The sequence below is a fragment of the Panthera onca genome, chromosome D3 (genome assembly GCF_046562875.1).
Source record: "Panthera onca isolate mPanOnc1 chromosome D3, mPanOnc1 haplotype 2, whole genome shotgun sequence".
NCBI classification, from domain to species: domain Eukaryota; kingdom Metazoa; phylum Chordata; class Mammalia; order Carnivora; family Felidae; genus Panthera; species Panthera onca.
The window spans coordinates 76,305,308-76,449,486 of record NC_138350.1 but is presented as its reverse complement, the minus strand read 5'-3'; the positions used below and the strand labels follow the sequence as shown (position 1 = coordinate 76,449,486).

Here is a 144,179-nt window from a genome sequence, read left to right as displayed (position 1 = left end):
GTCCCCATCTTGTGGTTCTGCCATCTCGACGAAAAAAGATACCCAAATGGCCAATAAGCACAAGAAAAATTGCTCAGCGCCATGAATCATCAGGGAAATGCACGTTCGAATCATCACAATATCATTACATGCCTTCCAGAGAGCTGAAAGTTACTTTCTTTTTAAACTTTTAAGCGGATTTTTTTCCAAGTTTATTTATTTACTTTGAGAGAGACAGAGAACACGAGTCGGGGAGGGGGGCAGAGAGAGAGAGGGAGAGAGAGAATCCCAAGCAGGCTCCATGCTGTCAGCTCAGAGCCTGACATGGGGTTCGATCCCACGAACTTTGAGATCATGACCTGAATCGAAATCAAGAGTTGGACACTTAACCGACTGAGCCATCCAGGTGCCTTATTTTTTTTTAATTATTAAATTAAGAAAAAAAAATTTTAATATTTATTTATTTTTGAGAGAGAGAGAGAGAATGTGAGCAGGAGAGGAGCAGAGAGAGAGGGAGAGAGAGAATCCCAGGCAGGCTCCGTGCTGTCAGTGCAGAGCACGACCCCTGGCTCGATCTCAAGAACCATGAGATCATGACCTGAGCCAAAATCAATAGTTAGACACTTAACTGTTTGACTGAGCCACCCAGGTGCCCCTATTTTTATTTTTTTAAGGAGGCTCCACACCCAGTGTGGGGCTTGAACTCACCACCCTGAGACTAAGAGTCACATGCTCTACTGACTGAACCGGCTAGGCACCCCTCTCTGTGTTATTTTTTACAATTACATATGAATCTGTAATTACCTCAATAAAATGTCCCATTGAAAAAGGATTCTTTTTAAAAAAAATTTTTTTTTAGTGTTTATTTTTGAGAGACAGAAACACAGTGTGAGCGGGGGAGGGGCAGAGAGAGAGGGAGACGTAGAATCCGAAGCAGGCTCCGGGCTCCGAGCTGTCAGCACAGAGCCCAACGCAGGGCTCGAACCCACAAACTGTGGGATCATGACCTGAGCCGAAGTCGGACGCCCAACCGACCGCACCACCCAGGCACCCCACCCCCACCATTAAAAAAGGATTCTAAACAAATAGTCTGCTTAATAACATGCACACTAAAACGCGGAGGGGGGAGGTGGATTGAGGGGTGGCTAGAAGGACATGCATCGGACACATGTGCAGTGAAGCGAATGTACTAAAATGAGGATAGGTGGAGGGTGTTCACTTGTATAATTCCTTCGACTTCTCTGTATGTTTAAACTTTTTCATGATAAAATGTCAGGGAGGACAGCAGACAGTAGCTGGCTTTGGGACAGCTGCTCATCAAAGCCAGCAGGGACCCACGTGCTTTCTATTTTTTGCCCCATCAATCCTAGCAAGGTGGCTTTCACGCTCAAGGTTGTCCATCTCATGCTTTTGTGAGAGCTGCTGGGCTGCAGACATGTCACCATTTGAGGGAGGGGAAGGCGGAGGCTGGATTTGCTGCTTCTCTCTGCCCCCATTCTGTCCTCCCAGCGGATTTCTGCTCGCCCGTCTCGGTCCTGAACGGTGCACCATGGCCAACCACGCCTGCAAGGGAGGCGGGAAGGTGACTCATTTAGCTGGGCGCATTATCGACCCCGCCCTCCCACCTTTGTTTGGTTCATTCGCAAAGAGGATGGGACGGAGACTGAGGAGACTTTGAGGGTGTCTGTCACACCTGTTATGAAACGAGATGCCTTGAATTTCTTCTATTTTGAGATGACATTTGTATCGCATACGAAAAAAAGAAAACAATCAGATCTGCGTTTGCATCCTTTGTGCATGCAACGCATCAATCTGAAAACTCCGAAGTTACCTTCAGTAACGCCCAACACGCCTGTGTGTAGCACTTAGTACCGACGGATGGGAATGACCTTGGGCCCGAGATAGAGCAGCCACTTACAGGTCTGTGAGTTCAGGACCAGCGGGTGTTGTATTAACTTACCTGTCTTGAGGTTCCACAATCCCCTTCCTCCATCACAGCTGATTTATGATTAGATGAAGTCCTTGTGTTTTTAGATCCAAAGTAAAACACATACCTTAGAACAAGATAAACTCTACTCAACTTTTAACCATCATCAGTGGACACTAACAAATACATTTTTTTTTAAGTTTATTTATTTTGAGAGAAACAGAGAGAGCGCACAAGTCAGGGAGGGGCAGAGACCGAGGGGGACAGAGGAGCTGAGTCTCGCTCTGTGCTGACAGCACCGAGCCCGACACGGGTCTCGAACTCACAAATGGTAGAATCGTGACCTGAGCTGAAGTTGGAAGCTTAACTGACTGAGCCACCCGGGTGCCCTCAAACATTTTTTTAAAGTTATCTCTACACCCAACGTGGGGCTCAAACTCACCACTGTGAGATCAGGGGTCACGTGTTCTACAGACTGAGCCAACCAGGTGCCCCCCGATTTTTTTTCTCAATATCCTAAGAAAAGGAAATTACCGCTTAGCCAGTCCACTTGAACAGTCTCTCTTCTTGGCCTCTGTGACATCAGAGTCCTAATCTCTGTTTTAGGAGTTTCTGTTTGTCCTCCTCCCCTAATCCTGCCTTCTCCAAGTTCAAACTCAAATTCAGTTTCCATCTACACCACTTAGTGACTTTGGGCAAGTATTTAACTTCTCTTGGGTCCTTATTTGAGGGCCCAAAACAGTCGAGCTTAGTAGATGTTCGCCTCTTTCCTTTATTACAATTGTTCTTGCCGTTTTAAAAAAAAAAAAAAAAAAAAAAGCAGTGTTGTCCATTGTTTTGAAAGGTAGTGTAACAATAGAGAATTTGAAGTTTAGTTTGGTCAACTGGTAAGGAAATGATTGCCATTGAAAAGGTAGTTTGTGGGGCGCCTGCGTGGCTCAGTCCGTTGGGCGTCCAACTTCGGCTCAGGTCATGATCTGTCTGATGGTGGGTTCGAGCCCCGCACTGGGCTCTGTGCTCACAGCTCAGAGCCTGAAGCCTGCTTGGGATTTTGTGTCTCCCTCTGTCTCTGCCCCTCCCCTGCTCTCACTCTGTCTCTCTCTCTCAAAAATAAATAAACATTTAAAAAAAAAAAAAAAGATAGTTTGTTACAGTTCCCAAGAGGAGGGGGAACACCACACCATGGTGGTGGGTGGGGGGGGAGTGTGCAGAGGGTAGGGTAGGTCTGGAGGCAGAGGAAGGGGGTAAAACTGTGGGCAAGAGCCTTTCTGGTGGTTTCTGTAGGAAGACATGGGTAAGGTGGGGTTATCAGGTTTTGGACTAGTGAGTCTGAATCGTGTCAGCGGGGTCAGGGGCACAGGTGGTGTCCCTGATTGTCTGGGACCTGCCTTGGGGTCAGTAGGGCAGGTAGTGACCCAGAGCACGAGAGCCCAATAAAGGAGGTGGTTGAGGTGTGGACTTTGGATTGGCTGGTTTGTATTTGCCCAGTGTGCTCCTGGGTGTGTCGTTTGTGCTTTCTAGGAAACGGCTGGCCCTGGGAGGGACAGTCCTCACACAGTCAGCATGACCCCAGCATCACGAGGCAAAAAATAAAACTCCTCACTTTTTTCCTTTTTATTTATTTTTAATTTTTAAAAAATGTTTTATTATTTATTTTGGGGGGGGGGCGGAGAAGCACGAGTGGGGGAGGGGCAGAGAGTGAGAGAAAGAGACACAGAATGGGAAGCAGGCTCCAGGCTCCGGGCTGTCAGCACAGAGCCCGACTCGGGGCTCGAACCCAAGGACGGTGAGATCATGACCTGAGCCGAAGTCGGGCGCTCAACTAATGAAGCCACCAAGGCACCCTGCAAATTTCGTAGACTTGAGGCTACACCCCATCCCCTTCCCCTCAACTTGGTTCCGGGACTCGCCTGACAGCAGAGTTGGCCTTACGTGTGAATCCTCCCCGCTACACAGGAAAAATCAATTCATGTTTTCTGCCCTTCCCTTCCTCGGCATCTCGTCTGTAGAAATGTAATAGTGCTGGGAGCAGGGCCAGGTATGGGCAGGGTTCGCCTTCCGCATTTCGTGTTCCACAATTTGCCGTTTTAATGATTTAAGTAAATCATTCAATGGCATTACTTACCTTCACGATGTTATGCAACCTTCACCATTATCTATTTCCAGAACTTTTTCATCAGCCCTTACCCCCCCCAAAAAAAAATTCTGTACCCCTTTCTCCATTACCTTCCATCCCGGCTCCCCCAGCCCCTCGTAACCTCTATACTACTTTCTGTCTCTATGAATTTGCTATTCGAGGTACCTCCAATGAATGGAATTACGTACTTGCCTTTCTCTATCCGTTTTTATTTCACGAAGCGTAATGCTTTCTGGATTCATCCAGGTGGTCGCATGCATCAGAATATCATTCCTTTTGAAGCTGAATAATATTTCATCGTATGTATGTACCACATTTGTGTTTATCTATTTATCTGTCAGTGGATATTTATGTTGTTTCCCCCTCTTGGCCATTGTGACTGACGCAGCTATGAACTTGGGTGTATCGTTTGAGTCCCGTATTTCAGTTCTCTGGGGCATATGTGGAATTGCTGGGTCACGTGGTGGTGATACGTTTAACTTTTGGGGGAAATGCCATACTCTTTTCCATCGCCTCCATTTTCGATTCCCAGCAGCAGGGCACAAGTGTTCCAAATTCTCTCTCCTTAAAACAATTCCATGAGATAGACGGTATTTCCACTTAACAGATAAGGCCGTTTAGATTTGTAAGAATCACACTGCTTTTAAGTGGGGGTGCCTGATGTAATTCAAGGTGTGTTGATTTAATTCGAACATTACCATACTGATTCCCTGCGTGCTTTATAACGCAATGGGTGCTTTTTCGCTAAGCATGAATTAAATTAAATATTGAATCTGGCAGTGTGACGGGTGTTCAGAAAAGGAATGCTGTAACTTAATCTCCGAGAAACATTCTATAACCCGAATCGGGTTCACTGTGTCACTCTTGCCTCCTGCTAACTGCAGAGTATTCCAGCCAAATGTGGTGCTTACTCTGAGAATGAGCAAATCTAGAAAAACCTCCTGACAGTCTTCTTTTTAATGAAAGGAAATGGAATATCGGAATGTCCCAGAAGTCTTGAGCAAGACAAAGGATTTTGAAACATTGGAGCCATCTTGGTGGCTCCCCAGCTAATAGCCTCATCACTGGATCCTGTGGGAGTTTTTGACAAGTGAAGATATTTCCTGGGGGTAAACACAATAGGCCTCTTTCCTAGGCAGAGAAATAGTCTCCTCTCAAAAAGAAAATCTCCCCTGCGCATGCCTAAAATTCCACCTCACTAGCATTAAGTAATTATAAAAGTGAAATGTGCAAGTATTATAGAAATAGCAAGGTACATTTACCCTTCCTATCACCCCCATCCCATTCCCCAGGGGTGGCCACTTTTCTCTTGAGTCACCTTTCATATAGTTTCTGTGCAAATCAAGTGCGTGCACCCAAGCATATACACAGACATACCTAATGGGGCCACACTGTGCATCCTGTTCTACGGTTTGCTTTTATATTTTATTTCTATCAAGTGACATATTTCCATGTCATTAAATCGAAAATGTGGGGTATCCATAGCATGAATATAGCATAGTTTATTTAGCTATTCCCATGTTTATTGAATTTTAGGCTTTTGGATTTTTCAGTTACAAATAATACATACCCTTGGGGCGCCTGGGTGGCTCAGTCGGTGAAGCGTCCGACTTCAATTCAGGTCATGATCTCACAGGTCATGGGTTCGAGCCCCGCGTCGGGCTCTGTGCTGACCGCTCGGAGCCTGGAGCCTGCTTCGGATTCTGTGTCTCCCTCTCTCTCTGCCCCTCCCCCACTCATGCTCTGACTCTCTCTCTCTCAAAAATAAACATTAAAAAAATTTTTATTTTTTAATTTTTTTTAATAACTGGTTTTCTTTTTTTTTTCTTTTTAACGTTTATTTATTTTTGAGACAGAGAGAGACAGAGCATGAACGGGGGAGGGTCAGAGAGAGGGAGACACAGAATCTGAAAGGCTCCAGGCTCCAGGCTCTGAGCGGTCAGCACAGAGCCCGACGCGGGGCTCGAACTCATGGACTGTGAGATCATGACCCGAGCTGAAGTCGGCCGCTCAACCGACTGAGCCACCCAGGCGCCCCTAAAAAATTTTTTAAAAAGCAGTACATACCCGGGGAGCCTGGGTGGCGCAGTCGGTTAAGCGTCCGACTTCAGCCAGGTCACGATCTCGCGGTCTGTGAGTTCGAGCCCCGCGTCAGGCTCTGGGCTGACGGCTCGGAGCCTGGAGCCTGCTTCAGATTCTGTGTCTCCCTCTCTCTCTGCCCCTCCCCCGCTCATGCTCTGTCTCTCTCTGTCCCAAAAATAAATAAATAAAAAAAAAAAAAAAAAAAAAAAAGCAGTACATACCCTTAAAGATATGTCTGCTTATGTGTGCTAGTATATTTCTATGCTTATCATATTTTGTTAAGTTTTTCCTCCCAGTACATCCTTCTAAACATATGTCTTCAAATTCATGCCACAACTATTGCTGAGAACCTGCTGTACGCCAGGTAGGCCCTGAGCTCAGTGTCAGGGGATAATGGTGAGAATACAAAAGTAAAAAGGGCACTATGTCATCATGGGTAAACAAACAGTTGATTGCAAAATAACTGTGATGTTATGACTGTGATAAGTACTAACAAGCAGAACCATCTGGTGCCATGACAACATAGAATATTGGAGCTGACCTAGCCAGACAGTTGAGGGAAAACTTCTCTGGAGACACTTCTGACTGAGCTGAGACAGTGTCAATTTAAAAGACGAGAAAGCTAGGGGTTTAGGGAAAGCTTTGCAGGAAGAGGGAACGGTTTGTGCAAAGGCCCTGTAGACAGAGGAAACCCAGCATATGAAAGAAACATGGTTGAATACAGGAAGCTGTTTCTCTTGTGCTCAATAAAGCTGGAGGGCAGGTCAGGGCCACTCGTAGGGTCTCCCAGATTTTGATCTTTGTCCTAGGAGCCCTGAGCGGGTGGTGTTTTAAGCAGGAGGGCGGTATGATTAGGTCTGAATTTGGAAATGATCTCTTTGGTTGTGGGATGAAGAACAGATTGGCAAGAGGAAGATGTGGATGATGGGGGACTGACAAGCGGAGACGAGAGATGGTGGCTTGGTCCGGTGTGGTGGCAGGGGAAAGAAATGGACTGATCCCATCCGGAATGAATAAGTCACAGGATGAAAGGCACAGCATAGGGAATACGGTCAATGGTCTCGTAATGTCCTTGTACGGTAATAAACGGAGGTGCTATGTTTGCGTGGCATAACCTATAGAGTTGTGGAATCATGATGTTGTACCTGAAACTAATATAACACTGTATGTCAGCTATACTGAAAAGAAAAGAAGAGAAGAGAAGAGAAGAGAAGGAAGGAAGGAAGGAAGGAAGGAAAGAAGGAAATGGACAGATTCCAGTGATGACTTTAAAGGGCTCGTGGGAAGGGGAGAAATTTGGCTGACCCATAATCTCCATCCATCCTCCTCTAGAAGACGCTGTTGAGGTCCACCTGTAACCCTTCAGCCCACCTTGGAGGTTACCTGCACCTTTGAGAGACAGCTTCCCTACACATTGATGGTTTCTTGCTTCAAACACTTGTGTCTCTGCCTAGTGGTCTTCCTCGGCCAGCACGCACACGTTTGGAAATGCTGCAGGGGCAAGCTTGAGTCAACAGCTCCAGGAGTTGATGGATAAATACCCCCCACCCCCCGGCTTCTTCCCCTTTCTGTGCCACAATTCTAAGAAGTGTCCTATACCATCTCTCAGTGGGGCTCCGATGGGATCAAACCCCAATTGCCTAATGGGACAACCCACTCATGGACACACACTGTGTGCTTCGTCATCTCGCCTGTCTCACTTCCCCGTTGGCTCACAGAACTTCTGGAATCACCTCCCAAATAGACCACTAGCACGGGGTCTATTTTGGGCGGAGCCCAAAACTAACACTCTTCCCTATAAGCCCCCCAAATAAATATAAGCCTAAACAAATAAAATACTTGCTGTGCAAAGACAGCTCAAACCTAGCTTTCCTTTCCCTTTCCACTCTACACAGAATTTCTGGAGTTGCCAATATTAGGATCTGGTGGTAGCTTGTCTGATAGGGGGATGGGAGGTTGAGAGAGAGAAAGAGAAAATGATACTTAAGCTTTATTTATTTTTTTAATTAAAAATTTTTATTTATTTTTTAAGTAATCTCTACACCCAACATGGGGCTGGACTCAGAAGATCAAAAGTTCGACTGAACCAGCCAGGTACGCCGATGTTACCTAGGCTTTATTTTTTATTTATTTTTAATTTTTTAAAGTTTATTTATTCATTTTGAGAGAGAGAGAGAGAGTATGGGAGGGGCAGAGAGAGAGGGTCGAGAGAGACCTCCAAGCAGGTTCTGCATTCACAGTGCAGAGCCTGACACGGGGCTCAAACTCACAAACCGTGAGATCATGACCTAAGCTGAACTCAAGAGTCGGACGCTTAACTGACTGGGACACCCAGGTACCCCAAGTTCATTGTTTATTTTAAATGTGTATATATTTATTTAGAGAGAGACAGCACACACACGCGAACACAGGGGAGGGGCAGAGAGAGAGGGAAAGGAAATCCCAAGCAGGCTCTGTGCTGTCGGCGCAGAGCCCGATGCAGGGCTCGATCTCACAACGGTGAGATCCTGACCCGAGCCCAAATCAAGAGTCGGTGCTTAACCACCCGCGCCACCCAGGTGCCCTGATACCTAGACTTTAGACTTGCAAGCTGGAAGGGTAGTGGTGCCTTCCACCGAGCTGGGGATGCTGAAAGAGGGTGATTTAGGGTGAAGACCATAGGTGTGCCATATCCCTTGTAGAACCTAGCTCTGTGCCTCTTTTCCATCACCAGATGTTAATTGCGTGATTAAAGGTACAGCCACGACTGGCTATATAATTTGTGGGACCCGTGCTCCTTATTCAGAGATGGTTACGAATTTCGGTGGCAAGTGGAGAACGTTAAGCCAAGAACGGGGACCCTTCTGAGCCTCGAGGTCCTGTGCAAACGCCTAGGTCACACAGCCGTGCAGGCAGCCCTGGGCTCCGGGAAGACAACCAGGAGGAGGGTGAAGCCTGGTTCCCATAGAGCTTATACACTGTGGGGGTCAGAGAGATGTAAACAGATAGTTATAAAAACGATCCTTATCTTTAAGAGATACATGGTAAACATTTGCTGATGAAGTGATAGGATATCTGGGTTTTGCTCTAAAGTAATCCTGAGGGAAGGGGGAAGCGGGTGGAGGGTGTATTTAAAACGCCGTTGCCATGAGTTAATAATTGTTGAAGTTGATGATGGGTACGTGAAGATCCTATATAATATTCTTCATCTTTTTGTATATGGTTGGTATTTTCTGTAATTCCAAAAAATTTTGAAGGAGAACCAAGTAATAACGACATCAGAGGGAACATGCTGGTGTAGATGCTGAAATTTGGAGATTATTTACATACTATATCCAGTCCAACCCTCTTCCAGTCTAAAAGCATTTCTGAAATGTATATATTCCAATTTGGAATTTGTGTGTGTGTGTGTGTGTGTGTGTGTGTGTGTGTATGTGTGTGTGTGTGTGTGTGTGTGTATATGTGTGTGTATATATGTATATATACATATATGTGTATATATGTGTGTATATATATATGTATGTGTGTATATATGTGTATGTGTATATATGTATATATACCTATATGTGTATATGTGTATATATGTATATGTATATGTGTGTATATATATGTATGTGTGTGCGTGTATATATATGTGTATACACACAAACACACACATACATATATACACACACACATATATACATATATATACACACACATATATCCGTATATATACATATACATGTATATATGTACGTATATGTATATATACGTACATATATACACATACACACAGGTCTCAAAAAAAGAGCAGAATGAGTTTTTTTCCAGCTTTATCAGGATATAATTGTCATACAACGTGGTGTAAATTTAAGGTTGTACAACGCGGTGGGGCGCCTGGCCGGTTCAGTCAGGAGAGCACTGTAGCTCTTGATCTCAGGGTCATGAGTTCGAGCCCCACGTTGAGTATAGAGATTACTAAAAATACAAACAAACAAAACAAATACGTTTAAAAAAATGTACCACGCGGTGATTTGATACACATATCTCTCTGTGGAGAAGTGATTACCACAAGTTAGTTAACACATCCGTCACTCACGTAATTACCATTCCGGGGTGGTGGTGGTGAGAACAGTTAAGACGTGGTCTCTTAGCAACTCTCAAATCTACAAAGCAAATTGTGAACAGTGGTCACCATGCGGTACACTGATTGCATCCCCAGGACTTCTTCACCTTACCCCTGGAAGCCTGTCCTCTTTGACCAACGTCTCGCCACCCCCCGCCCCTATTCCCCCCGTTCCTGGCCACCACCAATCTACTGTCTGTTTCTTTCGGTTCAGCTTTTTTAGACTCCACCTGTCAGTGAGATCTAGGATGAGTTATTTATTCATTTATTTTTATTTTTTTTTAAGTTTATTTATTTATTTTGAGAGAGAGAGAGAGAGAGCAGAGGAGGGGCAGAGAGTGGGGGAGAGAGAGAATCCCAAGCAGGCTCTGCGCTGTCCGCACAGGGCCTGACTCGGGGCTCGAACTCACGAACCGTGAGATCATCGCCCGAGCCGAAATCGAGAGTCAGATGCCTGTCCAGGTGCCCCCAGAATGAGTTTTTAAAAGAGACGTTTTATTTTAGTTGCCTTTTGCTGTGAAACCTGGTGTCTTAAAACAGCAATGATTTCTTACGTCTCCGGATTCTGTGGGCCGAGCGGGCGGTTCTGTGATTCGTGCCTGGCCCACTTGCACAGGCAGTGGATCAGCAAGGGCTGGACTGTCTTCACGATGACCCTGGGCTGGGCCGGCTGCAACGGCCAAGAGGAGACGGGGCCTTTCTCTCCATGTGGTCTTTCACGTTGGGCTTCTCCACAGCATGGAGGTCCCAGGGTCCTAAGAGGGCAAGACCCAGAGCTGCCAGGCTCCGAAGCCACCCAGCATCACTTCTGGTGCCTCCTATTGGTTAAAGATTCTAAGTTCTAAGCCTCCTCCTCCTCTTGACAGGAGGGGCCGCAGAGGACTTATAGCTATATTCACTCTGCGTATTTGGATAATGACACTGAGATTCTAAGACACTCATCGTCTGCCCAAGCCTCAAATTACCGAGAGGACTCACATACTTCATCCCGGACCAGTGAGGCTGTGGGGAAACCACTGTGCCTCAAGATGGAGCTGCCCTGATAGCACTGACTCGCCATGTGCCGCCCAGAAGGCCATTCCAGAAAGACCCACGAAGAACACACGGTAGCAAATCTTCAAAATGGCATTCTCGGGTTTTTCCCCCCAGCGATGGTTGCTATAGGCTGAATGTTCGTGACTCTGCCATGTTCATGTGTTGAAGCCTAGCCCCCAGTGTGATGGTGTTTGGAGGTGGGGCCACTGGGAGGCGGTTAGGTCATGAGAGTGGGGCCCCCACAATTGGGATCAGTGCCCTTATAAGAAGAGACCCCAGAGAGATGACTGACACTGTGTGTCAGTCACGTGAGGACACAGAGAGAAGGCAGCCACCTGAGAGCCAGGTAGAGGGCTCTTGCCGGACACCGAAGCTGCTGGCACCTTGTTCTTGGACTTCCAGCCTTCAGAAAGGCTAACTAAGACAATGATCATCTTTAAATGACTTTTAAGAATGGGTCTATTGTTGGGGTTGAGTCTTCTGCGTTGAGACCCTTGGTTCACTGCGGTTAGTGCGGCCGCGGTGTAGGGTGTCCATGAGGAAGCAGGTGGGTGGGGAATGGGCCTAGCGGAAGACAGTATGGTTGTCTAAACAGCACCTCATTTGGGGCGAACTACCTCCCTTACTCCATGTGGTTCTAACAGGGATGGCTTGTCGAAATGCCCGGCCTGCCCGGCCTGCCTGGCTTTCCCCACTAAGCGCTAAGGGGAAAGAGCCCCACTTTGGCTTGGGGGTGACGGGAGTCGGGGAGGGACAGTGGTTAGCCAGGAAATGGGAGACCCAGCGCTCCAGCGCCCAAGACTGAGGCCTCTGCTTCTCCAAACACGGAGACATTCAGCTCTGAACCAGTTATGCTAATAGCCCAAAACACTCTCATTTAATCGCTCCCAACAAGGGTCCTCAAAACTGGGGAAACTGGAGCCCAGCCCACGGGCTTCATTAGCACACTGTTTAAGTGCAGAGTTAATATCTTTGTTTAGCGTATTGTCCCTGAACTCCTTTCTCTCTCTGTCTCTTGCTGGCAGGGACTGCTGCTGGGGGATGTCTGTGTCCAACGCTGTGGGCTGGTTCATGCCAGGAAGGGCTCTCTTTGCAGGGTCCTCCCCCACACTGGGCAGCAGAGAAGAGTGCCACAGAGGAGACAAAGCCAGCCCCTCAGCGCCGTGCCAGCTGCAGAGATTGCCCAGGAAACAAGCTTTTAGAGGCTGTTAACTCCATCAGGGCCTCTCCAGCTACAGCGAGAGGTGCCCTGAAATGTCAGCTTGCTGCCAGATCTGGGGGTGGGGGGCCTCCTAGGGCTGTGAGTCATACAGAAATCACATGAACTCTCCAGGATCGACGTCCCTGACAGTAGACAGATGTAAACATCCTACGTCAGGGAAGGCACAGTCCTCTTCTGGATAGCATGGAGCGTCAGATCTGGCGTGGGCTATAAAGTCATGAGATCGGGCTTTGAAGCCCGGCCTGTTTCTTCCTTCATCCGTGAAATATGCTTGATAAAAATCTATCTCACCGATTGTCCAGAGCATCAACTACGATTGTGTCTATGAAAGTACTTTGGTGGGGCGCCTGGGTGGCTCGACCGGTTAAGCGTCCCAACTCTTGACTTCAGCTCAGGTCATGATCTCATGGTTCGTGGGTTCAAGCCCTGCATCGGGCTCTTGCTGACTGTGCAGAGCCTGCTTGGGATTCTCTCTCCCTCTCTCTCTGCCCCTCTCCCTCTCTCTCTCTCTCTCTCTCTCTCTCTCTCAAAATAAAGAAATTAACTGAAAAAAAAAATGAAAGTGCTTTGTAAAGAGCATGAAATTACTTGCCATTGGTCTCCCCCCCAAGAAACTGGGGCGAGCTGGAGGGCAAGGTCTTGGTCTTCTTCTTCTTCTTCTACGTTTTTTTTTATGGTGGTAAAAAACACATAACGTAAAATTTAACGTTTGGTATGTATCGTTTTAGTGTATAGTTCCGTCACGTTAAGTATATTCGCATTGTTGTGAAATAGATCTCCAGAACTTTTTCATCTTGCAAAACTGGAAACCTATTAAATAACAACTCCCCTTTCTCCCTCTTTCCAGCCTGTGACAACCACCACTCGATTTCTGTCTCTGTGAATCTGACTACACTAGATATCGCATATAAGTGGAATCATACAGTATTTTCATTCGTTTTTAAAGAGCCAGTGCTCAGCAGAGCATCCGGCCCCTTAAAAGACCCTCACTAAATCTCCACTGGAAAGAATGAATGGTGGTTACAATCCTGTCTAACCCAAGGTGTTCAGACTTCCCACCTTCACGAGGATGAACACAGCACCTTGGTTTGCCTGGGACTTTCTGTGTTTTAGCATTGAAAATTCTGCCTCCTGGGCAACCCCTTAGTCGCAAGCAAACTCGGATAACTGGTCACCCTATCCTAGCTAGCTTGCTATGCCAAAGAACGTAGCTCAAGCCAAAGATCCAGGAAGGAGTGGGAATTAGGGGGCGGGGGGGGGGGGGGGGGGCTTCCTGCTGGGCTGAGTTGATGCTTCCCAAGGAGGAATGTTTCTGTAGGACTTGGGTTTATTTTCAGAGCCTTATGGCCACAAGGGTCAGTGTTTTTGCTCCGAATTGATTGGGCTCCCGTCCTCCCTGAACCCTTCAAAAAGATCTGAGTGGACAGTAGGTGAAACTGACTTGTCTCTCTCAACCATTTATAGGGCTCAGACGGGTGAGAGCCTTCTCTGGGGCAGAATCAGGTTTTGTGGGGTCTGGAACTTAACAGTTTGGGGTCTTCTTTAAGAAAATAGTAGATATAGGGGGCGCCTGCGTGGCTCAGTCGGTTAAGCGGCCGACTTCAGCTCCGGTCATGATCTCACGGTCTGTGAGTTCGAGCCCCGCGTCGGGCTCTGTGCTGACAGCTCGGAGCCTGGAGCCTGTTTCAGATTCTGTGTCTCTCTCTCTCTGACCCTCCCCCACTCATGCTCTGTCTCTCTCTGTCTCAAAAATAAATAAACATTAAAAAAAATAATAATAAAATAAAATAGTAGATATAGCCAACATATTTCTAGGATTCCTCTCAGGGCCCTGGAAAGGTTTAGGCAATCAGGGGCCCTGAAACTTAACGATTCTTCAGCTTCATAGTAAATCTCTCTTCTTCCCCATGCTTTCTTTTTTTGAAAAAAAGAATTTTTTAGAAATTGAGGTAAAATGTACACAAAATGAGATTAACCACTTTACTTATTTTTATTTATTTATTTTTAAATACTTATGTATTTTGCGAGAGAAAGACAGCGAGCAGGGGAGGGGCCGAGAGAGAGGGGGGGCGTGGGGACAGAATCCCAAGCAGGCTCCACACTCACCTCAGAGCCCGACGTGGGGCTCAAACTCACGAACTATGAGATCATGACCTGAGCCGAAACCAAGAGTCAGACACTTAACTGACTGAGCCACCCAGGTGCCCCCAGAGATTAACCATTTCAAAGCACACAAGTCAGTGGCATTCGGGACATTCACAGTGTTGCACAACCACAGCGTTTATCAAGTTCCCAAACATTTTTATCATGCTGAAAGATAACCCTGTACCCAGTAAGCGGTTTACCCCCACTTCCCACTCCCGCTAGACCCTGGCAACCACCAATCTGCTGTCTGTCTCTGTTTAACCTATTCTGGACATTACATATACACGGAATCTGTCTCTGTGGATTAACCTATTCTGGACGTTACGTATATAGTCGGAATCAAACACTACACGGCTTTGCATGTCTGACTTCTTTCCCTTGGCGTATGTTTTCGAGCTTTGTCTGCATTGCAACGTGCATTCATACTTCATTCCCTTTTATGGGTACATCATATTCCACTGTATAGACAGAACACATTTCAAATTCTGGTTTCTCCATATTCTCGCCGATACCTGTTATGTTCCATTTGAAAAAAACCGTAGCCGTCCTAGCGGGCGTGAAGTGACATCTCATTATAGTCTCCGTCGCGATCTTTTCGGTTCTCCACTCAGTTTGACATTTTCTCTGACTTTCAAAAACATCTTGAAAACAACCACCACGTATGTAAGGAAAAAAAGTTTTTTTAAGATAATAGTCTGCAATAAAGCATTGACTGGTGTCCATGCCTATTCTGGAGGCTATCAGCCTCCAGAAATCCAAATGACAGGACAGGAGTTGGGGCTGGGCAGGTCTGTGTTCCCGGGAATAAGCCAGGACCCGGGAGTCATATATCCTCCCAATCCTGCGTTGGAAGTTGACATTTGGACCTCCATCTTCTCTCTGACACTGGGAAAATCACTTGGTCCTTGAATTAGTTTCCTAAGTTGCCAAAATACCACAGACCAGGTGGCTTAAGCAACAGACGTTTGTCTTTTCACAGTTCCAAGATCAAGATGTTGACAGGTATGGTTTCTCCTGAGGTCTCTCTCCTTAGTTTCTGGATGGTGCCCTTCACATGGCCCTTCCTCTGTGTTTACGCAGCCCTGGTGTCTCTTCCTCTTCTTCTTCCTTTTTTTTCTAATTTTTTAAATTGTTTATTTTAGAGAGAGAGAGAGAAAGCACAAGCAGGGGAGACCGATGAAGCAAAAGAGAGAGAGAATCCCAAGCAGGTTCCACCCTCAGTGCAGAGCCTGATGGGGACGGGATCCCACAACCCTGGGATCATAACCTGAGCCAAATTCAAGGGTCGGCTGTTGTGGTGCCTGGGTAGCTCAGTCGGTTAAGCATCCGACTCTTGGTTTCGGCTCAGGTCATGATCTTATGGTTTGTGGGATCGAGCCCTCCATTGGCCTTTGAGCTGACGGTGAGGAGCTTGTTTGGGATTCTCTCTCTCTCTCTCTCCCTCTCTCTCTGCCCCTTCCCCACTCACACATGTTCTCTCTCCCTCCCTCTCTCTCTCAAAATAAACACATAGATTTAAGAGAAAGAAAGAGTTGGATGCTCAACCGACTGAACCACCCAAGCACCCCTCTTCTTATAAGGATAGCAGCCATTTTGGATAAGGACTCGCCTGCACAACCTCCAAATACAGCATTAGGGCTTCAGTATAGGAATTTGTAGGGGACACAATTCATACCTTCAAAGCATGGGCTTTACCATTGTGTAAATAATTGAAATCAATTTGAGAAATTTATAAAAAAAAAAAACTGAAAGGAAAATCTCAGCCCTCTACCATGCCACTGGTAATTGTGTGAGTCAGCCCAGATGGTGAGACATGGCAGAAAAAGCTGTGCCCCCAGGGCCAGGAGAGCATAGCTTTCGGTTTAGAAGCCAACCCCAAAGTCCTTTTATTTCTCTGGCCCAGGAGTTTCTGATGAAGATCAAAAGGGAAAATACGTTTGAAATGCTTTGAAATGATAAAGCACTATAAAAAGCAAGCTGTCACCATTACTGCCTTTCTTGTCCGTAGGATGAAATGTGAGCTAAGCTGTGTAGTTACCAATTTTGTCACTAAATGTCACCTACTTGAGTGCTGATTTCCACCATTTGCCACTGAATTAATAATGAATCAGCTCGCCTGAGAGTGACAGAAAACCCCAAATAACAGTTGCTTAACCAGATAGACAAATTGAAGAAGTAAGCAATCTGCTTCAAGAAGTCTTCAGGGACCAGTCCTTATGGTCCAACACGGCGGCATCAGGATTCCCAACACCAGGACGCAAGAGGAATGATGAAGAAGAGACAAGAGAAGCGGTGGTGAGCTACAGAGTCTTCACAGCCATCCATCCCATTGGCCAGAAGTTAGCCACGCGGCCACACGTGACTGCCAGGGAGGTCAGCAAATGTAATCATTATGCTGAGTGACTATGTCCTCGGATAAAAGTTTTACCACTAGGAAAGATGAGAAAAACACATATTGCCAGGAACTAAGAGTCTCTGCCTGATAATATGCTTCTCAGATTCTCTGGACTTGGGCAGTTACACAACCCAATCAACAGGAAGCTTTGGAAAAGTCGAGAAATACACAGTGGTGTCCCCTTATCCACAGGGGATATGTTCCAAGACCCCCAGTGGATTCCTGAACTGCTGGTAGCATCCAACCCTATGCATACTATGTTTTTTTTCTTGGACATACATACCTATGATAAGGTTTAATTTATAAATTAGGCACAGTTGGGGCGCCTGGGTGGCTCAGTCGGTTGAGCGGCCGACTTCGGCTCAGGTCACGATCTCGCGGTCCGTGAGTTCGAGCCCCGCGTCGGGCTCTGTGCTGACCGCTCAGAGCCCGGAGCCTGCTTCAGATTCCGTGTCTCCCTCTCTCTCTGCCCCTCCCCCGTTCATGCTCTGTCTCTCTCTGTCTCAAAAATAAATAAACGTTAAAAAACAAACAAATAAATAAATAAATAAATTAGGCACAGTAAGAGATTAATAACACAAACATTGATCAAGGGGCACGTGGGTGGCTCAGTTGCTTAAGCATCTGACTCTACTGTCTCACGGGGGTTTGAGCCCCGTGTCCCACTCTGCGCTGACCGCACGGAGCCTGCTTGGGATTCTCCATCTCTCCTTCTCTCTCTGCCCCTTCCCTGTTCTCGCTCTGTCTCTCTCAGAGTAGATAGACTTTTTAAAAAAGTGACCCAAAATGATTGATCGGCTGCCGCTCGAGGCCTAGATGGCTGTTGGTGGTGGGTTGTCCTTAGGTTTCAATTTCGTCAACTTGAGCCATTTACAGGCTTGGATTTTGGTTTGCTTACGTGGGTCACCCTGGCATTAAGAGCCACCTGGGTCTGATGGCCTCCTTGTTTAATTCATTTCACAGCTATTATTATTCGTATTACTATCAGCAACAGTTTGTTTATACAGTGATACAGAAGTCAAGAAAAATGGCTCATTTATTTATTCAGCACCTACCCCGTGGTAGCCACCGTCCCGGGCCCCAGAAATATCTAAGGAACTGAACAGGTTCCTGCCGGCCTGGGGTTCACGTTCCAGCGGGGGACACGGGCGAGAAACACACGGATGGACGAAATGCAAGGAGGATACGGGAAAATGGTCAGGAAAACAGTTCCTACTGTCTCATTGTGTGACAGACACTATGCTAAGGGTTTTCCATGCATTTTCCTATTTAATCCTAAGGACAACTCTAGGAGGTAGATTATTATTAGCCCCGTTTTACAGCAAAGACACTGAGACTCAGAGAAATGATGGTGCCAGTAAATGGCAGAAACAAGCCTGATTTCCTAGCGGCTAGGTTTTGCTGCCTGCCTTTATTGCGGTGGTGGTGGTTGTTGTTTGCTATCATTTTAAAAATACAGCCTCCAGCGGAGGGGAGTAGAATCGTATAAATCAAGGAATCTTTAAAATCCGCTCTTTGTAGTAATTTATTGCACTCATGCTCTTAAAGAATATTCCTGAAAGCACGCTTTATCTAAATTACGTCTCTTCCTGGGAAAACGACTTCATCGGCTTCTGTGTCCCCGAAGTCAAAGGCTCTGAGTCAGGCTGTGCTAATGGCTGCTTGAGCCAGAGGTCTGTTTAATTTATTTTTCTCCTGACCTGAGGTTCTTGGGTGGAGAACTTGAGAAATCTCAGATCTCACACGTTGGGAACTTCTCTGCTGGGAGCTGGGAAACACAAGGAAGCACAGCTGACCACTGAGATTTTGGGCAAATGCATCCAAAGACCTTCATAAGACTACAAACGTGCACATCTTCACTCCAGCAAAACAGTCCCCATTGAATGTCCTTAGGCACAGTATGGACCACTGGCTAAAATAGCGTCATCTTTTTTTTTTTTTTTTTTTTTAATTTATTTAAGCAATCCGTATACCAAACATGGGGCTCGAACTCACGACCCCGAGATCAAAAGTCACATGCTCTTCTGAGCCAGCCTGACGCCCCTGAAATATCATCATGGTGGACAAGGCCATGTCATGTCTACATGAAACACAGCGCACCTGCTCTCAGTGAGCAAAGTACAAATTTGTAGCTCAACGAAGTCATGAAGCATGACAGGACATTTACATTTAAGCCCCTGATGAAAAGTTGAAACTGTTAATGCCACAGTGTCAAGAATACGATATATTAATTACCTGCGACTGCGTAAGAAACGACTCCAAGGCATAGTAGCTTCAAACAAACCAAAGCAAACCAAAAGTTATCTACCATTACTCTTGGTTTCCGTGGGTTGGGAATTCAGACAAGGCACGCAGCAGGGATAATCGGCCTCTGCTCCTGTGTCTCAGCTGGAAGACTGGAAAGCCTGTGGGTCGAAATCATCTGACTGTCTGTTCGTTCTCATGTCTGAGGCCTCACGCCCATGAGGATGGCTGTTGGTGGGTGGCGGTGAGGGGGAAAGGATGTTGGTCAGAACATCCACACTTGGTCTCTGTATGTAGCTTGGGCTTCCTCGCAAAATGGTGGTTGGGTTCCAAGGACAAGCATCTCGGACCGCCCAGATACAAGGTGTTGGGGGAAACTTTGCTTCCTCTGGTAGAAGGAGAGACAGTCCCATTGTAGGAAGAGCATATGAGATGGGATAAATATGCAGGTGTGGCTATCTCTGGAAAATATAATCTGCCATAGACGCAAATGCTTACTGAGTAAATCTCTGAGTGCTAAATACGTGGTCTCAAAGTTATAATCCAACTGACGAAATAAGACAGAATCATAGAACTCTTTGGCTTAATGACACCTAAGATCTACTAGCTCTATGCTTCTTAGCTGTTTGTATATCACCAGTGGGATCAGAGGTGCTCTGTGTAGCTCACGGACTTTCTTGACGATTAGTAAGCATTTGTATCCCTTGGATCCCCGTGTGCCACACACCGGCGAGGCGTGTCCTCTGCTGACACCGCCTGCTATGGGTCACCCGCCCGTGGCTCTTTAGTCTGCTTTTGGAGAAGTCCTGTGCTGTGGCTGTCCAGACTTAGTTTTAAGCTCCAGCTCAGCTCCTCACCAGTTGTGCGATCTTGGGCAAGTTAGCTAATCTCTCCAAACTTCCGTCTCTTCTTATAAAACGGAGTGATTGACCTGGCCAAGAAAATGGATTCAAAATCTTTGATATAAGGTAAAAGGATGACTGCACACCCTTTCAATAGCATAGGGGAGCAGTGTCCAGCCCAAGGTCCTCCCAAATTTTATTTAATTCTTTAGGAGATGTACTGTTGTTTGTGGTGCTATTTGCTAATAACGAATGCCCAAGTTCTCCGAAGCTGCACGTTAACTTGCAGATTTCCAAGACGAGGGAGGATAACTCCAGAGGTTATAGCTTTCTTGGCCCATAGGCCACTAACCAGTTTAGTCTGTAGCTTTGAACATTTATTTTAGGGTGTCTTTCCTGACAGACTACACAGACATCTGTTCATCGAATTCTCCTTTGAACGAGCTTTACCAGCCTCCTAGCACCCTCGTGAATTAGCTACATAAATAATTGACACGTGTTCGTTCTATATTTGTCTGAGAGTCGGGTTTTTAGCTTTTTGAAAATTATACTCTGATAGCCCCGAGTCCTCTGCGCCATGGAAAAGAAAGTAATTAGCGTCCTAGCTGTTCACTGGAGGAAGAGATCTGAGGAGAGCCAAAAGGACTTTATAGCAAAGACTTTTTATAGAAAGACTTTTGAGAAGATCTTGCTGGATGTGAATTGTTTCAGGACGGGGAGGGCACTTGAGGGCTGGGAGGTCCTCTGTGCGGCAGGGCCAATAAGTGGCGAAGGAACAAACCAGAAAGAGGGGTAATAAATATCATTTTGAAGTAACCTCATGAAAGACTATCGATAACCTCACCATTTCACCCACTGTAAATTATTAAGACGAAAACCAGCAGTCGTTATGTATTTCAATTGTGTTCGGTCTGGTTTCGCATTTTTCTTCTCTTGTTTTTTCACCATAGAGGAAGCAGCAGTACGGTTGTTTCTGTTCATAGTTAAGTCCTGCTCTGTCTGCACAAGCCTGCGTGGGTGGCCTTTCCTGGGGTTAGTTTAGAAAGGAAACGAAATAGTGCTCTCGGTCATAAAGTTTTAATCCCCCCCCACCCCCCACTCCGGGCTCTGCAGAGCAATCCAGTATGAAAAGCCTGTGTGGGTGCAGGGGGGTTCGGATTATTAGCTGGACTTGTAACGCATACAAAAAAGAAGTCACTTTCTGCCTTTGACGTCTTTCTTTAAAACTCATGAATTTTTTATTCTGTAAATTAAAGAGTGATCAAGTACAACGCTTGGAAGCAGCCAAGGCAACCCCTTGCAGAAAGAACGCCACGGAAAAGGGAGCCCTGTTTGGAAATACAGACTTTAATTTCACGTCCTTTATACACTCCTTATTCATGCTGCTGGCATCTCGGCTTTCAGACACTGCTTCTTTCTTCGTACTGTAGTGAACGATACAGGACGTTACCTTTTTCTGTTTCACCCCTTTTTAAGTGCACGCTTAGTGGCGTTAAGCACACACGTGGCATTCGCATCCTTGTGCAAACTGTCACCGCCGTCCATCTGCAGAACTTTTTTTTCTTTAAGAAAAAAAAAATGTTTTATTTATTTTTGAGCGTGAGAGTGTGTGCTGGGGAGAGACAGAGAGGAGAACAGAAGATCTGAAGCGGGTTCAGCGCGGACAGCAGCAAACCCGATGTGGGGCTTGAACTCACAAACTGTGCGATCATGACCCGAGCCCACGTCGGGCGCTCAACCGACTGAGACACCCAGGTGCCCCCAGAGCCCTCTTTATCTTGTACAGCTGACACTCTCCACCTGTTAAACCATGCCCCCCACCCGTTCTCTCCTCCCACCCCCAGCCCGTGGCAACCACCCTTCTACCCGCTGTCTCTATAAATCTGACCATTTTAGGGGCGCCTGGGTGGCTCAGTCGGTTGAGCGAATGACTTCGGCTCAGGCCACGATCTCACGGTGAGTTCAAGCCCTGCATCGGGCTCTGTGCTGACAGCTCAGAGCCTGGAGCCTGCTTTGGGTTCTGTGTCTCCCTCTCCCTCTCTGCCCCTCTCCAGCTCACGCTCTGACTCTCTCTCTGTCAAAAATAAATACACATTAAAAAAAATTTATAAAATTTTAAAAAAAAATCTGACTGTTTTAGGGACTTCATGTAAGTGGAATTATACAATGTCCTTTAGTAAGTGGCTTATCTCACAAAGCTGCAGCGTCTGTCAGAATTTCCCTCCTGTTTAAGGCTGAATAATATTCCACTGTGTGCGTGTGCCACATTTCGTTTATCCTTCCATCTGTCCGTGGGCACTCGGGTTGTTTCCACCTTGCAGCTGCTGCGAATAATGCTGCTGTGAGCACGGGCGTGCAACTATCTGCACCCTGCTTTTTACGTGCCCACTTTTAAAAAACGATCAGCAGGGCCCAGGAGATTGAGGCGCGTTCAGTACGCCCTCCGTCTCGCAAGGGACCTCTGGCACTGCTTCGTCCAGGCCGAATCCTAATCAGACTCCCAAGCATTTTCAGGAGGAGCAAAGTCCTAAGCTGTGATAGCATTTCAGTATTGAATCGCTATTTCCCCCAGATCCAATATCCGTGGGCATAAGTGGCTGGGGGCTTGGGGGTTGTTTCCCAACTTCCCACACCCTCCCTGGTGCGAGCCCCAGCTGCCCCTGACCGCAGGAGGTGGGCCGAGGATGAAGCCAAGCCAACCAGATTATGTTTCTAGAAGGCTGAAAAAAATCACGTGATGGCAAGATCTCCAATAGAAACTCCTTATGAGCCTTTGGCACGGTGTTCCCCAGATCGGTCGTGGCTCCTGCTTTCAACTCTGCGAACAGTTCGGTGTCACTGAAACAACCCCCCCCCCCCTTTTGGCCTTCAGTTCATGAGTCAATTTCTAGTGCTTTCTGTCAAACAACCTCGACTGATGAACTATTCAAAGACTACTGATGCTTGAATTTCTTCAGGAAATAGAGGAATACCATAAAACTCAATCTGACATGGACATGACCTGTTTTATTACGGTCCATTTCTTTCAGCATTGTCTTGACAGCTATTTTAAAAACATGTCATAACCAAAGGAAAATCTTTCTCTGTTTCCCCCTGTATCTATCTGCACATCTCTTTCTTGGTGTTTGTCTCTGGCTCTCTCTGTGTCCATCTGTCTGTCTGTCTCTCAAAGGAGGAGGAGAAAGGAGGAGAGACGAATGTTACAGGCGAGAATCTTCAACCATCTAAAAATGTGGAAACTTTCGGGACGCCTGGGTGGCTCAGTCGTCTAAGCGTCCAAGTTCAGCTCAGGTCGTGATCACTCGGTTCGTGAGTTCAAGCCCCGTGACGGGCTCTGTGTTGACGGCTCGGAGCCTGGGGCCTGCTTTGGATTCTGTGTCTCCCTCTCTCTCTGTTCCTCCCCTGCTCAGGCTCTGTCCCTCTCTCTCAAAAATAAATCAAGATTAAAAAAAATAATAAAAAGAAAAACGTGGAAGCTTCCCAAAGGGCTCCCGTTCTTTGCTCCTAGGAACACAAGCCTTTGCACAAGGGTGTTTCTGTTTCAGGGCTTCATTTACTGTCTTCTGTCACCTCCTCAAAGAAAAGATCCACTGGGGCTGGAGAGTGATTCCCATCAGAGAGAGAATAATTGTGTCTGCATTTTCCATGATTTGCTTTTGTGTGTTTTTTTTTTTTTTAAATACGAGAATTCCTCTAGAGTCAGAACTTCTTCAAGTGCTCTAAAAACCTTCTCTTGTTTGAGCCGTAGCTCTCTGTGAGCCCTTTCTTCTAAAGAGCCGTTTCACAAAGCATTTTAAAATGTGGTGTTGGCCTCTTTTTTCCCGAGCCACATCAAAGAGCACATATTGTTTCCTTTCTGAGAACAAAACTCTTTAATGGCAAGAAAGAACAAGAAACCGAGCCGCCAACCATCCCTATCAGGAAAGGCACTGGTAACCCTAACTACGGAAGAGATCTGCACCCCCAATCTGTACTCACTTTTTGAAATTTAAGCCTGAGTATAGTAGTTACGCCCTGGTGTATATGGCTCTAAAATGCAATCACACTTTTCCACTTTAAAAACTCTTTGTGAACCTGGTTTAATAATTAATCCTCACAGGGCAGCTAGCTAGAGATACCTACCAAATATTTAGGATGAAGTATTCAGTAAAATCATGCACAGCAAAATCACAAATATGTAGCAAAATTGTGAATATCCTTGTGTTTTGACTCAGCAGTGTCACTTGTAGGGCTTTATCCTGCATATATAAGGTATATGTCATTTGCAATATATGTGATATATATGCATCTGCACAAAATGATAGGTGTAAAATGTTGTTCGTTACAGCACTGTTGTAAGAGCAAAATATTGGAAACAACCTGATACTCATAAATGCCCTCGTATTCCAGCTATCCAGCGGAATGCCCTTTCAAGAAAGAGCATTCATTCAAGGGGCACCTGGGTGGCTCAGTCGGTTAAGCGTCCGACTCTTGGCTTCGGCTCAGGTCACGATCTCAGGGTTCATGAGTTCTCACAGTTTGTGAGTTCGAGCCCCTCATCGGGCTCTGTGCTGACAGTGTTGAGCCTGCTTGGAATTCTCTCTCTCCTTCTCTCTCTCTGCCCCTACCTCCACTCACTCTCTGTCTCTCTCCCAAAGTAAATAAAAAAAAATAAAAAAATAAAATGGGGGCGCCTGGGTGGTTCAGTCAGTTAAGTGTCCGACTTTGGCTCAGGTCATGATCTCATGGTTTGTGGGTTCCAGGCCCATGTCAGGCTCTGTGCTGACAGCTCACAGCCTGGAGCCTGCTTTGGATTCTGTGTCTCCCTCTCTCTCTGCCCCTCCCCTGCTCATGCTGTCTCTCTCAAAAATAAATAAATAAATATTTAGAAAATTGTAAATATAAAAAAATGAAAAAGGGAATTCCTACAGACTAGTGTGGAAAGATCTAGAAGACATATTGTTAGACAAAAAAGTCTGCTGCAGAATAAAGTGTATGCAGTGTTTCTTGACTCGGGATGCACACCTGGGGAGTTTTTAAAAATACTGATGGCTCGGTCCCTCCCCTAGAGATTCTGATTTAAAGCTTTCTGAAAAGATTCCCCAGATGATTTTTCCCCCTAAATGATTTGAATGTACAGCCAAGGTTGAGAAAAGCTGGGATGTGGTGTGCTTCCATTTGCTTAAAAAAGAAGAAAGTATGGATTTCCCTTTATAAGCTAAGATGATCTGTAGCAGGAAACCCAAGAGAATAGTCAATGTTTATACTGAGGATGGGAACCGGATAGAGCTTTTCATTTGTATCCCTTTCAACCATTTGAATTTTACATCTTGTGAGCACATTACCTATTTAAAAACATATAAATGAAATCAAACTTTAGAAATACTCTTCATAGGGGCACCGGGGTGGCTCAGTCGGTTAAGCGTCCAACTTCGGCTCAGGTCATGATCCCGCAGTTCGTGAGTTCGAGCCCCACGTCGGGCTCTGTGCTGACAGCTCAGAGCCTGGAGCCTGCTTGGGATTCTGCGTCTCTCTCTCTCTCTCTCTCTCCCTCTCTCTGCCCCTCCCCTGCTCACGCTCTCTTTCTCTCTCTCTCAAAAATGAATACACTTAAAAAAAAAACCAAATACTCCTCATAAAAACTACTTTGGAAAGAACAGGTGGGAACACTGAGCAAAATGATCTCCTCTTCTCCTTTTTCTTACACCCAAGGGCCAATGTTGTTTAAGAGGAAGATGTACTAAGGAGGCAACTGTGAAAAGGATCAAAACATTAGTTTTCAGGCTGGCCCATCCTTTCTGCTTAGCCCAGAAATGGAGCTGTCATTCTGCCTGTGGGGGAGGTAAGAAAGGCAAGAGTCCATATCAATTGTTGAAAGTAAAATATGTGTCCGTCTGTCATGCATCCATCTATCCATCCATCCATCCATCCACCCATCCATCCATCCACCTATCCATCCATCCATCCACCTATCCATCCATCCATCCATCCATCCATCTATCCATCCATCCATCCATCCATCCACCTATCCATCCATCCATCCACCTATCCATCCATCCATCCATCCATCCATCTATCCATCCATCCATCCATCCATCCATCCATCCATCCATCTATCCATCCATCCATCCATCCATCCATCCATCCATCCATCCACCTATCCATCCATCCATCCACCTATCCATCCATCCATCCATCCATCCATCCATCCATCCATCCACTTCTTCAGTAATATGTTGAGCACTTATCATGTGGCAGGCACAGTGCCCCTGCTCTTAAGGAGTTTAGTCAGGCTGGGGAAAAAGAAATTTTAACCAAGAAGAATAGTAATAATCCAAAGTGATGCTGTCTACGGTAGGGATACATGCAGAATATTTTGCTTTTGAAACACTTGGGATCCCCTGCACCTTGTGAAGACGGAGAAGTGGAAAAACTCATGGGAAGGGAGTTTCAAGTTTACTGACACCACGTCTTTTCCTACCTGGGACAGGTACAAAGGGGCTTGGTACATGTGGGAAGGGGCATGGGTGTTCCTTCTGCCTCAAAATGTCTTTCCAACTCATTAATTAGACTTTCACACGCTGACAGCATCTCTAGGTTCATAAACATGAATTTGATTAAGTTTGGTTAATCAGTGGTTCCAATACAATTTCCTCTTACCTATTTTTTCAGGTAATCTAAATTTAGATGCTTAATCTGTATTGTACTCTCAATAATTCATTTCAATTTAATAAACAGTTCCTGAATGCCTCCCTATTCAAAACATTGGGATACAAAGACACTGTCTTATAGCGGGAAAGTCAGGCCGTTCACCGGGATCTGGTGTGTCGCATATGACCCTGTACATGTCTCCGTGCCTGCTCTGCCCACAGCCTCCTTCTGAGCAAGCAGCCAGTTCCTAATGCGAAGACTGCCCAAGACAGGAATAAATACATTGGGGGTCCTGAGGAGGGAGTGATCAATTCAGGGCTGGGAGAGAGCCTGGGGACAGGCTGGAATGGAGCCAACCAAGGTGGTATTTGAATTTGGACTTGGGTGAGAATGAGAAAGAACGAGAAGCTTTTGGGAGAATTTGGGGCTATGCCAGTCCCTGGAGTATCGGGTTATGAAAAGAACCATGAATATCACATGAAGGGGGTGTGGGGGATGGACACGCAATGAGCTGGGAGAATAGGTTGGGGTCAGATGGCGAGGTGAATTTGGACTTGTTCCACTGCAGTGAGGGCTCACCAACGCTTGGGAGTCATGGGACTTGGGTTTGAGGCCACGGTGCCTGCACAACAATGGTTGGTACAGGGCTGGTGCGGAGGCCCCACCTGCTTTGTAAGGAGCCTGTTAATTCTTTTATGTTTTGTTTTTGTTTTTAATATTTATTTTTGAGAGAGAGAGACAGAGCACAAGAGGGGGAGGGGCAGAGAGACAGGGAGACACAGAATCCGAAACAGACCTCAGGCTCTGAGCTGTCGGCACAGAGCCCGACGCGGGGCTCGAACCCATGAACCATGAGATCATGACCCGAGCCAAAGTCGGACGCTTAACTGACTGAGCCACCCAGACGCCCCTAGGGGCCTGTAAATTCTTAACACCGCACCCCACTGGAGCACGCTTGCCTCGCTGCTCTCCACTCGCTGTAGATTTAGAACATAAAACAACAGATGTGAAAGGAAATGCTGACTTTGCTAGATGCAGGAAACTAGGGAGGAGACAGAGGAAGACCGGCCACCGGACAAAGAAGTGGACAGGCAGGCGGTGTGAGTGCCTTTGGTAACACATCGAACCGACTTTCAGAACCGCGTGTATTTCAGCCCAGCCGACCATGCTGACCCCCAGGAGATGTTTAGGTCATGATCGCTATGCTCTGTTTAAGAGAGCAGGAGCACGCATCATGTTTCAGAAAATCTCCCTTGTGAACAAATATTTCCAAGCTTTGACACGTAAAGGGATAGAGAAAAAAAAAAAATTAAAAACTTTTTTCTTGTGGTAGAATAAACGTAACATTTACCATTTTCACCCTTCCAAGTGTATATAGTCCAGCGGCCTCAGGTACGTTCGCAACGGTGCGTGACCATCGCCGCTATATTTCCAGAACCCTTTGGTCGTCCCGAACAGGAAGTCTGCACCTTTCCGTTTTCGTCTCTCGTCAGCATCTGGCATCCAGCATTCCACGTTCTGTCTCTATGAATCTATTTTATGTAAATGGAATCTAATGTATTTGTCCTTTTGTGACTGGCCGGTTTCACTTAGCACAATGTCGTGGAGGTTTGCTCAGGTGTCCGAGTTGCCTTCCTTGTGGAGGTCGAATGATAATAGACACCCCATTTGTCCATTTGTCCATCCGTGGACACCTGGGTTGCTTTTACCTGTTGGGTCTTGTGAATAATGCTGCTATAAACAAATATCTCTCTGCGTCTCTACTTTCAATTTTTGCGGGTGCGTACCCAGAAGCGGGATTGCTGGCTACGTGATTATGCTGTTTTTAGGGGTTTTTTGGAATTTTTTTAACGTTTATTTATTGAGAGACAGAGACAGAGTATGAGCAGGGGAGGGGCAGAAAGAGGGGGAGACACAGAATCCGAAGCAGCCTCCAGGCTCTGAGCTGTCAGCACAGAGCCCCATGCGGGGCTCGAAGTCACTGTGAGATCGTGACCTGAGCCTAAACGACTGAGCCACCCAGGTGCGCGCCCCGATATTTTTAGTTTTTAGAAACCGCCATACCCTCTAAAAATAATTCTTTTTTTCTTTACTCAACTTCTCCCCATCCTTTAAGGTCCTAGTCAAACTTTACCTATTCCAGGAAGTCCTCAATTTCTCCTGCCCTCTTTCTCCTTGCATATTGTGGGCCACACGATTTGGCAGCTCATTAATTTGTCCCCTGTGGTCCCCTGGTCTCGCTCTCCCTGTGGTCGTTGTTTAGCCCAGATTGGATTGTGAGTTCCCCACGTGCAGATCATGTCTTGCCCAGGATTGTTCTCATTCCTCATTGCAGATAACCCAGAGAAGAGGGTATGGCAGATACTCTGGAAAAATCAGTGACTGATTGTTTGAAGTACCTTTAGACGGAAGCACAGTGCCATAAATCTCCATCCTCGGGTTTTGGGGGATTTGGTAAACAGCAAAGCTAGTTTGGAATAGAACCCAGAAGGAATCCCCACAGAAGGTGGGGGTATAAATGGCAGGGGGTGAGACCAAAAGCTCGGGGTTGGGTTGGCATTGGCATTGAGGATTAATGAAACAAAAATGAGTTAAACTTGGCCTTCTTGCCTACTAGAGTAGCTTCGTGGCCTTGGACAAATTATTTAACTTCTCTGAGTCTTAGTTGCCCCTCATGAAAATGAGATTAACATAGTGTCACTTTACAAGCTCTTGACGAAGCTGACCTAGACAATGTCCAGAGTCAGAAAATACTGGTCACCTACCCCCCCTTCTTCATAGATTCTTCTGGATTGAAGTAGTGATTACAGGTCTTGGCCTTCTCTTTCTTTCTCACTTTGTGGGGGTGTGGCGGAGAGCATTGCTCGTGTTTTAAAAACGTAGATGGTGCTACTATTCAGAGGCGACGGGGCCAAAAGATGAGGAGACAACTGGCATTAAAGAGACAGCCACTTGCAAATTCCCCAGAAACAGGAGGGACGCTGCACCACCAGGACCGGGCAGGAGGCGTGAAGGGCAAGGTGAAAGCATGGAGGAGAGCCTTTACTGGGGTTTTTCTGGAAGGAGTGAGCCAGGCGGTGTACGCAGCGTGGACAGGTTTAGGATTGGCGAGTTTGGGCACTTCCACGGGCTCTGGAGCACAGAGGTTGTCGCCAGCGGTTTGGTGCCCGGGCCCTGGGACACTTGGGCGTCGTCTTCTGGAGCGCAAGCACCATACAGAGGGGTGCTTTGGAATCCAGACTCTGGTTTGGTTAGTTTGCATGTGAAAGGAGTGCTCCCTGGAGGGTAGTTTGCTCTCCTTCAGGATTGGCTAGACCTAGGAGGACAGTCTCTCCCCAGTGAGCAAGTCCCCCGATGCTAGAACGTCAAGAATATGGAAAATGAGAACGTATACTGTAATGCAGTTGGTGAGTGGGGGGGGTACACACACTGGCTCTCAAATACAAAAGGCGTGATTCCTATGCTCCCGGGACCTTTGGCCCAAACCTGCCTTTATGGCCAAGGAACCACTTAATCTATGGGGCTGAGAATAATAGTCATTAGGAAAATAGCCTCTCTTTGCCCCAATTCCCCAAGGATTCTGACTTTCCTAGGCCCTATCAACTGTCTCCTCTCTGCTTTCCTTGCCCAGAAAGGTTTTAACTAAAGATAAATATCTCTGAGAGGTTAAGAAAATGACCTCGACGGAAAGAAAGTGAAAGCCTCCCTGGAAAATTTCAAGGCAGGATGCTTGTCTTTCAAAAAGGAAACTTCAAAAAAAAAACACAAAAACAAACAAACAAAAAAAAAAAAACAAAAAAAGCAAAAAAAAACAAGAACGCTAATAAATATCATAATAAAACCTATTTCCAAATGAGAATTGCCACTCAGCTGTAAAATGTCGCTGACGCTTAATCTTGAAACAAGACTTTGGAAAAATAAACCTCACTCCAAATTAGAACGCCTGCAAATGTAGTCATTTCTACCTAAGAGGCTTTGTGTCCAAACATGTCATTCGAGAGCCTAGGCAGACAAAGGAGAATGCCCTTGGAAACAAGACTGCCATTCAGCCGGGCAGCCCCCGGGCATTGGATTTCCTCCCTGGGCTCAATAACATTTTCAGCCACATTAGGCACCAGCTTCAAACCTGGTGGGAAGCAAATTTAAAGTGTCTCTTTTAGTGAAAAACAATGAGAATGCTGTATTTCACAAAAGAAAGGAATCCTATCGCTCTTGGAATGGCAGACCTGGCGGCTTAACGATTATATTTGACAGTAGCCTGTACTCCTAGATGTTGAATTTATAGACGCCTTTATAGCTGCCAGAGCTGTCCCTAAGGGGAATGTTCCAGAGACTCCCCTGAGCACGAGTTCGTCAGTAGCCCAGGAGCAGATGCTTATCTATTCATCTTTGTATTCCCAGGGACGAGCGATGAAAAAAATGAATGATCCGATAACCGAACAGCAGCCCCACACTACGGATAGTAGAAGATTAGAAAAGCATCTGCCAATTCATTCATTCACTCACTCATTTCTTCCATGAACACACAGCTCCCGCCAGGTGCCTGGGATAGAGCGAGCGAGGCCTGTGGTGAGAAAAAGAAATAGAGGCGTCTGGAGGGGGGGCTAGTGGGAGATGCCCTCACCTTCAAATGGAGGGGGAGAAAAGACTTTGCAGAGGTGCAGAAGAGAGGAGAAGGGATGGAACCCTGGTGCAGGATAGAAAACATGACACGGGAAAAAGGGTATCAGGTCGGGATGCATGGAGACCTCTGCTCAGAAACACACAAGCCAAAAAACCTAGGAAAAGTTTTACTATTAAGCAGGGGCCCCATTCCAGGTCAGGTCCAAGCGCACACCCAAGGGTATGTGGCTGGGGAGGAGAAATGGACATTTAAAAATTAAAAAAAAAAAAAAAAAAAAAAATTAAAAAAAAAATTTTTTTTCAAGTGACCTTCATGCCCAATGTGGTGCTCGAACTCACAACCCTGAGATGAAGAGTCATGGGCTCTACTGACTGAGCCAGCCAGGCGGCCCTGAGATGGGCATCCCTGAAAGCTGAAAGACCATTGACCAGCCTGTCTCAATTTAAGAGAGAGAAATGTCCGAGTGTGTCTGATGGGTGTGTGGGTAAGGTAAACTCTGGATTTGTAGAAGTGATCATCTGTGGTCTGGGACATATTCAGCTCCTGTCACTGTGTATGTGAGATGCCCAAACTAGGATCATGGTGCCCAGCTAGGTCCACAGCCATTAGCAGGTCAGGAGGCCAGGTCAGGGTTTGTCCAGCCAAGGTGGGGAGGGGGGATGGTGGCCAGAGTTGCACAGGTGAGATCCTTCTACCTCCTCTTTGTATGTATTCTGAGACCCTTGTGGTAAGAAGAATTGTAAAAGTCCCCCCCCACCACCACTTCCTGTCCTTATTCCAGGGTCTGGGAATAAGACAAGATTCCATGCCCTGATTATGGGGGGGTGGGTGGGGGTGGGAGGGGATGGGAAGGGATTTTGCAGGTGTCATTAAGGTTACTAATCAGTTGATTTAGAGTTAATCAAAAGGGAGACAATCTGGATGGGCCAAGCCCCTTAAAAGCAGAGAGTTTTATCTGGCTGATAGCAAAAGGGGAAGTCAGAGAAACAGAAACCATAAGAAGGGTTTGATGAACCTTTGCAAGCTGGAAGATGGAGGGGATCATGTGCAAGGACCAGAGTAGAGTCTAGGCACTCAGAGTGACCCCTAACGGACAGCCAGCAAGGTAATGGGAACTTTAGCTTTCAGGCTGCACGGAGCTGAATGTTGCCAACAACCTCAACGAACTTGGAAATCTTTCCTTCCTCAGAGCCCAGCCCAGCCCAACCCACATCTTGTTTTCAGCCTTGTGAGACCTAGAGCAGAGAACTCAGCTAAGCCTAAGCTACCGAATTGAGTTAATAAATAAGGCGTGGTTTTAATTGGCTACATCTGTAACATTTGTTACCCAAGATTCACTACGGAGATGGTCCGAGAAGAGGGCGGTGTGTGAGGGCAGTGATGCTACATCGAGTCAGGAATGAGCTGGGCGGCTCCAGCTGTAACAAACCCCACCATCTAGATGATCCTGGGGCCCCCAGGCGCTCTCTGGAGGGACAGGTATGCACAGCCGCCTCGCTTTTTGACATCTGAATCAACAGAAAAGGAATCAAGAAGTGAAAATTTCCTTAAGGAGAAGAGATGCGGCTATCATGCCCCCTTGCTGCTGAAAATTAATGGGCTGTCCCCTCCAGTGTTTATCATAGGTGCTACTCGTAGACTCTATCTGTTTTGCTGTAAAAAATGCGGCTACTGCCCAGTTATCCGAAATTCTGTTTCTTTCCCACAGTAATTAACAAAAAGGCAGCGCGTTAAAAATCAAAGGCATGTTTGGGAACCCAGGGGAGATGAAACTTCCAGCCAGCTGAGGCAGGCTCTCTCTTGGGAACAGAAGAATTCCTCTTGTTTTTTCTTTTTGTCTCTGCACACTCTTCCCCAGCACCCTTCGTGGATGGGGATGTCAGCGAGGGGAAATACACCGACTGCAGACTTCTGCCTTCTCTGAAGGGCGAGAGGTGGGGAGGGCAGAGATGGGTGGGGGGTTGGGCAGTGGCACGTGGGGAGAGGGAAGGGGACTTCGCGATTAAGTGTGGCCCTGAGAGGTCCCCAGAAGCATCACTTTCCAAGGGAGTCATTTGCGTCCTTCCAGTCAGCTTCTCCAAAGACCTCGATAAAAGGCGGGCAAAGGCACCTACTGGCTTCTGCCGGGTAATTTGCCGCGTTAACACTTTGCTTTTACCATGACGGTGTACATCTCCTTCAGAGTCGCGGGACATTCGCCCTCTTCCTTCCCAATCTAAGAGATCATGGTAAAGGACCGGAGACCTCGGACCACGAAGAAATAATCCAGTGATGGAAAATATTTGCAACTGCAAAAACCAACGTCTTGGCATTCGCTTGAGTGTCTACCTTGAGTACCGCTCTGGTCTGAATGGTTGTGTCCCCCACCCCAGATTTACATGTTGAAATCCTAACCCCCAAGGTGACGGTATTAGGAGGTAGGGCCTTTGGGAGCGATTAGGTCACGAGGGCGGAACCCTCAGGAATGGGATTGGCGGTCTTCCAAAGAAGGGCCTGAAAGAGTTTCCTTGCCTCTCCTACTACACGAGGACACACAGAGAGATGACTGTCTGTGACCAAAGGGGCTCTCACCAGACATAGAGTTGGCCAGTGCCTTGACCTTAGGGTTCCCGGCCTCCAAAACTGTGAGAAATGAATTTCTGCCGATCATAAGTCACCCTTGGGCTATTTTGCTATGGTAGCCCCAAAGCCCAATAGACTAGCCGACTCTAATAGCCCAAATAATAGACCCAAAAGACAGGTGCCACAGAAGCTATTTGGGGATTTGGACACAGGCGGGAAATTCAGACAGACCTGGTGTTGATTCAGTCATGGGGCGGGGGGGGACGACTATCTTCTTACAGGAGCCCTTGCCTTCCCTTGAAAGTATCCCGTGGGTACTTTGTGCAGGATGTATATTATACTCAGCCCTTGTTTGCTGCCCTGACTCTCTGTTGTTGCCTGCAGGCAAGTTTCCTCGTCGCGGTCTGCCATGACTTGTCCCTGACCATCTGTTTGGTTTCATATTTGGAATTCTTCCCTACGTACTGCCTCCTGTAAGCCACTCCGGACTGTTTTCTGCCTCCTAGACACCCTGTACCTGCACTTCTGTCTAGAAGCTTCTGGGCACCTCCTCCTCCCTCTTCCAGGCAAATTCCTGCTAATTCTCCAAGAGTCAGTGCGAACCCTAGCACCATTAAACTTTCCATGATCCTCTCAAACACACTGGGGCTGGTTTCTCCACGCTCTCACCAACTCTTGATGGCCGTGTTGGGTCGTAATTGCCGGTTTGCCTGAAAGTCTCTCCCTCAGACTCAACTACCCCAGGGGGAGATCCCGTTTTGTTTGTTTTCATATTTGTATCGCTAACGTACGTTATTATCCTTCTCTGGGAAACAAGCGTGGACTGACTACAGGGCTTAGGGACTGTGACGCAGGTGACATTTGTAACTAGCCCATCCACCCTAGGTGTTCACGGAATGTTGGAAAGCAAGGGGTCCTGCTGAGAAAAACGCAGAAGGCTTCGGAGCGAAGTCACCCCCGAAATGCTAACATACCTGCGGGGGAGCATTTATTTGCGGCCGAAATAAAACAGTAGGACTTTGGAAAGTCCTTGTGAGACACTCAGCTATTGAGAATTTTGACTCGATGATCTGTTAGGGACGAAAAGAGTCAGTAGAGACCAGTTGCCTCTCGGCGCTGGTAATCACTCACCTGCAGTCCCATTGAGTTCAAGTGCTGCCCCCTTCAGGCAGGGCAAGCAGTTACACGGTTGGGGCTTCTTTCCCCGCATCGGCAAGCGAACCATCACGACCCAGAATGCAAGGACCGTTTGCTTGCTAAGTCACAGCTCCTGTGCTCATCGATGACGAGCAAATGAATAATGTGATGGGGTGCCACTTTTTTTTTTGGTTTAACTCAACAGTGGAAAGAATAGGAGATCAGAAGACTCCAAATCAGAATCAGAAGACCCCGAAATTCCTGCCTTGCTCTGCCACTCTCTGCTAGCGTGACCTTGAGCTCTTAGTTTCTCAGTGGTGTCATCCTTAAAATGGGGGTATGACAATGACAGCGGTAATGGCCTCACAGGGCCATAGAGACTGTCAAGTGAGATACGTTAGATATTTGCTAAAAGAGAATCGTCTTAAATGGTAAAATAATGACTTTCATAGCTATGAAATAGATGTGCGTCAAAGATTCCATTTAACTCATCCACTGTCAGTGTGGACGTCAGTAAGATGTTGAAACCGATTCAGATGGGGATTTGACTCACAGAGATGTTTGTTCTTCACAGAGATGTTTGTTCTCCACAGCACACGATTCCTCCGCGCTGCCATGAATGGGATTCCGCGCATCCCTACGGAGGGGAAAATTGTCGTGTCAGTTTTCCACAACTTAACTTCTTTCCCTATGGATTTGTTACATAGCTTAGGCAGTCAGAAAGAATCCAAGGTGCACATCCCCACAGTCTGATAATTCCTGGAAGGTCCACTGGAAAGCCCTCGGCACTCTATTACAAGGACACCAGGATTCTCTTCAGCAGATTTGCTCTGACACCCAGTAGCTGGGTATTCCTACCCTTGGATAAGCCTGTCTTGTCCTCTTCCTCCTTGACCGTCACTTCATGCCTCGATCCTACCCCTCCCACCCGACCCTCTCCACTTGACCAGATCCCAACCCATTTTCACCATTGTCCTTCCTCCTTAAGGAACCTTCTCTTCCAAGACCCATTCTCCTTTCTTTAATTTTCCTTTCTTCTGTGTTTTCTTTTTCGGTTTTCTTTTTTTCTTAATTAAAAAAAGTGTTTTTTCAACGTTTATTCATTTTTGACACAGATAGAGCACGAACGGGGTGGGGGGGTGGGCAGAGAGAGAGGGAGACAGAATCCGAGGCAGGCTCCAGGCTCTGAGCTGTCAGCACAGGGCTCGAACCCACGAATTAGGAGGTCCTGACCTGAGCCGAAGTTGGATGCTTAACTGACTGAGCCATCCAGGCGCCCCTCTTTCTTGGTTTTAAATCTTTATTTATTTTTGAGAGGGGGAGAGAGAGAGAGAGAATCCCAGGACTCCATCCCACAACTGTGAGATCCTGACCTGCGGTGAAATCAAGAGTTGGATGCTCAACTGAGGAACCCAGGCACTCCTCTTCTGTATTTTCAATGATTCCCCTCCTTCTTCTCCATCCCTCCTGCCCCCTGGCTTAGAAACATTTTAAATACCTCTTAATTTATAGTTGTAGTGTTTTTTTGTTTTTGTATGTTTTTATGTAATCTCTACATCCAACATGGGGCTCGAACTCACAACCCTGAGGTCAAGAGTCAGACGAAATCCCTCTTAATTTAAAAACAAACAAAAATATGACATTGTTCACCTATATTTATGCAGTAACGCTGTGTAACAAAAGAACACTTGACATTTTGATGGCTTACGGTACAAATCAACCAACTTTTTCCTTAAAGGGCCAGATAGTAAACAGACTGTGTGGACCACATACGGTTTGGTTTCTGTTCCTAAGCATTTTGTTGTTCTTTACAACTCCTAAAAAACGTAAAAGTCAGTCTTAGCTTGTGGAGCAAACGAAAACAGACTGGGGGCCGATTTGTGGATTCCTGGCTTATAGAAGCAAGGCTTTATTTTTCATTCACATCTCTGAGGCAGAAAATAATAACCTGCCCCTCTCCCCACTGACTTTGGGAGCCATGTGCTTGTTTTGCTGGTGGAATGTTAGAAGTGTGGCATCGGGAGAACATGCCTGGGGCACGTGCTGGTCCAAGAAAAATGAAAGATGTGTGGATCGGACCTGGACCCAGACCCCAGCCTGGAACCATGGCCGGCTGGGCCCAGCTCCGATCCGCCAAAGCTCAGCCAACCCGTGTGCTGTGCTGTGTGGAAGGCTGACTACTTAAGCGTGAACTGCCTAAGCAAGGGAGCTGGTAATGGGCATTGTCTGTGTTTTGCTGATGAAAACCCTAGACTCGTGTTCCTCCACATGTGATCGGAGACCACCTGCATGCAAGGTGCGATCAGAATCACCGGGTGTAATTGCTAAGTGTCAGTTTGGGGCCTCACTTGGAGGGATGAATTTGAAATATCTGGGAGGGAAGACTATAATACTGTGCTTTAATTTCTCAATTCCCCGGGGAGTTTGGGAAGCCTGTCTCAGACTTTCTACGAGAGTTCTTTAGGGTAGGTTGGCAATGGCAACTTTTTTTTTTTTAATTTTTTACATGTTTATTTATTTTTGAGAGAGAGAGAGAGAGAGAGAGAGCGAGCATGAGTTGGGGAGGGGCAGAGAGAGAGAGGGGGAGACACAGAATCCAAAGCAGGCTCCAGGTTCTGAGCTATGAGCACGGAGCCCGACCCAGGGCTCGAACCTGCCAACTGTGAGACCATGACCTGAGCCGAAGTCGGACGCTTAACCGACTGAGCCACCCAGGCGCCCCGTAATAGCAACTTCTGTTGGGTACCTGTTGCCATGCACCGGGCCCTCTGCATATACACATGACCTTATTCCTTAAACCCTGGAACGACCCCTCTGTGAGGTAGGTTTGACTCTCCCCATGTTACAGTGGAGGAAACTAAGACTAGAGAGGGTCAGTAACGAAGCTACGATCACATGTCTATCAGGGAGGAGGGTCAGGCTCACCGAGATGCTTCCGTGCTCCACGCGGCCCGCCAGCATAATTACTTCGGTTGGTTTACAGCTTCAGTTTTACTTGACTTTGGCACTTATGCAAATCAGCTTGTGCCGTCAGTCCTTGAGGTCAAAAAAAAAGGGAAGTGAGGCCAAGAGAAGACCACATCAAGGGAAGGAGGGGAGGATGATACCGAGAGGCTCGGTCTGTGGGCTCTTGTTGGTCAAGGGCAAGGGGAGGAGCCAGGGTTTGGTCTAGCTCCGTTTGGGCTGATAGGCTCTTTCTGGCTCCTGAGGTCGGAGAGAAAGGAGGCAGAGAGGGGGAAAGGGGGCAAGGAAAGCAGGCCGGTCCGTGGGGTTGAGTGGTCACTATGCTTCACTAGCCGGAGCCAGAACCCTTTGGGCAAAGCAAACATCCGTCTGGGTGGACCACGTTCCCTGACAATGGCCTGGAGGAGGGTGCTTCCAATGCTGTCGGTCGGGCCGCCTCTCCAGATTCGGACTCAGTAGGTCTGACTGACACGTAGAGACCTTCCTGTTCAGCGAGCTTCCCGAGTCTGACGCTGGTTCCTTCCAACCACAATTTGAAAAAACACTGAACTAAAGAAATGATTCACGAACATTTGGTTTCCTCGTCTATACACGGGTGGTGTAATTCTAAAATGCAGAAAAATGGGAAAAAAAAAATCACTCGAAGTCCCACCCGTCAGGGGTACGACTACCAACATTTTGGCGTGTCATTTTTCACTTTCCTCCCATGTGTATCTCCTACATAGTTGGGGCCATACAGTAGATATATTACGCTGTGGCTTGTATTTGGCACTTAACAATATCTCTTATACACTCTTCCATATCAACAGATATAAATTTACGTCCTGGTTATGGTAGATTTTCAGGTATCAGTGGAGACACTTGTCTTGGGGGGGGATGGTCTGGGATCTTTTACCTCCTTTTCAGCTTGTGTGATCTAGCAAACACCCACTACCCTTGGGTAAAGCCAGCATTGGGGTTCATCTTCTGAACCTCAGTGCCCTGCGTTTAGCTACGCTTTACAAAGAACCCTGCCTGGGCCGGGAAGTGGGGACCGAGGGGTTGGTTCTGGGCAGAGGAGCAACCTTTACCGGCTTTGAGGCAAGTGTTCTGGGACTTTAGGAAGCAGTCAGGGGAATTTTCAGCCTCTGACGCTAATCCTGAGTGTTTCCGGCTCTGAAGGCACCATCAATCTGTGAGATGTGCGGCTTTGGGTTACGCGGAATGTCCGTCCCGAGTCCCACCCCACCCCCACCCATGGCAGCCCCACCGGGATTGGGTTCGGGAGGATTCAGGGATGGAAACAGTGGGCCAAGTGAAACCAGAGCTGGCCGCCTTTGAACTGCAGAGATGGCCTCCCCCAGGGCCTCTCTCCTCCCCCAGGGCCTCTCTCTCCCCAGGGCCCCCACAACAATGCAAAGTTCAAATCTATGGTTACTCGGAAGCACATTTGGGAACAATCAGGGGGCCCCTGACCTCTGACATGTGACCCCAGGCCTGCCCTCCCTGTCACCGAGACCTGGCTTGAGGCCTTGGAACCAAAGGAAAAAAAATGTGTTGCAGAGGCCCTTTTTTTGAGAAGAAATGAACTTAAAAATACTTAAAATGAACTTAAGTTTCTGTAGTGAAGTTAAAAAAAAAAAGTAACAGGAATAATTGGCTTCAGTCTGAGAGATAAACAAACAACAAAGCAAATCCTTTAACCTCCTGTTTGAGGCTGTAAAGAGGCTGCATTTGTATTTTCCTGGTGCTTTTATGACCTAGGGGCCCGGCCTCTGGACTGGGCCAGCACAAAGCCGGGCTAATCACAGAGCAGTTTCGGAAATGAGGGTCTAGAATGGAATTTCCTCCACACGCCCTCCAGTCTGCAGCCTCCTCCCTGAACTTCCCCCTGTGGAAGGTTCTGGGCCGGGCTCTGCCCTGGGCTGGAGAACAAAGGGACTGTTTCTCTGAATTTTCCCTGGAGCCTAGGGAGTCTGGTGTTGTACAAAAATTCAGTAAAAGCGGCTCTTAGGTTCCCTTCTCCGCTTTGGGGCTGTCAGAAGAAAATAAATCAAGTGTTGCACGTTTATGGCACTTAACTCCGCGGACATCTCTGGTGGGCGGAATGCAAAAATGTATCTTGTAGCCGGGAGCCTGGCCCTCAAAGGGCTTCCTGTGTAGCTGCAGTGTCATCACTGACCGGAACACAGGGGAAAAGGCAACTCACAATTGCAGACAGCAATCCAAGTGATTGTTTGACAGACAGACGCGAGGTACAGGCCTTCAGGGTTCGGCAATCGTGAAGACAAGCCCCGTGATCTCACTCCCACGTGGAATTTAAGACACAAAACAAATGAGCGCGGGAAGAGAAAAAAGAGAGAGAGACGACCCCAAAAACAGACTCTTAACTCTAGAGAACAAACAGCTGGTCACCAGGGGGCGGGTGGGGGCGGGGAATGGGTGCAACCGGTGAACTTGATCGAGAGTGCACCTGTCGTGATGAGCACGGAGACACGGAATTGTTGAACGGCTATATTATACACCTGAAACTAATATAACCTATGGTAAGAACACTGGAATTAAGATAAGAGTTGAGGAATTGTTTAATATTTGTTGAGTGTCGCTACTAGACGAGACGGGATCGCAAAGACCGGATGGCGGTATCTTCTCTCAAGAGACGGCTTCCACGGCTTCTTGCCTTCCCCGTAGGCACGCACCTCACCCTCCTGGAGAGGTGGCGTCTATGCCTTCACCACCGTGGGTCTGGGCTGGCCCGTGACTGCTTTAACATATGATGGAGGCTACGCTGTGCTAGTTAGTTCCATGCCTACCTTTTAAGAAGACTGCCAATTTCCGCCTCTCTCTTAGAACCCAGTTGACAAGAAACCACATGGAAAGTCCATGTGGAGGATCATTTGGACTCCAGGACTATAGCCCCGGTCGGGTTTCTGCCAGTAACACCACCTGGCCAGCCCCGTGAGGGAGCCATCTTGGAAACAGATCGTCCAGCCATATGGACCCACCTCAGCTGATGCTCCCCGATGCAGCTGGGGGCTGTCCTGCCGGCCTCTGTCGCCGGTTGGCGAAACTGAACACATCAATGACCGTTGTCGCATTCATTCATCTGCTTTGTTCTCACCACAGTCCTTTAAAGAAGACATTGTTAGTATTATCCCCACTTTGTAGATGAGGGGCCGAGATTAAAGAGGTTGTGCAAATTACCCCAAATGGCCCAGCTGGCAAGAGGAGAAGTTGTGAGAATATAGGATGCATCCGGGGATTGGTGCACAGGATGCATCCGGGGATTGGTGCCTCCTTTGACAGGAGGCAGGGATATCGAGTAAGAAGTTGTTTCATATTTAAAAAACAAGGTGGATGGGTTGGGATTGAATTAAACAGGGACCTATGTGCCAGGATAAATTAGCCCTTACTTTAATAATGGCCATTTAAAAGTGGCCACTGAAAGCTTCTGGGTGGAGGTGACAGGATAAAAATAACTTAGATGAGTGGTTGGGCACAGGGTAGTTTGAAGGGACGAGAGGCTGTACGTGGATGGCCCAGCGAAGAGAGTTAGCTGTTCTGGAGGGAAGTGATAGGTTCACTGTCTGGCATGCCAACCTTGGGAATGGAAAGCCACATGCAAAGACTTAAAAAAACAAAAAACCCAACGGTGTCAGGATGAGATGGCCAGTGGCTCCGGAAATTTGAATCTGACTGCCCAAAGGAGATACCACCATAGCAATTGGGAACGCAGGAAGGGGAGCCTATGTGGGGAGGGAAGTACAAGGAAAATCTTGGTTTGTGAGCATAATCCGTTCCAGAAACACGCTGGTAATCCTAAGCACTTGTATATCGAAGTGAATTTCGAGAATCATCGGCTCAGTTGTGATCATGTGACCCTCGGCCTCACATACTACTCGTGTTGCAAGACATCGCTCGTTTATCAAGTCATTAGAAATGTTTGCTCGTCTTGCAGAACACTCCCAGAACGAGTTCCTCGCCATCCAACGCTTTACTGTATATCCTCAAACACCGATTTGTGGAATTGGAACAGAATCGAGGAAGAGGAGTTTAGAGGGATTTAGACAAGCCGAAACTGAAGAACTGACAGAGATGTGGAGCTCGTGGCCCATGCCCTCAGTGGGTTTACTGTCCTGAGTTCTCTGTCCGTCTTACACATGCATGTACGTGCACATCCATGCACACATGGACCCGTGACATGCGTTCCTAACACACACCCACGCCAGACAGCAAGTGGAAGTAATACGTGATAAATAGTCATAAAAAGAGCAAACTGTCGGGGCGCCTGGGTGGTTCAGTCGGTTAGGCATCCGACTTCGGCTCTGGTCACGATCTCGCGGTCTGTGGGTTCGAGCCCCACGTCAGGCTCTGTGCTGACAGCTCAGAGCCTGGAGCCTGCTTCCGGTTCTGTCTCCCTCTCTCTGCCCCTCCCCCGCTCATGCTCTGTCTCTCTCTCTCTCTCTCTCTCTCTCTCTCTCAAAAATAAATAAACATTAAAAAAAAAAGAGCAAACTGTCAAAATATTTGGTACAGAGAATGAATGCTGCGGGGGATGTAGAGAGGAAAGACCACTGGTCCCACAGAATCCCAAAGGCTTACAGTAGAATCAGAAGAAGGATGTTGCTATAAGACAAGCGTCCCGGGGCGCGGAGGGTCTGTCAAAAGGAACATTTTCACCGCCAGCACACATTCTTCGAAAACGTGATTTTTGACGATCACGGGGTATTCCGTCTCACAAATAACCACGGTTTATTAAACAACACTCCCCATACATTTTGTACACTTACGAGGTTGATAATTTTGGCTCTGGTAAACGACACCGAAACGAAAGTCTCTGTAAATAAATTTTTGCATGCATCTGATTTTTCTTTGAAGACAGATTCCTAGAAACGGAGTTAGTGGGCTGAAGGGTGATGATTTGAAAATATTCTTGATACTCATGCCAAATAGCCTGCTGAAAGCATTGCCATTCAACACGTTGTCCAGCGGCATGTAAAAGGCCCTTCCCGCCAGTCAGCTTGCCATGGAATGAAAGGAGGGCATACAGCGGCATCCGCTATACATTGTTTTAAAATGACACTTGTTTAAAGATAACCCCAGGGGGGCCCGGGTGCTCAGTCGGTTAAGCGTCTGACTTCGGCTCAGGTTGTGATCTCACGGTTTGTGGGTCCGAGCCCCGCATCGCGCTCTGTGCTGACTTGCGCGGAGCCTGGAGCCCGCTTCCGATTCTGTGTCTCCCTCTCTCTCTGTCCCTCCCCTACTCACGCTCTGTCTCTCAAAAATGAATAAACATTACAAAAATTAAAAAAAAAAAAAAAGATAACCCAAAATGTTAACCATGTCTGACTCTGGATGTTGGGGGTTTAGAGGAGATGAATTTTCTTCTTTAAACTTTTCTGTATTATATAAATGTCCTAAGTAGCTTGTGTATTCCTTAAAACATTTTTTTGTAAAGCAGTTTAAGTGATATGTCAGGAAAACCGTGCTGTCCCAGGACTCCTGCTGACAACAGCATGTGTGAAACAGCAGGTAGGGGGCCTCGGAGGGTGTCCTTCAATCACCTGGGCACTTAAAAGCCCTTCCTCTGGGTGGCTCAGTTGGTCGAGTGACCGACTCTTGGTTTCAGCTCCGGTCATGATCTCGCGTTTCTTGGGTTCGAGCCCCGCATCGGGCTCCGCGCTGACCGCGTGGAGCCCGCTTAGGATTTTCTCTCTCTCTGCCCCTCCCCCCACTCTCTCTCTTTGTCTCTCTCTGTCTCTCTCGAAATGAATAAATAAACTTAAAAAAAATTTAGGAAAAAAAACCCCAAACCCTTCTCCTGAGTTCCACCTCAGACTCAGCAAGTCTGCATTTTCAGGTGGGAGGGGGCCGAGGTGTGGGTATTTTTTTAAAGTGACCCATGTCCATTGACTACGGGGCGAATGCCCCTGAACCGAAGGATCGAAGGGAGGCCTCGAAGGCCACGCCGAAGGCGTCCTCCCGGCCGGGTGTGATGGAACACACCTTTACCTGTGTCTGCAACGTCTCGGCTGCCCGTAGAGGGTGGTCTGATTCTTATTCACCGACGTCTGCAGACAATGAGTCAGAACCAAACAAAATTGCATCTCTCATTAGGGCCGCTGGCGCCTCCCTCATTCCTAGCGCCGGGGAGATCAGACGGGGTTGGGGGGGGGAAGCCGGGCAGTGGTTGGCTTTGGCCCTCCCTTCCTGTGTCGGGGAAGCAAAACTGGTAGTCTCTCCCTTGTGTGTGTGTCGGGGGGGGGGGGGCTGGGGTTGTGTTGGGGAGAGAGAAGTGAAGGTGGGGTAGGAGGGAGAGGTAAGGGCCAGGCCCCTGCGCTCCGGCTTCCTCAAGGCCAGTGGGGAGCTGCCGCCCCAGGCTGGCCAGGCTCCCAGCCTCCTCTGAAGCCTGGAGATTAGGGCAATTCAATCCCGCGCTCCTCTCGTCTGGTTATTTCTGTGGGGAAGGGGGCTGGGCCTGCCGCCGGTTCCCTCAGCAACAGGGCCTGGCCGGGCTCCATTGTGAGGAGGGCCTCGGCTGGGAAAAGCAAGCCGTGGGGGAAGGAAGGGAGGCGCCGGGTCTTTCTAGGGCCTTCCCTTCTCAGAGCTCGTGGAAGCTGTAGACACCCTAGAGCCCGCGGTTCCAGAAGGGGAGGGCAACTCTTCAGGGTCCCCAGCCCCTCCCAGGGCGGAGAAGGCCAGAGGGGAGCCTGTGGGCATAACAGAGCTCATTGTTTGGGTGCTGAAAACCAGGGCAGAGTCAGGCTGGGCTGCAAGCTAGGAGAAGAGGCGTTAGAAAGAGTTCTAGGGTGCACATCTTTCCCTTCGATGACGATGACGAGGAGGAGCAGGCCAGTCCCTGACAACCCTGCCTGGTGGCGGGGCCTGGCCTTCAGCCCCCAGTCCCCACACCCGGCATTTCCTGACCAAGCGAAGCATTCTTCTTAGCATTTCTTTTTAAGTCTATTTATTTTGAGAGAGAGCAGGGGAGGGGCAGAGAGAGAGGGGGACACGGAGAATCCCAAGCAGGCTCCATCCGCCCTGTCAGCTCAGAGCGAGATGCGGGGCTCGAACCCACGAACCGTGAGATCGTGCCCTGAGTGGAAACCAATAGTCGGAGGCTCAACCGACTGAGCCACCCAAGCGGCCCTTCGCCTCTGTTGTGTTGTGATCGTGTCCCCCTCTCCTCAAGCCTTTTCCAACTCTGCCACGGTGTGTCCACCTCTCCCACATTCCTTCTTCCCATTTGTCTTTTATTTCCTTCACACGCACACCACACACGCTGCAAAAACAAATGAAAATCTCCCCTTCTCTTTCCAGGTGCAATCTTCCGTCAGGACAATAAAGGCTCTGCTGGCCTCGAGGGGGTCAGGAAAGCCATCCAGGCCTAAAGACATTAGCACACTTCGGGAACTAGGCACGAGACAGACGTTGGACGGGTTCTGTCACTAGTGAGTTTTAGATGTCTCGGTACTTAAACACGTGAGCTTCCAGATCTAAAAACACAGCCACTCCAGGGGCGCCTGGGTGGCTCAGTTGGTTAAGCGTCTGACTTCGGCTCAGATCATGATCTCAGGGTTTATGAGTTCGAGCCTGGCGTCTGGGTCACTGCTCTCAGTGCAGAGACTGCTTCGGGTCCTCTGTCCCCTTCTCTCTCTCTACCGTCCCCCCCCCAATCTCTCGTGCTCTCTCTCTCTCTCTCCCTCTCAAAAATCAACATTAAAAAAAAAAAACACAACACAACCCTTCTAAAAGCTTCCAGACCATACCCAAGGAATAAAAATGTGACAATGTGATTTAATTAAGTCCCGTAGAAATAAGTATCTTTTGGGGCGCCCGGGTGGCTCAGTTGGTTGGGCGTCCGACTTCGACTCAGGTCGTGATCACACAGCCTGTGAGTTCGAGCCCCGCGTCGGGCTCTGTGCGGACAGCTCGGAGCCTGGAGCCTGCTTCAGATTCTGTGTCTCCCTCTCTCTCTGCCTCTGCCCTGATCTCACTCTCTCTCTTTCTCTCTCAAAAATAAATTTAAAAAACATTGAAGAAAAAAAAAAGAAATGTGTTTTTCAGAGGGATACCTTGCTGTTTTCAGTAATTCCCCTGATGCTGTTTCCTCAGGGACCATTGTTTCAACCCGGAGCTAATGAACCGAACCCAGTTCATTTCTCCCAGGGGGACCCGGAGCCCTGGGCCAGCGTCTTGCCTGTGACTGGCTGTGCTCAGACAGTTCACCAGCCTGCACAGCACCGACGCGCTTGGGCTCCGCTTTCGACTTCTGCACGGGCGGCTGTTTGCACCATGAAGAAAACTCACCTGTGTGGAACAGGGAGCACCGTGCCTGGGACACAGCAAGCACAGAAATACGGTCGTTGATGTTCTGGCCTTGGGAATGTGCCTGGGTTATCACCGCAGCTCACAATACAACAGTGCACAGATCATTATTATTACAGTTCACAGACGTAAGGCTAGAAGCTCAGGCAGGTTCTGTAACTTGGTCACCCAGGGTCACCCAGCCAGTTAGACGGTGCCGTGTGGATTTGAACTCAAACACTCAGCAACCCGGGGCACCAGGGTGGCTCAGTGGGTTAAGCGTCTGGCTCTTAATTTTGGCTCCGGTCATGATCTCACAGTTCGTGAGATCGAGCCCTGCATCGGGCTCTGCACTGACAATATGAAGTCTGCTTGGGATTCTCTGTCTCCCCCTCTCTCTGCACCTCCCCCCTTTCTTGCTCTCCCTCAATGAGAGAGAGAGAGAGAGCAAGAAAGGGGCAGGTGCAGAGAGAGGGGGAGGAACAGAGGATCCAAAGCGGTCTCCACACTGTCAGCACAGAGTCCGATGCGGGGCTCGAACCCATGAACCGTGAGATCATGACCTGAGCCGAAGTCAGATGCCGAACCACTGAGCCACCCAGGCGTCCCAATAAATAAATAAACTTAAAAAAAAAAAAAACAAAAAACCACTCAGCAACCCGTGAGCCCTTTCCAAAGCAGCCACCGCCTCCCCTGCATCGTGACAGTTTTATAAATGGTTTGCCTTACCTGAGTCCTCAGCGGTTTGTTCCACGGAGATGAGTTCATTATGTCGATGCACTGGCGGTCCGCTAGGTAGTCCTTCGGTGGCGGCTTTTAGTGCCTATTAAGCAGATGGAGAAAGAACAAGATCAATGCGGTGAATGCGATGTTCCCGAGGCTCCCGCGCGGGGCCCCGTGGCCCTGCCTGCTCCCCCAGGTTCTCGGGCAAGGCCGCAGTTCTAAGGCCTCTCGGGAGAACTGCTTCACACAAAGACAGAGGAGGTGGGTTTTCCCAGGCTGGTGGGATTTTAGGGGAAGGGGACCGTTCCCTACAGATGTGTCGTTTAGATCCAGATTGTCTGATAGGAAATGTGCCTGGAGAGCCGACATGGAATTATTCTTCTGAGGCCCTCATTCCGTTTAGAGTGCTCTTTGCAAACAAATACGACCGCTAGAAGGACCCCGCGGGAGTGCAGGCCCATCATCCTGTCTGGGTCCCCGGGGAGGGCCAGGGGCACAAAGGAGGGGCACAAGGGCCTCAGTGTTCTTCCCAAGGCATCCGGGGAAGTGTCTTTGATGTGATATCTGTTTTGTGGTCTGTGCTGGGTTTTCTGGCTCCTCTCGGCTACTTTTTGACCAGGAATGGAAAAGACGGATGACAGAGGAGGGGGTGGGGGTGAAGGGTGGCAGGGAGGGAGGTTGTCTCTCACCCAACACACGTACGTGTACACACACACACACACACACACACACACACACGCACACCCTCTGAAGCATTTTTAGAGAATAACAGTGCCACCTGGTGGCTGTTTACGTGCAAAGCCTCCTCGAAACCTTAGCGGGAGAACACATAACACAAGTTGTACCATTCTGTGCGTATTCACTCTGGTTTTCCACAGTTGAAAGTCCCTCTTCACCCTCCTATCTGTTTCTCAGAAAGTGAGCCAAACCACGAATGTGCTTCTGAGAAGTGCTTTAGAGCGTTCTGGGAGGGGCTGTAGGCCAGGGAGACCACAGTCAGGAAAACAGCCTCCCAACAGAACTCCGAGTTCCCGGCGTCTTAAGACCCTGGCATGGTGCTTATTGGGGGAAGGAGGCAACAGCCTCAAGGAGCAGAGATATGCGAAGCAAAGGCTCGACTGCGGGAATTGATTCCAGCCACTGTCCGCTACTGCGCGTTGAAAAAAAAAATCTGTAAATTACCAGAAGAGCCACGAGCCCTTTATTGTCAATATCCTCCCTTTCTGCTTCTCTGACTCGAGCGTGGTCTGTCCGCTAATGGCTCCTCTCACTTTGCTACACTTGTACGAAACGCCATCCGCGTGCAACGCCCCGTGTTCCCACCCTGTGCCCGGCACTGCACAGCCAGGGGGGCTCTTACCGCTGCTGGCGACTTCGGGGTAGATGTAAGCAGGTGGGGGGGGCGGCTTTGTTTTCCTCCCAGGAATGCGACACACAGGTCACAGCTGATCGTTATCTCCCTACGTCCACGAGACAGTGAACACCACGAGCAGAACTCCCTGCCTGGTACATCGTGAGTGTCCTGTAACTGCAGCTATGAACGTACCAGGTAGAAACAGAGCCACATGCACGCGTGTGCCAGGTATCGATGACTCGGGAGCAATGCAGGTTTTTCAGTGCTCTGGGATTTTAAGAGGACTCCCTACAAGGCATCACGATCACTACCTGTGAGCCTTTTTATTTATGTAGGAGTCCAAGGAGCTCTTTCCAAATCCTAGCTCGTGGATCCTTGCAAAATCCCCTGGAAGTGACTGGCCAGGGAACGGAACACAGGCTTATCATTAATCTGAGCACCGTGGCAGTGGAGTCAAATGCCCACCCCCCCACTTTCAAAGGCTGGAAAGTTCTTCAAGTGCCCTCCCTCCAAAGTCTGGAGCAGTAAAACTCCCTGGGACACAACCTGGCTTTGCACTGTGAGTGCTAGGTAGGGGAGACTCCTCATTCGCCCCGAACGCAGGGAAGGAATCAAGCTCTGAAAAATAATTCTGGGTTAGTCTGTAAGCAGGACCACAGAGAGGAGACCTGGAGGGCTCACCTCATCCCTTCTCCGTCCCAACGAGTGAAGACAGGTGGAATCAGGCTACAATGAGTGTCAAGAGAACGTCAAGGGGGGGGACACAGATAGGAGTGATGATAGGGACGCCACCACCTGCAGGGGGCGGTGGGAGGAGAACCCGCTTCCTTGCCTTTTGAGCTCCTACTGGCTGCCCGTGTTCCTTCCGCCATCTTTAAAAGCATCCTTCCCAATCTCTGTTCTGTCACACATTGCCTTCTCCTTTCATGTCTAGTGCTCCCCTTGTAAGAGTCCTTGGGATGACACCGGCCCGCCCAGATAACGCAGAACAATCTCTCCATCGTTAGTCACATCTGCCAAATCCCTTTTGCCATGTACGAGCACATTCCCAGGTTCCGGGGATGAGGCTGTGGACAATTCTTGGGCTGCTATTCTGCCTCCCACACTGGGAAGTCAGGGAGGAGAGACCGAATGACATTGCAAGGAAGGATTCCTGTAATATGGAAATCTTTCCATAACATCAACTGCTTAAGTCCCAGGGCTCCAGGAGTTTTCACCCATGAGTCGCCCTTTGGAGCTCTGAAGTGTGCCAGTGTGACCTGTCTGCCACCTTGGCTGCGAGAGGTCACTCCTGGGACCCTCCTGAGCCAAGGGAGGTGAGACCTTGGCACAGCAGAAGCTTCTTCCTCCAGAAAGGAGAGAAAGCCCTCGGAAGCTCAGCTACCCACTGGCCCGGCCACTCGGGTTGACGAGGTGTTGCCCTTGGCCGGCGCAGTCGTGGGGAATGGAAAACAGGTTTTGTAACAACCAGAGCACATCAAGTTCTTTTGGCCCGTCTCTGATGAGACCGTTTCTGGCTTCGAGTTAGTAAGAGGAACCCTGATGGGAACCCCATACGCCAAGTGTGAGCATTTCCCTCTGCTCTGCCAGAGAACCACGTTCAAAGTAAGAGTTCGCAGCAGAGAAAGCTGGTTCACGTATCCTAGAACCTCCAAGATGGTCCTGGCCACAAACCTGTCCCGTTGGCAGATCTTGTAGCGGATTCTAAGATCTGATCTGAGCACACAGACGCCTCGGACTCCCCTGCGTTGTAGCAGGCCACACTGGCCATGAGCGCTTACGACTTCCTGCTGTCCTTGTCTCCTGGTCCTGTGGCTTGGAAGTCCCCACCACGACACTCTTTTGTCTTCTTAACGTTTATTTATTTATTCTGAGAGAGAGAGCGTGCACGCACGCACCTGCGCACGAGCGGGGAAGGGGCAGAGAGAGAGAGAATCCCAAGCCGACTCCGTGCTGTCCGTCCCGTCTCAAGACCCGAGCCGAAACCAAGAGTTGGACGCTTAACCGATGGAGCCACCCGGGCGGCACCCTAGCGGGACACTCTTTACAAACCATGGTCCGTGGATCAGCATTGAGGTTACAACGGCCAACACTTCCTTGGACCCGTTGGTCAGGTCGCCCACAGGCTTGATTCCCTGCCACCCTTCCCCCCCTGAAGAGATAAACACACGTTCCCTCTTCAAAGCTCTTACCTTCCATACAGCTCTTTCAATCCCTTTATCGGGAAGAAAAATCTTACTGAGGGGTGTGTCAAATAGGGATCCGTTAAGACGCAAAACATAGAAACTTGAGTTTCTATGCCGGGTGAGACCGGGCAGGGCTCTCAGCACTAGCGACATTAGTGACATTTGGGGACAGATAACTTCGTTGTAGAGGCTGGTCTGTACACGGTAGAGTATTTTGCGACACGCTTGGCTTCCGACCACTAGATCAGCTATTCCTGACAGGGGGCAATTTCGCCCCCCAGACGACATCTGTTCAGTTTAGCTGATAATTATTGGGACAAGGATCCTCGCTGGAGACACTTCCTGGAGGGAGGCTCAGGGGGGCATGTGCAGGAGAGAGGGCACACCCTTTTTTAAAAGAAATTTTTAAAATTCTTCATGTAATCTCTACACCCAACGTGCGGCTCAAACTCACAACCCGAGATCAAGAGTCACGTGCTCTGAGCCAGCCGGGTGCCCCAACACATACTTCGCTTTAGGGGTGGCTGGGGAGGCACCGGAGAGAGTTAGCACCTGCTGCCTGTGGCAATCTGAGCCCAGGCGACACCCTGAAAAACCAGTACTGGAAAGATCGGTGCACAGCCCGGCCATCCGAACAGCAGGCATGGCTGTCTTCACACTCTCGGTACGTTTCGTTGATTTGGGTTTGTTTTTTGTCTTTTTCGCACCCCATATCTGTTGAAATACTTCTATCTCAAAGTACATTCAAATATTATCCACTCGTACACACAAATGACATCAGGCCCCATCTATAAAAAACAGCGAACAGATCGGTAACAAAGGGTTTGAAAAGGGAAGTGCGTGTATCAGCTACGAATCGGTCCACCCCGGGGCCACTGAAGGCTGTAGTTTTTGTTCTGTAAGTACAGCCGGGTGATGAGAAACCAACAGACGTGGGTTGTCACAGCTCGAGTAGCTGCTGGGTCCCTCCCCAAGACCCCACCCCAGTGACAATGCTGTGGGTGCAGGTTGGGGGGGGGGGGAGAAGGTCAGCTACTCGCGGAGCCAAAGAAAGGGGAGGTTAATTAAAATCACAGTGGGCTCAGCTGCCTGGTGCCCCTGAAATAACACCGTTTTCCAACTGCTTTCTTTTCCACCCATCATTAGCTTGAAAGAGAGGAGCCAAGATGCATTTTAAAAAGCCAAGCACAGGAAAATAGACCGTCATCGCATCCCTATTTCCTGTTCTGCTCTCTCTGCCCTTTTGGATCGAGGGATAACACAACCTCCCTGGACTGGCCCCCTGCCAGGTGCTCTCAGCTTCAAGTTCTTAAAGAGCGGGCAGAAAAGTCAAGAAGGAAGCAGACGGGGGGCGCCTGGGTGGCTCGGTCGGTCAGGCATCCAGCTTTTGACCTGGGCTCAGGTCACGATCTCACGGTTCGTAGGACGGAGCCCCACATCGGGCTCTGAGCCGACAGCGTGGAACCTGTTTGGGATGCTCTGTCTCCTTTTCTCTCTGCCTCTCTCTCTCTCTCTCAAAATAAATAAACTTAAAAAGAAAAAGTAAAAAAGAACGAAGAAGAAGGGACGGGCTGAGGAAGGTCTTCCCCAGGCAGCACTTTTCGAGACATGGTGGAGTGTTGAAACATTCTGGATTTTGTCTGGTCCTTTGGTCCTTTTTTTTTTTCTTCTTTTCCTCTCACTAAGGCATGTAATGGAAAGAGGTGACTGGTGAGCCCTTGGTGGCACTGATTCCTCTTGTTAAAGTTTTTTATGTGGATCCCTACCGATCAAAATGGAAAAATGGACAGATTTAGGACAATGCTGGCTCATCAGGACTGGCGACTCTGATGTCGTTCCAAGACGGGGGACTCACCCTTCCTCCCATTACTGAGCTCCCCCAGGACAGGAACGCCCCCAGCCCCACTCCTGGCTGTCTTCCAGCCCCCAGCGTCGGCGTTGGTCAAAGGCGGGGTCCTTAGGCTGTGTCGTTGGAGCCAGGGTGTGGGGTCCAAATCCAGGATCCATTTACTTCCTCTGTGACTTTGAGCAAGGCGGCCCTCGGGCTTCAGTTTTCTTGTCCATGAAATGGGAATGCTAATGGCAAAGGCCTGACTGAGAAACAGCCTGGTGCCAGGCTCACTGTAGGTGCGGCCTAAATATTAGCCGTTAGCATTAGGGGTTTAGGTTCTGTCGTGTTCAGCTTTGTAGCTCACGGAAGGCCAAATATCTAAGGCATTTGACTGCTTAGAACTGTTTTTGTCATAATGGCTTCTCACGTACAGCACAGATTATTTTCAAAGTGATTTTTGAGAGGGTTTTGAATGGCCTTTGGTCCCGTTTCTGGACGTGGGCAGGGATCCCTCCGGGAAGGCGTGGGGTGGGGAGAACTTACACCGAGATGTATCAGATGTGGCAACCCCAGCCCCAGAGCCGATGTGTCCCAGAAAGTTCGTACAGGCAGGCGTAAGAGCCTGAGAGGCCTCTCCTACCCACCTTGGATTCCTTCCATATTTTTCTCAGCAAAATCTTTCTCCAGATCTCTGCCTTTTTTCTTTGAGGATCGCTCTCTGTGCCTCAGGCTCTGTATATGAAAAGTCCCAATAAAGGGGCGCCTGGGTGGTGCAGTCGGTTAAGCGTCCGACTTCAGCCAGGTCACGATCTTGCGGTCCGTGAGTTCGAGCCCCGCGTCGGGCTCTGGGCTGATGGCTCGGAGCCTGGAGCCTGTTTCCGATTCTGTGTCTCCCTCTCTCTCTGACCCTCCCCCGTTCATGCTCTGTCTCTCTCTGTCCCAAAAATAAATAAAAAACGTTGAAAAAAAAAAAAGAAAAGTCCCAATAAAAACGGAGAGTGGGGACAACGTGAGTGCATTAACACTCCCGAACTGTTCACATTTAAAATGGTTACAATGGTAAATTTTATGTTAGGTATATTTTACTACAATTAAAAAAATATACACGATCACACACACACACACACACATCCCTAAAAAGTGGAGTGGGAGGGACGTAAGGGCCTTCATTGGTGATTTGACATCCAATTTTAGGAGGTTCATGCAAGTCCAGAGTCACGTGTTCCAGGGCACCTTCCGGGAGCATTTCTGTGTTTTCCTCGCTGCGTGGGCGGGGGCGGGGCGGGGGTTCGGAGCCCGGCTGGGACTGCGGCTTCTGGGTCCTGACCCCTCTGGACAGGGGTTGCCCGTGGGCATATGTTGACTGTTCCTCAAGGCAGGAGGGGGGTCCAGAGGCAGGTGGCCCGCGCCCAGAAGGGAAACCTTTGAGCATCTTTGCCCTTTTTGGCTCAAGGGTCGTGGGAGCAACGGGACGGGACGGGAGAAGGACCCACCACTTGCTGAGCCTGGCGGTTGAGGACTGGACTGGCAGCCTCTCCTCCTGCATTCCTCGGGCTCTCTGGCCTCTAGCCGCCCCCCTGCTTCCCGTCATGCAAGTAAAAATGCAAAACTGCTTCCTCCTGCGTCTTCCCGCATCCCCACTGGGAAGGTCCAAATCGCCTTCCAGGTGGGAGAGCCCAGGACAAACTCAGGCCTGTGCTGCCCTCTGCTGGGCGTCCCGGCCCACGGCCTTCCGAGGACTCAGCCGGAAGGACACAGGACCAGGGCCAGGAGGCCTGTGGGGAGCTGCAGACCCAAAAGGGACCCCGTGGGTCCCTCATGCAGGTTCTTCGCTGGTCCTTCCCTCCTCGGCTTGGGGCCCAGCATCCCTCACTGGTCCGACTCACCCGGTGGGGATGCAGACTGGCATTATTCATCGCAAGCCATTTCCAGCCGTGAGGTCTCTCCCCTTCGAGCTCGGGGAGCTTCAGCTGTCCCCCTGGGGTGGGCTGTGGCTCCCAGCTTCCCCGGGGGGGGGGGGGTGCGGCCTCACTCTGCTTGTTCCTTCAGGATGTGCCCTGTCACCTGCTTGTCTTTCCACCATTGCCACAGGCTCCTATTCTCCTTCCCAAACAGAGTTCTAAGTGCTGTCGGACCCCATCTGGCAAGATGGCCTTCAGGCCGTTCCCGCCCGACCCCGCAGCCAGTCTGAATTAATATGTGATCCTGCCGGGCCGCCCGTCTGACCTCCCGCAAAGTCCGCCAGCTGTCTAGAGGGCGAGTACAGAAGGGCACGAAATACAAAGCCCTTCACCACCTGGTTCTGCCTTCCTTTCCTTTCCGTGCTCGCCATCGACATCACCTCCTCTTGTGTCTGGCATCTTCTTGTCCTTCAAACAAGCCAGGCAGCTGGGGTTCCCGGGTCAGCTCCATTGGCTAGCGGTTTGATCTGGTTGTTACCTTTCTTGTCTCAATGATACACTGGGGATAATAAATACAAAACAGGGGTAATAGGAAGAGCGTGCTGTGTAGGGTTGTTGTTAACATGAAAACGACAGGACATATGGAAAGCACTTGTAAGAGCACACGGCACATAGTAGGCACCTTATAAGTGCCAGCCATTATTTGTCGAAAATCTTGGCAAAGTCGTTCCTTTGACCCCAGCCTCTGTTAGCAATCTGGTTGCTTGAATATTCATGCAAGCCACTTACCCAGCAGCCTCCGATGTCCTGACTCTGGTGACTTTCACTGCCAGCTTAGCTAAACCACCCATGCTCCTGCCGCCCCCCGCCCCGTCCCCCCCCCCCCCCCCAACTAGTCTGGACTCAGAACTGCCTCTGAAATCTTACCTGCCAGCATTCACCTTCTGGGAGCATCCACCCTCCTTCCAGCTCTCTCAGTGAGCACTGCTTTTAAGCCGGCTGGCTTCCTTCCCAGGTGACCCAGGTATGTGGCCTCTCTTCTTCTGTCAGCCCGTCAGATCTTCCCAGCTTTTTAAAGTTTATTTAGGGGCGCCTGGGTGGCTCAGTCGGTTAAGCGTCCGACTTCGGCTCAGGTCACGATCTCGCGGTCCGTGATTTCGAGCCCCGCGTCGGGCTCTGGGCTGATGGCTCGGAGCCTGGAGCCTGCTTCTGATTCTGTGTCTCCCTCTCTCTCTGACCCTTCCCCATTCGTGCTCTGTCTCTCTCTGTCTCAAAAATAAATAAAAACTTTAAAAAAAAATAAAGTTTATTTATTTATTTTGAGAGAGACAGAGAGAGTGCAAGAGGGGGATCACCAGAGAGAGAGGGGGGACAGAGGATCCAAAGCAGGCTCCATGCCTATGCGGGGCTCGAACTCACACCATGAGATCATGACCTGAACCGAAGTCAGACGCTTAATCGTCTGAGCCACTCAGGCGCCCCAGATCTTCTCAGCTTTTAAATGTTTCCCTGCTGAGTTTATGTATTACTGATCACTTGAATTTTCTTATCAAGATCTTTAATTCTCTTGCTCATTCATTCATTCATTCACTCATTCGTTGAGTTGGTGAACATCTGTGAAAGCCCTCTGTGTGTTAGGCATTACATCAGGCATCAGGCTCACACTATCCTTGCCCTCAAAGCTTAGGGTCTAGTGGAAAGAGACGAAAGAAATACATGAATTCCGTCCTTAAAAATGCTGCACTTACGAATGGAGGAAAGTCCTAGGAAAAGAATCAATAGAGTAGTAGAATGGAGAATAAAGAGAAAGTCCTATTGGAAATGGTCTTCAGGGATGACAACAGAAAAGCTGTCAGTGAACTTGACCAAATGGTGACTCCAACAAGGGCAGTTTCAGGAGAAAAGTGGTGGGATTTGGACACTTGAGGAGTTCAGGAGAGCGAAGGAGAGACAGTTCCCCCAGGCTATTCTTTCTATGTAGGGAGGGGACGGGGAGGGAAATTGGAGATAGAACCACAGACAGCCTTGGCATCTCCTTCAAAAGTTTTTAAGGATCTCAAGATGGAGGCAGCAGACAGTAAACCACTGAATCAAGCGTGGGGCCCCGAGTGGCCGGGAAGTCTCTGCCCACGAAGCTGGCTCTGATGGCAAGTTTGTATGCCAACGAGAATAATCTGTTTATTTATTTATTTCCTTTTGTTTTTGAGAATAATTTGCGTAAAAGAAAGATGCTGATAATGTAGGAAAGAAGAAATACCTCAAGGCATGACATCTGGGGGAGAAAACAAGATGGCAGGACCCTGAGTCTGTGTGGAGGGATTAGACAGGAGGGGGCCATGGCCTCTGTCATAACAGCGAGAAAGACAAATGCGGGTGTATATGGAAGTATGCTAGTGATGGCTGGGGTGGCTTCCATTGTCTCAGTGATGGCTGAGGCCAAGCTCCCAGCCAAGAGGGAGAGGGTGGCAGGAGGAACAAGGGTCTTCATAGAAAGCAAGTGCGTGTGGAAGATGGTTGGGGTTGAGTTGTGCCAGTTAAAAAAATGGAGGGCGAGCAAATAGAAGGGGTTGTCAGTGTTTGCAAGAGTCAGAGTAAGACAGGAAAGGAAGGAAGGAAGGAAGGAAGGAAGGAAGGAAGGAAGGAAGGAAGGAAGAAGGTTAAGTCAAGAGAGGCTGGGAATGAAGTTAGAGACACCCCCAGCATGAGCAATCTGGATTAGGTTGAAAAATTACTGTTGAAGGGACACCCCAGGAGGTGAGTTGAGCACAGAAGTTTGGATCAGACAGCAGAAGGTTTAAACGAATTTCTGGGGTGACAAGGCCCAGGATAGCTCCAGGGAGGTGTGGGTTCGGTTGCAGGAAATGGTCTCTGTTGATGAGGAAGGCTGGGAAGGCCAGCAACACCCAGCTGAATTTACCAAGAAAGATGACAGGGCACAGGGCAGAGCAGGAGGCTTTGGGACAAGTGCTGAAGGTTTCACACTGTTTTTCAAGATGGAGGCCAAGAATGCACTATTTGAAAATGTTCTCTTACAGGGGCGCCTGGGTGGCTCAGTTGGCTGAGTGTGGGACTTCGGCTGGGGTCATGCTCTCACGGCTCGTGGGTTTGAGCCCTGTATCCTGCTCTGTGCTGATAGAACCTGGAGCCTGCTTCAAATTCTGTGTCTCCCTCTCTCCCTGCCCCTACCCCACTCGCGCGCGCGCTCTCTCTCTCTCTCTCTCTCAAAAATAAACATTAAAAATTTTGTTTCTCACAAACATCTTTCTGTCTTCAGTTTTGAGGTTCCCTGCTTCTCTCATTTCATCCGATTATCTCCAATAGCTCGGGGTGGGGGCGGGGAGGGGGGCGGGTGCCGGAGGAGCCGCACTTCTCTCCGTGGGCCAGGAGGGGGCGCAAGAGATTGCAGCCAAAGAGTGACTGGAGGGAAGGCTCTGGACCACAAAGTGGATGGAGCTCAGGAACCGCTGGGCCTCCTCTCCATCTGTGTCCCTCCGAAGGCAGGTAGGGGCTGGGGCCACCTGAGGGTTGGTTCACCTGAGAGCTGCAGGGATCGCTGGCTTGTGGTTGCCGCACCCCACCCTCGCCTCGAGCCACACCCCGTCTTCCCTCTGCCATCTCTCCTAGAGATCTCATCCTACCCACCCTGATCCAGGATGATCTGTCCAGATCCTTAAGTACATCTGCTAAGACCCTGTTTGCAAACAGGGTCATGGGTCACAGGGTCTGGGGGTTAGAAGGTAAAGCTATCTTTTGGGGGGCCACCATTCAACCCACCACACCTTTCTTTTCTCTCTAGTTAAATAACCCAATGGGTGACCCACTTTATTTGGGTGAAAATGTTGGTAACAGTTACCGAGTTTTTACTATATCCTGCCCGAGCTAAGGTCTTTACCGGGGCCCCTTGTTTACTGCTCACAGGTACCCCCGGGGGCACACAGTGCTGTCCGCCCTCTAGAAAGTGGAGGCTTCAGTGGGTGAGCTGCAGACCAGGCATCCAACCCGGGGACGCTGCCCTCTCAGTCCCACGCTGCCTCCTCTCTCTGGGTGGGATCTCCTTTCTACCAAGAAGATTCTCGCAGTTAGAAGGATTCGAGTAGCTCGAGACGTCCAAAGTCTCGTGCAGAGGGGGAAAGAGGGGGCTGGAAATGCGGAGCGTAAACACTGTGACCCTGGGAGCACGAAGCGTCACCAGCAGGTTACGGAGAACGGAGGGGAAGGCCAGCGTCGGAACCAGCTTATCTTAGTGGCGAACCCAACTGCCTGCTACGGGGCGCCGGGGGGGGGGGGGGTCCCGGACCTCAGGTTGGGGGGTGCCCGCAGGGGGACGATGCTTGCGAGAAGGCCGCCCAGCAGACCTGCAGGTGCCGGCGAGCGCATGTGCACCGTGGGCGCGCCTGCGGCCCCCAGGTGTACCACGCAGGGGTGGGGTGGGGGAGGGCAAGGGTGGGGGGTGGTCTGCAAGCCGACCAACTGTATTTCTGCTGCTAAAGAGAAACCTGTCAGAAGAGGCACGGGCAGCAGCCGGCCGCGGTGCCCTGCGGTGCTGTCGGGGGCAGAGGCGGCCTCGGCCTGGAGGCCCCCGGGGTCCCTGGCAGGGGTGGCCGATGACATGGATGTTTGGGGCATCTTGGCCTGGTGTCCTTACCAGATTCGTGGGACTGCCTCCCCATGTTCCTATCGTACTGACCTGAATGCCTTCCATGGTGAATTGGCCTTTTTCTCCCTTTATGTTTATTTTTATTTATTTTTTAAATTCGCATCCAGGTTAGCATATAGCGCAACAAGGATTTCAGGACTAGATTCCTTCTGCCTGCGGGTGCCGCGAGGGAGGGCGGGTATCAGCGGGCCGACCCCCGAGGGCCACCACGTGGTCTCCCGCAACAAGCGCGCTTTGCCGAGCCCATGGGAATGTCACTGTGCCCTTCAAAGTCATATGTGTCCCTGGGCCGCAAGGAGGTCAGGTGACGCCAACGTGTCGCATCAGGTTTTAAGAAACTCAATCCGTATTTAGCAGTAACTGATGCAAACAGGGACGGGTCGGATGGCATCTTGCCTTGCTCATAACAACTACCAGGAAGCCACGTCTTGAATGACGAAGTCGGTCTGAGGGCCAGGTTTTGTGCTATTTGCCAAAACTCCTAGTCAGTATCGGCACACCTCAGCCATAGTGTGGTCTGGCTCCAGATGACTGCCATCAGGCGAACGTTGCAATAACGTGAGTCAAATGAACATTCTGGTTTCCCAGTGCAGATGAAAGTTACGTTTAACTGTGGTTTATTAAGCATGCAATAGCATGATGTCTAACTTAACGTGCATGCCTTTACTAAAAAAATACTTTGTTAAAAAATGTTAAACGGGGGCGCCTGGGTGGCGCAGTCGGTTAAGCGTCCGACTTCAGCCAGGTCACGATCTCGCGGTCCGTGAGTTCGAGCCCCGCGTCAGGCTCTGGGCCGATGGCTCGGAGCCTGGAGCCTGTTTCCGATTCTGTGTCTCCCTCTCTCTCTGCCCCTCCCCCGTTCATGCTCTGTCTCTCTCTGTCCCAAAAATAAATAAAAAACGTTGAAAAAAAAAAATGTTAAACGTCACTCGAGCTTCCAGCAGATCATAATCAGTAATCTGTGGTCAGCCACGGATCACCGTGACAAATATAAGAAGGAAGAAGTTTGAAAGAGCACAAGTTACCAAAATATGACACAGAGACACAAAATGAGCAAATGCTGTTAGAAAAATGATCCCTACAGACTCGCTCCACAAACCTTTAATTTGTAAAAAAAAACCAAACAAACCAACAAAACCCAGTATGTGTGGAGCACAGTGAAACAAGTCTGCCTGTATCTGCTCGGTGGCCTCCTGAACGCCTCCCTTGAACGGGGAGGTGAGACACCCTCACAGCTCAGTGGGACTTTTTTTCTTTCCCTACTTTCTCAGCCTTGTCACCCAGCTGGTATGCGAACCAGCTGTGTGTGAGAAGGTCCCCAAGCAATGGTGGGGTCTAGTGAGAGGAGATGAGATCCACTGATTTCTACCAAGAAAAACAGGCATTTTATGTCTATTTATTTTGAGAGAGAGAGAGAGAGAGAGAGAGAGAGAGTGAATGTGCCATCAGAGGAGGGACAGAGAGAGAATCCCAAGCAGGCTCTGTGCTCAGTGCAGAGCCCGACGTGGGGCTAGATCCCAACTACTGTGAGATCATGACCTGAGCCGAAACCAGGAGTCGGACATTTAACCGCTGAGCCACCCAGGCGCCCCTACTGAGAAACTGTTTACACAAGCCAAAGGTAACTTGGAAAGGCGGGGTGTAAGCGGATAAAAGTACAGATGCTCTGGATGAAACAGAAAGGGGGGGAGCCCCGTCCCACCTACCAGGGACAAGCTATTCTGAACAGTTTGGAAACCACCAGACTCAGGTGTGAGGAAGGGAAATTGGGAGGGGGACAGGGCCACTTACCCAAGCTGGGGCACAGGACAGAGGACGGCGAGGTCAGATAAAAGTGTCAAAACCCAAGTCTGGCAGCAAGGGGACGCATGTATATACATACATGTGTACAGAGTATAAATCAGGTACATAGTGTATCATCAGTCTTCAGGGAAGACAAGAAATCTTTGTAACAGAGTCATGAATATTCTACACAAAGATGAAGTGGTAGGACTAAAGATTATGAAAAGACTTAAAAATATATATATTTTAACACCTCTCCCTGTCAGAACTCTGTTGAGCATAATATAGCAACATTACTGACTTTTAGGTCAACACCTTTAGAAATGCTTGGAATGTGACCTGTGACTTTCATCTTTAGAGACTGTGGGTTCAAGCCCCGTGTTGGGCTCTGTGCTCCACAGTGTGGAGACTGCTTGGGATTCTCTCTCAAATAAAGATAGACAGATAGTCAAAGCCTGGTGCTAGCAACTTATTAATGTAGGAATAATCAGCCAACCATTTACTTAAAATGCTGTTCAACAGTGGACTTCAAGCTGTATTACAAAGCTGTAATCATCAAGACAGTATGGTACTGGCACAAGAACAGACACTCAGATCAATGGAACAGAATAGAGAACCCAGAATTGGACCCACAAACGTATGGCCAACTAATCTTCGACAAAGCAGGAAAGAATAGCCAATGGAATAAAGACAGTCTCTTCAGCAAGTGGTGCTGGGAACACTGGACAGTGACATGCAGAAGAATGAACCCGGACCACTTCCTTACACCATACACAAAAATAAACTCAAAATGGATGAAAGACCTCAATGTAACACAGGAAGCCATCAAAATCCTCAAGGAGAAAGCAGGCAAAAACCTCTTTGACCTTGCCCACAGCAACTTCTTACTCAACATGTCTTCAGAGGCAAGGGAAACAAAAGCAAAAATGAACTATTGGGACCTCATCAAAATAAAAAGCTTCTGCACGGTGAAGGAAACAATCAGCAATCAGCAAAACTAAAAAGCAACCAACGGAATAGGAGAATATATTTGCAAATGACATATCAGATAAAGGGTTAGTGTCCAAAATCTATAAAGAACCGATGAAACTCAACACCCAAAAAAACAATCCAGTGAAGAAATGGGCAAAAGACATGAATAGACACTTCTCCAAAGAGACATCCAGGTGGCCAACCGACACATGAAAAAATGCTCAACGTCACTCATCATCAGGGAAATAGAAATCAACACCACAATGAGATACCACCTCACACCTGTCAGAATGGCTAACATTAACAACTCAGGCAACAACAGATGTTGGTGAGGATGAGGAGAAAGAGGATCTCTTTTGCATTGTTGGTGGGAATGCAAGCTGGTGCAGCCACTCTGGAAAAGAGTATGGAGGTTCCTCAAAAAATTAAAAATAGAACTACCCTACGACCCAGCAACAACACTAGGTATTTATCCAAGGGGTACAGGTGTGCTGTTTCGAAGGGGCACATGCACCCTGATGTTTATAGCAGGACTATCAACAATAGCCAAAGTATGGAAAGAGCCCAAATGTCCATTGATGGATGAATGGATAAAGATGTGGTGTATACACACACACACACACACACACACACACACACACACACAATGGAGTATTACTCGGCAATCAAAAAGAATGAAATCTTGCCATTCGCAACTACGTGGATGGAACTAGAGGGTATTATGCTAAGCGAAATTAGAAAAAGACAAATATCATGTGACTTCACTCATATGAGGACTTTAAGGTACAAAACAGATGAACATAAGGGAAGGGAAGCAAAAATAACATAGAAACAGGGAGGGGGACAAAAACTCTTAAATATGGAGAACAAATAGAGGGGTTACTGGAGGGGTTGTGGGAGGGGGGATGGGCTAAATGGGTAAGGGGCAGTAAGGAATCTACTCCTGATCATTGTTGCACTATATGCTAACTAACTTGGATGTAAATTAAAAAAATACACTTGATCTTAGCCAAAAGGCCGAGAAGCGATTAAATTAAAAAAATAAAATAAACATTAAAAAATAAACATTACAAAATTAAAAATGCTGTTCAACAAATCTCCAACATGATGCAAGAATTGGGAATTACTTTAGATTTGTGGTAATTACTTTAGGCTTAGCTATTTTATAACAGGTAGAATAAAAAGTACCTATGTATGCATCACTCATGACATTAAAAAATGCATGGGGCACCTGGGTGGCTCAACTGGTTAAGCATCTGACTCTCGGTTTCAGCTAAGGTCATGAGCTCACGGTTTTTGAGTTTGAGCCCCGCATCAGGCTTCACACTGACAGTGCAGAGCCTGCTTGGGATTCTCTCTCTCTACACACCCCCACCCCTGCCCCGGCTTGCTCTCTCAAAATACATAAACTTAAAAACAAAAATCTCTTTTAAAAAATGCATGAAGTCCTGTGCATTTTTAAACTTGATAGCATTTATGAAAATTAAAAATGTGTTCTAAATACAAATTTATTGAGTCTTAGCATATTTATATTAGTCAATGTGTATGTCTACATTTGAAAATTATAGAATATCTGTTCCTTTATAAAAACTGAAAAATCCAGGTAAGCAAAGACAAATAATGCCAGCAGAGAAACACTGCTAATCAATTGCTTTCAGGTGCAGACACACTGTACGTTATTTATTTATTTATTTTATTTTATTTTTTTAAACATTTATTTACTTGTGAGACAGAGAGAGAGACAGAGCATGAACGGGGGAGGGGCAGAGAGAGAGGGAGACACAGAATCCAAAGCAGGCTCCAGGCTCCAGGCCATCAGCCCAGAGCCTGACGCGGGGCTCGAACTCACAGACCGCAAGATCGTGACCTGAGCTGAAGTCGGACGCTCAACCGACTGAGCCACCCAGGCGCCCCGACACACTGTACTTTATACTAAATAACTGGTGATGTTCAATTTCCATGCTTTTTTGAAAGGTGATTTTGGAGTGAACAAAATTCAGTTTTGTTTTTGTTTTTTGTTTTGTTTTTGTTTTTTTGAGAGAGAAAGTGAGCAGGGGAGGGGCAGAGAGAGTGGGAAAGATAGAATTCCAAGCAGGCTCCACACTATCAGCACAGAGTCCGATGCGGGGCTTGAAACGTGAACCATGAGATCATGACCTGAGTCGGAACCAAGAGTTGTACACTTAACCAAATGAGCCACCCAGGAGCCCCAGTTGCAACTTATTTTTTAAAATGTTTTAACTTTTAGTTTTTTAAAAGGTAAGCTCTACACCCAAAGTGAGGCTCGAACTCACGACCCCAAGTATCAAGAATCACATGGTCTACCAACTGAACCAGTCAGCCGCCCCCATTGCAACTTATTTTAGAAGGCAATACTACATTGCCAATGTTAGAGTGCTGTGTAGGAAGCATCCTGAAAACAAATAATACACGCCGAACCGTGAGCATACTGACCGGTATGGCTTTGGGAAAGCCAGATTTGAAGAATGATGACCCTTGTCTCACTACTGCCAGCCCTGGAGAGTATTAGAAGCCCTCGCATGTTATATCCTTGTCCCCATACACAAAAGCACAGACAAGCTGCAAGGAAACAAAAGCACAGACAAGCTGCAAGGGCGCACTTCAAACCAAACTACTATTGGGTGGTGAAATGAGCAGACTCCTTCTTTGTAAAGTGACTTGGTGTCAGTGATGCGAAAATATTTTTTAACGCTGTCAAATTGCAAAAAAATTAAATGCATTTATACAAACAGTCTCCTATTCTGGGTATATTTTTCTTTGCTAATTAATATTTTATCAGTATAAGACATAGGTCATAGGAGCTAAGGGAAAATCCTAAAAATATACAGATTTTGGTCAGGCCTGGATCAAACTCACAATGTCAAAACAGAAAAAGGTTGAAATTGCACAAGAGTAATTTGTAAGTTTTGCGTGTTTGGCATTAGTTAACAGTTAAAAGCAGTGATGATATATACTCTATTAGTAGGCGAGTATTCAAGTAACAGGAAACAATTTAAAATTTATTAGGCATTTTGTTTAAAAAAAAAAATCAGATCTTGGAGCGCCTGGGTGGCTCAGTCAGTTGAACGTCTGACCCTTGATTTTGACTCAGGTCATGAGCCTTGCGTGGGGCTCCGTGCCTGGTGTGGGGCCTGCTTAAGAGTCTTTCTCCCTCTGCCCCTCTCCCCTGCTTGTGCTCTCTCTCTCGCTCTAAAAAATACATAAATAAAAGTATAAAAAATCAGATCTCCTTCTGATAATAAACTTGTGCCGATCTATGTGTCAATCTATCAATTATCTCAGCTGTGGCTACATGATCGAATCTCGAATCTCCGGAGTCTGACAAGTCCTCAACAATTATGACAACTGAAGAGACCACCTCATCGTTGCTTTGTGTGCAAGTAAGAGGTCTGCAAAGTAGCAACAGTGGGGGAAAAGGAAAGGTCTACTCCCTTTTCTCTGTCAGTATGCTTTAAAGATTTTCTTTCTCGAGGCTCTGCCTATTTGGTCTGTTCACCTTTAGATGAATAATACTTTAATGTTTTATATTCAACGATCCAGGTGTTTTTTTTTTTTTTTTTGACTAGAAAACATATGTAACTTAGGGGCGCCTGGGTGGATCAGTCGGTTAAGTGGCCGACTTCGACTCAGGTCATGATCTCGCGGTTTGTGGGTTTGAGTCCCACATCTGGCTCTGTGCTGACAGCTCAGAGCCTGGAGCCTGCTTGGGATACTGTGTCTCCCTCTCTCTCTGCCCCTTCCCCGTTCGTGCTCCCTCTCTCTCTCAAAAAATAAACATTAAAAAATTTTTTTAAAAACATGTAACTTATAATTGCTACTTTGTAATTTTTAAGTTACTTTCCAGAAAATCTCCCCTTCCCCAGAATCAAATATTAGCTTTGGATTTAGGTGAGCCTTGCCTTCCTAATCTCTCGCTCACGTTGCAAAGGCATCAATAGGTTACCCCTCCTAAATGCTACTGACGTATAAAATCCTACGCTAAGGTTACAGAGCGACTGGCGTATAAGAGGCCAAGGAAAATAAAAGTATGGCCGATAGAAAAGACAAAAACTACACAGCTCTGTTACTTTAAAAAATGTTTTAAAAGTATAAATACATGCTTTCAAAAATTCAAATATACAGAACACCTGCACAGCTGAATACAGGAGCCCCCAGCTGTATTTCATTTGCTCAATTACCACACGGGCCTAGAAGCTATGACGTCAGGAGCTTACACATAGACGGCTTCCATCATCACAGAAAGCCCATTGGGCAATTCATTGGTTTCTGCTCTACAGTAACCATAATTAAGCACTAGTACATTATTACAAAAGTTCTTTATACATTCTGGATATAAGTACCTTATCAGACATAATTTCAAAAATTTGCTGCCATTCTGTGGGTTAGACTTTCACTTGATGGTGTCCCTTAAACCTTTAAAACATTGAAGTGCATTTTGAGGAAGTCCCGATTTTTTTCCCTTGTTGCTTGTGCATTTGGTGCTGTGTATAAGAAATGGAAGATTTACTGGTATGTTTTCTTGTCAATTTTATAGTTTAGGTATATGATCCACTTAGATTTAGGTATACGACCCATCTGGGGCTGACCCAGGACTTTTTGTTGAAAAGATTACTCTTCCTTATTGAATGCTACTGGCACACTTGTGAAAAATCAATTGTTCATAAACGTTATTGATTTCTGGATCCTCAGTTATATTTTATGTTCCCGAAACCCATGTTTATCCTTATGCCAGTACCACATTGCCTTGGTTACTGTAGCTTTGTAGTAAGTTTTGAAATTGGTTAAGTGTGAGTCTTCCAACCTTGCTCTTCTTCAAGATTGTTTTGGCTTTTGTAATTTTCCATATGAATTTTATCAGTCTGTCAGTTTCTGCAAATAAGCCAGCAGGGGTTTTAATGGGAATTGCACGGACTCTGGAGCATTCTGGGAGCATTTTTATCTTAACAATGTGAGGTCTTCCAATCCATGAACAAAAATGAATTTCCATTTATTTAGGTCTTCTTTAATTTCAACAATGTTGTGTAGTTTTTGTAAACCTTGATGCTATTGTAAATAGAATTAAAAAAAAATCTCAATTTCAGAACATTCACTGCTGATATGGAAACAAAACTGATCTTTGTATATTGATCTTGTATCTATCCTGTGGTCTGGTGAGCTCATGTAGTTTTTATTTTATTTTCTTACAATGATGTTTTTTTAACTGAGCATAAGTTGTGTATTTTTTTTTTTAATTTTTAAAATTTTTTGAGCTCATTTAGTTTTTAAATGAATTTCTTAGAATTTTCTACAAAACAAGTTTATATAATCTGTGAATACATAGTTTTACTTCTTTTCCAATATGGTTGACTTTTATTTCTTTTTCTTGACTAATTTCCCTGGCTAGAAACTCAAGTACAATGTTGAATAGAAGGGGTGAGAAAAAACATCCTTGTCTTAGTCCTGATTTTGGGGAGAGAACATTCAGCATTTAGTCTGTTGCCATTAATGATGTTAGGTGTAGGGCTTTTGTAGATGTTCTTTATATCATGTTGAGAAGTTTCCCTTTTATTCCTGGTTTGTTGACTATTTTTATCACGAAAGGGTGCTGAGTTTTTCAAAGCTCTTCCTGCAACTATGAAGACAATTAAGTCAATGTGGTAAGTTAGTCCTTTATGAACATGGTAGCATTGACCCTCATTATTTTCGATTCTATATTTATGAATTTACCAATTTGTATCTCAGCTTGTTTGTAATCCCCACCTCAAAACTGTTAGCACTTCTATGATCATTCACAGGCATCTGCAGACACACGAAATTTAGAGCTTCCTGATGTGCGTGTTCTCCGTGGAGCTGAACAAGGCAATGCTTTGCCTTCCTGTTCCAGGTCCCCCCAGACATGACCAGAAGATGAGGGGGCAGGGGGAGCGCAGTGCAGTGCAAAAAAGTTCTGGTTCTGGGGCTAGTATGAATCCCAACTCTGGCAATTATTAGTGGGGTGGCTTCAGGCAAGTCACTTAATATTTCTAAACTTCGTTTTCTCTTTTGAAAATAAAACAATATGTACCAGGATAAATTGTCTTCAGGATTTAAGATTGTAATCTATTTGAGGTATGTATACACACACACACTTCCCCTAGGAGCAATGGCTCTGTATTCACTAATTCAGTATCCACAGTGACTTCATGGAATGTAAATAAGGTGAATAAGGTGAATGCTGTGACTAACGAGAAGCATCTGCATATGACGTTGAATTTTGGATGTTAAACCAACCTTGTATTCCTGGGATAAATCTTACTTAGTCGTGGTGTAAAATCCTTTTTATACGTTGCTAGATTCACTTTGCTAGTATTTTGTTGATGACTTTTGAGTCTATATTCAGAACAGATACTGATCTGTGGTTTTCTTGTGATGTCTTCACTGGTTTTGTATCAGGGGAATACTGGCCTCATAAGATGACTTGGGAAGTGTTCCCACTTCCATTTTTTGGGGAGAATTTGCAAAGGATTGGTGCTAATTCTTTAAATGTTTGGTAGAACACAGCAGCGAAGCCATCTGGGTGTGGTATTTTCTTTGTGGCACGTTTTAAAGTTACTAATTCAGTATCTTTGTTATTGGCAGTTGTCTTTTTCACTTGCTTTCGGTAGAACCAACAGCGGTAAGATGATCTCTCAAGGCCAGTACGATTCACTAAGAAAATTGACGTTATCGAGGAAGACATATCCGGTGTCTGTAGGATTCAGATAAGCAGCTGGCCAGGATTATCCAGTGGTAGAACTGTCCTGCTGTCTTGCTCTAACAGAGACAAACATTTCATCATCTCTCGTGCTTTCACGACCTTAGGAACAAGACCTTTCAGCCCGTTTACAGAAGATTTAGATACAAACCTGTTAACAGACATTTGTAGTAAAGTCATATAATCACAAATTAAAGTTTGCACATTACTAGATTATATACAGACATGCGTATTTACATATTATCTTTAAATCTATCTACAAAAATAATACCTGTCTCAGAACCTGTCAGGAAGGCAGTATGTAGTGGAATAAACACTGGAATAGAAATCTGGAGATCTCAGTTCTGGTGTCAGCCCTCACTTCAACAAGATGCCACAATCTGTTTCTCCCACCGATAAAACGAGGTTAAGCCTGATGATCACCAAGGTTTTTTTTCCTCATTCTAAAAATACAAGGACTTCTTCAACAATAATGTCATTCCCACTGTTGTCACTTCTGAGTGCTCGAAATGAAAATGCTTTTGTTCTAAGCACATCCACACTGCATTCTTACGGAACAAGCCAACCAATTCACCAAATCTTACAAGAAGAGGAAGAGGAAGTCTGTGGCTAAATAATATAATTCCAACATCTCAAGGTCCTGGGTTTGCCATGAAATAGCCACTATCAATCCTCTCTCTCTACAAAAATGTATTTGTTTTTTCGTCACACCTCACTTCCTGTCGGTCCCGTAGCACAGGAGGCGTGTAGTCAAGTCATTATGGTCGCTTTCAAACACAAGGAGGTCACTTGTCTGAAATTCGGAGCCCGTCAGAGAGACTGAACGGCATCTCATCCGTTGTCTCTACTGGCACATTACTTCTCCCAAAGCGACACGAGTCGCGGTGGGAATGGGGACTTGAGATAAACGCATCCGCGGTCCGGCTGCAATGACAACTATCTGATGGCAAAACGCTGCTTGAGTTACCAAGATGCGAATGGTAAAGAGCGTGGAAGGAGTCTTGAGACGAGTGATACTGTCCAGCCCCCGTCGAGGTGGACGCAGGGCTCTGGTAAGGGCCGTTACACATGACACACGTCTGGAAGCAAGTCTTCCTTCCCAAACCCCGGTGAATGTCCAGTTTGGCAATGAGGGGTTTCCCAACGTTCACTTCCTGCTTCTCCTCTACAGTATCTTCCAGTCCTGAGTACTGATACGACACACACACTGTGAAGATTAGATGTTCCTGAAAAGGAACAGGGATAAAGTTATTTTTATCAACTGTGAGAGCACATCGGTCTCAGAGTATCACTGACATCTACAAATACGCACAGGACCACACAACAAAATCCACGGTCACTCCCCTTTCCCAGCTTCCAATCCTCAAGGCCTGTTTACACCTTCCCTATACTAAGCGACGCCGGCTATAATCATGTTCCCTTTCCTTCATTCGATACTTTGAATTGGTAGAATTCTAGTACTTACTACTGACGGTGGTCAGAATCACAGAGACCTTGTACTGTATTCTGGAGGAATAGTTTAAAGGTGTTTTCCAAGCAGTGGGGCTTGGGAAACTTACCCAACTGGTGGAGATGGGAGAATGGTCCTTTAAGGAGAAAACCTGACTTTACACCCAGGCCAAAAGTTTAGCTGTTTTTTTTTTTTTTTTTTTTTTTTTTTTAATTTTTTTTTAACGTTTATTTATTTTTGAGACAGAGTGAGACAGAGCATGAACGGGGGAGGGGCAGAGAGAGAGGGAGACACAGAATCAGAAGCAGGCTCCAGGCTCTGAGCCATCAGCCCAGAGCCCGACGCGGGGCTCGAACTCACGGACCGTGAGATCGTGACCTGGGCCGAAGTCGGACGTCTAACCGACTGAGCCACCCAGGCGCCCCAAGTTTAGCTGTTTTAAAAAGTATTGTGAGATAATAATCCATGGTCACAGGTGGAAGAGCATTAACTGCATCAGATCACAGGCTTATTTCACAGACAAAGGAGACTGAAGAAGATTAGCTATGAACAGGGTGACGATAGTTTGTATCTGTTGTTCCAACTAGAAAATGATTATTCAAAGATGCAAAGATATTTAAAAGCAGATTATGCTCTGTATCTCTAAATTTTTTGTTTTAAATGTTTATTTGAGAGAGAGAGAGAGTGCACACATGTAGAAGAGGGGCAGAGAGACAGAGAGACAGACAGACAGATAGACAGACAGACAAAGAGAGAGGAAGAATCCCAAGCAGGTTCCATGCTGTCAGCACGGGGACTTGAACAGATCTCACAAACTGTGAGATCACGACCTGAGCCAAAATCAAGAGTTGGATGCTTAACCAACTGAGACCCAGGCACCCCTCTTTTCCATCACATACACTCTCACGTGAACATCTTCAGGCCATTAGCAGGGACAGAACACCACGCGGAAGGGGGGTCACTGATAAGACTGTGTATCACGTATCTCTACTTCAATTTAACACTCAATGAAGCAGCAATCTATAAAGTGATACAACTGTCACACGCCAAAATGAGTTTTCACTTTCATAAGATTAGCAGTTACAAACAGGAAAAGTAATAACCTTTAATTTTTGCAGTGAACTGAGCCGAGTATAGAGGCACTGCTTGGGGAGATCCTTTGATACCAAATAGCTGCCAGTTTCCTCAGGCGTCCCTTTGTTTGCAGCTTTTGGATCAATGTCTAAGTCCTGTGAAAAGTAGCAGGCGTTATTAATGAAATCAATGAGACTCACAACACTGTGCATGACAATAAAATATCTGAACGGGTATTTCTCTCTTACGAATTTTGGCTGAGTAGGTAAACTCTCATCCAGGACTAAACAAACAATAAAGACAACACTCTAGAGTACAATAGGAATTCTAAATTCTGCACACATATGCTTAAAAAGTTAGCTGTGCAAGGACAGTTACTTCCAAACTATCCCTAGAGACACTTCTTAACCCACTCCAAGCTTCCTTTCACATCCAAGCCCCATTAGTGTGTGACTCCTGGATTCTCGTCCTTCTATTCATCACTTTTGGGCAGATGCAGCGGGTTATCTAGAAACAATAAACGGACAAGACACAGACAGCCCTTCCCTTTTCTTCTCTAAGAGACAACTCCTGGCCGAGGGCGGGAGATCTGTTCTGGAACTCCAGGGAGAAGGCCTCAGGTTCTGCCCTGACCAATGCCCAGAAAGCTGCCGGGGCTGGTAGAGAGACCTATCTAATTCTGGGCTTCAGTGCTGGAACATCTGCTCTCACACTAAGCAATGTCCTCCATGAAGCTTTTATCAATACCAAAGGTGATGCTCTGGATTTGTCTTGCACCTTGCTTACTTACTTCTCAATTTACTAAACTCATGTAGGAAAGAGGGATACTATTTACTGGCTTCTTTAGGCTGACACAAAATACATACTGTATCTTAATTTATGGAAAAACAAATTTCTGTGCTTCCAATATACTACCATAAGACTTTAATTAACAACAGTAGTTTTTAAAAGGAAATTATTTTTGACATAAGAATAACAAATTTGATATTCTACTTAGGGTAAGGGAAATTAAAGGCTTCTTTCCTGGGTGAAATTTGACATTTAGGGTATTTTTGGTGATTAGTTTTTAAATATTATGACTACTGTCACTAAAACACAAATAAGTATTTACATAAATGGAATATATAGGTATTTATATTTCCTTTAACTTTACCATGAAGTTTCCAAATGTTTAGTTATTAGTAAGTGAGGCTGTATCGGTATATTTTGAACCAAAGAAGAAAGGGGGGACTTACGAGAGGAAAATCTGTGACATAGGCATCGCACATTACTACGTCGGGCGGCTTGTGGACTATGCTTGTGTAGATTATCATGACGTTGGAGAACTCTGCGGCGAACCCTAACTGAATCTGGACACCGCACTGAAATTTAAGGCACATACTTTCTGGGAGTTCTGAAAAAGAACAAAAAGAACAACTTGTAAATAATCATTTGAGGAGTGCTCGGTAAGTTTTCGGATGATGAGCGACAGATAAATATTCTTTAAGGGCGAAACAGGGCTTTTGTTTTCACTCAGAAAGGTTCTGTAACTAACACATTGTTCAAAGACACATAAACACACATGCATACACTTACAGAAAGAGGAAAAAAAAGCCCCATATTCTGCTGGTTGGTCACGCAAATAAAAGCCTTTCATTTACTGTTTCCTGACAATTCTTGTCCCTCTGCATATATAATTTTTACAGTGGTAACCAAAAGTATCCATACAACTTGTGAATTTTCACTGCTGCCTCGATCTTCACGAAAATAGTTTTCAATAAGCATTATGTTGCCGAATAGTTTGCTACTTTGAACAACTCCACTATTCTTGAATATCTATAGTATTTCTGGATTTTATTATTTTTCTACCATAGTTAATATTTCTTATATACATGTACTTAATACTTTAGACACAGCTGCTGGACAGTTCCTCACACATGTGACATTCTCCACTCACGTAGACTGTAAATAGATTTGACCATACAATTTCCAAAATGAATATTAATTTTCAAAATGTTTACCTAGTTGATGAGATTAAAAAGGAAAAACTACACTATCATAGTTTTAATTTTGTTTTCTCTCATTACGACTTAAGTTTACCTTTTTTATATTTGTTTCTTAATTATTAATATATTCACAACTGTGTATATTGTTGAATTTGCATCCTTCGGTGAGTGATTAAGGGAGTCTTAATGTTTTTCCTTTTACCATTTTGTAAGAACTTTTTAAATTATTTTTAAATGTTTTATTTTTGAGAGAGAGAGAGAGAGACAGAGAGACAAAGAGGCAGAGTGCAAGCAGGGGAGGGGCAGAGAGAGAGAGAGGGAGACACAGAATCCGAAGCAGGCTCCAGGCTCTGAGCTGTCAGCATGGAGCCCGATGCGGGACTCGAACTCATGAACTGTGAGATCATGACCTGAGCTGGAGTCGGACACTTAACCGACTGAGCCACCCAGGCGGCCCTTGCATGAACTCTTTAACGTAAAAAATACCAAACCTGTTACCAAAAACAGTGCTCTCTTTTCACACAAGCTACTCTGACCCTCTAGAGCCTGTTTGCCTTTGGTAAGATGACATATATCCGTGTGTAAAAGATAAGAAATAAGTATTATTTTAAGACCACAATCTTTTCATGATGTTTTAAAATATTTGGGCCAAAAACTTCCTGCAAATCAGGTTATAGTCTCAGTAACACAGACTCACTCAATAACTATTTTACTGAACATCTACTATGTGCCAGGTGTGGTATAAGTAATGAGCAAACAGGAAAATAATGGACCAGACACTTCTAAACTTTTTTTCGTTTTTTTTTAATTTGAAAATCTAGGGGCGCCTGGGTGGCTCAGTCGGTTGGGCGTCCGACTTCATCTCAGGTCACGATCTCACGGTCCGTGAGTTCGAGCCCCGCGTCAGGCTCTGGGCTGACGGCTCGGAGCCTGGAGCCTGCTTCCGATTCTGTGTCTCCTTCTCTCTCTGCCCCTCCCCTGCTCATGCTCTGTCTCTCTCTGTCTCAAAAATAAATAAACATTAAAAAAAAAAAATTAAAAAAAAAAAAAAAAAGAAAATCTAATTGGCCTCATTAGGCGATTTATGAATTGGGCAGCATCTCATCTACCAAGTAAAGAGATGCTTCCTTAGTTTCATTTTATAAAAGGGTTTTTTGTTTTGTTTTGTTTTTTCTCTTTTCACTGTTGATCTTTACCACCGTGACTTTGCTATTGTTGTTGTTTAGAGTTTTTAATCTTTATTATTATTTTTTAAGGTTTGTTTATTTATTTTTTTGAGAAAGCGAGCAAGTGTGAGTAGAGAGGGGAGGGGGACAGAGGATCCCAAGCAGGCTCCGTGCTGACAGCAGAAGGCCGGATGCAGGGCTCGAACTCACAAACTGTGAGATCATGACCCGAGCCGAAGTCGGACACTTAACCGACTGAGTCATCCAGATGCTCCTAGGTCTTTTTTAGAGGAAAAGACTCGTAGCAAATCCAAAATCTCACTTGTCAATGATTTAAACTTACTTTTTCACTAAACACACAGAATTACCAGTAGTAATTCATTATGTTGTAGATAAGATTTCCACTCCCTCTTTCTCCTGCTCACCAACTCGCTGCTTCCAGAGTCAGAGAGAGCGAATGCCCAGTGATATTTATGAGCACATAGTATTTGCTGACTAGCATGCTTGTCTCCTTACACGTGCGACCTCATTCAACATCAACAACCGTAGCAAGTGTTATTTCTTGTCCCCATTGATAGACAACATGCTTACCAAGGGGCAGAGACAGAATCAGAACCCAGGCCTGTCTGATTTTTCAAACAGCACACTTCCAGCAACTCAGAATATGATCAAGTCTAAGGGACTGTATATTAGGTAGACTGTTTAGTCTTGGGTTTGCCCACTACGCTAAAATGTTTTCACTACAAAGTTGAGAAGAAAACGATTTATCCAGGAGGAAAAAACGTCCTTCATGATGTAATATAAGCACATTATAGAACAACGTCACAAAAAGCAGCCATCACCGTACCGTGTGCCTTGGCCCACTGCAGATTCCGCACCAGAGATTCCGCAGAATATCCTGTTCCCTGTATTGGGTCAGTAAGTGCTCTCTTTTCAGACAAGCTGCTCCGAATCTCCAGAGCCTGTTTGCCTTTGGTAAGGTGACACTTACCCATGTCTAAAAGATAAGAAATAAGTATTAAGACCACAATCTTTTCATTATGTTTTAAATACTTAGGCCAAGAACTCCCCTGAAAATCAGGTTATATTCTTAGTATCTATCACTTATTCACTCAACAAGTATTTACTGAACACCTACTATGTGCCAGGAACGGGTCAAAGTAATGAGCAAACAGATGTGAGAGAGAGAGAGTGAGAGGGAGACAGAAAGAGAACATGAGTGGGGGAAGGGCAGAGAGCGAGAGGGAGACACAGAATCCGAAGTGGGGTCCAGGCTCTGAGCTGTCAGCATAGAGCTGGACGTGGGGCTCAAACCCATGAACTGTGAGATCATGACCTGAGCCAAAGTCAGACACTTAACCGAATGAGCCACCCAGGCGCCCCCGTCAAAAATTTTTTTTAAATGTTGGACCAGCCCACTTCTTTTTTTTTTTTAATTTTTTTTTTTTTAACGTTTATTTATTTTTGAGACAGAGAGAGACAGAGCATGAACGGGGGAGGGTCAGAGAGAGGGAGACACAGAATTGGAAACAGGCTCCAGGCTCTGAGCTGTCAGCACAGAGCCCGACGCGGGGCTCGAACTTACAGACCGCGAGATCATGACCTGAGCCGAAGTCGGCGGCTTAACCGACTGAGACACCCAGGCGCCCCATGGACCAGCCCACTTCTAAAGGCCCTTTTAACTTTTATCTTCTATAATTCTATTACCAAATCCCTAATACTTTAAACCTTAAAATTCACAAAGAACTGAAAGTATATTTGTTTACTGAAAGAGTAGTCCTCATTTTATGTCTGCACTCCGTTGGGAAATACACGCAGTTAGTAAACAAATGACTATTTATCTACGAGAAAGTTAAGATCCCGTGCCATCTACACCTCAGATATCTTTATTTTGAGACAGAGAGAGAGAGAGAGAGAGAGAGAGAGAGAGAGAATGAATTCCAAGCAGGCTCCACACCCGACATGGGGCTTGATCCCAAGAACCATGAGATCATGATCTGAGCCAAAATCAAGTCAGACACTTCACTGACTGAGCCACCCAGGAGCCCCTACCTTGCATATTTTAATTTTCACTCAAACACAGGCATTGGTAAGTAGTATATGCCAATGTTTTAGGTTTTGAACTTAACAAAAAAGTTATGCCATAATGTGTTTTCATCCAACCTATTTTAGACAAAGACTTATGATTATTGATAAATCTCAATTTAAACTTACAAAGCTATATATTATTTAATATGAACAAATTACTTCTCCTACTTCTATATATATTATTATTAATAAAGTTATAAACTAATAGTATCTGGTCTTGGGAAAGTAGTTATTTATCTGGAAAAAAAGAGGTAAAACTAAGATTCTTAAAGTAAATTTTTAAAAATATTTATTTGGTTTTTTTTGGGGGGGAGGGGCAGAGAGAGAGGGAGACACAGAATCTGAAGCAGGCTCCAGGCTCTGAGCTGTCTGCACAGAGCCCAATGCAGGGCTCGAACGTAGAGTGAGATCACGACCTGAGCTGAAGCGCGACGCTTAACCACCCAGGTGCCCCAAAACTAAGATTCTTAAATAGAAGAATCTATTCTGAAATAGAAGCCTCATATATAAAGCAGATAAAGGCAGACTTTTCTGGCTGAAGCAGGATGGCAGGAGGAGGTCCAAAGCTCTGGCTGTCTATGTTACATGGGAAAATGGCGAAGTCAGGTGACCCAGCTACAAGATCTGCACCGATAAAAACATGAAAATAAAGGTGACTCATGGCTCTTAGGGTAACTCTCACATACCTAATACTCAAGCTGCCATCTTTGGAACACCCAAGAAACTCCAAATCTCATGGGCTGGTTTGCAAAAGAACTGTTTTTTGGTATGACTTTTATTATTTTATTAAAAAATTTTTTTTCTTTATTTCTGAGAGAGAGAGAGAGAGAGAGGGAAGGAGGGAGGGAGGGAGGGAGAGAGGGAGACACAGAATCCGAAGCAGGCTCCAGGCTCTGAGTTGTCAGCACAGAGCCCGATGTGGGGCTCCAACTCACGGAACTGCAAGATCGTGACCTGAGCCAAGGTCAGATGCTTAACTGACTGAGCCACCCAGTGCCCCGAAAGCAGAATTTAAAAACATTGAGTACATCAATGAAAAAAATGAACCCAGACTCTTCCACCGGGCCTCAAAATTTCTGTAAGGCTGTATCTCTAATCCTCAGAGAGGATGCTCTCTGGACCAGGTTTCTGCAAACAAGCAGACGGGGCAGCACCAGGCACGAGGCACAGAAACGAGGCACACAACTCGGAGAATGAAACTTCACCGATTCCACAGTCTTGCCTGCGATCAGCGCCGCGGCTCAAGTCATGCTGAGCAGAGGGCATAAAGCCAAGTCAACAGGGAATGAGGAAGGGGGCGGGGGGGGGGGGGAATTAAATGGAGTGTTGCTGAACACTGCCTAAATTTTTGTTTTTTATAAAATAAATACTAATTCCAAACCTGCACAGTAATAGTAGGAAGAAAATAATTACCAGAAGACCCTGAGTAGCTTTCTCTTTATTTATTTTACCTTCTGCAACTTCATCCAGTAACACAGTAATTTTCTTGTCTTCTAATAATCTATCTTTTAAAAATTTCATGAAAATTCCATTTGCCAACCCAGAATGCTGGATTTCAAAAGCTTCTGCCCCTTGACACCTTAAAAAACAGCAAAAAGACAAATTAAAACAAAAAGAAAGGAAACACTTGCCACACGGGCTTGCATAAATACGGATGAGCTTCATTTGCTTCTCAGCCTCCTGCATGACATCTTAATTAAACAGTTAATCTTTAAGCAGGAACTACATGCTCTGGTGCTTAGTGAAAAGAAGATGTCAGGATAGGAGGTGCTAAAGTCAATTCTTTAAAACTTCTTATCGAGGATATCAAAGAGGAAAATTTATGCCTACAATTCTACGGATCTGTCTAGGCTTCTAATCTATAATCAAAAAGAAGTCACGAAAAACGAAGGCATCTTGAACATAAATATAAAATTTCCTTACGTGGCGTATCCAAACACAATGTTGGCGGTGACTTTTAGTGCATCCAAGATCGGGATGGTGTCATCATAGTCATTTCTACATAAAAGGGAGGAGGGAGGAGGACAGATACAAATGTGAAAAAAGTTAAACAGCATTTTGGAGAGCTTTAATAATATAATGGAAAATATAACACTATTGTATTACATATGATTTAAAATTATAGATTCAAAATTCCTTTATCAAATCAGCCACATATTTACCCAAAATAATCCAGGCCTCCTATGCTGCCGAGAGGGCAGATGGCCACATCCTTTCTCTGCTTAGCTTTAAACAGGACCAACATCTGAACTCTGGCATTGGTTTTTGATTGGTAAACGCTGAGCAAGCACAAACTCTATTTCTGAGAGGAATTAATCACTGGTTCTATTCCTTAGTAACACAGTGGCCAACAACTGGGATCTGAAGCTTCAAACATGAGGTTCGGCTACGCTTTCTGTATCTGCGAGACCAGGGCTGACAGAAGCCCCACCTCACCACGGGTGTTCTTTCCGTCAGTTCCTGGAGGAATAACTGAGAGACGACTGGAGACACCTACAGGCATTCTGAAGAGCTGAACCTTCTGGAGTGTGAATAAATACCCATGCCCTTGGGGCGCCTGGGTGGCTCAGAGTTAAAGGTCTGACTTCGGCTCAGGTCATGATTTCACGGTTTATGAGTTTGAGCCCCGAGTCGGGCGGGCTCTGGGCTGACGGCTCAGAGCCTGGAGCCCGCTTCAGATTCTGTGTCTCCCTCTCTCTCTGCCCCTCCCCCATTCACACTGTCTGTCTGTCTGTCTCTCTCTCAAAAAATAAACAAACATTAAAAAAAGAGTTTTTAAAAAGATAACCATTAAGAAAAAGAAAAAATACCCACGCCCTTTAGTACCTCACTTTTGTTCTATAGCAAATAAGAAAAAAGTTAAAATCATTAAATACACATGGAGAAAATATATTTTCCTCTAGTGTCCTTCTTGGTCAGTTTCAATCTGTAATTACAAATTCTCAAGTTTGGGGCGCCTGGGTGGCTCAGCCGGTTAAGCTTCCAACGTCGGCTCAGGTCATGATCTTGTGGTTCCTGAGTTCGAGCCCCGCGTCGGGCTCTGTGCTGACAGCTCGGAGCCCGGAGCCTGCTTTGATTCTGTGTCTCCCTCTCTCTCTGCCCCTCCCCAGCTCATGCTCTGTCTCTCTCTCTCTAAAAAATTAACGTTAAAAAAAAGAAAAAAAACAATTTGCAAGCTTAGGTGGTTCTTAGAATTCCCAGGTTTGCCTTAGATTTACTTGTCAAGGCTGATATTTACCTCAATCCAATGAGCTTCATTTAACACAGACAGCTTACCTTTTCCTACACATGTCCAACAAGAACACGTTGAGTCCGGTTTCCTTTTCTTGCATCAATTTCAGTATATTTTGTACACAGAGACAGTTTTCAGACCTATATGGATTTGGAGCATCAACAGGGACCATAAAGCTGTTCCCAAAGTTTTCGTAACCATGTCCTGCATAATATAATAATCCTGGAAAAGAGAAAAAAGGGGTAAAAATTAACTCTAAATTGCACTCTGAATACGCATGCAGCACTCTTGTGCAGTCTTTTATTTTCTTCAAGTTAATGCAAGCTTATTTAAGAGATACCCAACTATAAACACAGTCAATGTTAACTAAGTTTGCACTGAAAATTATTTCGACAACAGTCTTTAAATACTGTATTTAAAAATTTTTTTTTTTTAACGTTTATTTATTTTTGAGACAGAGAGAGACAGAGCATGAACGGGGGAGGGTCAGAGAGAGAGGGAGACACAGAATCGGAAGCAGGCTTCAGGCTCTGGGCCATCATCAGCCCAGAGCCCAACGCGGGGCTCGAACCCACGGACCGTGAGATCGTGACCTGAAGTCGGACGTTTAACCGACTGAGCCACCCAGGCGCCCCAAATACTGTATTTTAAACTGACATCAAGATGCTGTCCTGAAGTATGTTTTAGTTCATAAAAATGGTATATTTGTAACCAGTGGTATAATATGGAATGCAGATTTATCTTATGTTATATAAAAAAGAAAAAGGCTAAGGACTTCTTTGTTGAGTCGTTTGTCTTCTCCATGAGACCAGGAGTTCCCCCAGGGCAGGGACGGTATTATCTCTATCTGTGGATTCCTGGCACACAGCAGGAGCTTAGTAAGTTTTTAATGGATGAACAAATAAACTTATTTAGATGACTAGTAACTACTAAATCCAGTATAGGAAATTCTATAGGCAAAAAAAGGAAAAACAAATCCCACAGGCATTTATATACATAATTAGTAAGAGCCATAAAAATAAAAACGTAGTCTTTAAAAAAAATGATTATTTATTTATTTTGGGGGGGGGGTAGGGCAGAGAGAGAGGGAGGGAGAATCCCAAGCAGGCTCCACATGCTGTCAGCACAAAGTTCCACGTGACGCTTGATCTCATAAACCTCGAGATCGTGACCTGAGCTGAAATCAAGAGTTGGACACTCGACTGACTGAGCCACCCAGGTGTCCTTAAATGTAGCTTTTTCTAAGAAGGGAAGGAAAATCTGATTTCATGGATTACTACTTTTTTTTTTTTTTAAAGATTTAAGTTTATTTTAAGAGAGAGTAAGAGAGAGCAGAGGAGAGGCAGAGAGAGAAGGAGGGAGGGAATCCCAAGCAGGCTCTGAGCTGTCAGCACAGAGTCCAACGTGGGGCTCAAGCCCATGAACCGTGAGATCATGACCTGCGCTGAAATCAAGGGTCAGATGCTTAACTGACTGAGCCACCCAGGAGCCCCATTACTACTTTTTCTTTTCGTTACGAGATATAAATATCATTAATTTTCCATCTAGAGTCTCTTGAATTAATAATCTCAAATTTACATTCATTTTAGTAGTCCATAGATGAGTCATTTCTTTACTGAGAAACGATACTATAAAAACTGCACCAAACGACTCTGAACATTTTCTTGAAAAGATGTTTGTTTTGGCTGTAAAAAACAAAAAACAAAAAACAAAAAAAAACCCAAATATCAGTATGGGCTTCCTTATAAAAATATTTGATAGAAATATTTGTGAAGATACATTCCCCCTAGGCACGCAATCTCTAAGGCCCACTGATTTTGCTCTGTCAGCGTCCTGGATATGACGACTTCTTTCTACGGCTTTCTGACATTAATAGTAAAAAGGCGCCAAGCTGGGGAACAACAGAGAAGCTGCTCCCTGCACCCACAGCTCCAATTCCGAGCAAAGAATGTAGCTTCGAACAACCTGCTCCATTTGGTCCTCCAGGGAAGAACCCAGGTCTGTTTTTCTTGAACTCTGACTAAAATGAGAAAAACGGTTCTTTCATATGTAACATTTCAGGTAAAAAAAAAATGACAAAATGGGGGGCACCTGGGTGGCTCAGAGAGTTAAGCGTCCAACTTCGCCTCGGGTCATGATCTTGTGATTCACTGAGTTCGGGCCCCGCATCCACAGAGCCTGCTTTGAATTCTCAATATCTCTCTCTCTCTCTCTCTCTCTCGAAAATAAACATTTAAACTAATGACAAAATGGGTACATTCATGTATTCAGTGTGGGTTTATTCTATCTCATCTGTGTCCTGCATGAAAGAAATGAAAGAGAAAAGGAAGACGAGGTTCCTGCCCCAAGGATCTTGCAACTCATTCAGACCTGCTCATGTTGTTAAAGAACACAGAAAGTCAGCACACAATGAAATATCATAAATTATGTGATTAAGGAAACCTTGTATGATCTGAGTAAGGTGCACGGAGGAATCGGTGTGAACGGAAGCAACCACAGGTGGTCTTGGGAGACTGGGTACAATTCGGAAAACCAGAGGAAGAGCAAGGGACGTTATGGAACGGAAACAAACCAGGCGTGGGCCTGGAATGGCAGCCAAGAGAAAGGAGACCAGCCTGGCAAGGAATTAAATTATCCCCGGAAAGAAGAGGGGCACTGACACGAGCATCTTGAAAATCGTGACACAGGGAGTGGATGTAATTCACTAAGGAATGAAGACTGAGTGAGTGAAAAGCCAGCCCGAAGAATGAGAGCAAATACTTGCAAACAGTAGATCTATAAGGACAACTTGTATCTAGAATACATAAAGAACTCTTCAATTCGACCATAAAAAGACAAATAGCCAAGTAAAAAATGGGCAAAGGATCTGAACAAACATTTCTCCAAAGAGGATAGCAAACAAATAAACACACGAAACGCAAAACAGAACGAGATCCCACATCACGCTTACCAGGACAGCTACAATAAACACACAGGCGTGAACATGTGTTGGCAAGGATGGAGAGAAACTGGAAGCCTCATTTACTTCCGGTGGGAACATGCATTGGTGCAAGCAAGCAGTCAGGAAAGAGTTTAAGCAGTTCCTCAAAAAGTTAAACGCAGAATTCCCATATGATTAAGCAATCGCAGTCCAAGGTGTATACAGCCAAGAGAACTGAAAACCTATGTCCACACAAGAATGTGCACACGAGTGTTCACAGCGGTGTGATTCAGAATATCACCCAGAGGCAACAACCTACGTGCCCACCGGCTGATGGATGGAAATGTGGTACATCCTATACCATGATTATCCAGCCATAAAAGTAATGCAATGACACGGACGAACCTTGAAAACATTATGCTGAGAGAAAAAAGCCAGGCACGGAAAGATTCCATTCTACAAAATGGCTCCAAAAGGTGAATCCATAAAGATAGAAAGAAAAGCTGCTGTTACCAGGGGTTTGGGACAAAGAGGAATGAAGAGTGACGGCTAACGGACGTGGAGATTCTTTCTGGGGTGATGAAAATGTTCTGGAATTAGGTGACTGATGCAAAACTGTGAATACGCTAAGGCCACCGAACTGTACGTTTCAAAACAGTAGAATTTATATACTTCTTTATCCAGTACAGGCACCCCTCACCTTTTTTTTTTTTAACATTTATTTATTTTTGAGACAGAGAGAGAGCATGAACAGGGGAGGGTCAGAGAAAGAGGGAGACACAGAATCCAAAGCAGGCTCCAGGCTCTGAGCTGTCAGCACAGAGCCCGACGCGGGGCTCGAACTCACGAACCGCAAGATCATGACCTGAGCCGAAGTCGGACGCTCAACCAACTGAACCACCCAGGCGCCCCACCCCTCCCTTTTTTAAAGTTTGTGCCACGCCACTCTGCCTTTAAGAGAGACCCACATTATAGTGTCTGGTTTTGCTAACCAAAGGAATCTAAAGAGGACTTTTTTTTAATGATTATTTATTTTTGAGAGAGACAGAGGAAGGGAGAGAGGGAAGGAGAGAATGAGTGGGGGAGGGGCAGAGAGAGGGAGACAGAATCCGAAGCAGGCTCCTGGCCCTGAGCTGTCAGCACAGAGCCAGATGCAGGTCTCGAACCCACGGACCATGAGATCATGACCTGAGCCAAAGTCGGACGCTTAACTGAGCCACCCAGGAGCCCTGAGACGTTTTGCTTTTATGAAAAAAAGGCAAAAAGCAGAAATGGCATTTAGCGTTTGTTTGCAGCGAGTCATTTGGAGGCAGAACACAGCCAAGCAGAGAGAGAGAGGCACCGCCGGCTCCTTCCCCGGGATCCACACTCAGCATCCCGGCAGCAAACTGCCAGACCTCTGAGCTGTGTCTGTGAGCATCTGGGTTGTATCTCAATGTATCTTGTGCATCCGTCAGCAAGATGTGTCCGGAGGTACCAGAAAAGGCTGTCTGGGCCTGGGAACGCTCACATAGCGGGAAACCTGCGTCCAAAACGGGACTCTCTTCCCCATCAGTCTGTTCACCGCTTCTAAAAGCAAGGTATGCTCATTTCTAACCTTCACGACTCTACCTCAGTTACTCTCCCTCCTTCCCATCTACCCACATCATGGCAATTCCTCAAGGGTTATCTCACGCTCAGGACCCTCAGCAGGTTATCACCTGGTTTCCAGCTTTCTGACACTTCGGTCTCTCCCTGCTGGGAAGCCGTGTGGCAGCACTCTCTGACACATAATCACACGCTGGCTTTTAGGGACACCTTACAGTTCTATGCGTATTTAATTTCTTTGGTAAAAATGCTCATAAGAGACATTAATCTTATACGTTTGTATAGCTTTCTCACGGTTCTGGAAATACGTTCATATACATGAACTGATTTTAATCCACGTAACAATCTTTAAATGATTTATATTCATATTTTATAGGTGAGAAAATGAAAAAGATAAGTGATTTGCTTACAATCATACAGCTGATAGGTGTTCCAACTCCAAAAAACGCATTTTTAATTTTGTCCTCATTATATTAAGGGACTTAGAGTTTTGAGAGTATAAATCATGCTCTTTATTTTCCAGATCTCCTTCGACACCTAGCATACTCCTTTATCTGTGCTACGGATATATTAAGGAATTCGGTAAATACTTTTGAATGCATTAATTAACAATGCAAACCAATCAGGAGAGAGCTGGATCCAGAGAAGTTTCTAGAAAGGGCCTGATTTTCAGTAGAAATGGTACCATTTCTACAACTGATGTTACTTAAGACAGCCAACCAGGCAGCTTGAGTATTGTCCCCACTGTTATCATTTGACACATCTGCCTCTAGCGAGACGTAACTCGGGAGAAGCAGCAAGTTCAAGGGAAGGTTTAAGCTCCGTCAACCAGGGTGACCTAAGCATGGCCCGTTATTTCAATGCCATACGTCCCACTCGGCAATCATTGAAATTAAGGCACTTACAGGAACAAAAAACCTTTCTCCGCCCCAAAATGACTTCTGGAAAGTGGAAGCATTTTGCATCAAAGTCTACATCCAAATAGTATGGCAGGAGAGTAAACATTTTTATGTACAACAAACTAGGCCAAATCATTGTATTTTCAGAATTCCATCTCTATTACTGCCAATTAATTTAATCAATTATCGCATTACTCAAGGGTAGGCATCTTTATAAGATGACATCTTTATAAATAGGCATCTTTATAAAATGACAAAAGTATTTTTTTTTAAGTTTATTTACTTATTTAAGTAATCTCTCCACTCAACATGCGGCTTGAACTCACGACCCTGGGACCAAGAGTCGCCAGCCGAGGTGCCCCAAATGACAGGAAATTTAATGTGGTTACAAATATAATCCTGTCCATTAGACCTTTAGGGAATCCTGTTTCTTGGGAACATGATTTCCAAGGACATAGTTTATTACAGATGTTTATTCTTGCCTACAGAGAAGAGAATTGCCGAAACGGAGGACGGTCCCACCGGAGTTGAGCTGCAGTGCACCTAGCACGGTGCTCTGACGAGGACAGTCACTGCCACCAGCACTGTCACAGTCAGCCTACATAGCTCTTCCTGTGTGCCAGACGCTGTCTGAATAAAGTGCTTTAGTTGTATAGTTATCACCTCCTATAATCCTCGTATTTCTCGTAACCAGGTGGTTATATTATCACCCACCTTTTACAGATGGAAATACTGACACACTGAGAGGTTTAATGGTTCATGTAAATCCACATGACTAATAAGTGACGGAACCGGAGTCTGGATGCTGGCCAGGCCAACCACTGTGCTATACTCCACGGTCTCTTTATAAGCTGCTGCTGGCTTTCTAGTTAACTTTACTCTCAGAAAATATAAAATGTCAGTGAGCTGGTTTTCCATGGCTTCGCTACACTATCATTTAAAAAACTCCTTTTTTTTTTCTTCCAAATGAAACCTTAGGCTGAACCTTAATACATAAAAACATATGAAAGCTGGGGTTCTCTAACTGAGGCCTCGAGTGGAATGCTATCTGGTTCGAACCTCGCATCTAAAGATGCAGACAAACTGGAATTCAGGAAATGATACCGATAATACTTTTACTGTGCCAGGCACGGGGATAATTATTTTACCTTTATTTATTCTGCAATCACTTCGTTAAGTTAGTCTATCCATTTCATAAATCCTTTTCTGCTTATAAAAGTTAAATAGCTTAGTTACGGTTCCACACTAGTCAGCAGAAAAGCCGGAGCGCTGAGCACGAGCGAGCCGACTTAAGGCCCCCGCCTCACCACGCAGCTCTGAACTGAACGACTCCTCCAGGGTAAACGAGACTTGGCCATATTCTGACCAGACTCCAATATCCTTCTCCACCAAAGCACAGCTGAACCGCAGCAGGTGGAGAATGCAGGAAGGCACAGTGGGGGGGGGGGGGGGGGATTTCAGTTACTCTCTCTCATAGCCATCTACGTGTGACAACTAGAAATCTTTACCTTCACCTGTCTTCAAGGACGTGTAGTAGAGATCAGTTATTTCTGTTCTCAGAGGGTGTTTTTTAGGTTTATGTATGTTTTCAAAGTGAGTTACCTACTTTCTGTTTTGGGGCAACTTTTGCTTCTTCCACAAACCCATGGGCGACGTGATATAAAAGGGCATGAGCCTGGATGCGTATGCTTTCCGTATCTGAAGTCGTTCATGCTGAAATTCTCCCACGGCTCTGCCTTGGCCTCCCCCACCCCACAGGCCGTCAACTGGAGGTGAAGGTGCAGTGCAGGTGGAAGGCCCTGTGACGCGAAGCCTCTGCCACACTTACGTCTGCATCAGATGTGCCTGATGCCTGGGGTACGCACAACGCTTCAAAACAGAAAACTTTAACATTTATTTATTTATTTAGAGAGCCGAGAGCAAGCGAGCAGGGGAGGGGCAGAGAGGAGAGAAGGAATTCCACGCAGGCTCTGTGCTGTCAGTGCAGAGACTGATGGGGGGCATGAACTCACGAACCGTGAGACCATGACCTGAGCTGAAATCGAGAGTGGGCCACTCAACCGATGGAGCCGCCCACACGCCCCGACGGTGTTTTTGTATTGGGGCAAAGCCTCAGCACAAGCTGAGCTCTTCTTCCCACAACTTTTTAATATTTCTGGTTTTCTACTTTACAGGCGCAATTAAAAGTTTTGGTTTAAGCTAGACAAAGGACTTAAAGCTAAGGTGACAATTTCAGTTAAGAAATGAGAATGAGGGGCGCCTGGGTGGCTCAGTCGGTTGAGCGTCCGACTTCAGCTCAGGTCACGATCTCACGGTTCGGGAGTTCGAGCCCCGCGTTGGGCTCTGTGCTGACAGCTCGGAGCCGGGAGCCTGCTTCGGATTCTGTGTCTCCCTCTCTCTCTGCCCCTCCCCCAGTTGCACTCTGTCTCTCTCTCAAAAATAAATGAACACTAAAAACAAAATTAAAAAATCTTTTGAGCCTCATTAGCAATTCCACCGAGCTTACCTCATCATATCAGTCTCATTACAAATAAAAGGCTGAATTTAGAAATTAATCTATTTAGAAATGACTGAAGTAAAATAATTTGAAAGATATAAAAGCTTTCAAACGGGTACTTTTTTTTTTTTAATTTTTTTTTTTTTAACGTTTATTTATTTTTGGGACAGAGAGAGACAGAGCATGAACGGGGGAGGGGCAGAGAGAGAGGGAAACACAGAATCAGAAGCAGGCTCCAGGCTCTGAGCCATCAGCCCAGAGCCCGACGCGGGGCTCGAACTCACGGACCGCGAGATCGTGACCTGAACTGAAGTCGGACGCTTAACCGACTGAGCCACCCAGGCGCCCCTAAACGGATACTTTTTATTTATCACCAGCATGCCTAATAACAGGCCTGGAAATGCCACTTCCCTGGCAATCAAATGTGATCGCACTGCATCACAGTCCCACCCCCTGTGAAATACAGCCCAAATGAGCCCGCCGGCTGGCCTGCCTTTTGTGGCTATACTCATTAAAAAAAGTAAGTTACCAAAGAGATTACTTACTCCTGACAACATACTCTGTCTCTTTAAAAAATCTTTACCATATATGTGGTGTTCTTAACATATTTAAATGAGGGAATGAATAAAATGATTACAAATTTACTGTTAGAATTTTTGTGGAGGTCCACCTTTAACTATGTTTGTACAGAGCTTTAGTTTACAAACTGTTTTCGTATGTTTTATTCACTAACAAATCCTTGCTAAATTCCAGTTCCCATTAAAGGATTAGAAAATGCCATGAAATAGTTAGAAAAAGGAAACAAACATAAAGAACGTACATTCGGTTACCTTTCGTACTACACACACACACACACAGCAATACTGTACATATATGAGTATACAATTTGCCATTTGGCCATTGAGCTTTACTGTACTTCAGCTCTCATCAATAAAAACCAAAATCACCGAAGACAGGAAAGAATTATTCTAATAAGAACAAAAATGTTTTCACAAGAGACATTAAAGTAAAGACACTGAGTTAATTAGTTATTCACATGGAGCTACAGAACGAAGATCAAATCCATCGTCTTTACAAGAACAAAACTCTTCCTTCACTTCAACAACATGTTCACTTCAACAATGATCAAATCGGACCATTTTCTGATTTTTACCGCTTAACCTAACTTGTGCAACGAAGAGTGGCTAATTATAAAAACAAGACTGTAAGTATCTTACCATAAACTCCTTTGTCTAAAAGGAGTAAAAATTCATCCACGGCATTTCGCATCTCATACTCCGTGAGATCCAACAGTGAAACAACTTTGAAATCTAGTTGTCTTAACAAGTTGGTCAACTCGTACACATCCACCAAAGGAGCTTTGAGCTTGGGGTGTTCCCAGTAATTCATATTTCCTATCAAAAGAGCAACCTTGTCCTTTGCTGTTAAAAAAAAAGAGAGAGAGGGGATTTAAAGGGAGGATATAAAGATTAAGATTAAAGTAAGACCTATGGAAATGGTAGAATTATAACAACTTGTATGCTTTACGAATTAAGATCTCGTTCTAATTTAATTTCATTTTAGAGGTACTACTTTATGTGGAAAACTCCAGTGAGGAGCACAGGCTGATAGACAACAGAGAGTAGACTTATTCGTGCTCACTCGGGTCAAGGCTATTGATGAACTGCATAGGAAGCCACATACTTGTACTGAGTTACAACAAAAGTAAAGAGTATAATATTCAACTAGCTTTTAGAGCAAATTTATTTATTTTTTTTTTTTCAACGTTTTTTATTTATTTTTGGGACAGAGAGAGACAGAGCATGAACGGGGGAGGGGCAGAGAGAGAGGGAGACACAGAATCGGAAACAGGCTCCAGGCTCCGAGCCATCAGCCCAGAGCCTGACGCGGGGCTCGAACTCACGGACCGCGAGATCGTGACCTGGCTGAAGTCGGACGCTTAACCGACTGCGCCACCCAGGCGCCCCAAGAGCAAATTTAAACAAGCAATGTTAGTAACTGGGTTCCCATCAAATTAGGTTCTGTTTTGCTGACAGCGGAAAAGGCTTAAAAAAAAAAAGCAAAAATAAATACCAAAAAGAGGAACAGGACAAATTCTCATCAGAGCAAGCAAGGGGAAAACCAAAGAGGAGAGAAAGGCAGGGACTTAACAAGAACCGTATCTGAATTTTCTCAGCTGATGTATTGTTTCCTTTTGGTTTCTTAAAAAGGTCATTTGGGTGACCTTAGGGATATGTGAAAACTTTTCGTATGAATATCTTAACAGTTTCTTTTCTGACCTCAGTGCAGAGACTCTGCTCAAAGGTGTACTCTTAGACAAAGAATTTTCCTATTTTCGAGGGGCAAAATGATCCACACCGATGCCTTAAAAAGTACCACCTAGCTTTATCACGTGTGTTGCTTGTCCAAAAACGGCTGTAGAAGGCTGGTCTTCAAAACTATACGTTTGCTAGTCGGGGGCGGGGTCAGCGGTTAAAGAGTTGAGGCTGCGCCATGACAGCAGTAACTTATTACAATGTTTTTCTGGAGGGCTCGTATGTGCAGCACAGGTCATGGCAGAAATGTGACGGAGACACCAGGGGGCAGTGAGGAAGGTGTAACAAGAGCACTTGGCTGAAGAGCCACACTGGGTAGGACCTTGAGCCACCTCCCGACACAGGCCAGGACTTAGGTGACCAACCTCTGTCACTAAGTGCTACTAAGTAGTTTATTTATAAATTATGAATACGACTTCGATGAAACTGAAACAGGCACAAATAATCACATTGCTGACGTGATGTCTGCCATACGGAATAGAATTTCAGATGTTTCAAATCATTAAATTGATCAAAACTCTTTGGTGAAATTTCTTTTCTTTACATAGAACATTTAAATCTAATGTTAAGTGAGGTCTGGAGAAAAACTAGCACAAACTCCAAGAATGGGACTCTCTTACAGTGAAAGAAAACCCTACTTTGTGAAAAGCCCCAATACTTTTAGGTCATGGTATCTGTATTCTGTATTTACATTCTTAGAGATTTCTTGCAAATTGCTTATTCTCATGAATACACATATTTTAGAAAAAAAAATGATAAACATTAAAAAAATTTGTAACGCTTATTTATTTTGAGACAGAGAGAAAGTGGGGAAAGGGCAGAGAGAGAGAATCCCAAGCAGGCTCGGCATGGTCAGCATGGAGCCCGACACAGTGCTCCGTCTCACGGACCATGAGACTGTGACCTGAGCCAAAACAGACTGTGACCTGCGCCAAAATCAAGAGTCGGACGCTTAACCGACTGAGCCATCCAGACACCCCTTAAACATTTCTAATTCAGTAAAAAGGCGCTTCAAGTCCTATACAAATGATAATCTCTTCTTTTATTCAAAAGAAAAAGGCCAATTATCAAGACTACTTCATATACAAAGACTTCAGACAAAGTTTCTATTGAACTGCCTTTAGTTCTAAAAATCATTGAAAAAGCAGAGGACACTCAGGATAGATTCCAACAGGAGGCAGTATAAAACTTAACCTTTCTTGGGTCTTTTTTTTTTTTTTTTAAGATTTCTTCTTAAACTAGGTATGTACCCTTACACCAAAGTACCCACTCTAGAGCAAGACTGTTACCTGACTAATCCACAGAAAGAAAATTTTCAGTGCTTTTTCCGGGAGCCCAGCAACCCTATCAGAATTTGGACCCATCGATACAGTGACAGTCTCAGTGCAATCTACCTCTAAGTGAGGGGAAATAAGAGAATGTCTGACTTACATGGTCCAGCCCAAATCATGGGTTCCCAAAGTTATTCAGGTAGTAAAGTGTTTGTAAATCACAGAGGTGATTCTGATGGAATATTATGATAATTTAATTCTAATACATGTTTTAGGCTACGTTTTATTGGCAAAACACAAGTATAAGGGATGTAACAGAAAAAATCACTAGAGTCTGGGGGAAAAAAGACCAGTTGTCAAACTGAGCATGTGTTTGCCAATGTCAATTCCTTATTCATTGGTTTTGTTACTTAGAAAGAACACCTGGTACAGTTTTCAGAGGGCCAGGGTTCAACAACTTGAGAACTCTGTGGCTTAAAATCTATGTATCAATAGTTGACCACAGCTCTTTCAACAATTTTCCCCAATGATAAGTTTTTAATAGCCAATTCCTAAAATGTCGCAGGGCATTTTCTCGAGTTTAGTGGTAATAAAGAGGATGGGTAAGTAAATCTTACCTTGCCCAATCTACTTGTGAATGACAGGTGAACTGGGGGGTATTTGGGATGAGAAGCAGACCGCAGTGGTCAACACAGAGATGACAAAGACCCATTCCGGGAATTGGTCGTAGGAAGGAAAAGGAAAAGCCAGACTTCAGAGATATGACAGAGCAAAGAAGCGGTAAAATGCAAAGCTGGGGAGAGAAGAGTGAGGAATCAAAGACAATTTCAAAATAGCAACTACATAAGCAATTCATGATGGTTTTCAAGTGATAAAAATAAATGGAAGAAATCTTCTGAAGAAAAACATTTACTGTAAGAGCCACCCACAATTTCTTGAACACAAACCATTTATTGGAAAAAGGAAACATAAATGCCAGTTGATTAAACAATAGAATAATAAAACCACTTCAGAAAGGTATTTTAACTACATGATCCCAGGCATCTTCCAAAGCTTAACGCAATATATTCTTTAAAAAGCGACACAATGTTATAGCATTCGTTCCACATCTAATTATTCTAATAGTGTGTTACTCATCTCATCCAAAATAAATAATATTCAGGAGCCCCTGGAAAGAAACCTGACATAGATTAAGTGCTATTAAAAAAAAAAAAAAAAACAAAAAAAAACACAAAACACAAACCTTTGGCTACCAAAAATGGAGTACTAGCCCCAAATCTGACAGAATCTTTTCATCTCCATGTCCCTCAAAATAAAGTCCAAGTTCCTTAGTCCATGCCTACCTTTACAGATGTGGTAGAAGAGAACCTCCGAGCAGCCACCCCATCCTTGCCCTCAGCAAGGCTCCGACCCCCGAATCTGGGCTGCCCTGTGATTCTCTTTGAACAACATAATTTGGCGAGACGATCGCCAGTTCTGGGTCTAAGCCTTAGGGAGTCCGGACGACTCCCGCTTTTGAGACCCAGCCACAATGTAAAGAAATTTAGCAACATGGCAAGACCAAATGGGGAAGGAGGGGAGGAGGACAGAGAAAGGGGGAGACAGTGAAGCAGGCCCGAGGCTGTACAACAGGAAAACGGGGGGCACAAGCACTCTGCCGAGGGGCAGCCACTATTCAGTCATTAGCTACCAGTCAAAAGCTACCACTTTTCAAAAGAACCTAGAAATCTAGATTTTTATATAGTATCTGATTAGCGACAAATGATTCTAATGGTTAAAAAATACTCTATGGGCCCCCTGCTCCCTCCAAAGGTTACCCAGTTTGTGCCGTTTTCTCTGTGGCCTTTGGCAATCTGTTGCGGGCTACCCCTCGGTTTGAATTTCCACCTCTACGCTGATGATGCTCCTGTGTCTCTAATCCTGGCCTTCCCTTACAGCTCCAGATCCATACATACAATGGGCTGCTGCCGGCTGCCGTGTGTCTTCACCTAATGTGATGCAAATGCCTCAGACGGGTTAGGTCTCAAACGGATAGTCACCTATCCCCTGAATCTTGCTTTTCATTCTGTGTCCTCTAACTCAGTGGGTTGTATCGCTGCCCACCTAGTGGTCCAAGCAGGAATCCGAGCAAGCATGGTGACGCCTGTCTACTTTTTATGCCCTACAGCAAGGTGATAAGAACAGCTTACTGATTCTATCGCCTCAAGATCTTTTGAGTCTGCTTTGTCTCCTGCGTTCTCACTGGTACTATCTTAGTTCAGATCCTCGTGATTTCTTATCTAGACTACTGACTACTGCAACGGTCTCTTAACTTTCCTCCTAACCAAAAAAAGAAAAAAAAAAAAAAGAAAGAAAAGAAAAAAAACCCCCAAGAACATCACTGCCCTCCAGTTTACTTTCTATGCCCGTACAAGACTGGCCTTTAAGAGAGACAACTCTCAGCCCTCTACCAACAAGTCTCCTTCCAATGGCTCGCGAGACAAACGGGGCTCCTCAAGGTCTGGTGTCTTCCGACATCTCCCCCGCTTTCTCTTTGTGCTCTAGGGGACTGTGTGTTGTTGGCTGTCCCCAGAATACAACACACTGGTTCACTGTCTACAACTGTGTGCTTACGAAACTCTGTTCCGTCTGGCGGGTCCTTCTCTCCTTTAAAACGTAAAGCTGCTATCGCAACCTCTCCGCTGCTTCTCCAACCTCCAACCCCACCAAGCGATCGTATTAGTATTCATCACTTCTCTGTAACGCGTACAAGTTTCTTGTTTACCTACTTGTTTGTCTGCGTGTTGCCAAAACAAAGAAATCCCCCCAGAGAAGCTGGCTAGGCCCCAGAAACTGGATTCATAATCTCTTTAAGCCCCATGTGCTGTAATTTCTTTTAGCAATATCCAAAATAAAACGTCTGGTCTCGACGTCATTTAAGTATTTGGAACAGCTGCCAAATTAAAATGTCTCGGATCCCTTCGTGATCGCCATAAAAGCGCCGCAAAGTCGTACTTTGGCCAAGCATTTTAAAGCTCTACTCACCCAAAGGCTGATCACCCGTTTGCTCTTCATGGTCTACAAAAAGATAAAAATGCAAGAAAGATAGGATGTTATTGTCAGTGATACAAATATCTGCAGGGTTAAAGATACACGGAACCAATGAGCAGCAGGATCGGCAGCAGCAAAGGACAGAATGTGGTTCCTAACAGCTAACCAGTAATTTTAAGATTTTCAGACTCTTGATAAACATACTTGGATGGGCAGAGTTAGACTCGGGACAGGGGACTATTTTCGGAAATTCAGCACCACGGCTGGGGGTCGTGATCTTTAACTGGCCGCGTAGAAACCAGTCTGAAGACGGCGGGTGGCGGCACCAGGCACCGGCAGAAGCGCCAAACGGTTTCTGAACGTCTGCCGGGTCCTGTTCTGCGTGCTTTAAATGTAACGGATTCAAATAAACCTCAACTCGTCTCGGAGGTGTATCTTTCCACCGTCACATAAATAAGGAATCCGAGCACAGGGAGATGAAGCAGCTGGCTCAAAGGAACTGAGCCAGTCAGCCTCGTTCCATAGTCCGCGCTTTCCGCCATCTGTATACCTAGAGCCAAATACCTCCCACGCCCAGGACCACACGGGAGAAGCCACAGGGAAAGATGGGGTGGAGTCAGCGATGTGTCTACCGCAACACAGGGTAACTCTGTTTGCATTTTTTAATTTTTATTTATTTATTTATTTTAACGTTTTTATTTATTTTTGAGACAGAGAGAGACAGAGCATGAACGGGGGAGGGTCAGAGAGAGGGAGACACAGAATCTGAAACAGGCTCCAGGCTCTGAGCTGTCAGCACAGAGCCCGACACGGGGCTCGAACTCACGGACCGCGAGATCATGACCCGAGCCGAAGTCGGACACTTAACCGACTGAGCCACCCAGGCGCCCCTCTGTTTGCGTTTTTAACAGCATATATAAAACGCTGGAGCCTGTTACAAGTTTTTAAACGTCCTCTTTTTCAAAACCTCACTTTGGGGGGCATCTTTTGATTCTTGAGGAATCAGGATACAATGAAAGAGGGGGCCAGGAAAATCTCCGAGGCTTAGCGGCGGTTTCTCATAAAAGTTTTCCCGAAGTAACTTTTCACGATGTTCACTGAACGGCAAGAAATAAGAGGCCAATTTAGGAAAAGGCCTCATTCGGTGTGGGTCTGGAGTCTGAAGCACAGTCCCACGAGACTCCTCAGCAGGACAGCACCCCCGTAAGGGAGGCGACCCGGTCTGTCTAATTTGCATCTGCCTAGGGGGCACAGCCCCGTCACTGCTCACAATGGCAGACGCTGACTAGTCAAATATGGGCACGAAACTAAGCAGGCTAGTTATGGTGCTAAAATAATGAGAAATGACCTGCCGAGAAGTAAGAGGGATCGCTGTAAATATTCAACAATGTAGTTGCCTCCTTCAGCTGTTTGTGTAAGGTTTCATTTCCAGATACTTTCACAGGCTCCATCACTGCCTTTCAGGATTTCAGGCCCATGCTGACGTCCCGTCTTGACGTGGTCCTCAGCATTACTATGTGTGTCACCACAGCTAAGGCTTTCCCGTCAGCTTCGCTTGTTCAGACATCTGGTCTGGTCAGAAGTGGCCAGGGTGACGGAAACTTCTGCTGTCAGTCTCTTCATGGTCAACGACCGCCTGTATCTCTGTACAGCACCAGTGATCCTCACGCACATGGCTTTTGCTTCCGAGAAAGACAAGCCACCCGACGAGCTCAGGTGTGTTCTATGAATTGAGCAACTCTGAACTAGGTCCCAGGAGTCTGGCAAGTTCGGAAACGTTACCCCCGTCATTCTTTCACAGACCGTTTCTTGCCTTTCAAATTAAAGATCACACGCTTCCCCCTGTAACTGCCTTTTTAGGCCACAGAGTCATGTACACAATGATAAAAATATACATTGATATTTTCTGTGGCTGCAGCACGCTTCTGTCTCTACGGCCTTGTAATCTAGAATATTTTCAATACTTTCGCTTGCATGAAATTATACTTCATAGAAGTACCAATTTCAATCCTCCACTGTATTACTTAAGTAAAGAAAAAAGTTTAGTAGTACCACTGTGGCCAAAGAATATCTACAGTACCTTTAAGTTGTTACGTTCAAGTTAACATTTTACATTTATATTACTCACCAGGGCATCCGAGATTATTTAATTCATCTAAAATGAAGTAAGAGAAAATAGATTAGTTTTAAATAACCAAACTGCCCACGTGGCACAAACAGTCAGACCAATCAAAGAGGTAGGCTTCAAGCTACTCAGGCATGTTCAGTTTAGAACTTTCCAAACACCTTCCAAGAGGAGGCGCGCAAGCAGTGAACACAGAGAAAGGCTGCTGGGGTCAGCGAGGACTTCAAAGTCATGACTGTGCTCCCTGAATGGCAAAAAGCTGAACAGACTCCTTCATGATGTGTTCAGAGTGTTAGCTTAGCTATTCTGGCCTTTGGGACAAAAAAGAGTCAAGGGATAGGTCTGTGGCCTCAACTGTAAACTTCCTGAAACTAAGAAACAATTTCAAATGATTTTTTTCTTTTTTAAAAAACTCTTACTTGTCCAACAGTTTGAGGTTTACAGAACGAATGTGAAGAGAGTAAAGAGAGTTCCTGTAAACATGAGTTTCCCTATTTTAACATCTTGTGTTTAGTAAGGTGTATCTGTCACAACTAACGAACCACTAATATTCTCTCTCTCTCTCTCTCTCTCTTTTTTTTTTCCAGGACCCCATTCAGGACACCACATTACATTTTCTGATGCCCCTCTGGGTTCTTTGTTGTGGCAGTTCCTGAGCCTTTCCTTGATTCGACGGCCTTGACAGTTGTGAAGATTACTGGTGAGGTGCTTTGTAGCACCTGTCTCAGTTTGAATTAGTTGATGCTTTTCTCATGGTTAGACCAATGTAATGTGTTTTGGAGGTACAGTAGTTTCAGAATTATTAACCTGCACTCTCTGCCTAAAGGACAGATAAAATCATCTAAGCAAATACCCATGACATTACAGCCATCCGTTTCTCCTTTGTAAATCTTATGAAGATGCCAATTAACACGAACAATAAACTATAAATGTTACATTGTTCATGTCATGAAGGACCTTATTCTTCTCTGTGGTGTAAAATCAACTAAAGAGTATCATCAATAATCACTGCATCAATTGTACAGAGCTCTCTACAATTTCTCTTGCTTCTTCTCTTACAGACGTCATTCATTTCTAGTTACTTGGGTCAGCATCTTGTTCTTCCATCCCCTCTTCGCTTTACGTTTGTAATACATTTAGATTCTTTGGTTACATTCTGCATTCCATCCAGGGATTCCCCCTCCTCTGGCCTCCTACTAAACGGTTTTAAAAACTTGCATGCAAGTATTCACCGTTACGATGGGCATACACAATAGTTTCACGGCCCTAGAGAAAATCCTGAGCTTTGGGGCGCCTGGGTGGCTCAGTCGATTAAGTGTCCGACTTTGGCTCAGATCATGATCTCATGTTTTGTGAGTCCGAGCCCCGGGTCGGGCTCTGTGCTGACAGCTCGGAGCCTGGAGCCTGCTTTGGATTCTGCGTCTCCCTCTCTCTCTGCCCCGGACTCATGCTCTGTCTCTCTCTGTCTCTCAAAAATAAATGTTGACAAAAAAAAAAAAAAATCCCAAGCTTCACCTATTCAATCCCCACTTTTGTCCTGATGAAGTATCTTTAACAAAATACATAAAATGAAATAGGTAACATCATATTCTGCAGGCTAAAAAAAACAAAAAAGATACGAAGTGGGACACTGTTAATGGTATGTGTCAATCTGCCAATTAGAAAACATCTCAACTTTTACGCTCTTTGAGAAAGAAAAGTTGGGTCTAATTTTTCCATTGGAAATTCCTGAAGTAGTTGCATAGTTGGATCTTCATCTCCAAGCGTGCTGAGAGGATTTGTGTGAAAATCATAATTTAATAATGTTTGCCATTGTGAAAACCACAGAGAATCATACAGGCACCCCATAGCAGCACCCCAGCAGGACGGTGATTTCCATGCATTGCCCTAAAGCCAAACAGCAGTGCTAGTGTGTATGTTAGTTGTCAGAGATATCCAACGTTAGGAAGGTGGAGAAAATCATGCAACCAGGCAAAAAAGGAGTAAGAGGAGGAGGACGAGTTTGTTAGGATTTCTTCACAGAACTTCTCTCATGTAAGGCCCCTGTGGACAACAGGACTGGGATCCCTTTATGCTAGAGAGTTCTTGGTCAAAAGGATGCTTTAGGACAAGACCAGTAATTACAGCACTTCAATGGACACCACAGAGAAATGAAAGACAGGAAAATCCAGGAACCAGAAGATTTAACATCATTTTTTTTTTTTTTTTTTTTACTTTACCCGAGTGGAGCCCAAGGTTAAGTAAAAGTGTAAAGCAGGAATTGAAAAAATACTTTGCTATCTACAAATCGAATTTCGTGAAACAATGTGATATACTAAGGGAAGGAGGAAACTTAAGTATTCCAATTTACTCATTAGAACTTATACGCAATGGTTCACAGAATTAAAACAACTTAAAAGCTTATGTTGAATTCTTGCCCGGTTCTCTTTATAAACTATGACAAAGAGGACACAGTGGATTCATCTATAGGCTTGTAGCTTTAAAAATGGATCTTCATTCGTAAAATTGTTTACATTGAAACAAATATCAGATCCCGGACAAAACATGTGCTCCACAAGAAACTGCCTGTCCTGAAACTCTCGCGGGAAACTCTCGCGGAAAGCACGTTCGCATCAGAGCAGCACGCAGCCGTGGCTAAAAGGATGGCTGCGATCATCCAAATGGTTATCCATGATAGTACAGCCATCCGTCTCTTTAACAGACTCTATAGGTAAAACTTAACATTAAAAATTGACTGCAAGTATTTCCTATTCAGAAGATGTGCAGTAACGCGACGGTAGAAGGTCAACTGGAAATTAGTTACGTGTGTCCACTTGACAGTGTCGCTGGCAATTTACGAACCTTAACACTGAGATACAGTATCGTTCAGCGAAATCTCTTTCTTATAGCTAGTATTTTTTCCATCGCTGCACTCAGCAGGCTAGACAGAGCACTCCACCGCTCCCCAGAGGAACCAGCATGCAGGGTATTCGGGTTCAAACCAAAGGATTACGCTACCTTCAGTGCACTCCACTGCATCTGTTCTTCCTTGTTCCAGAGAAAACAAATGTGAATACAGTGTAATTCATGCTCTCAGGAAGGGCAGCCATCAGGTAAACAGAGAAATAAATATCATACAAATATGTTGGCAAACCAACATGTGCATCGACATCGCCTACTGTGGACGACCTCACTACAAATGCAGTAAGCCTGAACAGAACAACTCCCAAATTACGAACTTCATAATGTGGATTGTTGGTTGGTAATCATTCTTTCCTTTCTAGGTCTGTAGCGCTCCGTTTTAAAAGGACGTGCTATTGAGACTCTCTGCCCACTTAAATCAAGATTTTGATAACTAAAGTTGTTAAAGAATACTTTTTTCCCCACAAACGTTTATGATTGTGAAGTAAGTATTCTCTCGCATTTCTGTATAAACAACGTAACTCCTGAGACTTAACACACCATTAAATAGAATGAGGTAGAAAGTAGAATTTCCGGGGCTTACATGTTTCATTTTAAATAATTTGTTTTGTACTCCATTCGGGAGAACACTGAGTAAGACTGCTTACCTATGATGACTTCTACCTTCTTGCTATCTTGACTGTCTCGATCGTTATATACGTGACACCAGTAGGTCCCTTGGTGTTCCAGATCCACATAAGGCACCTATTTTCAATATCAGAACACACACACATTTCCTTTTCAATTTTAATCTAAATTGGCTTGGAGAAAAAGTTATTTTGAAGTCAGGAAAAAAAACCTATAACATCTCAGAGGACTTTAGATAGTCTTACATCATTTCCATTTATGAGGTTAAATATTAGCAGGCAAATATTAGTGACTCTAATAATGGTGAGTTAGGCACAATACTGTCTGACATTTTAGTATAAGCCCCTAGATGTGGGCTAGTGTTGTGTTCCCGTACTTTTAAAAATAGAAGAATCAGTTAATATTGAACAACAAGGGACTTGAAAAGAAAACAAGGAAAATGTGAAAACTCCCCAAAGGATATGAATTTTAATGTCTGTCTTAATTTTTAATTATACTATTTATTTTCTATATCAACACACAAAATACGCAAATAACCAACTTCCTACCATGTATAGCTTTTTTGTCTCATGTATTAATGGTGACTCATTTTTGAACCACTGGTAGTGAGGAATAGGGCTTCCAACAGCCACACACTGTAAAAGCAACGTGCTGCCAGGCATCAGCTTTTGGGACCTTGGTTCAACGCAGATTTGCAACTTGGATTCAGAGATGCCATCCAAACTCCCTGAAATTAAAAGAAAAATATCACTGAACATAAATAAAATCTCCAGGTTAACAATACTTTTTTCCCTTTAACTGCAAAAAAAAAAAAAAAAAAAAAAAGTGTTTTCAAGTTAATTTTTTTGTAACCCTTACTAGCCTCTCCCCAAACTCTGTTTCATAAAACTGTGGCACTTCTAGAAATACTAAGAGATGTTCTGTGGATAAAAGGATGCTGTAGAGGGGCGCTGGGGTGGCTCAGCGGGTTAAGCGCCCAACTCTTCGTTTCGGCTCAGGTCATGACCTCACAGTCTGTGAGTTTGAGTCCCGCATCGGGCTCTGTACTGACACTGCGAAGCCTGCTTGGGATTCTCTCTCTGTTCCTCTCTCTCTCTGCCCCTCCCCTGCTCTCTCTCGGTCTCCCTCTCAAAAATAAATAAAAACTTTTTAAAAAACTAGAAAAAACAGGATGCTGTAGACAAGTAAGTTTGGAAAATTCTGGGTTAAATACAGTTACACAGATTTTTTATTGCAGGACTTCTCAGAGCTTTAGTCATTAGTATGCTTTGTGTATTCAAGAAGGGAAAATCGTTCAAGTGGTTTTCACATGTGTTTGGCCACAGAATCTTTTTGGTGGGGGCAAATGACTTATTAACACCTTGAGTGATATTCATATTTCAAACAGAAAGTGCTACATTCTACTGTTTAGCTTATTAAAAGGAGGGGTTTTGTTATCAGCATGGAATAAATATGAATGGACTATCACTAGCATTTCTTCCTGAGGTAGGCACTAGAGAGCGTTATTTATTGAACGCTCATGTTGCTCTAAGGTCCTTGAGGAAGGAGGTCTTACCAGTGTTAACACAGCCCCAAGTCTCTGTCCTGAAAGTTGGTGTCTCACACACGGCAGGTGATGTCTTTGCTGAACGAATAGGATTTCATGTACTTAACTTTATTTTTTTTTCATTTTTCTAAAAGAGTTTAATTCAAAAAAGGTGAAGACTCTGACAAAATCAGGGGGAGGGGCGGAACCCAAAAAAGCACACCGTGGGAGTCTACTGGCTCGGTCACAAACACCGCCATCGAGAAAGATATTTAGGTTTAATACAAATTTGATACAAAGAAAATGGGAAAAAATACCTCTATATGCTAAAAGCAATTAGGCTTCACAAATAAGGCCAGCGAGGCTATTTTATTTTTTTGACACCTTAATTCACCAGTGTTCTTTCTCTTATTTTCTTTTATACTCTCTTTTTAGTTCTTCTCTAATATGGGGAACTGGCTGGAAACTCTACAGTTCACATCCTCTTATAAACAAAGAGAAAGTAAACAGGACTAAAATGTACAAAAGAATGTACTGGGATGATATCATATAATTAATTTTCTCATATACACACATCACCTTTTACTCTGTTCAATGCTTTTTGTTCTACACAACACACACAGTGTAACAGACAGCATGGCCAGCGTCTGGCTTTCCATCACACTGCCTTTGTCTCATGCTTACGTAAGAATGTAAAATCCCACCATGTAAATCATACATACATGCTTCATGCTAGACTCAAATGTCCTCTGCATGCAGAGGATTTCACTTATAAACATATTAAAGTTCATTACATGCACAGAAATATTCAAGAAAGACAAAAATAGTTGTCTTCATCATGACTATTTTTAGACATTGTTTATTCAGGTATAGGAAAAGCTACATTGAGACAGAAGAATGGAAGACAGACTGGTAACAAAGTCTGTTTCCCACCTATTCTTTTGGTCTGGCAAAATGACAAAGAATATGGCTCTTGACTGTGAGTGTGAATAAGAAAAATAACAACTGACGGGCGACTCTTTAGAACAGACTGAGTTTTTAAATCAATACCAGTTACTGGACTAAGTAGATAGATGACAAGGACTAGAAAAACAGTCTGATTGAAACACTTCACTGCAGTGAACGATATGCGCCCTTTCATGTCAACATTGACTCTAGAGCTTTTATTCCACAACACAGTATGTTCAGAGTAATACGAGTGTTTGGGAGAAAAATATACAGTGGAGAAAGAAAGAGAAGGAAGTTCCCAGAGGTCAGCACCAGGGCCAGTCTGAGGTTCCAGGTCACCTTAAGGCATCTACATATAACGTATATATGCGTATACATGTCAACCTTCACCGAGAAGGAATCAAAGCACAGGAGATAAAATCTTAGCAACTGGTGATCTTCTATTGGTGATAAGTACACATGCGAGCTTCCGGTACTGTTTTTGATGCTATGAAATTAAACATCTGAAATAAAGTAAGGCGATTCCCATTCCAGTATTCAATTTAATTTGTCACTTACCCTGGAGGTTTCCTGTTACTTCTGTGACATCACAAACATCCAGCTGTGACCACTGGCTGAATTCAAAGGTGAAATTGTTATTAACTCGACAGACGTAAAAGCCTGCATCTTTTACGTGCACGGTGTTAAAAATTAGTTCGGATGCATTTCCGTTCGGAATCTGTGAAAGAATCAGTAAGAGAATGTAAATGAATGACTCATGAAAACACGCCTTATAAAGTGTGCTGGGCAAAAAATGTGTTGATTTCCTTGGAGCTTTGAAAAGCGTATCTTTTCTCAAGTCCTGAAATATTTTTTACTTAAAAAAAAACAACAACAACCAAGCAACATGTTGAGTAATTTAAGATTAAAGTCTTAGAAATCCACACTCTTTTACAAGTGCATTAACCAGAGAGTTACGCTCTCTCCCATAGTTCTTCCCCAAACAGAAAATCGTCTATTTTTTCATTTAAAACTGTTCAAATCATCAGTATTCAAAGAATCTACAATGGGAAATGTATAAGTAACACAGAAAGTTAGGCCTGGCTATTAATTTCAGTTATGGCCAAATTAGCTGCGAATACACATAAGCAAGTTTTTGTTTTGTTTTTTTTTTTACCTTGAGACCCTATTTTTTCATCTGCAAAATTCCGTAAGAGGACAGACTCCTTAACTACTACACTTCTTTCAGGGTCTGGGCAGAGAAGGGCTACGGAAAGCATGTCGGTGATGAGAAGGATGGCCGTCCAAGGGTCTCCCAAGCTCTCCCCTCAGGCCTTTGGTCACCACATTAGGGTTTCTTTCCCCTCTACTCATTAATCTGTAAGGGCCACCCACCTCCGGCACGTTGCCAAGGAGCTGAGTCGTGTACTTCATTCCATTACGTTAGATTGCTTGCAAGCGTAGTTTAGTAAGTTCATCTCTCTCTCTCTCCAAACCCCAACCAACTGAATTCAACTCCCACCCCCTCAGAACCTGCACCAGGCCCAGGGCATTTTGCTGAAGATTTGACAGCTGGGATGGCGGGCTGCACTTGGCACCGTGGCGAGGCTTGGTAGGCAGACTGGCTCAAGCTGAAGACGTCCGGGATGAACAGACTGCAGAAAGCGGCTTTCCCAGCGACTCCCCTATCTGACTAAAAGCAAAAACTTCCGGGAAATGAGGCTACCGGACATTCCTCCTTCAGGGTGACTTTATCCGGGAGGGAGACTAAGAGTAAACCTACCATAAATCCCCTCTCCAGGAAGAGTTTTATGGCCGTGATGATGAAAGACCATTTGCACCCGCATGAAGAAATATTATCACAAACTTTCTTATCTGTTTCTTCTTCTAGAAACCTCTTCGCATTTCCTAGAGAAACCCACTCATTCTTCCCATACGCGTCTTTCTCCCTCCTCCCTTTTCCCTGTTAAGTAAGCATGTAAGCTGCTGGCTTATTCACAGAGCTACTTCCTTTGTAAGTTCCCATAGGAAAAAAAACCTTTTTCTCTTGTTAATCTGTACTTCATCAGTTAATTCACAGGCACCCAGAGGCTGAACCTAAGAGGGTAGAGGAAAACCTCTTCCTCTTCTGCCAATCCCAGCCTCTTCCCTTGCTCCTGGCGATTTTCTCCCTGCTTTAGCATCTGTTTCTTTTATTGCATCACTCTCAAAAACCTACTCTAGTACTTTGTATCTTAAATAAATAAAAACACCCTCAACAAACCTCCCTAAACCCACATCCCCTCCTCTCAGCAGCACCGAGAATGCGAACTGCCCCTTTCTTCCTACAATACTTTCCCCTTGAGGCTTCGTATCCCTCTCTGCTGGATGTCCTCCCTTCCCTCTTGCAGATTTCTTCTTAGCCCCTTTACTGGGTCCTCTTCCGTGACATCAACTTCCAATGTGTCTCCAGATGTCCAAACTGCCCAGCTGATTCATGCAGATGTCTAACAGGCATTTCGAACTTAACACATCTAAAACCACACCCTTGCTTTTTCTCCCTAAGTCTAGTTCTCTCCCAACCTTCAATACCTCAGTATAGAACACGTCCCCAGATGCTTCAGTCACCAATCCAGGGGTGACCCTTGATCTCCCTTCCTTTTTCTTCCATCGGGGCTGGTTAAACTCTGCCTCTAAAGTAACCTGGCCTGGGCGCTTTGCTCCCGCTGCACGGCCTCACTCTAGCCACGCTGCCACCATGCCCAGGCCAGCTCGGGCGCCGGCTAACTGGGCCTCTTGCTCCTCTCCAAGCAGGGGCCTTGTGTTTTAAAAACGCAAATCCCATCATGTTATTTCTCCTGCTTAAGACTTCAGTGCATCTCACTTTATATCACCCTGTTTATTTTCCTCACGGTTCTGAGCTCAAAGAACTCTCGTTTGTTCACTGTCTCTCCCCACTGGGGGGGCGGGGGGGGGGGGGCAGGACCCTGCGTGTCAGTGCTTCATCATCATGGCCTGAGATCCTGGCCTGGCACGAAACAGGTGCTCATCAGGTATCTGTTAAATGAACAGCTCGTAAGGGGCTCCTGGGTGGCTGGGTCAGTTAAGTGTCTCTTAATTTCGGCTCAGGTCCTGATCTCGCTGTTTGTGGGTTCAAGCCCTGCATCGGTCTCTGCACTGACAGTGTGGATGGAGCCTGCTTGGGATTCTCTCTCTCCTGCTCTCCCTGCTTGTGTGAGCACGCTCTCTTTCTCTCTCAGAATAAAAAAGCTCAAAAGAATAAAAATAAAAAGGAATAGCTCTTAAAATAGCCTCATGAACATAAGAATGGTTCAACAAGGGGTGCCCGGGAGGCTCGGTTGGTTAAGCGGCTGACTTCGGCTCAGGTCATGATCTCACGGTTCCTGGGTTCGGCCCCGCGTCTGTCCGGCTCTGGGCTGACAGCTCGGAGCCTGGAGCCTGCTTCAGAGTCTGTGTCTCCCTCTTTCTCTGTGCCCCTCTCCCGCTCATGCTCTGTCTGTCTCTGTCTCTCAAAAATGAATAAACGTTTTTTAAAAAAAGATATTTAAAAAAGAATGGTTCAATACAACTCGACTTGTGAGGGCTTTAGAATCTATTATAACTCTTCAAATCTAAGAAGTACTCCCCACCCCCTACATTTTTTTTTTAATTTTTTTTAACGTTTATTTATTTTTGAGACAGAGAGAGACAGAGCATGAACAGGGGAGGAGCAGAGAGAGAGGGAGACACAGAATCCGAAACAGGCTCCAGGTTCTGAGCTGTCAGCACAGAGCCTGACGCGGGGCTCGAACTCACAAACCGTGAGATCATGACCTGAGCCGAAGTCGGACGCTTAACTGACCGAGCCACCCAGGCGCCCCCACCCCCTACATTTTTACCTTTCTCAAACCAGGGCATATTTTACAAATGATATATATATATTTTTTAATGTATGTTTATTTTACAGAGAACAGGGAAGGGACAGAGAGAGAGAGGGAGAGGATCCCAAGCAGGCTTTGCGCCGACAGCAGAGAGCCCAATGAGGGGTTCGAACTCACGAATCATGAGATCATGACCCGAGCCGAAGTCAGACGCTTAACCGACTGAGCTACCCAGGCGCCCCTACAAATGATATTCTTAATGTTGTAAGTTTTATGTCGTTTCTCTTTCAGAAGGCATTTATTAAAATAAAAGCAACTTTGCAATTGAGAAAATGTTAAAAATCGCTTTATTTTTATTTTTTATTAAAAATTTTTAAAAAATATTTATTTCTCAGAGAGAGAGAAACAGAGCGTGAGCAGGGGAGGGGCAGAGAGAGAGGGAGACATAGAATCTGAAGCAGGCTCCAGGCTCTGAGCTGTCAGCACGGAGCCTGACTTGGGGCTCAAACCCAGAAACAGCGAGATCGTGACCAGGGTTGAAGCTGGATGCTCAACTGACTGAGCCAACCAGGTGCCCTGTTAAAAATAACTTTAGTTACCATTTCTGGAAAGCCTAGTGTATGAAACATCCTGTCCATTAAATCCTCGTAACCGCGGATGACAGCAATTCACATGACTAATAACTAGTCAGGGTTCCAACAGAGGCCTAACAGCAGAGGCTACACGCGATCTCTCACTACAGTCTGGCTGCTCTAACCTTACTTGTGCGTAAGGGATGGAAATTAAAAATGGCACAAAACCACAGATTTCTTCTAAGGCACAGAATGATCCCATTAAAGGAAAGATGATAATCTCAGAATGGCTCTTTAACTTAGTTTCGGGTTTGCAAATGTAGACTTTGCACTGAATTCGGAAGAAAGCTTAGTTATTTGACTAGCAGGGTGAAAAGAATATGGAGTTTCAAGGTACAATCTAGGAGGAAAGGGAGTGAGGGGAGGTGGAAAGAGAGGAGAGAGGCCCACTAAAGTGAGACACAGCACGGGCCGGACAGACTGGTGGGAAAAGCCCAGTGGCAGAGAGCTCAAAGAACTTTTAAGAAAAAAAGGATTCCAATACGTGATTTTAAATTCCTTATTGGGTGGTGCAGGGAGACAATATTTCCACAAGAGGAATAAACGCTCCCCTCCACCAGCCTGAATTTTACTTCAGAATCTACCACAATAGCCTAAATCTTTTGATGTAATGGTTACATGGAATGTTTAAAATAATATTCCATTAACCTTCCATGTCACCTTTGAAAGATCTTAATTAAAGATTTCGGCTGCCTTTCTTCGGGCAGCTGGGAAGATGGCGGACCCTCAGGCTGAGTGTGCCCACCCGAAGCAGCCAACCATCTTTCAAAAGAAGAAGCAGGTCTTGATGGGAGACACTGGCAAGGAGAAGCTCCCACGAAACTATAAAAACATTGGCCTGGGTTTCAAGATGCCCAAGGAGGCCACTGAGGGCCCCTGTATTGACAAGAAATGCCCCTTGAGTGCCGATGTCTCCATCCGAGGGTGGATTCTGCCTGGTGTGGTGACCGGGATGAAGACACCGAAGACCGCTGTCATCCACCGAGACCTCCTCCGCTGCAAGGGAAAGGACGAGCGCTTCGAGAAACGCCACAAGAACACGCCCGTGCACCTGTCCCCCTGCTTCGGGGATCCGGATGGGCAGCACGGTCACAGTGGGCCAGCGCCGGCCCTCGAGCAAGACCGTGCTTCAATGAGCTCAAAGTCGCAAAGGCTGCTGGCAGCAAGAAGCGATTCCAGAAGTCCTGAGACTAGACATCTGTCCACACCCTCAAAGAAAATAAAGTTATTTTCCAAAAAAAAAAAAAAAAAAGAAAGAAAAAGAAAAAAAGCGAGACTTTGGCTGGAATATAATTTGTTGTAAGGAGTTCTGTATGGATATGTTAGAATGTACTGGCAATATTTACCGTCTGTTAACGTTGTTGCTCTGAGTGATTCCTAATTTCCACAATTTTTAGTGACTAAAGAATTGATTTTATTATTGCTCACCTTTTTTTAACATGACAATTTTTGGGACTGTCTTAGCAAAATGATGATTTTTCACTACTTCAGTAATAACACAGCCTTGTCTATCAGATCAAAATTCTAAAACATACGCTGAGGATAATGATGCTAATTAATTTACTATCATTCTCTCTTATGACTGAGAAAGTAAAGTACATTTAAAAAGTTACCTCTTTATTCATTTTGAACCACTGATATTGTACAAAGGGATGTCCAGTTGCCCGGCAACACAGTTTCACAAACTGTCCAGCCAAGACTGCCTTTGATTCTGGGTTTACGGTGATCTTTATTCCTTAAAAAAAAAAAAAAAAAAGAAAGGAAGGAAGAAAGAAAGAAAGGAAGAAAGAAAAGAAAGAAAGGAAGACGGAAAGAAAAAAAAAGTTAACTAAGTTACGGTAGAGAGGTTTTCCTTGTTTATGTTTCTGAAACCAAATTAAAAGAAAAAAGTATCGTGGAAATAACTTGCACATTCATTCCAGTTGCAAACTGCCCGTTCGTGTGTCCTTCCCCATCAGACTAGGCATCTGTGAGCTCCAGGCTTTGTAAAACCAAGAGGAAAGAAACTCATCCCCAGAAGACTTTGATCTACTGTACTTCCCATGACTGGAGGAGAAAACTGTTTGCCCTGTTTCTTCAATTCTTAGAAAACTTTTTTCTGCATTCTAACACCTCTGGAATCAGGATGCACCTTCTAAACAGATGTCTGCTAGACAGCACTCATGATGCAGTTCTCAGTGCTGGCTTGTCAAACACCTGGTCAGAAACGCTCATACGGCTGGCACTTCAACTGAGTTAGGGGCACTGTTACGATAAGATGAGTGTTGGCCATTGAGAACGTCTCCAAAAGACATCTGAATTTAATGTTATGACTTGGCATTAAAGTGAAACTATTCTGCACACACAAAGGCACGGAAACAGAACAGCAGGATATAAATCTGAAATATGGGATACGGGCATTTCTTATCTGAGAAAGGACTTTCAGCATCGACACTTGGAAAGCTTTAAAGACGATCCTAAGTCAATAATGTTATGCCCTCCATCCCGCCTCCCTCTCAGTTACTCTTTCTGGGAAAGCCAGCTGCCCTGACATGGGGATGCTCAGGCAGCCCGGTGGGAGGCCCAAGTGATAAGGAAAGACAGCTGGGACTCCTGCCGAAGGCCCTGTAAGTGAACTACCTGAGAACTATCCAACCCCAGTCAAACCAGACGGCTGCAGCCCTGCCTAACAGCTGGACTCCCACCTCAGCAGCGGCTGAAGCTGGAGCCAAGGCCACCCAGCCAAGCCATTTCCAGGTTCCTATTCTCAGAAACTGTGTGAAGTAATAAATGCTGCTTGTATTAAGCTTGGGACTTGGGGGTAATTTGCTATGCAGCAACACATGACCGATACAAAAGAAACCAAAGCTAGGAAATTTTACATTTGCCAAGGTTATAATACGGAAAAGTGGGTTAGCTGGCTTTTAGGAAGGAAGAAGGAAAGGTCATTAAAACTTGTAAATATGTTAACTAATTTGGGTTTAAATAAAAAAAAAAAAACTTGTAAAATGTAATTCTCTGTACCTAGTTTTATTTTCTTTCCTCATCTATCCTGCATATGATCTGATAACAGGGTTTTCCTCTGTAACCCACCAATCCAAAGGAACAAAACAAGATTACAACTGAAGAGGAGTGAGTCCAAATAAAAGCAGTCTTAATACATCAAAGTATCAAATACATACTAAACTTTCCAGAACAAAAATAGTAAATAAGGTGAAATGGGTAAGTGAAAAGCATTCCAGAAAGATACCAAATAAAACCAAAATCCAAAATAAATATTGATCGCACAATTATTACAATTGAGGGTCTGGAGAAACCCTGGAAAATCTTTAGTAAAGAGAGCACATCCTCTCAAAAAAGAATTTGAAACCTTTGCCAAGGGAGAACTTTCCCATTCGTTAATTCTTTATGTTAGCACCGTACGGAAGAAGGAACAGAGTTCTTCTGAAATCTGTCTCATGTGTTGGTTGGAAAATACATGTTGAAGACAGAAAATGGGATGAATGCACTCACTTCGGCGGCCAACTCACGGCACTGCATTTAACACTCCCGATGCGAGTCTTTGGCCAGGAAAGGCTTATGTCACAACTTCAAGATACAAAGATTCTGATTTTCAAGGTTTATGTGTGATAAGAAAGAAAAAAAAGTTGTAACAACAAAAGAAGGGAACAAATATAAATCGGAAAAACACAGGGCTTGTGGCCAAACGGGCTTTAAAATGTGGGTCTTCTAGCCATCTCCAACTTGACGAGTCCCAAATCCTTTTTGAACAAGGTCTACTCCTTCATGAGGCCCTGCCGTCTTCCATCCCAGCCGACCCTTCCATCCGGGTTCTCAGGGCGAAAACTTAGAGCAGTCCTCCCGAACCCCTCATTCTTTGCAAGTAATTTCTCTGCAAGTCCTGTCGGTCGCGCTTTTCCACGTCTCCTCATCTTCAACGCCATGATCGTAACCCAAGCCACCATCAGATGCTGCTGGAATCCTATTAGAGCCTGTAGACTGGTTTCCTTGCTTCCAACCAGTAGCCCAAATGTCTTTTTTTTACGTTTATTTATTTTTGAGACAGAGAGAGACAGAGCATGAACAGGGGAGGGGCAGAGAGAGAGGGAGACTCAGAATCGGAAACAGGCTCCAGGCTCTGAGCCATCAGCCCAGAGCCCGACGCGGGGCTCGAACTCACGGACCGCGAGATCGTGACCTGGGCTGAAGTCGGACGTCTAACTGACTGAGCCACCCAGGTGCCCCCAATTTTATTTTTTATTTATTTTTTTAAATTTTTAATTTTTATTTATTTTGAGAGAGAGAGAGAGAGCACGAGCAGGGGAGGAGCAGAGAGAGGGAGACACAGAATCCCAAGCAGGTTCTGTGCCATCAGCGCAGAGCCCGGTGCAGGGTTTGAACCCACAAACAACAAGGCCATGACCCGAGCCAAAATCAAGAGTCGGACGCTTAGGCAGCTAAGCCACCCGGGCGCCCCCAAAATGCCTTTTTAAAACGTAAATCAATCCATATCATTCCTCTGATTAAAACCCTCAACTGACCTCATACTGTACTTAGAATAAAATTCAAACTCCTCATCATGGTCTCAAGGTCCTACTTAAACCGATGCCTCTAACCTCGTCCCCTCCTACTCTCCTGGTTCCAGCCACACCGGCCCCTCTTTTCAGAAGCCAGCTATTTCCACTTACCTTTCCACTTACTAGTCCTCTGCTGGATTTCCCCTCCAGCCCCCTGTTGCTTCATGGCAGGCGCTTTCTTTCTCATCACCTGCTGGGTCTCTGGCTTCGCTGGGAAATGTCTCTAAACTAGCTATCCCCCACCCCCACCTTCTCTATTATACTCACCCCACTTTGTGGGCTTCACTGCACGAACCAACTGAAATCCCTGTTTCGTTGTCTCACCTACTGAAACAGAAGCTTCAGGACAATAAGGATCTCGTTTGTCTTCGTCACCAGTTTACCCAACATCTGGAATAGTGCCTGGCATATGGTGAGAACAGTTGAGTGTTCAACACGTATTTGTTGAATGAACACGTATCACCGTCACAATAAGAACTACTGACTGCTTTATACGTGCCAGGCGTTTTGATCTCTAATCTTCACAAGAACCATATGAGTTAGATATTGATTACACCTACGTTACAATGAAGAAAATGGAGTTATTTGCAAAAAGTCATCCAAATTACCTTGAGTATAGTATTTAACCTCTGAGACTAATTGCTTTTCCATTGTAAAATGGCAGAACCAGAATGCAACCTAGGTTTTCTTGGGCTTTAAAATCCCCATGCTTTTGTTAACCCGGTGATTCTTTTTTTTTTTTCTTCGCCTTTATGAAGGAACACCTGACGAATGAAATGTGTATAAACTTAGGGTGTACGATGTGATAATTTAATATACATACACATTGTGAAGTGATTACCACACTGACTTAATTAACACATCCATAGTTATTTTCCAGTGGTTCTTTTTCTCTTTTAACATTTTGTTTATTTTGAGAGAGAGAGAGAGAGAGAGAGAGAGAGAGCGCGAGCATGTGCCAAAGCAGGGGAGGAGCAGAGAGCGAGGGGGAGAGAGAATCCCAAGCAGGCCCTGTGCTGTCACGCAGAGCCCAACACAGGTCCAATCCCATGAACCGTGAGATCATGCCTGAGCTGAAATCAAGAGCCGGACGCTTAACTGACTGAGCCACCCAGGTATCCCCCCAACTTTGTTTTTTTTTTAAGATTTTATTTTTAGGTCATCTCCACACCCAAAGTGGGGCTTGAACTCATGACCCTGGGATCGAGTCGCATGCCGCACCGGCTGAGCCAGCCAGGCGCCCCTCCTTAGCGCACCTCCCGTGTTAATCGTCTGCCTCGTGAGAGCACCAGGCAGTGCTCATAAATTTACCACGGCAAATATTCTCTCCTATTATACAAAGAGAGAAGAGTGATGTAAATTAAAGGGCTTTCTCCCTATAGTGTCTTACAAAGAAATGAATGACTCTAAACGGACAAAGGGCCCATAGGGTCAGGATGTCCTAAAAGGGTATCCTTCCTTCGTGTGGGAGATAAGACTAAATGATTTTTAATGTACACTCAAACTCAGCTTATACATCTGTCCTGTCCCACCAGTTTCAGTAGTCTAGTCTTCAACAAGCAAAGCAAATAAAGACATGTATTTATTACTTCATGCTTCAAAGACTGAGAACTGAAAGGCACCACGTGATCTGGAAACTGCCCTTGGTGAGTAGTAAAGACAAGAAGTCACAATACCTCCCATGCCTTAACCACACAAATTTCCTTCCTCCCACGTAGTGTTGTGCGGCAGGGAACCATGGTCAACCTGTAACCACCCTCGCGCAGCGCCCACTAGTCAGAAGGTGCTGAACAAAGGTAAGGAGGGAAGATGGCATAGGGCTACGCAGGGTGTACCACGGCAAACAAATGAAAGTTCTATTTGAAAGCGCGAATACACAGCTTCCTGGCAAACAAGTCTATTTTCAGATAACATCTGCAAAGAAGTCAAAGAGGTTACTTGATTTCCTGTAAGCCGGGAAGAGTCTGAACCAGGTACGATGGAACACGGGGATCGTGCATTCAACACAAACCTGGGTAGATCACAGATTCGTGATACTGACCAAGAAAACTCAAAACATCAATTAGGGTGATTCCCTATGGTGACAGGAAGATTCACGATAGCTTTCCTTTAGGCTAGTGTCTCTTGAGATGCATTTAAATACTGATGCAATTTACAAACAGCTGTTCCGGGAACTTCTACAAGTACTGTATACACTACAATCCGTCTGTTTTCAGAGACCATGAACCAAAAATTTCTTTCCATCAGCTTCTATCCAAAACTCTTCCTCCAAGTTATTCTAAGAATTTCTAAGCTATCATTGAAAAGTGCCTCCTCGTATTATCCCAGAATAAATCCCATTTCTCTTCCTCCACTGACCTCCCCCCAACACAACCACAGCAAGTCCATATATGTCCCCCTTACAAGTCAGGGTACATTTGCACCTACGCTGGCTAAACCTCGTCCCCTCATCATACCCCTTCTTCTCCCACATCGGCCACTGACCCTGGAAACCTCGGCACAGACACACATTCTTTCAGACCTCACCACTGCCTTTCTACCTTTCTACCCTTCTCCCTTATCTTTATTCCCATCCATACCGCTGTCGCCTCTTTTTGCTTCTTGGTATTTTCCTTTCAGAAATTTCGGTCACTCCCGAAACACGGAAAGTCCCTTATGAGATGTAGTAGCAGTGTTTTTTACTTAGGCAAGGACAGAAAATTGCCGTCCATGGGTCAAAGTGGCAACTGGGGTAATAATTCATCACCAAGCTTCTCAAATAGCACAGAAATTTCCTAGCCATGAGAGAAATGACACTGAGTCCAGGTTGAGGTCAGCAGACCTGGGCTTTAATCTACTTTTGTCAATAACTGTGACTCGGGCTAAGTGATAAGCACTGGAAATCTTACTTTCTACATAAATACGTGCTCACATTTAAAATTTAAATGTTCGTAACAGCACAGTTCTGTTCCTTTACAGAACTATAAAGAGAAGATGATTCTGAACTAAAGGTATTTTGCAAATGAGTGAATAATAGTCAACCACCTTGGCTCCTGTCTTAAAGACAGTAAGAATAATAAAACATAAAATTTTGATATCAGAAACGTAACAGTTAAGTGTGCTAAAAGGCATTTAAAAAAAAAAAAGTGAAGTGATGTGAACTAAAAAAGGTGTGGGCCAAATGGAAAAGACGCCACTGAAGAGATCTCAGCCAGAGCTGTCCGATACGTACAGAGAGTGAAATCTGGGATTCGTCTGATGAAACCCATGTAGACAACGTTCATTCTCTCTAACCATCCCCTATCGTCGAGGCTCTGCTTAACAAATTCTGGGTCAGGGCATCACTTCCTTGGAAGCCATTTTGTGATCTACAGAACTGCATAACTGATGGGGCCTATAAATCTACTCAACATGTTTTCGCTTACAACAGAAGACACACACATCTTCAACTGCACATCTAGGTTCAGTATTTGCAAAGGATACAGATGCCAATACTGGTCCCTTGGAGTCAGGGTTTTGGGTCCTTTAATGAGAAAATAAAGGTCTAAAAAAATGGTCTAAAAAACCATTATGGGAGCTATGGTTCAAACAATGTCAGCACCCACTCAACGCTCCCACTCCCCTCCAGTTCCCAGTGAGATGAGCAAGGGAATAAAATAGGGAAGCAATGAGTGCTGGGAAATGGGGACGGGCACCATCCACACATAAAAACCGTATGCAATTTTTCTAACATAAGGGACAGGCCAGGTAAACTGGGAGTGGGGAGCAGCTAGCCAATCCACGTGCTGTGAAAAAGCCCAGTTAGAGAGAAAAAAAAAAAAAAAGCCCAATTAGAAACAAAGCAGAAGAGGGTAAACCTCAATCCTATGGGGCTCCTTCAGAAAATGTACTAGGTGTCAGAGCCCATGGAGAGCACGAAGTTAGGGGTGAGTTACCCTTGGCTTCTACCCCATGCTCAGTGAGGGGCCATTGAGCTTGGCTCCTAGTCAAGGGATCGTTCCAGTTAGAGGCAGGGGGACGTCTGCCCCAGCTACTTCTTGGCTACCAAAACAAATACGTAAAAGAAACCCAGCTTCTCAGAAAAAGAGAGAAACTCCTTATTACAGCCCTCTCCTATGGCTATCTCTGGCTGTCAGTTCACAAACTGGAACGGAATGTGGCAAAATAAGACTCAAAGGAACCTAAAGTTTCCTCTTATTTCTGCATTTAGGTCTGAAAGGTCTGTTCAGAGGTTCAAAGCATCTTGGACAGAAGTCACCCTACTCACCAAAAGCAGACTTCTCTATGGAGACAAGTCATTGGACTTTCTGTGGTAGTAAGAAACTACCTTACCACAGAAAAGAGAGAAAATACGAGGATCTATTTATTTTGTTTTTTCACCAAGATACAGGAATACACTGAAAAGGAAAAACTGAAGATCAGATAAGACTTGCTCTATACGCACTTGTTTTTACAACTGTGGAGGACGTGATCATTGACAGCTTTGTTTTTCCTGTTAGACTATGAACCTTTCCTAGGCAAGAACTTTGGTTTTAATTATCTGTGAATCACAGCACCAAGTACAACGCCTGGAATGGTAAAGGTACTGGTGCACAGTATCATACGATACACTGTTTACTGAACGAATGAGTAAAATCCCCAATTAAGTGGATTGTATCAAAGCTTTCCTTCTTAATTACAATATTTTTTATTCTCAATATCCTTATTAAAATACTAAAACTGTCTCTATAATTATTTTTTTAAAAATTTATTTATTTGGGGGTGGGGAGAAGAGGGAGAGAGAGAGGGAGAGAGAGAATCCCAAGCAGGCTCCGTGCTGTCAGCGTGGAGCCTGATGCGGAGCTCGATCTCACAAGCTGTGAGATCATGACCTGAGCTAAAACCAAGAGCTGGACGCTCAACTAACTGAACCACCCAGGCGCCCCTCTCTGTAATTCTTACATTTCTTTATTCTGGTATCTGCAAATATAGTTTTATTTTCTACTTATTTATTTAAAAAAATCTTTTTTAATGTTTATTTATTTTTGAGAGAGACAGAGACAGAATGCGAGTGGGTTGGGGCAGAGAGACAGGGAGGCACAGAATCTGAAGCAGGCTGCAGGCTCCGAGCTGTCAGCACAGCCCGACACGGGGCTCGAACTCACGAGCTGTGAGATCATGACCTGAGCCGAAGTCGGACGCTTAACCGACTGAGCTACCCAGGCACCCCTGCAAATATAGTTTTAGATTATTCACGTAAAATGTACATAGAAAGCTAACAATAAATTATTTCTTCCTGAAATTACTGAGCATTATTCAGATCCTAAAATATGTCCTCTTAAATCAATACTTAATATTCAAGTAACAGCTGATTCCCAAAGGATACTATACGGCTAATATGACATAAAACTTCACAGAAACAGTGCGTAAGTGTTAACATAAAAATGTTAACATAGAAACTGCTTTCCTTTGCCTGTTCTCCCCTCAAATGCAAGAAAGTCCCAGGGGATAACTCTCAAAAAGCTTGTAGGCCAAATATCAGAATGATCTGCACAGAGGAACACCCCCAGTAATGTGCTAATCCTACCATTTGGAGAAAAACACAGAGAGCAGAAACGGACCTGTCAAAAGCAGGGGAGACAACTGATGCTTGTTAGGTTGGCTCTGCATTCCCTGCTGGGTTGTCAAAAGTCAAAATCTAAAATAGTCAAAAATTTCGGGCAGATCGTTACACATAAATAAATATGTGACTCAAGTTCAGTAAAGCCCAGCTTCACGCATGGAAACTTAAAAAACTCGGAAACCCGAGATCTCAGGCCAGTGATCCAGCAGAAGTCACGAGATGGGAGGCCTCTGCGGTGGTGGGGAGGCAGCTCGAGGCGACATTATTCCACACCACTCTTGCAGGTCCGCCAGGGAGAGAACACTTACTCTCATTTTACAGACTTGGCAACCAAGAGTCAGAGAAATTAAGTGTGATTATTGAAAAAGATAACGAGATCTAAAAGTTGTATTTACTTCCTGGAGAGGTTTCTTGCGTTTTCGGAGGCCCTGCTATGGTATTGTATCAAGTACGAGAACTTAGAAGCTAACTGAGTGCCCCAGACTGGCAGATTTCAATCGTCACAACGTCTGAGTCCTAGTCAAGGCACAGGGGATATAAAAGTTAACAAATGTCGCCTCACGAAGAAGTTCACCCACTGGTGACAGACAATGTCACTGAGATGCGGGCTGCATTAGCAGGGGTTATTTCCGCCCCATCCCTCCTGGGAGGAACAGGCATGTCATCAAAAGGAGTTAACTAGAATCAATCTTGTGATTGCTGCCGGGACACAGATGAGTGCAAGGAACAATCAGTAGGCACCCTGCAACTATGCAGAAAGTCACTCTTGGAAGGAAGCCAATAACAAGAAAGGAAGGGCAAAGATGAAAACAAACCGATTCCTTGAAAACACTGTCTCTGGCCTCTCTTGAAGCCCAACCTGCTTCAAGACTTTTCAGTGAGAATTTATTCCCTTTATTACGCCGAGCTGAGTTGGGGTTTCTGGTAAACAGAACTACCACTGCCGTGTGTCCCCAATTCCCGAACCTCAGAACTAAGTAAACAGTAAGATCTGAATTGTGTTAAGTTAAAAATATTTTCACAAGTAACCTGGCTACGTAGTAAAAACTGCATATGTCAAGACCACGTAAACAGAGAGCACAAGTCCTTAACCCATGGCCCTACTAATCTTCTACCGGTTTCTCTGCTTCTAGTGGGACCCGTAATGGCAAACTGGACCCCTGGGAAGGAAGGTCTGCGGTGCCGCTGCCATCAGGTGACTTAGATCACGTGGTCTCTCCTGCCTGACTTGCCTGCCCAGGACCGACTCCATGTGTAGTTGTAGGGGAGGGGGGGCTTTTCCTATTCCTCACACCTGACCCTGGAAGGAAGCAGTCTCACTCAATATTGGTATATTCAGGAAAAAAAAACCATGGATGAGTCGATCAACAATTCAAATGCATCATGTTAGCAAAATACTTAAACACTAAACATCTGTCATATTTGCTTTATCTCCCTCATATACATACACGCATATCAATAAATACGTATTTATTTATTTTTTTGGCTGCACTATCTCTTTCTTGTTTTTTGTTTTTTTTTTTTTTTTTTTTTTTTTTTAATAATCTCTACCTCCAATGTGGGGCTTGAACTCGTGATTCCAAAATCAAGAGTCACAGCCTCTACTGACTTAGCCTTGGCTGCACTATTTCAACATAAATTACAGAAATCTTACCCCTAAATACGTCACAATTTTTTTTAAGTAGGCTCCACACCCAACGTGGGGCTTGAACCCTGAGATCAAGAGTCTCATCTCTACCAACTAAGCCAGCCAGGCGCCCCATCCTCTAAATACGTTAGCATGCATCTCCTTGGAATAAAGACATTCTTCTACAGAACTACACCGCCACTATCACATGATGATTCCCTAATATCTAACATGCATGTTAAATCCAAATTGTTTTACTTGTCCCCAAAATGTCTTCTATCTAGTTGATGTTTTTGAACCACAATCAAACCGGTGTTTCTGTGTTATATTTGCTTTTTGTGTGTTCTTTAGTCTCAACCTGGGGGAGAAAATGAGGCTCCAAACGTTTACATTTTCCAAAACCATTTAACACAATTCATTGTCAAATGAGATATTTTCCTCTCAGTCTGCCTCCACAAACTCCTGGAGAATACGCTAGGAGAAGAACCTACCTGGGGGGCTGAGAAGCAGAAGAACTTCGGTGTGCTCCATAGCCTGCAGGAAGTCACTCAGTTCTGTGACCGTACAACCTTTCTCACCCATTAGCTTCAGTAAACATAGGCTTGGGCTTCCTTCAGGCTCCAAGACCTTAAGAGAACACTGCTCCAAGTCCAGACAGCTGCAAACGACAGATTTAATTCAAGTCAACAACTTTCTCCAACGTGATATGCCTGCTATATGTTTGGCATGACTGCAGGTGTTATAGGGAATAAGCTGCGAGTCGCTGAGTAGTGAAAAGTTATTTACATTATGAATGCTACTGTCCTTTCCTCCTCCTTCTGCCTTCATAGGGGATTCCTCTTTATGCTCTTTTCCAGATCAGCTCCCATGACTACTAAATCAGAAGATCAGGGGCACCTGGGTAGCTCAGTCAGTTAAGCGTCCGACTTCGGCTCAGGTCATGATCTCACGATCTGTGGGTTCGAGCCCCGCGTCGGGCTCTGTGCTGACAGCTCGGAGCCTGGAGCCTACTTCGGATTCTGTGTCTCCCTCTCTCTCTGCCCCTCCCCTGCTCATGCTCTGTCTCTCTCTCAAAAATAAATAAACATTCAAAAAAAATTAAAAAAAAAAAGATTAAAAAAAAAAAAAAGAAGATGAGAGAACTCTTTAAACAGGAAGTGAGAGAAATTAGCTTTGATACTGACCAAAACTTTTACTTTAATTTGGGAACAGGGAATAAAAAGATCAGATACACTTCTCTACTCTTTCTTGCACTTTTTATAAAGTGTAATATGACCCAAGAAAGAGGCACAGATCTTTGAGACATCTTGAAAAATGGAAAAAACTTAACATATGGTATTTTATATTAGCAAAGTAGTGTCCTTGTGTGTGTGATCATGCGAATAAAGATACAGAACAATGTATTTTCTGCATGATACCATTTTTTATTAATACGTGTTTTTCTTATATGTAGAGCTAACTTTGAAAAGATGGGCAAGAAACTCGTAGTTGGGATTGTCCTACAGAGGGGAGCCAGTGCAGCAGAGCTCAAAGCTGGACGATTCGCTTTTCACTATGAGCCTTTTGTATCGTCGAATTTTCACTATGTGTGCTCATTTTATCAACAATTTTTAAAAGACTATCAGTGCTACTGACGTTCAAAGTACAGTACTTCTAAGCACCTAGAAATACCCTATCGCAGGAGGAAGACAAACTCTGGTCTAAGGGCCAAACCCACCCAGCCACTTGATTTTGTAAACAGTTTTGTTGGAATACAGTTATGCTCCCTCACACATACCTTTACAAACATGGATGGCTGCTTTCCTGTTACAACAGCAGACGTGAGTAGCTGGTCTGCAAAGCTGAACACATGTGCTATTTATATTTAGCTCCTTATACAAAAAGTTTGCTGACCTCTACTCTAAAGAATCTTTAGGTCTCATCCTTTTGTTAAAACGATTTCTTTTTAGTATCACCATTTAACGTACACATGCCATTTCTTTTTCAATGTCATTGTATTCAGTAGGTGTATACAAGGTTAGAAAGCTTAAGACCAGACTGTACAAGGCCAGAAATAATGGGACAAGGAGTACGGACTTCAACCATTTCATAGGAAGGGAAAGCACAAGTATGAAACATGCAAGAGAAGAAAAACAATAAAGTAAAACCAAACAAAACAACAAAAACCCCCCAATAATCTTCCCAAAGAGACGTGACCGACAACAAAGGCCAACCAAAGCCTTTGGGTAATCTCCATGATAGTCTGTAGAATTCGCACTTCACACACCTTCAGAGAGACCTTTCTCTTCCCTACCAGTTTAAATGAAAGTCCAATACCTCTCGCTTCTCTGTGAGGTTGCCCAGACCACGCAAGTCCTCCAAATACACTTTAGACACGGTCTCCTGAGGGTGCTCTTCTCGTATACCAAAGGTTCGCAAACTTGTGTCACGTGGCAGAGAGTAAATATTTTAGGCTTTATGGGCCATATGGTCCACTGCGTGTTCTTCTTCCTTGTCTTTTGCTTTGCAATTTTTCAAATATAAAAACCATTCTTAGCTCATAAACCGGTAGTGGTGCAAATCTGGCTCTCGGGTCATTGTTTGCAGACCCCGATTCTCTACATCTCAGTTGGCACCATTTTGCCTTAAAACCACGAGCTTTTCTTTCATATCCATGTCTTCTGTATCTAACTGGGTCACCGAACTCCTTGACAACAGAAACCCTATATTTTTAACCCCTCGATACCTAAAACCTGTCGTGCCCGTATTAGTCGCTCATAACTGAATGATTACTGAGTGAATTTGAATCGTAACTAAAAAGGCTGGAAGCTAGAGAGATGGAAGGGGTAACAGTATTAAAGCTGTGGCAGGTGCCAGGTCCGCAAGTTTTCATATGACTTGGAATAACCTTATTCCATATTCATTTTGATCGCTTTTATTAAAAGGTCACCAGAGCATTTGTGTAATGGTCACTCAAGATTTATAATTCTGCAGTGAAATTGGTAATCTCACAAATTTAGAAAAAAAAAATGTATCCAACCAAAATAATTTCACTGGCAGTATCATCCACCTCATAGGATTGTTAGATAATCCATGCCCCAAGCGCTTAGTGTGTGGCAAATAACACAATAAAAGTGAGCTTTTCTTATGCAATAAAAATACGGGGATATTAAAAGAATATCAATTTCCTAATCATGCTAATTTCTGAAACTGTTTTAGCTTTTCCTTAAAAATGTTTTCGAGGGGTGCCTGGGTGGCTCAGTCAGTTAAGTGTTCGACTTCGGCTCAGGTCATGATCTCACGGTTTGTGAGTTCGAGGCCACGTCAGGCTCTGTGCCGACAGCTCAGAGCCTGGAGCCTGCTTCGCATTCTGTGTCTCCCCCTCTCTCTGACCCTCCCCCGTTCATGCTCTGTCTCTCTCTGTCTCAAAAATAAATAAACATGAAGAGAAATTTTAAAAAAATGTTTTTGAGTAGTTCCTAGTTTGGTAACCTGATCATGTCCTTCAAGGCCTCCTGTCTCTATACTCACCATTCTTTTCCAAGTGTCTCAGTTAAATGAATACATTCAATACTCGATTTTTGTTAAATGTGACTCATCATAATATAGGTTAACTGTTCCCAAATTCTGGACCATAGACCAGTGGCAGCCCAATCTGAAGCCCATGGTAAAATAATAAAAATAAGGACGCTAAGGGCCGCCTGGGTGGCTCAGTCAGTTAAGCGGCCGACTTCGGCTCAGGTCATGATCTCGCGGTCCGTGAGTTCGAGCCCCGCGTCGGGCTCTGTGCTGACAGCTCGGAGCCTGGAGCCTGCTTCCGATTCTGTGTCTCCCTCTCTCTGACCCTCCCCCGTTCATGCTCTGTCTCTCTCTGTCTCAAAAATAAATAAACGTTAAAAAAAATTTTTTTTAAATAAAAAAAAAGGACGCTAAGACTGTCTTTTTGTCTTTAAGATGGTCTTTCCTATTTTTCAGTGTTCAAGTGTCTTTTCTTTTATGGAAGAATGGTGACTATAACAATAGAAACAACAAAAGCTGCAGATACCCACTGGTCCTCCATTTTAGGAAATTTTCTTTTGTTAGTCCCTGTAATGTCCAAGTCGAGGAACCAGTATTAGAGATAGCTTAAGGATCACCAATTTTTTTTGAGATAATTAGAATATGAGATTTATAAAAACAAGGATGCTGCAAGCTAAATATAATTTTTTTTTTTTTTATGATTCAGAGAGGTTATCAGAATCTGGTATATCTCACCAAATGTAACCAGGTGATGCTTTAATATTTATGCTGATATAGAAAAAAATGAGAAACAGTTTGACGTCTTTCTTCCAAATGAAGAAAGGTAAAACTGAAGTAGACAAAAATTTCCAATACAAGAGGCACAGGAGAAAAACAAGATTCTGTATCTCCTTTCCTTTTTTACTGATTTTCCGCATGGGCACTGGCTTTCAGCAGAGAGGATGCTTATACACATCCAGCCTTTACATCTTTCCTTTTTTAGTTACATTCCCGTAAAGACTGTGCTTTGTAGTGGTTTCTGCCAACCCTAATTTGGAATTTCTCATTTAAGTTAAAAGACTATTACTGAAACAAATGGGCTGTTTTTAGGGGTGCCTGGGTGGTTCAGTCAGTTAAGCGTGGTGACTCTTGATTTTGGCTCAGTTCATTTCACAGTTCGTGAGTTCGAGCCCCATGTTAGGCTCTGCATCGACAGCGGGCTCTCACTCTCCCTTGCAAAATAAATAAATATTTAAAAAAAAAAAGACTATTACTGAAACAAATGGGTTTTGCTTTTTTGTTTGTTTGTTTTTTTTTTTTTTTTTTGAGACAGAGAGAGACAGAGCATGAGCAGGGGAGGGGCAGAGAGAGAGGGAGACACAGAATCTGAAGCAGGCTCCAGGCTCTGAGCTGTTGGCACAGAGCCCGACGCGGGGCTCGAACCCACGAGCTGTGAGATCATGACCTGAGCTGAAGTCGGACGCCCAACCGACTGAGCCACCCAGGTGCCCCAAGGGTTTTGCTTTTAAAAATATTTATATTTACCTTCACTTCAAAAAATATATAGTCAAACAAAACACATTTTACATCCCTTAGGGTACGAACCGTGCATTGCTTTTATGTTCTTTTGCTTCTCTTCTTGGAACATTTACTGTTTGGAATCTTTATTCATTAATTCAACAACTACTTATTAATCACCTAAAATAGGCCAGCCATTTTTCCTAGGTATTGAGGATATGGTAGCAAACAAGACAAAATTCCCTTAACGTCTTGGGTTTTTCTACAGGAGGAGATATACATGTATACCCGCAAAGGCAGACAAACGGAGGGGTGTGTGTGTGTGTGTGTGTGTGTGTGTCCATCCAAAGGTCATAGGTGCTCTGGAGAAAAACAAAGCAAAGCAGATGCACAGGGTAATTTTAAATAACGTGATCAGAGAAGATCTCACTGAAGGAGGTAACTCGTAAGCAAACACGTGAAGACGTAAAGAGCAAGTCATACATTTCACCCGTGGAGACCATCTCATGCTGAGTAAAGAGCAAGTGCAAAGATCCTACTGCGTTCAAGCAAAAAGCAAGAAAGCAGGTGCACCGACAGTGGAGAAAGGGAGGAAGACAACAAGGTCTAAGAGCTAACTGGTAAACAAATGGTGTTTTTACACCGAACTAGAAAAGCAATGGAAGGGTTTTGAGCAGAGGAAGGGTAAGACCCGACCGAATGTCTTAAAAGAATAATTCTTACTGCTATGCTGAGAATCACCCGGGGGTGGGGGCAGAGTGGAAGGTAGGCAGCTATTGGAATGAACCGGCGGAGAGATGACGGTGGCTTGGCCCAGTGCCGGAGCCACGGAGGCTGGATTCTAGATGCACACTGAAGGTGCACTGGCTGAGGGCTGCTGCCAAAATGGATGTGGTGTGAAAGTGGAGTCAAGAATAACCGTGACGTGGGGCGCCTGGGTGGCTCCGTCGGTTGAGCTGACTTCGGCTCAGGTCATGATCTCACGGTCTATGGGTTCAAGCCCTGCATTGGACTCTGTGCTGACAGCTCAGAGCCTGGAGCCTGCTTCAGATTCTGTGTCTCCCTCTCCCTCTGCCCCTCCCCTACATATGCTCTCTCTCGCTCTTAAAAATAGACATCTAAAAAAAAAAAAAAAGAATAACTGTGAAGTATGGGGCCTGAGTAATGGGAGGGCTGTGGCTGCCATTTACTGAGATGAAGAAACCTGCACGAGAGAGAGTTTTGCTGGGGAAGACACGCTGAGTTTTGGACATGTTACGTTTCAGATAAGATATCTGTTAGTCATTCAAGAGGAGGCGGAAAATAGGCACGTACACGTAGGAATCCGGGGGGTTCAAAGCAAAGACATGGACTGAAGATGCGAACGAAGAGTCATCCACCTAAATCTGTATCGTCATGAGACTTAAGGACAAACCAAGAAGGGGATTGGGTGAAGACGCGTAGGTAAAGAGATACGAAGCCTGACTCCTAAAGCACTCCGAATTTCAGACACCAAAGAGACAGGCCGAAGAGACAGAAACGGGAGGAGATCTCTGCTTTCGGCTTCTCACACGTGTTCTCAGGCCTCTCGTGAACTGAGTGAGGACAGAGGTCTGGGGCTAAGGAGCGCCTTCTGTGTTGGTTTTCCTTGGTCCCCGTCCCACCGCCCCCGTCCTAAGCTCCCTCCTGCACAGCACGCGCGCAGCGTTGGAGCCTCCTGGGAGCTGTGTCACCTCTGGCGCCTCGATGTTCCGGGCCACCACACAATTTATGTAGCCTGGGCTGGACACTCAGAACCCGCACCTGTCTCCGCCGACAGCAAAGGCTGTCCAGTCCCACGCGGGTTGGGAAGGGCATTAGGGCCGGGTTTGTGTTCAGGGGATTCCCATACGCACACGGTTGTGGGGACCTGAATTATAGGCCAAGATTGATTCTGGGTCACCCACAATCAAATGAAAACACTTACAATGACTCCTGATCCCCGATGGACAGTTCAGAACGGACTCTTGTGGTTTACTTATTAAATGCTCAGCTGGTTTCAGGAGACACGTATAGAGTGAGAAAAGAGTGAAAACAAACAACAGGCGGCCTTTGAAGATTCCAGGGAAAGGCCCACACCCTCACGGGAACTGTTATTCACTTGCACCCACCCTCACGCTTCAATTCCTCCCTCTGACACTGGAGGAAAATACCTCGGGGACTTTGTGCAATCTAGGTGCTCTTCGATCAACAGCATGAAATTACTCTGAAATAACTTGTCTTCCACAGAGTGAACATTACCAGCTTACCTGGCCCCCTCCTCTGCTCCTCTCCAGCCCCCGAAGCTCCCCGTGCTAACTTTCTGTTATGTCAATGTGGTTCAAATTTTAGTAGGCATATGACGTCAATGTTCCCCAGTTTTCTTTCTTTCTTTTTTTTTAATATTCATCTATTTTTGATAGAGAGAGCATGAGCAGGGAAGGGGCGGAGAGAGAGGGGGGCAGAGAATCTGAAGTGGGCCCTGCGCTGACATCAGCCAGCCTGGGGCAGGGCTCGAGCTCACGAGCTGTGAGATCATGACCTGAGCGGCAGTCGGATGCTTACCCAACTGAGCCACCCGGGGGCCCCCAATGCTCCCCAGTTTTCTAACCTGCAGGGCCGCCCCCACCTCCGACCACCACTCACCTACTCTGAGCTAATCTTCACCCTCCAGGAAGGCTGGTGAAACCCCACCAATTTCGTTTCAGACTTCGCACCCCAGAACCGTCAGATTCCACGAACGCACGCCCTTTGTTGCTTGTCACATCTTGTGAGGCTACGGCCCTTCTGTCTACACCACCCTCACCAGAGATGTGGCCTCAAACTTTCCTGTTACTTTGTCAAGCAAACCACTCTGGAGTCATCAGCAAAACCTGACTGAAGGCTTGGGGCTCAGGGTGGGGGGGGGGGTACACTGGGCACCTGAAGTCGGGCATCCACACTTCCTCGGTGGTGGCAGGGCCTTCTTCCTTCCTTTTCTTTCCTCCACTGCCAAATTAGGAGTCCTCACTCCCAGGTCCTCAGGAAAACCCAGAACCTTCCCTAACGAGAGTACTAATCACAAACTAACCAATCACAGATCTGATGATCTGACCCCCAAGGAAGACAACTTTTTGCATTGTTAAGTCTAGAAATTCAGCAATCTATGGACCTAGCATAACAGTATTTTGGATTTTCTTTGCATAGTCCCCTCTCCCTAAAAGAAGCATGTTTGCTTTTTCCCTAGAACAGAAAAAAAAAAAATTGTGCCATCTGTCTCAATTTTGCAAGTTTACCACTTTTTTTTTTTTTAATTTTCAATGTTTATTTTTGAGAGAGACAGAGAGAGGGAGAATGAGCAGGGGAGGGGCAGAGAGAGAGAGAGGGAGACACAGAACCCGAAGCAGGCTCCAGGCTCTGAACTTTCAACACAGAGCCTGATGCGGGGCTCGAACTCATGAACTGCGAGATCGTGACCTGACCTGAAGCCGGACGCTTAACTGACTGAGCCACCAGGCGCCCCAGAAGTTTACCACTTCTTAATTCCAACCTCACATCACTACTCCACTCTGTGGCCAAAGAATCCTAAACCCTCATGACTCTGGTTTAACCCCAAACTCTGAAACTCGAGGTCGTTGTGAGAGTTAAAGTAGATAATGTATGTAAATACTTTATCGTGCATTTTCGTGCATTGGTATACACTAAGTGATCAATAAATGATAAAAGCCCAGTTATTATTATCCACACCCAACACAGCACTTAACGTGTTATTTGTGAATGTCCCAGAGTAACAGTCCACTGCTATAGAAGTCTTTGTGAATAGGAACTAAATATTTGCCATCTTTTTATCTTCTGGAACTTCCAGCAAATAATAGGCACTCGATAAGCATAATTCTGAATGAATGATTCCCCTCTCAATTCAAAAGCATTTGTCGTGTCTAAGACAGGTTGTATGCATAACACACAGAATCTTAAGTGATGCCTCCTGTTCTCAAGGAGTTCATAAGAAATGGTGCGAATAACCATACCAGACAAAGTTTAGTTATACGAGAAGGTAAAAACAAAACAAAACAAAACTTCTAAGGGGTTCAAAGGCAGACCAAAATCCTAACGATGGTAGAGAGGGGCGGTTCTAAGTATGGTCTGGGCATCCCTAGTGTAGTTCCTAGTGCAGTCACAGGGTCCACACGATCAAAACGGTTTTTCACAGCGACACTAAGATGAGACTTAGCATTTTCGCTCACTCTCTGAGAAAGCGTACATTGGAGTACCCGGTGTAACGTGACCTGCGACAGTGCAACAGACCCAATGCAGAAGCACAGAAAAGCCAGTTCTCTGCAGTTAAGGCACAGATCTTCAAAATGTAAAACAATGCCACTTTTCTAATTTTTTTTTTTTGGTTTTGAAAACTCTGTTTTTTCACAAAAACATGTAATTTAAAAAAATGCTTATTTATTAATTTTGGAGAGAGACAGAGAGAGAGGGAGAGAGAGGGAGAGAGACAGAGAAGTCCAAGCAGGCTCTGCACTATCAGCACAGTGCCCAACGGGGGGGGGGGGGGGGGGGGTGAGGGGGCTCGATCCCAGGTGAGATCACGACCTGAGCCGATATTAAGAGCCACCCAGGCGCCCCCAGAAACATGTAATTTCTGCTACCATGTAGAATGGGCTATCCTTTTCAAATAAGTTCAAATATTTTTTTAACGTTTCTTACTTTTACTTTTTGATACAGTAAATATCAGTGCACAGCACATGTATATAACGGATAGAACCCACATTAAAAACTCCCTGGGGTCCTCAATCATTCTTGAGAGTGTAAAGAAGTCCTGAGACCAAGAGTTCGCAGTTTCAAGCCTGGGTGAGAGGAAAATAGTTTTTACTTCTAGCTCAGTGTTCATGGCGAAGTGAAGAAGAGAACCCGGTTAAGTTGGTTTGGAGGAAGGTGGGGAGTTTAGTTTCAGTCTTTCCCACCATCACTCTCTCCCTATTATAAAAACTTCCAAATCCTGCACCCGAGCCCCTCGCTCTCATTATCTCTTGACCTGCACTTCTCCTTCCTAACCTTCCTTAGGTCTTCCAGGTCTGTGCCCGTATCCCGTTCTTTTGTCTGTTAAGTCCTCTGGAATGACTGCCCTATCCTAGTGGTTTCCAGACAGATTTCCTCCTCTCTAACCCCCCCCCCGCCCCCCCGCCCCGGGTCGATCTCCACTTCTCCCTTTCAGCTCAAGGGGAGGAGGGTCCAACCTCCAGTCTCTGGCATTCCCACGACTTTCCCGACCGAGAGATCTCCCCTCTGCGCCCCCTCCACGCGGGCGACCCCTGCCGCACCCCAGCGCCCGGAGCGGCGGCCCCCACCCCCTCCAACTCGCGTGCCCGCTCGCTCCCCCGCGCGCCCCCGGCCCCAGCCCGCCCCGCGTGACCCCGCCCCTGTCCCCACGCCCCCCGCGCCCTCGTCCCTCACCTGAGCCGGAGGCGCCCCCGACTCCCCGCCACCTCGGCCAGCCTCCTCCAGCCCCGGCCCTCGGGCGCTCGGTCCAGGCTCCCGCTGAGCCTCCGCAGCAGCGGCTCCGGAAGACGGTTGAGGGTCGCGCTCGGAGCGGGGAGCGGCGGGCCCGAGGGCGCGGCCGGAGGCGGCTGCGAGGCCGGGGGCGGCGGGGCCTGCAGCAGCTCCCCGCACAACGACGCGTCCCGCGCCGACGACCCCGCGACGGCCGCGGCTCCCGCCGGCCGCATCGCGGGCCTCGGCTCCAGCGCACCTTCCGCTCGCCCCCTCGCGGGCCCCGGCGCCGCGGTGGCAGGGGCGGAAGGACAAATCGGGCGACGACGCACCGCGCTCAGAGGAGGAAGCTCTGCTCCCCGCCCGGCCGAGACAGGTTTGCCTCGGGGAGCCGGGCCGGCGGAGCGCGCCGGCCGTGCCGAGGGGGCGGGGCTTCGGGCGGGGCCGCCCCCCTGCGCGCGTACGCGCGCCCGCGCGTCTCCTTTGCCCTCGCCGCCGCCGCCCGCTCGCGGCGGCGCGCGCACCGAGGCCGGAGAGGTGGAGTCGGGCCTGAGCCGGGAGGGTCGGGTGCTTGCAGCCGGGGGAGGAAGCGGTGGAGGAGCTACGCCCGGGCGGCTGCGCTCCGGCGAGGAAGCCTGCTACGTCGGGGCTTCCCGAGACCGTGGGAGGAGGATTGCCTCACGCCGAAGAGGGAAGCACGCGGCTCTCCATCGCCGGCCCCCCATCCCCCCGCCCCCGGTCGCGCTCAGCTGACTCGGTGACTTGCGTGTGTCCGGCGGCGCTACCGGCACCCGCGCTTGGCGACCCCGTTTTAGGCTTTGATGTGTACGGCATGGCTAAGGGCATTGGTTCCTAGACGTCCAGATACCTAAAGGAAATTTGCTCGAAATCTGTGCCCAGACTTTTTTTTTGTAAACTGGGCTGCAGATCTTGGAGATGAATGTTTTTAGCACGAATTGCCTGGTTTCCTCCGAGTCAGACTGCCACCCACAGACAACTACGGGATAGTTTGGGGCAAAAGCAAGCAAACTACTTACGAAACCCGACAGGTACACAAGGTTTCCTGGCCCGATTTCTGGTGCCATTAATGTTTTCATCACACAGGACACCAGGATGTTTTATAGCAATTTGGGCACCCAAATTCTCCCTTTCTTCTGGCTACGTAGTTGTTCCATACAGTCTCCATCACATTTGAGCACAAGCAGTCACTATACTTTTTCATCCAGTGTGAATTCGGAGTTCAGAATGCAGTATAATGGCTAAGTGCACGACCTTTTTAGATCCAGAAAGATCTGCTCGATTCTAGTTTTTATGACCGTGAACAAGTTACTTAATTCTCTGCGTCATCTTAATAATTCTCTGCCTCATCTGTGCAAATGGGACTGAAAATGTCGTGGTATATATGGAGTTGTTACCAGAGTCAAGGAGTTGATTACTATGTAAAGCACTTAACTCGGCTTGTCACAGAGTAGGTCATAAATGCTAGCTATTATCCTTACAAATGCAAAGGCTTCTTTCACATTCAGTTTGACTTGGTCAGTCTCCGAATCACTTCTAGTGCTATCCTGTTTTGTTTTTAGACACTGAACGTATATCTTATGAGCGTCTATTAGCTGCATGTGCCAATTAGGGAAATCAAGTCTTTGAGGTTTTATCTGTCTAGTCTTTATTAGTTGAGACTCAACAGACTTCTTGTTTCTAAGTCTGTTGTGTGCAAGATGTGGCTTATGCAGCTTCTCATAGGTGCGTAGGGGTGAAATGCACATGTATCTTATTTACCCAGTGAGACTCCTTCCCAGTTTGGTCAGGTGCTTCTTCATCCAATACAGCTCAGCTAGATACTGACTGGTGTCAATCCCTCCCGTCTCTTCCTCAGTTTCTCGTCTCCCGCCAGGAGGACTGCCTACCTCATGTCACTCCAGACTGGGTCCTGTTTTACACGCGGAAACTTTATTTTCTTAAAGTAGGCCCCACCCCCAATGTGGGGCTTGAACTCTTGATCCTGAGATCAGGAATTGTGTGCTGTATGGACTGAGCCAGCCAGGGGGCCTCCTGCCTTGCAGTTTTATAACCTATGCAGTCATTTCAGCCGCCACCCTTCAGCCTCTACTTTGAACTGACATTACATTTTATGATTGGTCTTTTTCTCCTCCCGATCAAACATTAATATTTTTATATGTAATTTCACCCCCTGTGGTTCTCTTAAGGAGCATAGTGGTCTAATAGGAAAAACAGCCTTTAGAATTAACCCCGAATTTAAAAAAAATTTTTTTTTAAATTTTTTCACGTTTATTTATTTTTGAGAGACAGAGACAGAGCGCAAGTGGGGGAGGGGAAGAGAGAGGGAGACACAGAATCCAAAGCAGGCTCCAGGGTCTGAGCTGTCAGCACAGAGCCCGAAGCGGGGCTCGAACCCACAAACCGTGAGATCATGACCTGAGCCGAAGTCGGTGCTTAACCGACTGAGCCACCCAGGCGCCCCTTAAATTTTTTTTTAACGTTTATTTGTTTTTGAGACAGAGAGAGACAGAGCATGAACGGGGGAGGGTCAGAGAGAGAGGGAGACACAGAATCCGAAGCAGGCTCCAGGCTCTGAGCTGTCATCACAGAGCCCAACGCGGGGCTCGAACTCATGGACGTGAGCCGAAGTCGGGTGCTCAACCGACTGAGCCACCCAGGCGCCCCAGAATTAACCCCGAATTTGAATCTTGATGCTGCCACTTGGTGACGTGACTTTAGGCAAGTTCCTTAACCTTTCAGCTTCAATTTCTACATCTGTAAGGAGCGGCAGATAATAGCACCTGCTTCAAATGATGTTACGAGAATTAAATTAGAGATGCTGGTATATACATACAAGGAGTGTCTGGGAGAAGTAGATGCAGGGTGTATTAGTACTCTCAAAATTGCCACAGTAATTTTGGGAACAAACTAACAAAGAGCAATTCAGCTTCTTTTCCTAGACCAGCCATCACAATTTTACACAGGTAAGAGAAAAATTGAGAGTGGAGATCTGGCTTTTAAACGCACCTTAAAAGTTCATGCACATCTTCAGAGGATCTGCTTAGGAGTTCTTCCTCATTTGTTGAAAGTGACGTACATCTTTGTGAATCCAGGCAATCTGCAAGAAACTTGTGGTTTCTTTCTATGGAAATTCATTGATGTAATCTTGCAAATACAAATCTGGAAACTGACTCATAGATTTCCTTTCCTTTACACAATTTGAGTCTAGATGGTACTTTAAAAAATGCCGGAACAACACGTTATTTCATATCTGGACAGGTTTTCAAGGGCCCAGGGTAGGAGAAGCCCTGCAGGTGTTGGGATTGGTATATAGCAGAGGGGAAGGAAACAGGAGTCTTGTGACTTAAATGGCATCCCTTCTCTTTCGCCCTTATTCCATACCAGCAACCCTCATGACCTCTGACTCAGCTCTGTGTTGAGCCCACCCGGTGCACCGTCAGACATAAGGCTCTCTACATCCACCGCAGACCCTTCTTGTTGCCATCTCCCGAAGGGTTAGGGGAATTTTCCCGTTCTGACGTCAACTTTGAAATAGTGACTAGGTGTTGTAATAGTATTCCATACCTTTCCATCATGATGAATCATCCACGGTAAAGACAACATGTACTTGTCTGAATCGATTGATTGATGGTTTGATTCATCCATTCATTCGTTCAATCATTAACGGATATTTACTGGATGCCTACCTTGTGCCAGGCTCTGTGCCAAATACCGTTAAAGGGTAGTTTTAATTAAGGCTTGTTTTTGGGGGGAGGGGGAGGGGGCAGTTTTAGATTCACAGCAAAACTGAGGGGAAGAAAAAGAGATTTCCCATATACGCTCTGCTCCCACACGTGCACAACCTCCCCCCTTATCATCATCCTGCAGCAGAGTGGTACATTTGTTACAACTGATGGACCTTCCCTGACACATAATCACCCTTAGTCCACAGTTTCGATCAGAGTTCACTCTTGGTGTGGTACATTCTGTGGATTTAGACAAACGTATAATAACATGTATCCGCCATTATGGTGTCATACAGAGTGTTTTCACTGCCCTAAAAATCCTCTGTGCCCCCATTCATTCATCCCGCTGCTTTTGAACCCCGATGAGTTCACCTATCAACAGATAGTTTAGCAGTGCTTTCTGAATACAACATGTCATGCTGACATCACCACCTTTCCTTTCTATTCGAGAAAACGTATCTGAGCGCTGGTATGATGATGGAAATCATTTCACGCGTCATAATAGATATGGCATTGTGATATGAAAAGTCTCGAAGCAGTTCTAATTCATGACCTCCGAAGCAGGTCATTCAGAAACTCGTGTATTCAAATGGTCATTACCAACAAATTACGGGGGACGCAGTTCAGCTGAAGGTGGGAACAGCAGTTGAGGTGCTAGGTCTCACGGCCATGAGACTGTCGGGGTTGGGGTTTTCAAAAAGAGTACCATTAATCCACCCAGTAGTCTTTTGACTTTGTGACAAAAACAACTGCCTGGGGCTACGATGCAATTTATGAAGGAAGTCATTCGATAATATTTACCAACTGCCAATCCGCACTCTCCTGAGGATGTGGGAGGAACACTGGTGTTTCTCGTCGTTGGCTATACTTAAGAATCCCACGAGGGCATGGCAGTTCATCAAAAAGCATAAACCTACACTAAAATCGGGCCAATACAGAGAAAATGAACATGGCCCCTGAGCAAGGATTGCCGCAGATTTGGGAAGCGTTTTGTATTTTTCTTTTGCATCCGTGTGAGATGATGGATGTTGACTAAACTTCTTGTGATAATCATTTGATTTATGTCAGAGCATCATGCTGTACACCCTAAACTTATACAGTGCTGTGCATCCATTGTATCAACATGAAATCGGAAAAAAGTTAGACCTACCATTACCTCATGATCCAGCACACCCACTTCTGGGTCTCTAGCCAAAAGAATGGAAAGCAGGACCCAAACAGATTCATAGGCTCATTATTCACAGTAGCCAAAAGGCGGACAGTCCCAATGTCCATTAACAAATGCACTGATAAACAAAATGTGGTATATACAGGCAGTACAATATTATTCAGCCTTGAAAAGGTAGGAAATTCTAACACACGTTACAACATGGATGAGGTTAGAAAGCATGACGCGTAAGCGAAATAAACCAGTCACAAAAGGATAAATACTGCGTGATTCTAATTATGCGAGGTACCTAAAAGAGACAAATTCACAGAGACAGAAGGTAGAATAGAGGTCACTAGGGCTTGCGGGGGAGAAGGGAATGGGGAGTCATTGTTTGATGGATACGCTTTTTTGTTTGGGGTAATGAAAAGGTTCCGGAAATAGACAATGACAACAGTTGCGCAACATTGTCAAAGGACTTAATGCCGCTGAGTTGTACGCTTAAAAATGGCGAAAATAGTAAATTTTCTGTTGTATATGGTTTACTACGTACACACAAGAAGAGTCACCCGAGGAACCTTAGAGACACGCTGACACCCGGCTATAGTCCTCAGAGACTCTAATTTTAATTGGTCTCAGGTGGGGCAGCAGTAGGTTTTCATATCCCTCAAGTTATTTTAATGTACAGTCAGGCTTAAGAAGGGAGGCTTAGGGGCGCCTGGGTGGCGCAGTCGGTTAAGCGTCCGACTTCAGCCAGGTCACGATCTCGCGGTCTGTGAGTTCGAGCCCCGCGTCAGGCTCTGGGCTGATGGCTCGGAGCCTGGAGCCTGTTTCAGATTCTGTGTCTCCCTCTCTCTCTGCCCCTCCCCCGTTCATGCTCTGTCTCTCTCTGTCCCAAAAATAAATTAAAAACGTTGAAAAAAAAAAAAATTTAAAAAAAAAAAAAAAAAAAAAAAAAAAAAGAAGGGAGGCTTAATCTCCAGGACAGTGAGGCTCAGCCTTGACTACACATTAGAACTATTTGGGGAGTTTTACAGTACTCTGATGTCTGAGTCTTAACACCCAGGATTCTTATTTAATTGGCTTGGGGATGCTGCCTGGTCCCCGAGATTTTTTCTGAATTCTGCCTCTGATTCTAATATGCACGCTAAGGTGAGAATCTTTGCTCTGGGCACACCCCACAATCTCTGCCTTTCGTTCCACCTTTAGAGAACAAGTATTTCTGTATGTCAGTGATGCAATCAAGGGCATGGTGCAGGATGGACTTCTGATGACAGTCAAGGAGCCAAAGGCCACTTGGATTCCTTCTCTCTACTTCCACAGAGTCAGAATATTAAAAGCGGGAGAAGCAAAGACCAGTAGAGGGCCCAGGAAAAAGGGGTCCATCCAGTAGGCTCACTCTTACAAGAGAAAGGCTCTTTATTCTTCCTGTAGGCGTCTGGCTCCCACTCTGGGCAGTGCTCCCTGCCCTGTCCCCAGTCCCCCTTTGAGTTCCCCTTCCTCCCCAGGAGGGGCTCAGAGCTGACCTGCTCAGCCAGGGTCCCAAAGAACCAGGGCCGTTGAGAGTACCTCAATCAAGGGACCATGCTGCTGGTGCAGGAAAAATTGGCCAGCTTACCTTAAAAGAACATCGAGATGGTAGGCACACACTGTCCTCTGAGTGATCCTGACTTAACCCTCAGCCAATCTTCTGTCACTTTTCTCTCCCTTACTATTTGTATTTCTGTTCTGTACAAATGCTGGCTCACTCTGCTTATTAGGTCCTGTTGTATCCTGCTATTTTGTTTGTGAATGCCTGACTCCGACCCTTGGTCCTTGGAACCAAGGCCAACTAGACCAGGGGTGGGATGGGGATTTAGTCATGAAGCTGAAAGGCAATGTGCGATGAGGGTGGCATCTAAAGACAGGAAGTACGGAGAGAGCAGACGGGGCCAATCTGCTCTAGGCCTCACAGCAAAGTAGTGGTTCCCTATTAGTCTGTGTCGTTTCATCAACATAGAATCCCGCCATAAGGATTTTGGCGTCCCTCACTCAGTGGTGGTAAGTGCCTTTAATGTCCCATGTATAACATTCCCCTCTTCCATTTATGTGGCCCTTGGGAACCAACCAGACATTGACTGGCAAGGGGACCTGGAGTTTCAGATCCTGGCTATCCCTTCAGACACAGCTGTCAAGGGAAACAAAATACAAAACAGAATCTGTGTTTCCTAGGAACTTACGGTCTTGTTGAAGAGATAAATTATATAAACACGAGAAAGTAGCAAGGCAAAGTTTTTGTTTCTGAGAGAGAGAGAGAGAGAGAGAGAGAGAGAGAGGGAGAGCATGAGTGGGGGAGAGGGGCAGAGAGAGAAAAGGAGAAAGAGAATCCCAAGCAAGCTCCAGGCTCAGTGCAGAGCCCAATGCAGGGCTTGTTCCCACGACCCTGGGATCATGACCTGAGCTGAAGTCAAGTGTTGGACGCTCAACTGACTGAGCCACCCAGGTGTCCTCAAAGAAAGGTTTTGGATCTTAGGATTTCTGTATTGTCAGCGTATTATAGCTAAATAGTTTTCCAGGGCCTTATCAAAGGCCTAGAGATGGGCCAGGAAGAAAGAGAAATAAACTAGGATTAGGAATGGTGGGCCCAGAGAGTTAAAGGGATCTGAGCAATGGAGGCATGATTATTTCCTGGATACTAATGGTATAATTGATACATTTTTAAAAATGTGGCAGCCACGACCACTCCTACCTAGTTAATGACATTAACCCCTGCATGTGAACCCTCTTAGGCAGAAAGGAGGTTAACTGCATTTGCCTCCAGAGGTGACCTGTTCTGTCTTCTGGGGTGACCGATGGAGGACCTTAGCAGACTTTCCCAAAGATGAGTGACGCAGATTCAAAGTTCCTGATGGCTTTGAGTTTGGGAATTCCTTGGGATAGTATCCTGAACACATATTTGGTGGGTCGGACTGGGGGAGGGGACTAGACCCTAAGTCCCCTTCCGTCGTGAGGTTTTGAGTAGAAAGGCACTAGGTCCCAGAGGGAGGAGAACATGTGATCAAAGACCAGCCAGGGAGGGTAACTGCAGCTGCTCCAGGATCAAGTTAAGCCACTTAACATGTAAATGCAATTCATTAGTGTGAGGCAGAGGGGCGACGTTTAAATGACTGACGGATCAAGTTGTACCATATTCGTTATTTGCTAAAATCAGATTTTGGGAACAAGCATGGCTATTTCAGCTGAATGGACATAGTATTAAATTAACATGCGAGTAATATTTATTTGTTAGAGGAAAGGTGAGAAGAAGTACCTGTTTAGTTGACCAATAGCTTGAATCATATTTAAGGCCTTTGAAACATTAGTTACATGCTAAGCCTTGTATGCTCATTATTCATTTGTTCTGTAAAGCCTTGTCGGTGAAAACTTTTCTCTGAAACATTTTTGTAGGAGGCTAGTTGACCCTATGAATAATTCACAGTGAATTAGGACTATGGATATGAATAAGGGCATTTATTTAAAATACTCTATAATTTAAATTTTTCGTCAGTGACCGTAATGAATTTTATTTCGTGGGGTTTTGCTGTATATAGAGAAGAGCTCTTAAGCTCCTGGAAATTTTGTAAAGTTTATTTATTTATTTATTTATTTATTTATTTATTTATTTAAGAGAGACAGAGACAGCACGGCTTGGGGAGGGGCAGAGAGAGAGAGGGAGAGAAAGGGAATCCCAAGCTGGTTCCACGCTGCCAGCACAGCGCTAGACGCGGGGCTCGAACTCACGAAATCGGAAGATCATCACCTGAGCCAAAACCAGGAGTCGGCCGCTTAACTGACTGAGCCACCCAGGCTCCCCTCTCCTGGAAATTTTTATGATATCTTAATATAGGCAATCAACGGTTATTTCGTGCTAATGAGAATAGCTTCACGCAAGTACACACGTAGTCTCCCGCTTAGCGCTGTACGCATGGAATGTCAGCGCTAAAGAGAACTTTGGCTGACCTAGCCCAACACCTTCAGTTTCAGAGGAGAGCCCTGTGGCCTAGAGAGGTTTTCTGCCCCTCTTGAACCTCTACGTAGTAGTAGTTCTCAGTCTGTGGTCCTTGGACCAACAGCGTCGGGTTTTTAGAAATGCAAATTCTCAGGCCCCACTCCAAACCTACAGACTAGAAACTCTGGGATGGGACCAACAATGTGCAGTTTAACAGCCTCCCCGGTGATTCCGATCCACCTGAGTCTTTAAGAACTACTCCCCCACACCTTGGCTTTAAAATATCTTGGGGCAATAACTTCCCTTAGATCACTCTCAGCCACACAGAGAATTACTTCCTGTTTTATGTCTAAATTTATCTCCCTAAAGCTTTGAAGGGCGTGTCACACAGTCTTCACAATGTAGAGACACTTCTCTTACGTTCTTTTATGGGTAACAGTGCAGGATGGGTCTCAGCAGAAGGGGAAGCGAGCCAGCCGAGAGACGAGATGAAGGCAGCTGGCAGTGGGCACGGTGTGAGGAAACGAGGACTGATCTTCCCTCCGTCCTCATTCCCGTTAATTTGATAATTTGGTAATCCAAGAGCCACTCCAGAGAGGAGGAGCACAGCACAGTTTAGTTTGGGGTCTGAGTTTCTAAGACAAATAACACGGAATCGAGGGAGTACGGAGGCGGGGGGGCGGAAACTTAGGACATACGTAGTAGAGAAGATGGGAGCCTAGAATACCAGCCGACGTGGCTCCAGAAATTGTCTGAGTAAAAGCAAGACAGAATCGGGAAGGGTCCAACCCTCTGGGAGTTGAGCGTTGTTGACAAGCTAAAAAAAAAAAAAAAAAAAAAGGCTCCATGTGGACTGGCTGTGATTCATGGCTTGATTCTGCTGCTCCCCACCCACGCCTGCCAACTCAGTTAGCAGAGAAATCTAGGGATTCACGATGCCCAAGAAATGGGGGATTCCTATGCCAAGGGAGCCACGTGAGGCCACTGTTTCTGAGGTCTTCGCAATGCTCTCTGGAAGGACTGTGCAGTGGGTGGTCATTGTTCCGTCTGCCTAGACTAGAACTCCTGTCTCAGAAATACTGCTTCTCAATGTGTGGTTCTGTGGGAGCCCCCAGACTCTTACCAATCTGTTTCTTTAACTCAGTGATTGTCTGGAAAGGCATCTTCCCCAAACTTGGCCAATCGCTGGAGTTTCTGACCTTCGACCAGATGAAGAGGGTTCCAGGCTGTGTCATGTGGCAATGCTGTGAGGTGTAAATCTGAGCTGTTTGGTGGCCATGTCCCCAACAGCTGCGTGGAAGCAAGCAGTAATGTGGTGGAAAAAAGTGACTGGTACACTGAGAAGAAAGGATCACTGGTGCCCCAGTCTCTGGCTGTGGTCGTGCCTGAGCCCGGCTCACATCTGCCTTTCCTGCAGTTCAGTCGGCTGAGCCAACAAATTCCCTTTTTTGCAGTAGGGGAGGGGGGAAACTGTCTTCTACCCTCCTAGGTTCAGTACTTGGGACCAGCAAACGACACCGACAAAAGACAAATGAACAGTAGAAAAGGTTTATTTTGCATGCACAGGAGAACCATCAAAGAAAGGAGCTGGTTTATTAAATGGTTAAAGGATTCATATACTGAACTTAGTAGAAGAAAGGGAGGGGGGAGAAAAGGCTTCTTATGGGAAAAACAAATAGGTTTTCTTTTTTTTTTTTTAAGTATTTATTTTGAGAAAGAGAGAGAGAGAGGGAGAGGAGAGTATGTGAGGGAGGAAGGGGCAGGGAGAGAGGGAGAGACAGAGTATCCCCAGCAGGTTCTGAGTTATCAGTGCAGAACCTGTCTTGGGACTCGATCTCACAAACCGTGAGATCGTGACCTGAGCCTAGATCGAGTCTGGTGCTTAGCCGACTAAGCCACCCACCCTTAAGATCCCTTTTGAAATTTACAGTAGAAACATTATGAAAATGGGAGAAAAAGGTAGCGTCAAAAATGGTAAGTAAGTCACTCTTAGAAAAGATTTGTAACTTTGCAAATAGGTTTCTTTAGGAAAGGCAGACGGGTTTTAGGAAACAAGATGAGGAAAAGAAAGTGTGTGATAAAGTGTGTCTGTATAGGTATGAGTGGTCTTTCCATCTTCAGGGTCATAGAACTGTCCTGGAGAAGGGATTTGGAGTAAGTTTAATTCATGTTCTCCCTTCTGGGAGTAGATGGGCCCCGAAGAGGAATTTATGGCATCCTTACTTCCCAGAAGTTCCTGCTTTTAGTCTGATAGGGGAAGTTCTTAGAACATCTGCCGAGTGTCAAATGTCTTCAGCTTAAAATAATCAGTATGCCCAAGTGGCGTATTTTGGTGTGGCATATTCCTTTTTTTTTTTTTTTTTTTTTTTTTTTAGTTTATTTGAGAGAGAGATAGAGAGCACAAGCGGGGGAAGGGCAGAGAGAGGGAAACAGAAGACCTAAAGTAGGCTCCAAGCTGACAGCAGAGGGCCTGATGTGGGGCTCGAACTCATGAACCATGAGTTCATGACCTGGGCCGAAGTCAGATGCGTAACCGACTGAGCCACCCAGGCGCCCCTTAACTTCATTTGTTAAAGAGCAGTTTTAGGTTTACAACAAAACAGAGGCAGATACAGAGATTTCCTGCATACCCCTTGTCCCCACACCTATATAGCTTCCCCATTATCAACATCACTCACCAGAATGATGCATTTGTTAGAACTGATGAATCTACTGTGTTGTATCATAAGCACCAAAAGTCCATAGTTTAGGGGTGCTTGAGTGGCTCAGTCGGTTGAGCATCCTACTCTTGATTTCAGCTCAGATCAGGTCATGATCTCATGGTTGGTGAGATCGAGCCCTGCCTCAGGCTCTGAGCTGGCAGCAAGGAGCCTGCTTGGGATTCTCTTTCTAACTCTCTCTCTTTCCCTCCTTTGCTCTCTCTCTCAAAATAAATAAATAAACATTAAAAAAATTCCATAGTTTACTTTAAAATTCACTCTTGGTGTTGTATATTCCATGGGTTTAGACAAATGTATAATGACATATACCCAGCATTATAATGCAGAGTATTTTCACTGCCCTAAAAAATCCGTGTTCCTATTCATCTTTGGCAACTACTGATTTTTAAAAAATTTTTTTTTAACGTTTATTTATTTTTGAGACAGAGAGAGACAGAGCATGAACAGGGGAGGGTCAGAGAGAGAGGGAGACACAGAATCTGAAGGAGGCTCCAGGCTCTGAGCTGTCAGCACAGAGCCCGACGCAGGGCTCGAACTCACGGACCACGAGATCACAACCTGAGCCGAAGTCAGACGCTCAGCCGACTGAGTCACCCAGGTGCCCCACTACTGATTTTTTTTTTTTTTTTATTATCTCCATGGTTTTGCCTTTTCCAGAATGTCATATCATTGGAATCATACAGTATGTAGCCTTTTCATGTTGGCTTCTTTCACTTGATAATATGCCTTTAAGGCCCTTCCATGCCTTTTCATGGTTTGATAGCTGATTTCTTTTTAGTGCTGAATAATGTTCCACTGTCTGGATGTACCACAGTTTCTTTTTCCACCCACCTATGGAAGGACAGCTTGGTTGCTTCTAAGTTTTGACAATGTTGGACTTTGCTTCTAGAAATTTTTTGCCAGAGGATTTTATCACTGTAAGTAGCTCATATCCACTTATTTGTACAATATTAACCAATATTAACCAATGTTCTTTTTTCTGGATAGCATGTTACTATTCACTCTATGGGTTGCTTATTATTCCATTTAGATGTTCTGACGTTTTATGACATATTCCATTAAGGGTGTCTCTGGAAGAAATTGTTTTGTTTTTTGTTTTTGCCTGGAAATAGTATTGGCAGCTCTACAGCCTTGAGCCTGAGGTCATTTGTAACATCGGTTGGACCAACCGTAACTCAGCTTCATCCGCAGTGGTCTTCAGAATTCAGCAGTGGCCTCCAAACTCTGGTGACTTAATATTTAGGTCATTGGTCAAGTGAGTTTTAAACATCTTCTGTTTAATTGAATGCTTTAGACCTACTTGCTTCACAAGATGTTTGGGAACAGGCGTATCCCTAAAATATGGAGTAAAGAGAGATCGAGGCAGAGAAAGCTTAAAGGCTCGAATCGTATCATTCCTGAGTGCCCAGTTGCATCGCGTCTATCTAGCAGTGAATGAAATAACATGGACTCTGAGTTTTGACTGCAAACTTTTGGTTTCACCCTGTTATGTTTCCTCCCTTTGTGGTTAGCTGCTTGGGAGGGGATTTCCGGAGATGTGGGCTATGTAGTTTGTTTCCCAAAATATTTTGCATTGTTTGGGGTGAGAAGGTGTATGGCCTACACTATAGTACCTAGATCTCAGACAGCTAATACAATATATAACCATAGGGGCGCCTGGGTGGCTCTGTCGGTTGGGCATCCGACTTCAGCTCAGGTCATGATCTCACGGTTCGTGGGTTCGAGCCCCGCGTCGGGCTCTGTGCTGACGGCTCAGAGCCTGGAGCCTGCTTCCGATTCTGTGTCTCCCTCTCTCTCTGCCCCTTCCCTGCTCACGCTCTGTCTCTGTCTCAAAAATAAATAAACATTAAAAAAAATTTTAAAAAAAACCAACATATAACCATAATCATATGAGTGTAATGTGCCTTGGTGGTGACACGTTCTTTCATCAGAAAAGAAAGCTTTAAAAAAAACACATTCTTTTCAAATTTGGTAAAATATACATAATACAAAAATTTACCATTGTGACCATTTGTAAGTGTACAATTCAGTGGCATTAAGTTCTCGGTTTTGGGCGACCGTAGCCACAATCTAGTCCCAGAACTTTCGCATCATCCCAAACAGAAGCTCTGTATCTGCTGCAGAGTAACTTCCCATTTCTCCCTTTCCCCCTATCCCTGGTAACCTCCTTGCAGCTTCCTGTTTCTATGAATTTGCCTATTCTAGATTCCTGATGTAAGTTGAATCATACAATATCTGTCTGTCTATTTCTGGCTTGTTTAATTTAACATGATACTCTCTAGGTTCATCCATGTTGTAGCATGTTTCAGAACGTTCTACTTTTTGAAAGCTGAACGATACTCCATTGTATGTATATGCCACATTTTATTTATGCACCTGATGGTAGATACTTGGGCTGTTTCCACCTTTTGGATATTGGGAGCCGTGCTGCTGTGAACCTTATTGTGCAAGGATCTCACTGAGTCCCAACTTCCAACTCTTGTGGGTATTTACCTAGGAGGAATTATGTTTAACTTTTTGAGGAGCTGAAGAAAGGAAAACTTTTGAACCATCATCTTTTTTTTCTTCACTAACCACAAGGTGGATCTGCAGGCCTCAAATGTGATATGACAGAATGTCTAAGATTACACTAATGCCACTCGGGTGCACCCCACAGCCTGTGGGATGCTCTAGAAGCCGGTCTGGTATTCCTGGTGCCTAATTCCTGACGATAGGGGGAGGCAGTTCACTTTGGGGTGTCCTGTCTGAACCCACGATATTTCCTTATGAGGAGCTCTATCTGTGTCTTTTCCCGAGAGGACCCTGATTTTCAGGACAACTCTCCAACTAACCCTGCATCCTTGGATTGATCCAGATTGGGGCCTATATAGAACCGGACTAAATCTCAGGGTTGCTTCAGGCAAGGCTAGGAAACCACGCCCCTCTTCCTAAACATATTCATCACCAACCACTTTTTATTCCTCCATGACACTCGATCCTCTTCCGTTTTTATCTCTGCTGCCACCATCCCGGGCCAAGGTACCCTCATCTCTCTCGTGAACTCCTACGACAGCATCATGCTGGTCGTCCCCCGTGCACGCTTCTCTGCACTGTAGCCAGAATGATCTTTCTGAAGTTCTGATCTGATCATATCACCAACAGGGTTTTGGCAGAGGGGACGAGACAGGATGATTATAGAGTTCATGTGGAGAAGTAAATAGGAAACAACCAGGACGTTTTTGAAAAACAAGAGTGATGAGAAGAGACCAGCCCTTTTCAAATATCAAAACAGATTTAAGAAGCCATAAGTACTCACGTGGTTTCACATCACACATGGGTAAGCAGGTCAATGGAACAGAATACAGGACTGTAAAAGAAACCCAAAATAGATGAGAACTTAAATTATAATGAAGATGGCATTTTGAATCAGTGGGAGAAATTTGATTTTGACTAGTTGGGTGTTGAGACAAATGGGAAAAAAAAAAAATTGTTTCCTTAAGTCATGCATCACACTAAAGGAAGTCCCAACTGTATCAAAATTTTAGATACTATTTTATTTTATTTTTATGTATTGTTTTAAAGTTTATTTTTATTTTGAGGAGAGAGTGTGGGCACGTGTGTATGTGTGAGCATGTGCGTGAGCGGGGGAGGGGCAGAGAGAGAATTCCAAATAGGCTCCATGCTGGTAGCACAGAGCCCGGCAACACGGGACCCGATCCCACCAACCCTGCGAGCCCGACCTGAGCCGAAATCAAGAGATGATGTTCAACCGACTGAGCCACCCCAGAGCCCTGAGAATATTTTAAAAAGTGAAACCATAAAAATATAGGAAAAGAATTCA

The 144,179-nt window shown here is 45.5% G+C and overlaps 1 protein-coding gene, 1 non-coding gene and 1 pseudogene across 3 annotated transcripts; 2 read left to right on the top strand and 1 right to left on the bottom strand.

Moving 5' to 3' along the window:
- Window positions 1-65,788: 65,788 nt before the first annotated feature.
- On the bottom strand, window positions 65,789-129,212 carry MALT1 (MALT1 paracaspase). Of its 2 annotated transcripts, XM_060613957.3 has the most exons (17): window positions 128,744-129,212; window positions 118,804-118,970; window positions 108,162-108,283; window positions 102,636-102,795; window positions 100,153-100,331; window positions 99,625-99,721; window positions 99,074-99,103; window positions 96,080-96,106; window positions 93,946-93,978; window positions 88,553-88,756; window positions 79,477-79,654; window positions 78,124-78,198; window positions 77,652-77,779; window positions 74,960-75,109; window positions 72,197-72,354; window positions 70,991-71,116; window positions 65,789-69,663 (listed from the first exon to the last, which is right to left on the bottom strand). In XM_060613957.3, the coding sequence occupies exons 1-17, from the start codon at window positions 129,013-129,015 to the stop codon at window positions 69,223-69,225; spliced, it is 2,547 nt and encodes an 848-aa protein (XP_060469940.1). In that variant the 5' UTR covers window positions 129,016-129,212; the 3' UTR covers window positions 65,789-69,222. The 2 variants fall into 2 exon arrangements, with proteins under 2 accessions (XP_060469940.1, XP_060469941.1); XM_060613958.3 differs by lacking the exon at window positions 99,074-99,103 and having other exon boundaries at window positions 128,744-129,211.
- Window positions 107,264-107,736, top strand: LOC132665150 (small ribosomal subunit protein uS17 pseudogene; annotated as a pseudogene).
- A 4,206-nt stretch (window positions 129,213-133,418) lies between the features above and the next one.
- LOC132666204 (U6 spliceosomal RNA) lies at window positions 133,419-133,525 on the top strand. The gene has a single exon (XR_009604564.3). It is a non-coding gene; the product is annotated as a U6 spliceosomal RNA (small nuclear RNA).
- Window positions 133,526-144,179: the final 10,654 nt, after the last annotated feature.

Excerpts from the sequence above, each read along its gene's own strand:
- MALT1 (XM_060613957.3), bottom strand. The coding sequence starts at position 129,015 with ATGCGGCCGGCGGGAGCCGCGGCCGTCGCGGGGTCGTCGGCGCGGGAC. Across the intron at positions 79,655-88,552 it reads TTTAGACAAAGGAGTTTATG|GATTATTATATTATGCAGGA; the intron begins GTAAGATACTTA and ends TCTCTTTTCCAG. Across the intron at positions 69,664-70,990 it reads GTTCACTGCAAAAATTAAAG|GAACATCTAATCTTCACAGT; the intron begins GTTATTACTTTT and ends GTTCCTTTTCAG.